Source organism: Anser brachyrhynchus (assembly GCF_964034855.1).
Source record: "Anser brachyrhynchus genome assembly, chromosome: 1".
NCBI classification, from domain to species: domain Eukaryota; kingdom Metazoa; phylum Chordata; class Aves; order Anseriformes; family Anatidae; genus Anser; species Anser brachyrhynchus.
In genome coordinates this window covers 200,105,867-200,249,383 of record NC_137694.1, presented here as the reverse complement: position 1 = coordinate 200,249,383, position 143,517 = coordinate 200,105,867, and the positions used below count along the sequence as shown (strand labels likewise).

Genomic DNA, 143,517 nt, shown 5'->3' with positions numbered 1-143,517 from the left:
ACCCTTAGCCTACCTTGCACCGGAGGCAATTCTGCTCTGCTGGCAGCTCCGGTGGGCTGCTTCCAGGCCCTGCTGTAGGTGCAGGCTCTCAGCTGCTCCTGCAGGCAGGTGGGCTTTGGAGTCCTGGGAGGGAACAAGTCCGGGTTGCTCCTCTCCTTGGCCCCACACAGCCTGCAGGATCTGCTGTGCCTTTACTGCACCACACTCGGGTCGACGTCTGAGCCTTTAGCAAGCGATCAGTCCCAAGCAAGCTCTGGTGTAAGCCTCTAAGCACAAAACATTTAGGAGCACTTTTGAGACGCTTGTAACTGGTCTGTGTGGCCCCGTGCTCACTAAAGTAGGTCTCTGGTCACAGCAACAAAAGTGTGGGTAAAAACCTGGCCTCCTCTAGACCCCTACAATCAAATAGCATTGAGCCATTGCTGCAAGAGTGGATCTTCTTCTTTAATTTTGTTTGATTGTTTTTTACTAGGGTGCGTGGTGCAGGCAGCAGGAGGTCCCACGGGGGTGCAGATCAAGGCAGGTTTCAGCAGACCACTCTGTCCATGGGGTCTTTCGAACCCAGGCTCTTGCTGCGCTTGGTGGAAATCAGATTCCCAACAGCTCCATAAACACGTCACCAATGGGAGGCCTTTAGAGCAAGCGTATTGCAGTTTCCTGACATTTTCGTTCCTCTATCTTGACATTTCTGAAGGGCATAAGAAGCCTAAAAAAAGAAACAGCCGCTCCCAGGGCACCATATGTTTTCAATTCCGTCCTGCGCTGGTGTAATAGATGGTCTTTTTATAAATATGCAGCAGTTTTCCAGATGAGCCTCCCCTTCCCCCTCCGAGTGACCTGACACAACAGCGCGGAGCAGAGATGGCTGGGAACGAGCAGGAGAAGGAGCACACGCGGGACGAGCCCTGGGAGCTTTCAGGCACGGATTTAGAAGGTGCTGATGTACTACATTAATATTCAAGTTACCAACCCAGGCCCTGGTGCTGCAAATATTTAAAGAAAAACCACTTGACTCAGGCGAGCGATTGCTTGACAGAAGTTTCCAGCCTCCATACACTGTTCCCCCCACTCCTCCATCCCTCCTGCTGCTTTTTCTTAGGCGCTCTTCTGATTTCTTAAAATCTTCCTGTAGCTGATCGTCTCTGCACAAGGCAGCATGTGGGTTGAGCAATTGCTCTCAGCAACTGTTATTTATCAGGAGATTTTCATATGGTTCCCTCTTCAAGGGACTGAGGCTGTTGTGAGACTTTGTTCTTCTTTTAAACGGCCAAACAATCCCTAATAGAGTTAATATAATATGATAAAATATAATGTAATATAACATAATATGATAAAATGCCCTCACTGGTCAGAAAGAGTGCGGTCTGTAAAGCAGTGCAGCTGCAGCAAGCTGGGAGCTGTTCTGGCACTGAAGAGGTTACTGGTTCCTGTCTATCATCTGGCTGTTCTGGGCATTGTTATAATGACGAGTGCCTTACACATCCCTGTTTTCAGTTATTTATACGATAGTCCCAGTTTAACTGTTTGGATTACATCTTTCTGCTCTGGGCTGATTTCCACGTGTGCAGGGGCTAATTTCAGCCAGAGTGGCTGATGGAAGAAAAATACATTTCTGGTGGCTCTTTTCTTAGGAAAAAAAAAAAGAAAAAATAAAAAAATAAACACACACACACAAAAAAAAGTATTAATAAAAAAAAAAGCAGATCATACTCATGTTTTGGAGCAGAGACGTAACATTTCTTGGTGGGAATGACCTGTGTATCAGGATGTGCACTTGGCCTTGTGCATGGAAATCCACCCTCGCCGAGTTGGCCAAATTGTGTCTTTCGAATTGCAGCCCATGCAGGGAAGTGCTGGAGCCGAGCTGAGCAAAATCCCCGTGGGGTTTCTCGGTGCTGGCCGTGCTACAGCCTCCTGCAGAAACCGGCAGGGCCAGCCCTGGAAGAGGCAGGAGAAATTCTACTCCAGCGTGCAGGGCGAGGAGTCAGATGGAGCAATGGGAAGGCTGAGGAAACACAGGAACGCAGCCTTTAATTTGATGGACCTCTGCCCTGTGCAAAGCTACAAAATCGCAGCAGGTTTTCTCTTTCCAGGAGATTTTGGAGGGTATCAGCTATGTCACCATCTGCAGTTCCTTGAGTGTGGCAGCCTGCAACAGGACGTGTATTTTGTGCAGCTGGAAACCTCATCCACGTGACATAAACCAGTGGGCACCTCAGTATTTTCTCTTATATCCTCACCAGCCCTAAGCTCTCACTTGTGCAGCAGAATTCCCATTATTATATCTGTAAGCAAACTGGCTGAGGGGTTAGTGGAATAAGAGATGGGGGAAAAAAATGAAAAAAAAAAAAGAAATTAAAATGGTCCTGAGTATTTTGGCAACAACACTATGAAAAAGTCCTCAGAATTCTTCCAGCCCAGCCTCCAGACCAACTTGTTAGGTTGCCCTGCACGTGAGGAAGGACTTGGTCACTGCAGGGGTCTCTGAGGCTTGGTGCTGATAAGTGGGCATTCCTGGTGCCCAAGTCATCTTACCTTCATGCAGTACCCTCTGACTCTGAAAATGCAGGTTTCTCTTCAGAAAATTCTGTCAGTAACAGCTTTTTTTTGACTAACTCAGCAATTCCTGCACCAATGTTCCCAAGGCCAAAAAGTTAACTTGCTTGGAAAACTTATGTCAAATACTTCTGGAGTTTGACCAAAAGTAGAGAAGGAGAAGTGGGAAAAGCAAAGGGAAGGGCAAGAGCAATGGCAAAGGGAAGGAAGAACTGTGCAAGTGAAATATCTGAGATGCAGAGGTTTAGGGGTTTAGGGGGAGGAAGCAGAGGATGAAGATGAGCCACATACAACAGTATGGCCATGAGTGCACCTCTGGAGTACAGACCTTGGACACATAATATTCATTACATCTTGAGATCAGAAGAGACCACTTGCTGACATATCATATCCTATTGCAAATCCAGATTTACCCCCCTGAAACTTCCAGCCACTGGGTCTGCAAATGCCTATGTCTGTGAGGGTGTAAAACCTCTTTGTTAGAAAATTTCTGTTCTTTACGCAGAATCATAGAATCATTATGGTCGGAAAAGACCTCCAAGATCACACTGAGGTCCTTTGAGTTATCTCCAACTTTTAATGTTGCAAGACAAAAGGTAGACCCCAGACCTAATATACTATTCCAGGAACTCTTGGGTGTCTCCAGATCCAGAAGGGACATAACCTCCCTAATCTTAGCTGAAATAACTTTATTTCTTCAGCCACGTGCTAATGAAGGCTGGCTGGCCATCTCATGGAAGTAGGATATCAGCGGGTTGCTCTGCCCCAACTTCTGTCAGTTTTGTGCATGTTTCCATTTCTCAGAAGGGCAGAAACTTATTCTAGGTATGACTGAACTATTGCCACCTGCAGGCATGACCTTACCTTCGTCTGTCTTGGATGTACCACTTGTTTATGCCCAGCTTACAAACAAGTTGCCTCACTATGGATCATCCTTTTAAATTTTTTTTCCCCCTCGATTGTCCTTCCCCCTTCACTTCTCACCTCTCCCACTGCCTTTGTATCATCCAGAAATGCTATCAGCAATCATCTGGCTTCTTCTAGACCAGTGACAAAAATGTCCATGAAGACTGGAAAAGTGGAAGACATTTGATAGACTTCTTTAGGAAAGCACCTATCCAACAATGTCTCTATTTTCCTTTGATTATATTTTGAGACTTAATATTTTAAGTGTTAAGTTCAGTTTGTATCATTTTAATATGTCTTAAGGGTTTTCTATCACTCTAGCTTATTTGTTAAGAAGTGTATGGTAAATCAAGTAGTTTATGGAAGTATATACTGTATTTGTGCAGTTACCCTTATCAATCACCTCTGGAAATTCATAAAAATATCACATTGGGTACGCCAGGCCTATTTGTCATAAATAATTGTTTGACACTGATTATGTTAACCATCCCTAATTCCTCATAATAAAGATGTATAGCAGTAGTCGTCCAAAGTCCTTGAGTCAAAGTCAGACCCACTGACTGAGTCTTAAGCAGCTCATTCCATTTACCCTTTTCAGAGTTAAATAAAGAGACATTGAATATTTCAGGAACTTTATCACTCCAAAGACCTCAAAACAATAATAAAAAATAAAAAAAAATAAAATTAAAAAATAAAAAAGCCTTTGCTATAATAGAAAACAAAGCAGCAGAATATTATTTGTCCAACATAATTCTTGGTGAGTTAATTTTTTGCGTAAGTTATTGTCTAAACAAACACATTTCTAAAAAGGTGTTAAAAGAATATCCATTAGCCTTTCAGTTTAGCAACAGTGTTTCCAAATTGATCAATGTATTTTTTTTTTCACCTATTTAAACACCTTTTCTGACAGTTTTTGTACATAGTCATTCAGGTGAAAACTAAGCATCCTTAAAGAAATTTAAGAAATTTAAGTAGCTTGCACTGTTCAGAGGAAATTCTCAAAGGAACAAGTAACTGCGATGAACAGACAGCGCTGGCACAACCAAACAGCAATCCACAAAAGCAAGGAAGGAGAACATCTTTCAAACAGGGGAGCATGCCAGTTAAAACAATCCTCCATCAACGTCTGTCTTACACAACTGGAACTTCTGCAGCCAGTAACTTCAGCTTTCCTTGGTCTTGGCACCGTGAGGAGGAAATACCTCCACGAGGATGAGCATTGCCTGGACAATGAATCCAATATGTTGGGCTAACGTATGCTTGTTTTCCAGCACCAGCCGTTGCATGCTGCCTCCCCCCTTCCAACTCGGACTTTCACCCTTTGAAGTCTCATTTACAACCCTCTGCGTGGTCTTTTCTGCTTTGTAGGTGCTCATCTTCCAATGTAACTCAACACCGTAAGAACAACTCTTCGAATAAGTCAAAACCCAGAAAACCTTTGCCTTGTCCAGTCTATGTGTAGGACAGCTGTGTGAACACAAAAATGTCTGTTCTTTTTACCCTCGTATAGATATTTTGTAATTTTAGCTGAAGTTTGCTCCAGCATCACAGGCAAGCAAACTTTTTGCTGATGTAACCTATGACATCTTTACAAAAATGGGTCTTGCGATATCAGTGTCAGCTTCCCTTCTGGGGAGGAACTTTCCACTTGGCACTGAACTGGGTTCACTTACTTCTCTTACAGAAGTTCACAGATGCGTCTTGTGCTAGATACAAACTCCGGAGAGCTTACATTTTAAGCATGGAGAAGTGGGAAAGGGAAAAAAACCACACACACACAGGTGAAACAGATTTCCCCAGGTCGTTCAGCAAGTCAGGATGGAGCTGTCAGAAATCCACATCATTTATCGTCATTTGTGAGTTACGAGGGATCCTCTGAGTCCCTCTTGACTGTGGGAGGAGGCTTGCAGATGCAATCTACCAAATTTAACTAGTCCTGAGCTGCACGTCAGCTATTAAGTGACCTTGTTTCAAGAATAATGCATGCCCTTCCACCAGGACAGAGTTCCCAAGCCTGTCCCCATGTCAAGAGGCAAGAGTGGTGGCTGGAGCCATTTCTTATTTCCTTCACTGGCAAGGAGCAGTTGGTTGTGCAGCAGTCACCGCGAATAAATCTCACGGCGTTTCTCTTGTCACCAGCAGCACGCAGACATCCTCACAAACACACACATTTCTAATATCTGGGCCTGGGTAGCATTTATTAGCAAGTGCTGATGTGTTAAGCACCACACCTCCTTCTTGGGTCTATGCGCAATTTTTTCCCTCTCTTATCCTGCGAAGAACCAGGACACAACCAATCTTGAATCCTTTTTCTCCACTAATGCCTCCAGGCAGAAGCTTTTACGCCTGCAAAACGAGAAGCATCGGCACAAAACTGCCCGGGATTAGGCCCTTTGCCTTTTATGGCAAAACAAACAGGTCTTCTCGGGGTCATATTCAAAACGACTGCGGGGAAAAAAAAAAGGAAAAAAAAGCGCTGGGGGAAAGTTTTGGCCGCCCGCCAGTAGCTGTTCACATGTCTTTGTTCCTGCTGATGAAAACCATACCGACTGCAGGGCTGACGTCCTCGCCGACCGGCACATGGAAGCCCTGCAGCCAGCAGCGCGGGGCACATTTCGCACGCAGCTCCCCACCGCCTCCATCCTGGTGCTGCCTGGCTTTGCTGCCGCAGATGGGACACCAAAGCCATCCCCCCTATCACAGCTGCTCCGTTTTCCCTCGCCAGATTTACCCCAGGTCCCCCAAAACTTGAAGGTCCAGCTTTGATTCCTAATGCACCGGTGGGATATGCTGAAGTAACCTTTATTCGGTGGGATGTAATTAACAGACGTGTGGGGCTTAAAAAATTGTTATTAAGGTGCTCTGCCAGCTTGCAGTTCGTTCCTTCAGACTGAAAGAGCCTGCCCCTTTGCTTTGTGTAGCTCTTTTTGATCTTCTCGCTGTGACTCTGATAATGGTCTCTCCTCCCCTTGGAAAGAAAAATCCTTTCATCCTCTTTTTTTTCCCTCTGGGTGTTCGGCTCTGTTCTCTGCCTTCAGAGGGGCGAGGGGGGATAGAGCTAAAAGATCCCTCCAAAAATAGTTCTGATGATTAGGGCTCTTCCTGCCCTCGGAGGGCCTGTGTGTGTTGTCTTCTACCTAGCTCTGGCTTGGCTCCTGCATCACGACAGGGATGGGCAGAGCTCAGGGAAGCTGATGCTGAAGTCCAGCTTAGAGTGAAGGACACCTCTACCCTGTGCCCCTGAGAAGTCAGTAGGAAATTGTACCAGCAGCAAGGAAAGAGCCACATTCAAAGGTCCCTCTGACATGGGATGGATGCAAGGTGCCCACTCTTTGGGGTGAGTTTTAGTCCCAGCTGCTCACATTCATTGGAAACGTGTAAGCTTAGGGGATTTTCTCATCAGCAGCTCTGTAGATCCAGGGAGAAGCCCTTTCTGCTGTGCAGGCAGTTTTAAGCAAGCCTGGTGTTGGTGTGGAAGCCGAAAGCTGCCCCGGCGCTTCAGAACCTGGGTCTGCACACGAGGACGTGGGTGCCTGGGCGTTTTTTGGTTTCAGCTTCCAGCCACAACGTGTGGGGAGCAGAGCTCACATCTGCGAGCGTCGTGGGGAAACCGCTCCGTGCCGCGTAAGCTACAGCGAGGAAGTGGTGCTCTGGAAGCTTGGTGCGATCACATGGAAACACAGCACTGTGCCACTCAGACTGCGAGTGAGCTAAAATAATTAAAAGTTTGAACAAAGTGCTTTCCAGCTCCCTTCTGCTCTTTTCCCTCAGGTATTCGATGCATTGCTTCATCCTAACAAGGGAAACCAGGCTTAATTTGAGCCTGGATTCAAATCACCTGAGCCCCGATCGAAAAGTAAATGCAAAGTCAAATCAATTTCATGTAAAGCTGAGTACAGACAGCTACTGGGAATTACAGCCACTGCCAGCAATTATCACAGTTGTGATGGCTGTTTCCAGAGACACTTTATATTTTGTTTTCACGGGCTGCACTTCATAGCACAACAAGTTGCAAATTACCTTCTGCACCTCACTGCTGAAACGTTCCTGACTCGCTCAAAAAATTAAAGAACCAATCGATATCTCAGTAGCCTGGAATTTGCCAAATATCTTTCATTTACATTAAAAATATGTCTGCGTAAAAGGTGCCTCCGATTTAATTGAATTTTCAGAAGCGTCCTAGGGACTTCCTCTCGTTTTCTCTGGATAACACAGCTCCGTAGTCCTCTTAGTTCTCTCTTTCACTTCTGCAGTCACTGCCTCTCTTCTGGGGGATCAGGACCGAGGCAGAAACCTCTCCTGTGCTGATGAGGCGACTTCACTTGCTGCCTTGTGGCTCGCTGGAAGGTTGCTTTCCAGCCGTTTCACTTAAACCACCCGTGAAATCCATCTCAGTCCTCCTGTTCTCCTCTTTGACATCCCGAGGCCCCCACCAAGTAGACATCTGCCCTTCAGAGAAGGATTTCTAACTAGAGAGACCCATGAAAGGGTCCACAATGTGGTGGTGGTGGAGAAAAGGCAAACCTTGCTTATACTGTGCTCAGTGCCATGGAAGGGATGTCCAGCCCAGCCAGGTGGACACCCCTTCAGACACCCTCGCGGCTGCAGGAGAGCTGCCTTGCCGTGTCTCGGAGGGCTTTTTCCTCCCCTGAGGGCTGATCCTGTGCCAAGGATATGAGGCTGGGGTAGGGTTTGATTGCTCCTGAGCAAAAGGGGCAGGAAATGCTTGTCTTCCCAAACCTATCCCGTAGAACTGGGACCACGGATGCGAGGTGGGATAGGGATCGGGGACCAGCAGGTTCGGAGGGCTCTGAGCAGCTCGGAGCCGGCTACCTGCCTTGCATTAAATTCCCATTTGCATGTTAATGAGGATACTTCGCACAGAAACCAGAATATTTCATGTGACTTTTCGGCCTGATGAAAAGTGTCAGGGTGAGAACTGGGGAAGAGAAGCAGCGACGTGCGAGCGGGGTGACCCGTCACGTGCCAGGAGCAGCAAGCAGCCCGGCCGAGGAGCCTGCAAGCAGCACTGGGGCTCCGTCTGGTTGTGCATCGTTCGGCAAGCAAGAGATGAATACCCAAGGCTGACTATGAGCCTTTTGCAATAACAAAGATCAGGTTAAAGACACTGTGGTCCAGGAAACAGCTTGATGTGCCAGATCATGTATTCATGCTGAATATTTCAACCAGCTCTAAGTGCAATCGTACATTTGCCATTCTAAATATACTTTTTTTTTTCTAGCGAGTGGCGATGGAGAAATGCTAACAGCTTGCTTGGGAGGGGGCTGTGCTTTGGTTTACAGAGGAGTTACAGCTACAGACAAGTGTTTACATCTAGCTACATTATTCACGTACGTTTCGGAGACAGATAGGCATCGTTGTAATAAACGGCACCCTGAGCTTTCTTAACTGGGGCCACTGTCTTGAAAATAACAGCTTGTGATTTTATTCAAATTACTTACTGCAGCAGCACAAGATTTGGCCCAAGCTGCTTATGGATTGGGGCAGATCCAGGACTGCAGAGGTCAGGCAGAGTTCAAGTTCATACATAATGTATGGTGTGTTTTAATAAGGCTCCTTTCATACTTCTGTTCGCCTGCCTGGCTTTGCATGGAGCTGTAAAGCCACAGGCAGCGCCGTTTAAAATTTAAAAAGGCACAGCTAAAACCATCACCCTCCGCACTTTCGGAGTCACATCCATTTTCCAGGTCACTTCGTCAAGCCCCATCACACCCCGCCTGCCCTCCGAGCTAATTACCCGCCCCTTTGTTTCAGCTCCTCCGTGCGCTCGCGGCATGTCAGCCGTGGGAAATCCCTGCCTCTGCTGGGAAGCTGCCGACGGTGGGGCGAAAACATTTTCACGTAGATTAGGCCTTTAAAGGCGGTTGCTAATACCCGGTAATACGGACGGACACTTTTTCTGCTGTACATCGCCCTGCTCTCTTTCCCAGCTCTCAAGGAATGCGGCATCACGAGAGCCAGTTCTGCAAGATGCTGAGCCCTTGGCTTCCATCCAGCAAAAACTTATATATAGGGACGGTCCCATTGACTTCAGCTGGTTGGAATGAACCCTTAGGCCCAGATCCTCAAAGGCATCTAGGCAACTGGCTCCCAAGGTCTGGACTTGGGGTCTGTTTGCATGTGTGATATATTTGGTGCTTATGACAGGGGCTGTTTCATCGAACAGCTCCTCCGACGTGCTGCTCTTTGGAGGTACTGTTTTCCTGAGAGGGATGGATTCGCAGTTTTCGTAGCTTTAATAGCCAGAATTGAGGACTGCGGAACTGGGTGCACTTTCTTGATCATAGAAATGTGTCCTAAAATCCCGCCTGTGAATGTATCGAATAATGTATGGAGGGTTAGTTGGTGCTCCAGTAAAAGATGCAGTTTTACAACCCTACCCATGTACAAGTTAGCTAGTGTTTCCCTGTTTTTTGAAGCAAAAAAGTGAGTGTGGGAGTGGCTGTATAGCCCACTAAAGGCCATGCAGTGGGTCAGGAGTGGCTAGGAAGGGAAGAATTAGATTTCCTGAGCCACGGGACTGCACAACTCCTCCTGAGGATGAGGAGGGGGGATGAGTGCTGCTCCCCTTTGCAGCGCCCGTAGCTGATGGATGGCAGCGTGGTTGGTCCCAGGGTGCAGTCTCAAAAAATTTGAGCAGGAGCATTTTTCTGTAGTAATTGAATCTTGGTTTGAAGGTGGTGTGGGATTTAAACTCCTGCATCCAGGTTCCTGCCCTCATTTTGTTCTGAAACCATATCGAGGTGAGAGCTCCCCTTCTCTCCTTCCTTACTTTCACGCAAGGAAACCCGAGCTTTCAGGCAACCGTAGAGAAATGCACTGTGGCCAGGCTCAGACCCCTCAGCCAGGACTCCAGCATGTGTCACAGCTCACAGCATTTAAACACAGCCTTCCTCTGCCGTCGGCTCAGAAAAGGAGTACTGCAGAAGAGGGAGGACCCAACTGCGCTGCCGGATCCAGCGCTGTGCAAACACGGAGGCTGTGGCAGACAAGCACGTATTTGTTTCACGTCCTTAAGATGCAACGGCATGCCAAATGCGTGTAGTTACATCAATACAGCAGAAATATGCCAAATTTAAACACTTCACATTTCTTTAACACCAGTTGCACAACTCATTTTACCCCAAAGAATATCCCAGATTTATTGGCATAAGGATATTCCAGCATGTAGCAATGGGTGCCCTGGATTAATGCCAGAGGCAGATTATGGACAAGGTCCTAAAGTTGTTTGTGATACTGGGGGGAGATTTGGCTGCACCTTCAGCTACTTCAAACTCAACCAGATGGTTATTTTCAACCTTAATATCGAGGTTCCCATTCTAGTTGCTGGAGATTCCTTCTCCTAAGCACAGGCATCTAAACCCATCTGAGATGCCCAAGGGCATCCTCACCTCACCTCTAGCTGCTGCTCCAAAAGACCACGGGTTTCCCCAAGGCCCTGTGCTGCATCTGCCAGCCCAGATGGACCTACTTGTCCATGGTGGGCGATCTCATAGCTCACTCAAGCTTACTTTGTGTTTGCTCTCCCTTCAGATCTCGTTGCACATCCCCCCAGTGAACGCTGTATTCACACCTCACAGCTTCTTCCATGCCTGCTTGGCCAGCAAATGCATGTTGGGTCCAAATCCAACAAAACTGGGCATTGTAGGCAAAGATGCAGGGGAACGAAAACCAGAAATGGTTCTCCATCTTTGCACTTCTGACAACAAAGCCAGGAAGCCAAAACTTTAAGTCTTCACAAGGGAGCTCTGCAGGCAATCCATCATGTGTGAGGAGACTGCTTGAGACCCTTTCCCACCTGGAGGATCTCATCAATGCTGGACTGCTGGCTCCTTGGGAGGTCCCAGACAAAGATTGCAAAGCCAGGGACAAAACACGTCCCTTGGTAGGTCACAGCATGGAGGCTGGGAGGCACGCTGCCACTAGGACAGGAGGAGGAGGAGGAAGGACACAGCTCTGTTCATGCCCACCTTGCTGGAGCATGTTCCCCAGCCTGCAGGCTCAGCTGGCAGAGGCACATTTCTCCTGTTGGACAGCTGCAGACATCTGCCAAGGTCCCCCCCTCGACCACCTCTCTGCTCAATCTCCCCCACTGGCCAGCCAAAGCACCTGTGAACCTGGGGTACCCAGGGCCTGGCCACCAACCGCTGGGAAGGGAGCAAAAAGGGTTCAAGGCTTCTCTTGCCATCACGTACACAAGGCAAGTCCCTTGCTGACAGGTCCCCTGACATTTTCTGTCTGGCCCAAGGGAAGTGCAACCTGGCCCTGGCCAGGAGCTGCTGGTATTGAGGTCCTCCCAAGACCTGGAAAGAGCTGGAGATATCTGACCCAGTAAATAAAGCCTGGCTGATAGGATTGCTGCCGACAGGGTCATCAGGAAAAAGTCCTGGGAAGGAGAAAAAAGCTGTTTAATCTGGAGATAATATTAAAGCAGCAGTGAGTTTGGGTGGTCAACCAACACAGCAAGGAGACGGGGTCATCCAGCAGGAGCAGCGAGGGACACCAGTTGCTTTAAACCAGACGCTCCTCGGGGCATCGTCACTGTTTGACGTCGTGGCTGCAGAAAGGAGCCAGGCTCGCTGGCCCAGCAGGCCCCTTGCAGCCTCCACTTCTGGGGTTTTCGCACCAAGGAGGCAGCTCAGACACAGAACACACATCTTTAAAGTAAACTCCTCAGATTACACGAGATAGCAGCTCCCACCCGGAGCAAGGATGTAACCAGACCAAGAACTCGCGCTGCTTGTCCTCAGAGCTGGAGATGTTTAACGCTCAACGTCCCAGAGCCAAAGCTCTCTTCTGTGGGATCATATGATTGAGCGACACTTTTCCACTCCTATTTTCTCCTGTTGAAAGAGAAGTGTAGCCCAGACGTTAGCTTGCTAACATTGTCAGGAAGATGTCTTCAGTGCCTGACGATGGTTCGGCAAATGCCCACGATAAATCTTCCTTGCTCAGATGCGTCCTTCTAGCAGAGCATTGTGTTAGTTAAAAGCTACAGAAGTTTTACCTACTTCCCTAAGCAAAAAATAGCTTCATTTAGGCTCCTGATTAAAGACAAAATACTAAAATTAAATGCTAAACATCAGCATTTCCTACCTTTATTTTCTTACAGCTCCCCCTCCGCCCATTCCCGTGTTTGCCCATTCCTGGCAGCCTGGTGGAGAAGAGGGTGTGGGGCTGGGGGTGGAGAGATGAGGGCACATTAACGGTGACTTTCTGACATCTGTGGTGAGCTGAGAGAGCTGAGACTACAACCCGAGATGCAGAAACTTCAGGCAATGCTGAGCCGATGCTTCGTGGCTTTCATTTGCAGAAGCAGCCCCAAATGAACACAATCAGCAAACAGGAAGGCGCAGACGCTGTAAGGGAGATCTGCTCGTGCAGCTTCTGAGCACTTAGAATTGCACAGAGTCTGCATCCTGTTTATTCACACTGTAAGCTTTAATCTGTCCCCTTTAATTTCCTCGCACATGTCTCAGAAATCAGCCCACTGCAAAATCTCCTGTGCAGGATGCTGGATGCAGAGCAAGTTGTGCTAATCACATCCTAAATCTGCAGCCCCAGATGGATTTTGACTCTAGTCTCCTGCTTCAGAGAGCCTGTAAGCACAACCTGGAGAGCTCCCACCCATGGCGAACACCACAATCCTTACCATGCCCTTTGCGTAACCCTCCCTGGAGGCACGAGGCACCAGCACAGCAGAAGGAAGTACTGAAGTCATGAGGCAAGGATGTTATGAGGTTTTCTGCATGCTGATGCTTAAGTGGTGGTGCACCATCTGAAATCCCCTCCCATAAACTCATGCTTCTTGAAAGGGGTGCTTGATGCTGAAAAACAGCTTGATTGTTGCTGCCGCCCTGGTGAAATAACTCAAGACATCTTCAGGACAGTGAGCTCTTCTGCGCGAGGCTGTTCTTCTGTTCACACTGCCAGCATCAGCAAGGGAAAACACTCAGTTTGGGTTCTGGTCAGACACTGCAGTGCACTGGGGTCCCCTCTACCTCTTGGTGGGGAAGGCTTGGCCCTGCGCAGAGCTGCTCCTCTTTATCCCCATATGCACATCCTCTGGTTCCAGGAGAAATACCTCAGTGGGCCTACAAAGGAGCAAGGCTCTTCTCTCTGGAGTTTATCTCCATGGACCACTGCATTCATTAACTGTGCCAAGAAAGCATCTGGATGCTCAGGCCAGCTGGCAGGGGGCAGCTTGTCTCTGTGCTACCGCAGTGGGCTCTCGGCCTCTGAAAGAGGCCAGCTGCTTGTCGGGGTGGTGACTGGAAGGATGAAAGGCTGAAATTGCCTGCGCACGGAGGGGGCTGTGCATTAGCACGGGGTCTGGGACGCATCCTGGGACTGCTCCGTATGAAGGGCCTCATCCCAGCCTCTGCCCCCCTCCGTGCTGATGGAGGACTGGGCTGTTTGCCTCGGTCCATCGTAGCAGGCTCCCAGCTGCTTTTCTGACTTTCTTTCAAGGCTGGGCATCGGATACGATGAGATGCCGGCAGTGATGTGACCCAGCTCCCCAGCAAGGTCTAATTGCAGCATTACAGCCCTCCTGTGCCGTTTTTCCAGGGCAATCCTCCCCCTGAAACATTCCCGTGGAGCAGCAGCGTGAATTCCACCAGGGCTTCTTTCGTATTTTGAAAGCACGAGGCACTTTTTTGGCACAGCTGCCTTGGTGTGAGCCCCTAGGTGGCCTGAGGACTTGGGAGAATTTTTTAAGCTTCACTTATTATGGTTTTCCTCGATGTTTTGCAGCTCTCTACAGACCCTTTGCTGACCTTCACGAAGGCTGTGGGTGACACTGCATGGGAAACACTTGCCTAGACCATGATGGGCAAGGTTCTGAATGGGACTGGTGAGAACTGGGGAATGCTGAACCCAACCCCTCCTGTGACTTACTTGTCTCTCTGCAGAAATCCCTTCGGGTAGGATTTTCAAAAACTCTTCTGTGGTTCAAGGACACACGTCCCGCTGAAACAGAGGAAGCTCTGCTGCTATAACTACTTTCAGGTTGGTACAAATCCCACTCTTCATGTCTTTAAGTGTCTGCCTATTAAACTATGGGGTAACAGTATGGCACTCCTGTTCCATGCCTGGATGAGGCCCCTAGAACCACTGGAGACTGTTGCATTATAAACAATGTCATAAATAAACAAACAAACAAATAAATAAAAGAATTACAGCCTCATGTCTGCTTTGTTGTCTTACTCTGAATTTTCCTCTCTGATTCATCTGAAAAGAGCATCTTTCAGAGATGTTTCTACCCACAGTGTGTCATATTGATCAATTCCTGCAATTAGATAATTTGCCCAGTGATATTCCCCGTTCTCTCTTCCCACCACCCTCCACCACCCAGTGGGTGTCCTTGGCCGGGGTGGATGGGAGTCTCTCGAGAAACACCTGGCTGCTCCTGAAGGCAGTGAAGTCATGCTGGAGGAGGTAATCTCCTTTCTGAGTCAGCTTTCATCTCGTGTCCCAGCCTGGTGCCAGAGAACATTACACATTCATTGAAGCTGCTGTCTAAGAGGGTTGATTTTTTTTCTGTTTGGATGAGATTTTTCAAGGTCACTTTGTGAAAGTGGAGCATCCACGTTGCTCCAAAGCTTGGTGGGAATGGGGAACCAGACTGCCATGGACACTTTCTAAATATCCAACCCATGATCAAAGTGTGGGATGGATGCAAAGCCTAAAGAAGATTTGACACTGCTGTTGCCCATTGAGTAGAGAAGAGGTAAGCAGCACCTCCCCTCTCAAGACTCCTCCTGTCCCTGACTTTTCCATTATTATAACATGCTCTTAAGTCTTAATTAGGTTGAGTCTACTCTTTCCTCTGCTCCCAACAGTTGCATTCAGACCCTGGTTCCTCCATAGCACGTCCAAATTTCTGTGTTGCCTTTAGCCCCCAACGCCCAAACCCAGTCAGACTCCTGCCTGCTCATGCTTTCATGCCTGCTGCCTCTTCCTTGCTGGCTTTCCCGATAACCAAAGGTCTTCCTCAAATGCCTTTCAAAATCCACCTGTTGGCACTATTTTTCTGAGCCCCCTCATTTTTAGCCAAATAATTCCCATACCCCGATTTGTCAAAGCATCTTGAAAGCAAACAGAGAAACATGTTCAGTCCTTTGTTCCTCCCTTCCCACACTGCCGAGGATTTGAGTGCTAAAACTTGCAGAGTGGCATTGTAACATTATACCTGGAAATGTCACATTGACAGGGGAGGATTTTGAGTAATGATGCCCTAAGCAAAGCCAGTCCGGTTCTGCAGGGCCTTGAAAGATGATCTAGGTAGGAGAGCAGAGGGAGCAGCAGGAGGATACAACTACCCTCTTCTGAAAGAGGCAAAGGAAAATTGGGAAACACTCAGCACATGCACAGAAAGAGTGTGAATGGCCAGTCTGCATCCCCCCAGAGCGCTGCGCATCCCCAGGGCCAATGTCCTTATCCCCAGTCCAACACCAGTGCTGGGGTTCAACCCCAGCCCAACAGCACAGAGTTGGCCCCTCCGCCCTGACCCATCTGCAAGGAGCAGCCCTGGAGGGGAGCTGCAAGATCAGAGCGGGAAGGGTGTGAATCTGGAGCACATCTAAAGTTCAGGTTTCTCAATGACTGAGGCAAGGGAATGCCTAATTTGATGGTCTTAATGAGGTGATGGATTCATCACTGTCCAACCAAGGCATAGCCCACATTTGAACAAAAGCCCTCTAGATTCACGACTTAATTTACAATTTCTCTTTTGATTTAGCTGTTCATCCTTAAACATACAAGGGTACAGACTGGGCACTAGGTTGGACAATACCTTCTAGAGAAGGACTAGAAATCCAAAAGAAGACTTGGACTCCATCTAGTCCCTATTTTTCCAAACACAAAGGATAGCTGCAAGCTTTGAACTGCATTTGCTATCAGTTGGCACAGTTACATTTCCTTTATTTAATATCATCAGAGGATGACAGTCTTCACGTAACACAGACACATAATCTGTGTGTAGGATTATGGGGTGATCCTCCTACTATTAACAGGGTCCAGCCAAACCCACTACAAAGCAGTGACTCTCTCCAGCATGCTTTTAGAAATGTAAGGACATGGCAAACAAAAATATGCCTCATAAAAGCTCAGCATTTTCCGCCATAAAACACAATCCCAGTACCATTTTCCTGCACTTCATGGCCTCTCAGTGCTTAGCACCCCAAAACAGTGTATTTGCTTGGGGTTAGGAGATGAACCAGCTTCTTCTTCCCCTTCCTGACACCAAGTTTGCTCTTCTGGGCTTTTTGTAAACCTGCGTCCCTGATGAGAAGGGGATCATCAAGATGGAGGTATGGTGAGGCAATGGGCAGACACGTCTTCACAGCCCCATCAGAGCACTCTGCAGTTCAATAAACACTTTTAATTTTAAGTGATTGGCTTTGCATTCTGCCTTTCGCTCGGCTATTGTGTTGGTAAAGTAATTACTGTATTACCTCACCCCTGGCGCCCAGCCTTGTGTTATCATGCTGAGCAAGTCTTTGGGAACATCTTTAGTAGGCTAACTGTTTATAGCTTCGCTGGAGTCACCAGATGAAGCAGTCCATGAAAGCTCATTTCTTTGCTCTGAGACCATCTTTTACTTCTGTGCTGTAGGGCCAGAGATCTCTTATGGAGGCTTCTTTGGAGGGAGAGGGAAGAAGGCATGCACTGGCTAGAAATTGAAGACGAAGATATACGAGAAAGACATATGCAAAAGTCAATGCAGCAAGCAGTTGCTCACAGGAAAACGCAAGCCATATAGTTACGCTCTGGTCAGAAGGAAAGCAGCATACACATATATTAAAATCATTAAATCATTTTAATGATGTTTACTGCTTTTTAGGACACACTGTACGGGTTTGTAAAACTTGGCTTTCCTGATTTAGATCTCTCACTATCTCCTTTCTCAGAAACAACTCTGCAACCTGCCTCCTTGCACTCACTCAAGGAACGCTGCCAAGCTGCCTGCTTGCTTTGCCCACTGCTGTCCTCAGAGACCACAGCGCTGGCTCCTGGCTTGGTACAGCATTTTAAGCACACCTTCAGTAGATGGCAGCGTCCCGTGAGCCTGTCAGGAAGAATTTTGCAATGGAGAAGAAGGCCTGGCTCACAATCACTTCATATTCTACAAGAGTTTTCCTGCTCACTAGCAGTATAACATAACAGTCATCTTTCACTTAACCAGCGATGAGATCATGCTGTCAAAAACAGACAGGCATCTGAAATCAGAACAAAACACAGCGCGCTTGTAAATCAGAGCTGCATACTGACCACACATGAAAGTGTGCTCCAGGCTCTTGACTGGCTGCCCAGTTCACAAGGATGGTATTTCAAGGTGTGGTTGTTAATCTAGAAGTCTGTAAATGGCTGGAGTGATGGCCTCTCCCTGTGCCATGCAGCTACAACCTTGACAAACAAGGGTACGTGAGCAAATGCTACCTAGACACGTGTGAATCCCAGGCAGATATCCCTAACAGTTGTGATGGCTTTATCTTTTTCTGCAAGTTACGATTGCAAATATGTAAAATATATATACAAGAAAATTGCATTTTTTATTGCACATCAGATAGCTAGAAACCCTGGTTGAGTCATCTCAAATTTACTGGCATATCCAGTGTAAGTCCATGACTATCAATACTTGAAAGTAAGTTGGACATTTCCTTATCATTCACATCTTTCTGACCTTATTATCAGTGATAATAGTACATAACAGGATTTGCCTGAAAATGGTCTTAAGGTTTTGTAAAAATAAGATATTGCATAGGGCTCCAAAATAACTAAATAAAAAAAAAGTTGGATCCTAATCTCAGAAAGGCAGGTGAACTTCTCCCTGAGCTTTGCTTTGACATGCACCATACGGTGCACTTTGCAGTCTGGTCCTAGCATCTCTTCTGCAACTAAATCAGCCTATAGGTATTTTTTTCACTGAACCACAGGAAAAAAAATGTAGGTTGTAAGAGACCCCTGGAGATCTTCTGTCCCCAGATTCTGCCTGAAGCAGGGATAGCTTCACTTTGAGGTAAGAGCTTGGTCTGTATTGTGCTCATGGGACAATCACTGAGATGTTTCAGGTGGACTCCAAAGAAGAGACCACCGGTGTTTAAGAAGAATGCAGGGGGAGACAAAATACTATATTGAGTTCCCTGGTCAGCCAGGAGACAGGCTGATGGGAAAGGAGCCTGGGGTTGGGGCTGGGTCTCTCTTCATATGTCATGCATAACACATTCAAGATAAATGTCAGTGGCATCACTAAAGCTTCAAGCATTCAGGTGATGGCCAGACGTGATAGGTACCTGCACCCAAGTCTATGGATGAAAGCCTGTAGGAGAGGTGCTCCAGCCCGCTGATCATCCTTGTGGCTCTCCTGTGGACCTGCTCCAACAGCTCCATGTCTTTCTTGTGCTGTGTGTCCCAGAGCTGAGCGCAGCACTCCAGGTGGGGGTATCATGAGGGCAGAGCAGATGGGGGCAATCAACTCCTTTGACCTGCTGGCCACGATGATTTTTAAATCTCACCTTTCTCTTGTGTGTCTCTGGAATACGGCAGGCTGTGTGTAGATAATAGGGGGTATTTTCAGGGCATTACAGTAAATAAAGCCACGTGAAACTTATCCTGCCATCACAACCTAGTAGGTAAGCAGTAAAGGTTTATGTGAGAGCTAATAGGGCAACTGTTGAGCAAGTGCTGAAACATGCTGACAGATATAGGGAATTTATCTAAAACATCTGTCATCTGGATGAAAGCATCCCCATCCTAGGGCAAGCTGGGTCACCCTTCATGTTATACTAACTTTTAATGAGCTGTTACTGATTGTTTTCTGCTTGTTTGTTTGTTTTTGTTTGTTTGAGTTGTTGTTTTTACAAAGACTAACACATCAATAGGTTGCCTACATTAATGGCTTGCATCTATCTACAGTACTATCTATAATACATGTAACTCATTTGACATATCCTTACTATGTTTATAACAGACATTAATCATCAGATAAGGCTATATATATACTACTTGTGCAAAGAGATGGCAAACTCTTCAACTGAACTCAACCTAGCTTGGAGTATCATGATCAGTTTATGTCATGTTCACACTTCCCGTGTGTTTTTTCCATATTAAGGATCAGGTTTTCAGGGTTTCTGTCCTCATGAGACAGAAAAAGAGACTAATGTTTTGCAGGTTTTAAAGATTATATAAAGAGTCACCTTGGTTTCTATGCAGATACTGTATCCCATTATTCCCGAGTCTGTTTTGAATTACCTTTCTTGTGCTGTAGGAAGGATCTCACACAAAGAAAACCAGGCTTTTACAAAATGGCTATGCGGTGAAATATAGGTGCATTTATTGATAATGTTGTTGTAGCCTTGATAGTTTAAGGACATAGACAATACAAACTTTATAGGTAGAAGGAACATGTTTTGTTAGGTCAGCTTCCCAGCCTTTACAACTTCTGCAGTTGGAAAAGCAGATAAGTTTGCAGGCACACAAGTCTTTCTTCAGGTCACTATTTGTATGGTGTCTCCAGTGCAAGCCATGTGCCAGGATATACTGACAGGTGCACACACAGCTCACCCAGCCTGGCCTTGAACACCTCCAGGGATGGGGCATCCACAGCTTCTCTGGGCAGCCTGTGCCAGGGTCTCACCACCCTCTGAGTGAAGGATTTCCTTCTAACCTCTAATCTAAATCTCCCCTCTTTTAGTTTAAAAATATTTCCCCTTGTTCTGTCATTGCCTGCCTGAGCAAAAAATCACTCTTCATATTCTTTATAGGCCTCCTTTAAGTATTGAAAAGTTGCCATAAGATCACCCCAGAGCCTTCTCTTCTTCAGGCTGAACAGCCCCAGGCTCCAAAAGAGACCTGCTGCTGGCCAGAGCTGAGCCAATAAGCAGTGTTTGCACTTCTGTGAGAGCCGATTTAAGTAAAACAAAACAAAACAAATCAAAACAAAAAAAAATAGTGCTGCACAACAGCAGCTGGGAGAACAAACAGTGAGAAGCAGCCCTGCAGCCCCCCAGGTGAGTGCAGCAGGAGGGCAGGAGGTGCTCCAGGCACGCAGCACAAGTTCCCCTGCGGCCCGTGGAGAGGCCCCTGGTGGAGCAGGCTGTCCCCCTGCAGCCCACGGGTCCCACACGGAGCAGATCTCCACGCTGCAGCCCGTGGAGGAGCCCCCGGTGGAGCAGGTGGATGTGGCCTGGAGGAGGCTGCGGCCCATGGAGAGCCCCCGCAGGAGCAGGCCCCGGGCCGGAGCTGCAGCCCGTGGAGAGGAGCCCACGCAGGAGCAGGGGGTCTGGGGGGAGCTGCCGCCCGTGGGGGACCCGTGCTGGAGCAGTTTGCTCCTGGGGGATGGACCCCGTGGTACGGAGCCGTGTGGGAGCAGTTCCTGAAGAGCTGCAGCCTGTGGGCAGCCCCCCAGGCTCAGTTCGGGCAGGACGGCATCCCGTGGGAGGGACCCCACGGGGAGCAGGGGCAGAGAGGGACCGAGAAGGAGCGGCGGAGACGAAGCGTCAGGGACTGACCGCAGCCCCCATTCCCGTTCCCCTGCGCCGCTCGGGGGAAGGAGGTGGAAGAGGGTAGATGGGGGAAGGCGTTTTTAGTTTGCTTTTTGTTTCTCACTGTTCAAGTCAACTGGTGACAGGCAATAAATTATATCAATCTCCCTATGCTGAGTCTGTTTTGCCTGTGACGGTAGTTGGTGGATAATCTCCTTGTCATTATCTCAACCTCTGAGCACTTTTCATTGTATTTTCTCCCCTTTTCCCTTTGAGGAGTAGGAGTGGGAGAGCAACTGGTACGAAAAGAAGTAGTCTGCAGTGGGCCTTGGAAATGCTGTTCCTCTTCTGGGTTTGCTGTACTTTGCAGAAGGCTATTTGCCACCCCAGAGAGAATGGACAAGTCCAAAATAAGCATCAAGGACTGCTTCATCGGGTCCCCCCCAGGCTCCATCACTGTGCACGTGGTGGGCTCAGAGTGCCCTCAGCCCAAACTGGGTGTTACTCCAGCATGGAGCCGAGCACACTGCCCAGAATGCACGCAGCAGCCTCAATCCAACATCTTCCCAACCAGGTTGGAGGGATGTTCCTATAGGCCACAGCGACCACTTAGCCCAGGTCACAGTTGTCATTGCCTGTGGAGATGAAAGCTGAAAAGGCTCCAGGAGAGCTTCCAGTGGTTAAAGGGAAGCCATTCTGAGAGGACTTGAGGAGACAATTGTGACTTGCGTGGTACAAGCCAGGAGCTGGCTTGGTTTGAAAAAGCTTGTCACTGGGTAACTTCCAACCACGGGCTGCTGTCAGCTTACGTAAAGCTGAATCTGATCGCGCAGAGGTGCCTTGACAGGTCTGTGCAATGTTATTTTTCAATTCATTACTCAACACTGCAGCTGAAGCCATCAAACCAAGGGTGATTTTACTCCCTTTTGGATAAGCGAGTCAGTGTTTATTCAGAAGGCAGGCTTCTCAGCAAGGCTGCTATCAGTCTTTTCACTGCGTCAGACTCAAAAATGAAACGTTTCTTCTCAGCAAATGGAAAAGAGCAAAGTCAGTATTTCCCCTGGGGACCTAGAGCACAGCTCCAGGAGGTTGCTTCACGGCAGTATTGCAAGCAGCTTCCAAGGCATGCGTGTGTTTGTGTGCGTGCATGCAAGCCTGCATGTCCACACACAGGGAGCAAATCCTGCTTTTATCCTTCTGATACGCTTGAAAAACAAAATGAGTGTTTAGAGGACAAAGCTTCTACTTTTTTTTTCTTTTTTTTTTTTGAAAAATTTATCCTGGATGTACAAAGGAAACATGAAGTCAAAATACCTACCTGTTCTCACCTGCTCATTATAGGAAGTGTTACAAGTTTTCCTGGCCAGGACGTCAGGAGTAACACTAATAATAATCTGATGCCTTGTGGTCTGAGCTGAGCACAGGCTTCTGCTATATTAGTTTGTAAGAAAATGAACTCAGCCTTGAGCAGCTGACAACCTAAAGAGACAAAACAGAAATGAAAGGAAAGGTCCTCTGTTTTCCAGATGATCAACTGTGCTTTAGATACGCAGAAAGTGAAATCCTAGCTGTGCTGAAGTCCATGACAAAGCCTCAGTAGGATTGGGGCTTTTATCCCAGTTGCTTAAAACAAAAAACAAACAAAAAATCTTAAAGAGCTTTAAAGTTGCCTCCTGCAAAAAGCTGGAAGGAGGTCTGCACATAGGCAGACAGCAAACTTGTTTCCCAGGTCTCACATTTATATCTTAAACCCCCGAGACTGAGGTTCCCTGGGCACCTTTCCGTTATGAATTACCAATGCTAAAAAATATAAGGGGGAAAAAACACACTGGCTCTGATAGTGGGCTAAACAGTGAAATGAGAAAAAAAAAAAAAGGCTCAGTTGCTGGTTCTTTGACAAACTGTTTGGAACAAGTGACTGATGCCTGGTCTTCATGAAGGAGAGCAGTACCTCATGCTGTGCTGTGATGAAATGTTTGCAAGCCCTGTGCTCTTCCTCTGCTTTCAGTGCCCTTTTCTATTAATCCATCGCTTTCAGAGTGCTGAGGCTGGCGCAATCTCTCGCCTGTCTCTAGATGGCTGCAGGATAGATGTTTGCATGCGAGTTAGTCATTTCAGCTTCCTTTTCGGTTAATGCATGATGATAGGCACTTCTGAAGCACAGTTCATCTCACCCTGAGGTTGACAGCAAAAGCAAAGCGATTACACAACAGCAAACAGGAAGAAGAGTTGGGCTGACAGTTTGAGATGAAGTAGAAGAAAAGGAGGGACGGGCTGAGGCTGAAGGGGAAGGACTCGACTAAGCCAAGACAAGATGCACAAGGCACCAACTGGAATCCATCCAGCTCCTGTTCTCCGCTTTATGAAGAGAGCTATATAAACTCTTCCGTGCACACTTAATGAATGATTCTTCATATAAGCCAGCTGTGGATTTCTTGCATGCATTTGGATTATTTTTGAGGGCTGTTTTGAAGGAAGGCTGCATGTAAGAGAGGATGACGGGAAATGGTCCGACCTTTCACCAGAGCTCAGCTCCAACGCAGTCTGAAAGGACCGCCATTCAATGGCAAAGTGTTTTCAGAAGATATAATGAGAGAAAACATGTCAGAAATAAAAAGGAGAAAGTAGAGGTGAGGGTGATTGCCAGCTGGACTAGGGAGAAGCAGCTGTTGGTTGCAAAATGGCTGCCTTAGGTCTGGGACTGCTTCACCTTGCCAAACTTAGTGAGCGAGAAATTGAGGGGCACACAGGGAAAATAGTCTCATGCTTTGAATAGTCAAGTGGAAAGCTTGTATGATCTTCTTCAAAGCATGTGTTCTCAAACTTCACAGTGCAGGTATGCTAGTTACAAGTGGAGAGGTAAAAGTGAAACTTTCTCTTAGATGCTTCACAGTTGCTTATTTTTCAGTTGCATTGGTTTCAACACTGAAGCTAAGTGGTGAGTTAATACACATAAATCCACCACAGTTCATAAACTAGATTATTCTTTACCTTGGATAGGGCCATTCTCAAACAATCTCTTTAGTTTCCCAAATACAAGACAGGACTTCTAATTTTAAGATCCCTCACAGACCGATACCCTACCTTGTCCAAGTTTCTAGTTTAATAAAGTTCCAGATGATGCCAGCAGTTGCAGCAACATGTTCAATTATAATTAAAAACCCAAACAGCAATGCGATTCTGAAAAATCTTTAAAATCCAGGTCAAGTCCTGCTGAAGAGCAAGTCAAAGCCCCAGATAGTATCCTGTTACCAAAACTAAAACAAACAAAAAAATACGATCGAGTAGTACTATTTCATTTTTTCATATGATGCTCACTGCTGGAGAAAATTTTTTGTCAGCAGATCTGTAGTATCCTGAATTCATTTTCGCCACACAAGTCCACAGTTTTTTATTACATATGACATGCTGAGTCAAGGCATCTTACTGTTCAACATAAAGCTTGCTCTGTCTTATTAGCTACCCAGCCCATAGGAAAAGCATTCAGCATGATGGACAACATGTGGCACAGCAATGTCTCGAATGAGCAGAAACATCAGGAGGTGCATTCTTCTGCTCAGAGTGACTCCTAATAACAGCTGTTCGCAGTTTCATGATAAACTTCTTCCAGTTTGGAGCAATTATAACACTCCTTCCCTTGACATGCACACATTGTGTTGCTGTTATCTGTTGCTGTTTACTCAGAATCTGAGAGCAGTGATGTTAACGCACTTGGTTTTGAAAATGTATTTTGGTGCGGGCATGTATCAAACTAAAAACCATATGACCTAGTTATTGATTTGGGGGAAAAAAGGACACTCGCCTTAAGTACATCTTTTTATGAGCAGATTAATAACAAGTCAATCAAATCAACATTTGACAAAAGTCTGAATGCCTTCAACATCACAGTTATGAAAAGAAAGCAATGCCAGAAACATGGACAATTTCTTTTGACTTTGGACAGAAAAAAAGAAAAATCTATGCTATGAAATGTTCTGCATTAGAGTCCTTGGATGCAGTGTTTTCCAGTAGAAAGTTGGTTTTTTTTGTTGTTTTTTTTTTTTCCAAAAAGACATCTTGATGAAAGATAACAGCCTCCACCATCATCACCTGTTGGACTGCTTGTTAACGTGCTTGGACCAGGTACTGGTGATGAAGGAACTTTTGCTCTGGGAGCTGCTACCTGTTACCTCGTTACACACGAACCGAGGTACACTCGTTGACTTGTCAGTGTAGACTTCAGCAAGAGATGCATTATCCATGTGGCTCTCTACCATGTTATTAATTCTTTTGTCCCTACATCAGTTCAGTAATATACAGATGGATTTCAGGTATGCACAGTCAATGTGATAGCAATACTGCTTCACATGAGTTACAGTAGTGGGGATATTTAAACAAGAACCGGCTGCTATAAACAGAAAACATACTGAAAGAATCAGCTCTAAAACCAATATGGGACAGAAAAGTGTATCTTAATATAAAGAGACATTGTTTATAATTTGTATGGCTAAAAAGAGAATGCAGAGCAACATCTGTGTCCTCTTTGCTCATTTGGTTTTACAAATGCACTCCAGCAGCACACACTACAGAAGGATCTTACTGAATAAGAACTGGTGCAGATTAAACAAAGAATAAACAAACACCCGTCTATAATTGCAAGGTATAAGGAAAGCAAATGGGCAAGATCTTTCCTATAATTATCCCCAAAGCTTTGTGCCATTTCAACAATGGTATTTACTGCTGATGTATGATATTGTGCTATTTACATGGGGGAAAAAAATATCATTATATGACATCAGATATATTTTACAAAGGACAGCAAGGGCTGATATGTATCTCACCAGCACTGCTTCAGAGCAGCAGCACCTCCATTTAGAGGAGTGGAGCTGCATGGCAGGGTTCAGGAGTGAGCTCAGACCAAAGATTAGGGAACTTGCTGGTAGGGTCCCCAGCCACTCACTGCTGGTTGGCATCAGATGGTGCTTTACAAAGTCATAATGACATTCTCGAAGAGTCTTAGTGGAGTAGATGGGAGCTATCTAGTTGAGCTTTCTGTCCTTGGAAGAGCTCGGTAGCCAACAGTGATAGATGAACGTAAGACACAGAAGGAATAGAGGAGGTTCTTTGGAGGCCTTGCCATGCCTGGCACCCAAGCCAGGCACTGCCATGGCACAGAGGACCCAGGATTATCCTGCTTTCTCAGAGGGGAGAGTGTCACAAAGCAAGTAAGGCAAAAACTTCAGGCGAGGATGCACTGTTGGAAACTGAAATCTTTCTTGGTCTGTTTTTGGTGTTGAGCAGCCCCCACAGAGCCACTCACATGGGCAGCCAGTGGCAGAACCAGAATTATTTGGGGGGGTTTCAGTTCCCTGTTGGGTTTGTCCTGGATGATCCCACTCCTTCATGCTCATGGCTTGGCACATCAGCAAGGGAAAGACAGAAAAAGACATTCAAAATAAGGTGATAACAGAGTCAAGTTGCCCAGCCCCTGTCACCTAATCCTAGCCAGACACATCTACCCACAGTTAAACAAAGGATGGTTTCCGTGCCTGACACCAGCCTTTAATTAGATAAAGCTGAATATGGAGCCCCATTCTGTCCCAGATCCTCTCCTTTTCTCCCTATGTCAGCTCCAGTTTTCATTACAGTCAATCTTAATTAGCTTCCAAACCTACCAGCCTCTATTTTTTCCTTGTGGATATTGTAGGAGCAGGTAGTAAACATACTTTTTTTGCCTCTTTGTCCCAAACTTTCACCCTAACCCAGTAGAAAGAACCAGACCTCAGTCACTACTATAAGCAGTTCATACAACTGTAAGAAGTTTTTGTTTACCAGCACAAGCTCCACCTTAGCCCTCCAAAACTTGGGAAATCCCATGATAAACATGGATCCTCTCTGAAACCTATGCTCTTTTCCTAGCATCAGTGACAAACACCATCATTCCTCAGCAGGACCCTGCAGCCTTCACAGACTCCAGCAGACCTACCTGTTCAGCTTGCTGATGCCATACCTTTACCCTTCCTTACTGAAATATCCCAGAAATGGATGTCCCCAGCCATCCTAGCCCAGTAACTCACCTAGCCCTCCAACTGCAGTGCCGCCAGCCAGAAGACCTAGCCCAGAAGGCAGCCTAAGCCAGCAGCTCCACCACTGCCTCTTCGGTGCCCTCAGCTGTGCTGCTCTCCTGAGCTCTCCATCACGGACAGGTATTGCAGGCTGCATCATAGGGAAGCCAAACTCACGGTATGCACGTGCATGCAAGCTCCATGAGCAAGCAAGGGAAATTTGAACACCACAATCTCCTTTATTGACTTGTCTTTATATGTAAGACACATTAGTAATGTGCTTTACTAGAAGTCAAGAACTTCCCCCCCCTCCGGTATCAACACAGAGCTCATGGCATTGAAGTTAAACAAAAGCTTCACATTCGCTCCCTCTGTTATTGCAGTAAATCATGCTGTCACGTTGCCATAGGAACTGAAGCTATCACAAACATCACTACATCGTGGTGTTGGACCAGCTCAAACAGGCAGGTCTTCTGTTTTGATTCTGGGGCCAGTCCTCCTTTCCCTGACCAAACCCCATGTTTCCAACTCTTCTACAACACACTGGGATTTTTTCATGTAAAAAGAGAAAAAAAAAAAAAAAGAAAAAAGTATTATTCATCCGAGTGGAAAGTTTTATCAAAAAGGAGTCATTGTAAAGCTGTGCTTGTTTGGTTAGCTCTGAAATATCCAGGCACAGTAGGACAACTTACTATGGAGAGTGGAGACTTCGATGAGATAAATTGTCAAGTTTAGTCACATTTGAAAAAGGCAGTGAAGAGCAAACAAATTAATCACAGGTTGTTTTGAAATAATCTGTAAACAGCTTTGGCAGATAAGTTTTTTTTTTTTTCCACAAATATTTATGAACCTGAAGATACAGATGGGTAGTGGGTGAGATTTTTAAAAGCCATACTAAACTAATTTATATTCATCCAAGGATTTTGTTTGGAGTTTTCTATAGAAGAATTGGAAAGCTTTAGAACCTTCCCTTATAATCCTCCAGCCCTCACTTGGACAAATATCCCATTAATTTCATTGCAAACCTGACATAACATCAGTTGCCCAAATAAAGGGTATCGGATCAGTGGTTTGTTTAAGTAAAATGAGCAGACCACTCTGCTCTAATGTAATGATGAAGGATATCTGATGGCATGGGTTTGAAATCCTAGCAACTTTTTTGTACAAGAAAGCTTTGTAGCCACATCAGCATGTGTTTCATGCAGCGAGTAGCAAAGATCATTTTAAGTTTTTTTCAGGGGCCAGTAACATGAGTTTTCAAAGACACTGTTTTTTTATTATTGAAGTGCCTGTCTTTTATTTCATTTATTCTGCTTGTGCTAGCCACATGGTTAAAGTTAGGAAAACAAACAGCAGATACTTTCCAGTGAGGAGTGTTTACATTAGGTCTAGCTTATCTGTGCAAAGAATAATCTATGAACTCTCTCTGGCCTTTTGGATAAGCAAACGTAAACCTCATTTCCCTTTATTGTCCACTCCACGTAATAACTAGCCTTTGCGAAGGTCTTCACAGAGGTTGTTCAACCCAGGATGTCTCCTGGGGATTTCCTTTAATGACTAAAGGGATCGCTGTATGCATTATTGAACAGTAATATTGGAGCTGTGATGGTCTAAGGATAAAGCAAGCAAGTTTATAGGAAGAGGTAAGAGCTTATATTAGACTCATCAATACAGGAAGAAAAAGAGAAGCTTCAAGCACGAGTGCTTTCTCCCATCTCTGAGGGTAGACTGATACACACCAAAAGCTCAGGCACATAACCATACAGACCCATCTCTTTCTTGTGAGCATTCATGCAAACCCTCTATGAGCTAATTCAGTTCAGCAAACTAGTTGAGGACCAACCCAGCAAAACACAGTGGATTTGGGGTGGGATCAACAGGTTGAATTGGCCCCTTGCAGAGGGCTCTGCAGCCCTTCCCAGAGCCCTTGCTCCTTTTCACAGGTAGGTGCTGAGGCTGTGACTTCCTCAAGGCACTCGTGTAGCTTGTACCACGGCTAGGACAAGTCATATTCCTTGCAGCTCATCGTGCTTTTTTCTCTATAAAGACACAGAAGACGAACTAGCCTGAGAACCATATACTTTAAGGGCCTCTTGCCTAGCACTCTGAAAGTATTGACACTGCTCATGCTGATTTCAATGACCTTTGGATCAAGTCTCACGTAGCTTGACAATTCAAGGCATGCTGAGAAATCTTACAGTGCTGTAGAAAAAAGAGAAGTCTTACCCTCCTGTACAGAATACAGGTTTTAAAAGGCAAAGTAAAGCCACCAAGTCTGAGCTGCAGACTAGCACATGGCAAAGAGCTTTATCTATGTATTGTCATATAAATCTTCACTGGAGTATTTAGATAATTTCTTTTAAGGACATATCTAATTCTGATGCAAAAACACAAGGATGAAGGATCTGCTGCACTTCTTCACATTCAGTTTGTGACCTAAACTGATAAAAAAGAAAGCCGATTATTTTTTGCTTAAATTTGTGCAGACTTGCAGTGTATATTTTGGCTAATCCAGTTAACAACTGAAGGCTTTTAAGAAGAAATATCTTTGAAGGCAAGATTAAATGATGAGCTGAGAGGCTTAGAGTCCATGTGTAGTTCTGAAGACTCTTGTTTTTTCATTCCATAAAAACCCACCATGTTTTATGGTCTCCCACATGAACGCAATATGTGCATGAGCTGACTGGAATGAAGTTGCTGACTGAGCTATGAACACGAAATGCCTCACCCTTATCTCATTTTTTGGCTGGTTTCACCTGCTGCAAACTTCACGGTGGTTCCTTTGAAACCTACCCTTTTCTAATGACTCATTTGGAAATTATGGGGTTTTGTGCCTAAGTGTTCTGTTATGAAAGAGGGAAATAAAGATCCTTCTCTCACTGTTCTCTCATTCCACAGTTATCACCAGGCAAGACTGTTTTTCAGGAAAGGCATAACTCCAAAGCTTCACCTTTCTCCTTCAGAAATCTCCTTCCTAGGAAACCTTTTTTTGTTCACTCAGGTTTTCCAGGTGAGCCTCAGGTACTGAAGAGATTGTGCCAAGTGTGCAAGGCTGCTGTCTTCCTACACTTCTAATAGACATCAGTCCTAGTGGAAAACCAGAAGAAGTCAATACATTGTCCATAGGGAGACAGCGGGAGAAGCAAATGACATGGCCAATGCTCTAGGTCATCCTTTACAAAAGAAGGAGACTAGTTATATGAAAATCTGGGCAGCCTTTCAAAGTGAACCATGTCCCGTATTGTAGAGGAAAGCAACTTTTCTCCTCCCAGATATTGTCAATCTGGTGTAGGAGAAAACTCGTGATCCCAAATCACGTCTTCAGCAATTAGCAAAACAAGCAAAACCAGGCAGCTGACATACAGCAAAATACCCACACTGAAACACTGTACCAAACCATCACCCGTCAACAAGAAAAGGGGGAAAATTGCTCCCTCCTCTTACTGCAGTCAACTTTTGTAATATAAGAGTGAAAATATTCTCCTTGATCCTGCAAATGCTGAAGTAGAGGGTGTACAGGAATTGTTGGGACTTGAGAACACACCACTGATCAAACCAAATGACAGGCAGTGTAGACATGTCTGTGAAGGCATCACTTAACAGTATGGACTCCACTCAGTGCTAATGGGTACTTAGTGTGACATGAAAATTGAAGACTTCCAACTTCACTGCACTCAGGTGCAGTGAAAAATGTTTTCGGTGGGGTACTGGTGGGTGTTTAGCATCTCTGAAATAAAATATTAACCTATAGTGCAAGCAGACAAATTGAGAAAGAAAGGGAGTTTGTTGTGAGAAAAAACTATGCAGCTGAATGCAAAAAGAGAGCCCCAGAAAGTACAGCGCTCTTGTTCTGAGTTTTTAAAAAGACTTGGTAAATACACCTACTTAAGTGCAGGAGAACAAGCTCACTCTCATTTTCTACAAAAATGTGATTTAAAGAACTTTAGGGGAAAGTGATGCATTCTAGGTAATATAATACAGAAATTCAGTGGTTTACTTTTTGCCCACAGATTCTCTTTAGGGTCTACAGGTACTCATAACACCAAGAGACTCATTGCATTGCCTTTCAGGAATTGCTTACCAAGTACTGCCACCGCTACCATCCAGCCACTACCTATGGCTCTAGGTAGAATAAAGCCATTGAATGGCTTGGATTGAAAGGGACCGTAAAGACCATCTAATTCCACCCCCCTGCCATGGGCAGGGACACCTCCCACCAGACCAGGTTGCTCAAAGCCCCATCCAGCCTGGCCTTGAACACTTCCAGGGACACTTCCAGGTCCACAGCTTCTCTGGGCAACCAGTGCCTCACCACCCTCATAGGTGAGGAAATAAGGAAATTTTCCTTACATTTAAACAACCAGGTAACCACCACCACGTAACCACCACCATGGAAAATTCTTCCTGAAAAATTAGCTACTGGGAGTTGGAGCCTAACTATGTTGTGATGCCACATTTTCTTCTTTTTCCTCCTCCATTTAAGGTTTGCATTTTCTCACCTCAGTTTGTGTGCTCACAGTAACCTCCTTTCGATCTATTGTTCTAGTGGAGCGGAATATTCTCAGTGCCACTACACTACTAGCCTTCTGTTAATTTCTTGCTGGGGAGAATGTAATCTTAGGATGAGCATTTTGCATATGCCACTCATTAGAGTGTTGTTGTTGGAGAGAAGATCAGCAATGGATGGAAACAACCACATGTCTCTGCAGGGGGGCAAAATATTTAGCCTAGGCTGCTCCGACTCGGGAGTAGTCCTGGGAGTAGCCATGGCACAAGATTCCTCACAGGGCCACAATTAATTCTTGCATCTCCTCTGTCCCACGACGGTAGCAAGTTTCAACCGGTCCAGACTGAAAGCAATTAGAGACCCATTCATTATCATAGCTTTGTTCTGCGGCTGATTCACGGAGCAAGGGAGGAAGCACCGCCAAGTCTTCTCACACCGGAGTGAACATACCAGGAGCCGGGCTGAAGTCAGGACGTAGCACATCACCAGCAGCAGCTGTCAGAGAGCACCACAGTCCCATAACACAACCCCAGAGGCAACGCAGATAGAGGGGAAAAAAGGTAACCTTATCTCAGTTTCTTTGCCTCTGTAAATGAGTAGCTAAACTTCATTTCTCTCTTTCTCTGCAGTCTCACAGGCTTTCTTCTTGCTGAAATACTGGCATCCTGAGCAACAATCATTGCTGGAACAACATCTGCACCTTAATCCACCTTGGACTGCAACCTTCTAAATAATGTTACTTGGATTCTCCTCAGTTACAGTGGTTTGGCACTGGCATAACTCCACTGGGTGTACTGATGGCCATTAAAGAGGAAAAGTTATCTCACTCACTACATTATTGCTCCATATTTGATTTTTTCTTCTCCCTCCAGTCTATCCCCTTGCAATAATAAAGAGATCTTTCATATGATTATTAGCTAGCATAACTAAGCTGCATAGCTATTCATCAGTTAAATAACTCAATCCTTGCTCTGAAATTCCACGCACAAAGGAGAATGCATAGTGAAAGCCTATTTGGAAAAGCAAATATTCCATGTCGGCGTGTACATTAATGACTGTCTCATAGTCATTTCAAATTCTTGGCATGTTATCGTTATATTTTTTTCCCAGCAAGACACAGGAGTTGCTTGGCAAAGCATTCATCAAAGCACATAAGCATATGTCTTAATAGATGCTTTAAGTTAGTCATATGGTCAAGTACTTTGCTAGACTGGAACCTGTGTGCTGCACTGCGGCTGCTTCTAGAGATCTGGCACACTAAAAAGTGCAGACAGACAGACAAGGAAGTGCAGGGCTGAGAAAAGGAAAAGCGAACGTGAAATTACATGATGACTGCCTCTGCTCCAGATAATGCACGGTCTTAGTGACATAATGAAGTGTGAATTTAAATAAAAAATAAAATTATTTTACCAGTCATGGCTTACCTACACCCTTGTCATTATCAGCCCATAAGCATGGAGGAACATCCTTGAAAAACAGGCAGAGGCCACGTGGATAGGAAGAGTGTAGGGCAAGGCGAAGGTGATATTTGGAAGATGATGACAAATGACACATCAAAGCTGATGCCACTGGCAAACTGGAGGGGACTTTTGCAGAGAGAAGATTTGAGGCATGTATAAAGCAGAAGGACAACACTGGAAGACTGAGAAGCCTTAAGTGATAGAGGATGAAATAGTTAGCAACTAAGCATAACTAACCATACGTAACGCTTCTGATCTAACCTGCTGTATGTATGGTTTGACATACATACACTGTTATACTATCAGTGAATGAGAGAAATCTGTCTCTAGTTCACCCCACAGCTCATGTAATGTACTGGGTGTCATCTCTACACATTTGTGAACATCTGTGGATAAGCATTTCGCTCTGTTTCCATACATGTGTGCATTGTTAAATTGTGATATTCAACCCATTGTTTGAAGCTGATTCTTTAGACTACCAGCCTAGCCAGAAATGCTGTTAACAAAACATTTTTGCAGTATATTCCATACAAAAAATAGGCACAGACATCTGAAGCTACTACTAGGACTGTAGTTTCATGAACCTTGAAGAGTCAGGATTATGGAGTGACAAGGAACAGGTGGGAATATTCTTCTGCACTTTCTGATAGGGAGCTGCAAAAAGAAAGAAATTGGCTGTGTTTTTATTTTCAGTGTATTTTTCCTAGGAAAGAAATGTATCTTCTTCCAAACAAAGCTCAGGGTGTGCAGGTTTGTAGTGGAAGACAACTGTTTATTACATGCAAACAAAGTGCTAAGTAAATATCAGCATCTCATCATGTTATTTTTTCAGTAACAAAGTTTCTGCTATTATGGCTCCCTTGGCAGAGATGTGTTATGATAAATAAATGAATGTGAGACAAATTATCGCTTCTAAAAAGTTTAATAGCAAGAGCTATTTGCTTTTGTTAAAATGCGTTTTCTGTTTTGGGATGCATAACTTATTAAACATCGTTGTATAGGGAAGTGAATTCTTCCACTCCACAAAATGAAGACTAAAGTAAAAATAAGGTGGACCCAGATTCTTATCCTAAACACATGAACTTAACAGGAAGGTGTCTCCTCTGCTTTCAGCATAGTCTTTCTGGATTTAGGCAAGTATAAATGAGATCAGCATATGATACCTTTTCAGATACTTAACGAGCAAAATACTCAAATGGCAAAACAATTTCCAGACAGTTCCAGTAAGCGCATTATGCTAGTAATTTAATGACTAATTGCAAAATCTATTATCTTAGAGATGAAAAGATTTTGGAAAATTTAAGATCAGATTTCAAGTTCAAGAAAAACAGGAAACAAAAAAGAACAATAAACTAAATACTGGAAAAAGCATGGATGACTCAAAGTCCTGCAATAGAAACTGCTGTAAGCTTCCATACACGTTAATAGGATTAAAACCAATTATAAGATATGAGGGAAAAGTTGAGCTCTGTATCGAATGTGAATTAGAAACTTTCAGAGAACCATTCAAAGTGAAAAGGAAGGACAAAAGCTTGAGCCTTGCCTTTGCCAAAACTGAACAGCAAACGACCGAGAGGCCAAAGCAGTAATGCTTACCAGGCAAGACAGCAACATCTGGACAAGGCTTAACACTCTTGAAAGGCCAAGCAGCATAATTGCCAGTTGTACGAAGTGTCTGAGGCATTGAAATGTCTAAGGCAATTTATTCAGCAGTATACAGCTAATCAAGCAGGGGGAACAACAACCCAGGAGAACAAACTATTATGTTATTTGAAAGGGTAGATGTGAAAGAGCTTATAAATATTGTTACAGGGACCTGGCTGTATGAGAGGCTGATGGCTACACAGTGAGACAAAACACTAGCTCTCACTGGGTAAAATTCACCTCTGTAGAAAAGGCCGAATCTGAAGACTCAAGTGGGACATAAATAATGCAAAAGCCTTACGATGGCTCTTCTTGAAGGGCTGAATTTAGCATACTGTGCTTACCCTAATGACTACAAGGAGAAAGAATATATTGGGGGCAAGAAAAACAGGGCCAAGATTGTCAAGAGCTGTTATGAATTTTTCTAATAAGTTTCTGGGCCAGAGGTTTCATGCATATTTTGGTGGGTTTCAGTTTATTTTCTCTTTTATCTCAGTCTCTGAAAATGAAAATAACATTCAATTTTCTAGATTGTATATAAGAGCTTCAAGTGCCCAGGAGGCATGGAAACACACAAATCCTTGGCTTATCTCAGACATAAATGTCCCAAGAGTAGTCACTGAAATGATGGAAACTATGAGCCATTAATGCTGTTGGAGTAGATACAGATAATGTAAGATGATAGCATAGGCTCAAAACATTAATATCCAAGAAGCAACTCTGCACACTTGTATGTGCGAAGATGTATCAAGCAACTGCTTTGCAGAGAATGGTAAGAAATGGTGCAAAGGATAGAAGCAATCGATAAGCCCTTTAAGGGGAAGAAAAGTTATGAGATGAACCAGCTGGTGCCTCCATTTTCTTCTCACCCTGTTATCAGCCTTCTACATCTTCTTATGATGTACCATTGTAAGACACAAAGGCACAGCTAACCCCCTTTTAACATATAGTTGTATTAACTTAAATAATGCCAGTGCTTTGGAATCAGGAGATCAAGGATGACAGCCGTTCAGTTGTGCAACGGTGATAGGCAAATGAAGCTTACACACCAGGCAATTCAACAAGACCACAAAGGACTGGCACAAAGAAAGTGTGTCTTCCTTGAAATGGAAGTGGGCATACCCTTCTCCAGCAGGACATAAGCAAGATTCCTGAATTATTCTTATATCACCAACAGAGGGTGACAAATTCCAGGTGATACCAACATTTACGCATACATAGATATTAAGACCAGGGAGGATTTTCTACACGTGCAGATCTGACCTTTGCAGGGGAAGGAGGGACAGACATTGTCCTTGTCTGCAAAATGAATAGGAGCAAACAGAAAGGCAAAGAACATGAAAGAAGTGTGAGCATCTCCAGTCAAAATGCACAAGGAAGATAAAGGGAGCATAGGAGAAAGTAACCTGAATTCCATCTAAAGAAGGGAACCTAAAAGGAGAGGTGAAGTCCAGAGAAGGTTAGCAGAGAAACCAGAAAAGCAATCCACTTTCCTAAAACTATTGCAGTGTCAAGCTCAAAACTTCCTTCCATTATCTTAATTGTAATACATCGAAGACTCGGTATATGTCTAAATATCTAGCATCCAGCAAGTAGCTCGGCTAGGTTTTAAAGTAATAAAAATGTCTTAAATCCCCTCTAATTTCCTACCTTTATGAGCAGCAATTAAGACTAATCAGCACACTCATCTGATTTAATCTGAGCTTTGAAAATCTTTTTTTTTCTTTTCTTCGAAACATTGCACATTGCAGATGTTAAATGTCAAAGTTATAGATCTGCCTCATGCTTTTTTTGAATGTTTTTCCCCATTATAATGAAGAGAGAGCAATATCACGTTTACTGAGATCTATTTGTTTTCCTTCCTATGCTTCTCAGTCCACATATCTATCAAATCTAGGGACCTGTGTTTTACTAAAGTAACTGTATTTACTGATCTTTTCCAACATCTTCTATTCTCTTTACCTTATCCATATGCTTTTCTGGTCTTACTATGTGAAAACAAATAGAAAACTGTGTGTCCATAGACAAAGTAAATAGTGGTGCAATTTATAAATACAAACCTAGAAAAGGATAACTAAGAACTCCTGGTGTTGTCTTGCATGGCATTTATTCTTCCCGTAATGCCTCTTATTCCCTTAGAATTGCTTTATCCCTTGATAATTTCTCCAAACAGCTCATTATTTTAACTAGCTGATTATAATGTTGCCTTATAAAGACTGCTTATTCTTCATCATCTTAAGAATTATTTCTACAATCTCAGTGCAGAGACAATGTGTTTTGTTCTTGTTCTTTCTGAAAGGCTTGTATTTTAATCAAATCACAACACAGTGACAACACTCCACATAAACAACAACATAAAATCTAGATCTTAACTACAACCTTCTCTATTTATCCATTAAAGTACTTCTGCACTCCCCATTACTTTGGTGTTCGACCATCTCACTTTACTTAATGTATTTTTATAGACCTGAGCTATTATCCCCATATGCCTGGATCGAGAACTGAAGCAAAGAGGGTGAGCTTGTGAGCATGGTTTCATCAAAAGCATGAACAGATGTAGGCTCGCGGTGCTGATGGAGAGGCTGAGCGTGTCTTCCCCTTGTGCCATGCTCACAGGTCCCCTTGTGCAGGCACCAGCTCGGGCACCGGGGTGCAGCCAGCTGGGCCCACCAGCCACAGAACTGCACAGCTGCTTTGCCTCTGAGCATCAGGACCACATATTTCTGCCTGATAAAACATTTTGTTGCATGAAACAGCTTCTAAAATACTCTCTTATGAACTGGTTGTAATTTTGATAGGGAGTAACATTTAATTTTTTATTTTTTTTTCCCACAGAATTTAATTCAACATACAGGATGTAGCACAGCTATATCCCTCCTCTAGAAGTCTGTACAGTGCTCCAGAATAAGCCTGCCAACTCTTTTTGGATATTAGCAATATGCTGAAACTCTCTCACAAAGCCAGGACTCAGATCAAACAGGAGCAGTGAGCAGTAAGAGATGATTTCCTCATTTTCATGAGCAGGTACCACAAATCCTTAATCAAGCTACTAAATCCTTTGCACTATTTGGCATAAGTGTTTGCAGAGCTCATTATTTCATTTTCTTTGGCCAGAAGTGTGAAAGAAGGGTAAGATTACACAATGGCTTCATTCAGTTCTCTCAGGATACCCCAGGATAGCTGCTCTACCTGTGTAGCTGACACATCAGTCCTCCAGAGTTCAACCCTACAGGAATGGGATTGACTGGAGGAGCTTATGCAGCAGCATAGACTGAAACGCCAATAACAGTTTGACTAGACACATTTCCAAAGGATTTTCTTAGACCTCTATAAAATGGCATAGATTGGAAGAACATCACAGAATAGTTGAGGTTGGAAGGGACCTCTGGAGGTCAGACACCCAAAGAAAGTTGCCCAGGGCCATGTCCAGATGTTTTTTTAATCTCCAAGGAGGCAGACTCCACAACCTCTCTGGGTAACCTGTGCCAGTGCTTCCTGATGTTCAGACAGAACCTCTTGTGTTCCAGCTTGTGCCCATTGCCTTTGTCTTGACATTCAGCATCACTGAAAAGAGCCTGTCTCTTTCTTCTTTGCACCCTCCCTTCAGGTATTTATAGACACTGATGAAATTCCCCCTGAGCCTCCTCTTCTCCAGGCTCATCTTTCTCAGTCCCAGTTCTCTTAGCCTCTGCTCACAGGAGAGGTGCTCCAGTCCCTTCATCCTCTTTATTGCTCTATGCTGGACTCTCTCCAGTATGTACACGTTTCTCTCACACTGGGGAGCCCAGAACTGGACACAAGACTCCAGGTTCAGCCTCACCAATGCTGAGTAGGCAAGAAGGATCACCTCTCTCAGCCTTCTGGCAATAGTAGCCCAATGCAGCCAAGAATACTTCTTAGCTTTCTTAGCAGCAAGGGCACATTGCTGACTGACTCAAGTCCAACTTGGTGTCCACCAGAACCCCCAGGTCCTTTTCTGCAGAGCTTCTTCCCAGCTGAGTGGCTCCTAGCACGTCCTGGTGCCTGGGGCTGTTCCTGCCCAGGTGCAGGACTTTGTACTTGTCGAACTTCATGAGATTCTTGTCAGCCCACCTCTCCAGCCTGCTGAGGTCCCTCTGGGTGGTAGCACGGCCCTCTGGTGAATCAGCCACTCCTCCCAGTTTTATGTCACCCATGAATTTACTGAGGGTGTGCTCTATCCCATCATCCAGATCATTAATGAAGATGTTAAAGAGGTCTGGACCCAGTACTGACCCCTGGGGTACCCTGCTTGTTACTGGGCTCCAACTAGACATTGTGCCACTGACCACTGTCCTCTAGGTCTGTCTGATCAGAAAGTTTTTGATCCACCTCACTGTCTGCTCATCCAGACCGTACTTCAACATATTCTTTACAAGGGTCTTATGAGGGACAGTGTCAAGGCCTTACTGAAGGCTGTCCAGATAGACAATCACTGCCTTCCCCTCATCCATCAGGCTGGTCATTTATTAAAGAAGCTTATCAGGTTGGTCAGGCATGACTTCCCCTCGGTGAATTCGTGCTGACTACTCCTCACAGTTTTCTTTTACTTCACGTGCCTCAAAATGTTTTACAGAATTAGCTGTTTTATTACCTTTCCAGGGATTCAGGTGAGGCCGACCAACCTGTAGTTCCCTGGGTCCTCCTTCTTGCCCTTCTTGAAGATAAGAGAGATGCTTGCTTTCATCTGGTCTTCAGGCATCTCTCCCAGTTGTGATGATCAAACAAAGACAGAGTGGCCTCACAATTGCATCTGCCAACTCCCTCAGCACTCATGGGTGCATCACATCAGGGCCCATGGACTTGCCAATGTCCAGTTTGCTTAAGTCTTTCTTGAATTGAATTTAGGAAATTTAAGGAAAAGGAGTTTTTCTAAAAACCCCTGTGCTATCAAACTCCAAGGGAGAAAGGATCCTTAAATCCTTAAGACAGGGTGCAGCCTCACATACTTCCCTATTCTGGAATTTTCAAATATCTGTGACCATGGAAAGAATATCTTTGCTATCAGTATCTGGTTCCTCTTTCAGGATTCTTCTTTTGGCCAGAAGTAAGTCAAGTTTCCAAGACATGTTCTCCTTCCCCCACATACAACTAATTATTGTTAGATTTTTCCTCTCTTCAGGATGAAACGACCCACTTGTGAGTGTTGGTCCAGATCCCAGGAAGCCATCTGCTTGGAAGACAAAGGCCTCCCAGAGTGCATTAACCTGGTATTTATCTCCACTCCACAATGTCCTGCAGACTGATATTTGCAGAGGGAGGAGAACAAGGACAGTGCGCGTCCTCGGTTTCCAGACCCCAGAGATCACTGACCCAAATAACCTCTCCCTAAGTTGACAGGGACTGCCAAATAGAGCTGTGTTCTGGCTAAATGCTCAAATGGTGGGGTAGGAGGAGGCAGACTTCTTTAGACAGTAGACTTGCCAATAAACTCAAAAAATGATGACCGGAAGAAATCTGGGTAGTCATGAACCTCAAGACTTCAGAGGTAGGCAAACCTCCCACCCCAAAAATCCCCTTTGGAAAAAAACAGACTCATAGACAAGATAATAAGAGACAACTATTGTGTTACAGGCCAGTAGCTGGAGGGGAGAGAGAAATGCACCTCTGAGTACTCCATGATTTTGAGAAGTATTCAGCTGGCAAAAGCATGAAGGATAATATAAGACCTGTAATAAAAAATATGGGGCAAGTAAAATTGTTATTAAATTGTACTGTTTTTGAGTATTCTTAAGATGTTATTTTGGCTCTACCACTATTAAATTCATTACTTTTTTCGTATTAGCATGTTTTCATTTACTTGGCAAAACCGATGACAACAACAAAAGTTCTATCAAAATGTCACCAGATCACATGAGAAAGTAAGTACTTACAATAATGGTTTGGTTAAATTATCTCCTCTGGCCTCCTTGGCGGTAAATCTGGATTACTTGGCTCTAACGTTGTCAAAAGAGGCTTTGTAGAATACCATACGGCTAAAAACATAATGAGCTTTACTAGAGGGGAGCATAATTCTAAAGTTCAGCAGAAGGTGTATGTTTGTATGCAGTGACTAAGCATATGCAAGTAGGAGGCAATTACAGATGGCTGGAAATATGCTACTACTGCAAAACACATATGATGTTTAGCATCCCAGAGCAGAAAGCAGAAATGCTCTAAAGTACACAAGCTCGACTGCTAGCTGATACAGTGATGCTGAATTTGTGTTATTTGGGACCATAGCATCGCACTCAGCAGCTGCAGATCAGCAACAAAAGGTTGCTCACTTCTTTCTTTATTATTGAAAAGAAGTTAAGAATGTGATCATAGAGAATTTGCAGAGATAAGAGGAAGGCACAAAGTGGAAAACAGTTTAGTAATTTACATCCAGTAAGAGCTCGACTGAAAACAAAAGTATGAGTTAACGATGAGACAGTACGCTTGGGGCATACAGGAAATGAAATCTCTTACCTACATTCACCAGAGTGGCTAGCCTGTCCTGCTCGATTTGGGGTTACCTTATCAGGTTTTTGCTACACTACAGCTCTGAGATTGGTTTGGGCTTAATAAATACTGCTGCTGAGTGTAAAATATAATCAGAGGTGCGCTAATTCTTTTAGATATGATTTCCGTGTGTATTTTTCTCTTTTATCTAAGCTGCTGCCTGTCCATTGAGAGATTAGCCCTTACAGTTCTCACCCATTTGCACCTTAACTTGGGAGGTGTCCTGCAGGAGGCTTATCAAGGAGACTGTTTTGGAAATGTTGAGTGGGACCTGTCATTAACGTGTTACTTGTTGGAGACGACAACAGATCCCAGTCCCTCCCTGCGGGGGAACAGAGACCTTTCACTGGATGACCAGATGTATTTGGAAAAGAGATGTTTGAAAAGAAAAAACACCAAAAAATAACCCCACAACTTCAAAACCAAACCACTCTCCACTCCCTATTCCACCCATTTAGGTTTCAAACCAGAGAAGAATCCTACTGATATCTACAGACTGATCAGAGGTCAGCTGAGTGGAAAGAGCCTCCCTGATTTTAAAAGAAAACAAGCCTACAAACAAGAGAAAGCATGGCTAGGACCCAAGCTACTGTTTCCAGTAGTAGTTAGATAGCTTTGCATTGGATGAAAGTAAAGACAGGTAACCAGACATTCTCAATATATTCATAAATTAGAACTACTCAGATACTTTTTCTTTTTTTTTCCTTAAGGTCTGTTCAGCAGCCTTAATTTATGGTCAGCAGGGCACAGAACTCTGCCTGGAAATTGCATCGTTGAGTGCAATTGCGTTTTAGAAGACTGGATAAGTGAAAAGAAAGAAGGATTTCCTGCAGGAACGCAGGAGATAATATACATTAGCATATTCTGGCTAGAATTTACATGTGCACTCTGCTTTAATAAATAAGTCCAACTGAGACCTCTTTTGGAAAAGTTACTCTGTGAGTATTCACACTTCCTATGTTAGGGAATTAGGACACGTACTCACTGATGCAAAATAGGCAGAGGACAAATTTGAGAGTTCATGTTTTACTCTACATTGCTGACTAGAAGAACCTGGTAACTTGATGGGAAGCCTAGACTGACTGTCCTCCTCACGTGGGCAGCGCAAATGGCCTTAAGAATGTGCTGGACCCGGTCAGTCCCCTTTGGTAGAACTGGACATTGAAATATCTCAGCTTGATCTCGAGCTAGCTAATAAAGACACAACTTGAACAGTCTGCTCTCTGCTTCAGGGGTCTACCACCTGGATTGCCCCTTCCTTCTCGAATGAGCTTTATATATTTGTTCCCTCCCCAGATTTCATCCTCTGACTGTACCCCAGTAAGTGTTGTTAGGTTAGCTGTACACCTTTTAACACCCTTTCCTTTAACAACCTTTCCAGGGACGAAAGGATTGAGAGAGAAAATCCAGCCCAGGCTTACTGCCCAGCAACACCCTATTCCATGCTTAAAGTGGAACTCATTTTCTGAAGGAATAGTTCCAATTTTTCTGTAGCTGTGTTTTGCTGTGAGTCATGAAGACCATGTGCACTCCACTACAAACGCTCACTAACAGATGTATAACTGGACACATTGCAAAGGCACCATGCTTTCACAGACGAGCTCCAAACTACTTAATGATGACCACGGGGCTCCAGATCTGACATTGGGAACCACTGCTGGAGAGCATATTCTCACCACCAAATAAGTATGGGGACACCAATTTGTTACAATCACTACAGCAGGATCCCTATTCACCCTCCCTCACTATCTCATGCTCCATCATGCACTAACGCACGGTGGCTGTCGGGAACTACCATGGGTGGACACGGGATGGATCATCCTATGGCTCTATGACCTCGGTCAGCTCAGTGGGGGAGATGAGGAACTGGAGAGCAGAGTCACTTCACAGGGAGCCAGAACAGCTCTTTCACTAGCTCTGGCACCCAATCCCATACATTTTTACCGTTAGAAAAAAATAGCACTAGAACAAAAGTCAAGATGGAAATGCATTTTATGTTGAGGAGGTGATGGTCCTTTTTCCTTCATGTGCACAGTGACTAACATATTTACTTCTGGAAGAACAAATCTTACTGCAAAGAAAGTCATTGGTGTTGAGTAGCAACAAACTAAGTTGTTTAATTTAATAAAAAATGCTAGGAGAATCTCTGAATATGCCGCTCTCAATCCATTCTCTGCCCAGCTTGTGTTTGTGCTTGGGATTGCCCCAGCCCAGGTGCAGGACCTTGCACTTGGCCTTGTTGAACTTCATGAGGCTTGCACAGGCCCACCTCTCAGGCCTGCCCAGGTCCCTCTGGATGGCATCCCTTCCCTCCAGCGTGTAGACCCCACCACACAGCTTGGTGTCATCGGCAAACTGCTGAGGGTGCACTCAATTTCACTGCCCATGTCACTGACGAGTGTGTTAAGTAATAGTCCCAGTACTGAGCCCTGAGGAGCACCACTCGCTACTGATCTCCACCTGGGCATTGAGCCGCTGACCACAACTCTTTGAGTGCCACCATCCAGCCAATTCCTCACCCACCAAGTGGTCCATCCATTACATCTATGTCTCTCCAGTTTAGAGACAAGGATGTCATGCAGGACAGTGTCAAATGCTTTGCACAAGACCAGGTAGATGACTTTTTGTGGACCTTTTCCTCACAATATAAAGCTGAAAATTACAGCACAAGATTTAAGAAACAAAGTAGGGTACAGAAAAATTTTCAATATGGGTTAAAAAGAAAACTTATCTGCCAAGAGGTTATTTTGTATCAATTACCCAAAACCTCTTTCACTTTCTACTGAAGTAACAGTGATATTTCTAGACTAGATAAATTACTGTTTTTATAAGCTTTGATACTATTTCAGTAAATAATATATCAACATCTATGTTCCTAACTATAGTCCAAGTATGGGAAACATGTTGTTTTGCTGTTTTGTAAAACATGCTTTTTTTTTCTTTTTTTTTATGAGATCAAATGTTTGTTTATCAGCCTGATAGCAATCTTGACAGCAGAACTAAGTTTATGAGTGCACTCTGAATCACCATAAAATTTCTATTTACTGCTTTTCAAAATGATCTGGATTAATTTTTTTTTCCTCTATCACCTAGTTTACTCGATTTAATGGAAAGTATGACAGTGTTATAAATGGATTAAGATGTTATCTGATTTTTGCTGTGATTTCTATTTCCTTGTGTTTTCACTCAGAAGTAATGTTCTGTGTGTTGTTGCAAAGATACTTTTTCGGGAAAAAAAAAAAAAAAAGCATCTGTTCATATCAAAACAACAAACTAAAGGGAAATTACATTCGTCATTGAACTGCAGGACTCCAGGCTCCTGCCACGAAGAAAGAAGCGAGGAATTACTCTGTACTTCAAATTAGCTCTTTTATGTATAGAATGTATAGGCTAGACATATAGATTACAATAAATGCATAGACTAAAAACACATAACAAAATCCATCAGTTCCAAAATACTGCTTTTCTGATTGCATGACCTGTGATTTTGATGAATAAGCAAAGTTTAAATTAACACGAGGCCTGATCAGACAGCAACCTAAAAACAAAACCAGATCAAACACAACAAAAAATACAAATTCCTCTAAAAATACAGTACTTCGGACTTTAAAAAAAAAAAAAAAAAGACAGGGTATATATACTAAATGCTCTGTTGTCAAAACCAAGGTGTTCAAAGAGCATACACTGTCATGTTACATACTGACATTTCACACATGACACTACTTAAAACATACATATTTAATAAAAGATATATGACTTAGGATAAAGGGAAAACACCACAAAAACTATATGTAGTCTTAACATCATACAACCTTCACATCAAACTTATTTAGAACTCTGTTTCTAACCATAAAAAATAATGGAAAAGGGCTTTAAGGTTTTGGATAGCAAGATAAGCATTTTTTGGTACTTCCCTATTTTCAAACAGACTTATTCTGATCGTAAAAGAAATTATGCCATGCTATAAAAGAATGATATCACACTGGCAACAGATTAACAGGAAACAAATAGATGGGAAGTTACAGCTCCCTGCTCTGTTTACTTAAAATTTGTTTCCAAAAATAGCTTATAGAAATGCTTCTTCAAGCAAAACAATTTATTTTCCAAGCTCAGCAAATTATCTTGGTGATTACATAACAATCATCTACTTTCAGTTAAAGTATTTCACTATGCAACGCTGCTTAACAGGTGAATTTTATTTTTTTCTTCTATTAAACTGAACCCAGTGAATAAAAAGCTGAAAACATCAAAACATTGCTTAGCCATTTTTTTTTTTCATAACAGTCACGTATTTTAATAGTTCAAGTGAAGGAAAATATGTTTACCCACTTAAGTTTCAAGATCAAAGAATCACAGAATGGTTGAGGTTGGAAGGCACCTCTGGGTCCATCTGGTCCAACCCCTGCTCAAGCAGGGACACCCAGAGCAGGCTGCCCAGGACCACGTCCAGGTGGCTTCTGAAGATCTCCAAGGAGGAGACTCCACAACCTCTCTGGGCAGCCTGTGCCAGGGCTCAGGCACTGCTGGCTCACGTTCAACTTGATGTCCACCAGGACCCCCAGGCCCATTTCTGCAGAGCTGCTTTCCAGCTGGGTGGCCCCCAGCACGTCCTGGTGCCTGGGGTTGTTCCTCCCCAGGGGCAGGACTCTGCACTTCCCCTTGCTGAACTTCATGCGATTCTTGTCAGCCCACCTCTCGAGGTCCCTCTGGATGGCAGCAGGACCCTGTGACACATCAGCCACTCTTTCAAGTTTTGTGTCATCTGCAGACACGGATCCCTTGATCTTCCTCCTTAAGATGTGACGTTACTGCTTGTAGAAAATATAATTACAATGCAAAAGTGCCTATAAAGTGTACAAATTAAAACATGTTTTTCTCTACTACAGATAGGTCTTTGTGAACCCAAGACACCTTGCCTTTAAATGATGAGCAGATGAGCAGACCTCTCTCTTTCACTAGAAAGCTACAAGATTTTAAATACGCATACCTACTGAATCAAACTGGGAAAAATTCGTATCAGGAGCGTGTGTCAGACTCAAAGAAAGAGGAAAACAGTGTGCTTTAAACCTTATTTTTCCGAGTAAAAAGTATATTCTTTTCACCTTTGTATTGCTTCCTGCAGTATGAGTAAATCATTTACATTATTAATCTATGGTTCAGATGCTAAGTCAGCTGACTAACACTATGGATTTATCACACATCTGTGTTGACGGAGTAAGACTTCAACATATTCTTCCTGACTTACAAAAGAGGGGTGCTTCTTTCTTAAGGTAAATCAGTCTGAGAAATCACTATATAGTATGATATATACATATATATAACTATGTTAAATATACTAAATATCACTATGTTTATTTTTCCAAACTGTATTTCAGTTTTTCTAATATATTTTCCAAAGTACAACCACTTCAGTAGTTAGGATATTCTCATTTTAGCATTAGCATTGTACTTGAACTGGAAGAGCTATCCATTGTGAGTGCCAGATTGTGTGCAAAAAGCATTTACAGCTGAACTCTTCTGAGAAACTGTGTGGTTTAAGCAGCATCTAGTGGTTAATCTGATGTAGGCAGTCATTCCTATTGAGCTCTAGCTTCAGTTAGTAAACTTAGAATGTAGGAAGAAAGGAATTTCATTCCGTCAGATAAACAAGATCCAAAGTTGGGTTTGTTTTAAAATAGAAATCCTTAAATATAATTACTTTTAATGTAAAACACGAGGAAAAAGACATCACACCCTAAGAAACTGGAGCAGAGTTATTACAGGAGGAAAGATTGAAGGATCTTTAACCCAGGAGCACTGGAATTAAATTTCAGCTGAATCTTGCAAGGCAATTTATTTTATTTTATTTTTGAACCAAGATGACTTCATGCTTTTCCAGGAAGAGTAAGAACGAGTACTCACAACCTTTGGTGGATGTTATTGTTGTATGATATTAAGCCATCTTGCACCAAGGTATCTTTGATGAATGATGCACAGCCTGAGTCAGACCAGTCACTAGCAAGCAACTTCTTGCAGATCCCGAAGGAATTACCGAAATTACTGTTCCCAGCTGCATTTGGTAATGTGTTGTGCAACTATGGCACTGTCCAGGTTGTAGGAGAGCTATTGGACTGCTTCAGTGCACTCAGCTAGATTAACACATCAGACTTTCAGCAGTGAAAGAAAATGCCTCACTTTTACCTTCACATCCAACAAGTGGAATAATCTCTACCTGAAAAAAAGACATTTTTCTGGCAGTAAACATTTTTTGTTTTTAGTTGATAGTAAATTTTCGTAAGCTGAATTCTAATCAATATAGGCATATACTATTTTCAAGAGCAGACCATGACTGGACAAACACATTCCAGGAAATAATTGTATCATTTATGCAGTGGAATATTGAGCATACAAATATGAGGGGAAATTAACACACGATTCTGCAAAATGTGCAGCAGTATGTAAAGAGTCGTCTAAGAAAGTTTAAAAAGTTTCTCAAGAAACATTTGTAAATACTACTTGCTCTCAAGATTTCCCTAAAAGGGAAAGGACATGAATGGATATACGTGATGAAGGACAAGTTGTGAATGTACTTATCTTTTTGTTGAAATAAGGCAAAACACGTATCTGTTAATTCAAATAAGGGAAAACATCTCCAGCTTTTCAGCATACAGTTTGAAATAATTTGCTATGAGCTACTACTGAAAGAGGGGTTACATCTGGAAGTAAAAAATCAGCTTACGCTGCAAATTTTAATACCTGTAAAAGCCAGAGCAGGAACGCACCAAATTCTTGTGAGCCAACCCACAGTACGATCACCATGGCCCAAAGCAGCTCTGGCCTCTTTGTTGGTCCAACTGACTTTTTGTTTGTCCACAAGCCTTCTGTAATCAAAACTTATCACTACAAAAGCAGTCTTCTGCTCATGCCTCTAAAACCAACCTTCAACATGCACAGATGATGCAGGTTTACCTTCATCCGTTAGTATTCTTCAGAGGTTGGAAAGCTTCTTTTCCAATTGCAAATTTAGGAACTTAGATAGGCACTCTAAAAGTAAGAAAACCTTAACAGAAGAAAAATCTACACTCCAAACAAACAAACAAAAACACAAATCCCTACTTTCACCTGACTTTCACCTGGTTTGTTCAGCAAATCAGCACCCTTGGTACTTAAACTCCACTCAGTCAAAACGCAAAATTCCCTTTATCCACCAGAAGGAGAAATAGAGACAAGAAATCCCAGAGTAAGAAGGTCAGTTAGAGCAGTGCCAGCATACTGAAATGAAAGTTTTTACGGGGAAACCTGCAAATCCAGACTTGCTTTCTGTTTGGGTTAAAGCAAGAGAAAACATCAATGATTCATTTGCTGTTTATGTTCAAGGATGACTTCTGTCTAATGTGTAAGATCAGACAGACAAAATGGGTTCGAGTTATATGTTGAAGTTTCTACCATTACCCAGCTGTGGCAAAGGTATACAACACTCTGTTGCAGTTTTACCTATTTTTTTCTAGGCCTAAACAGTATGATTAACTTCTTATAAGTATATATTTTACATCTTTATATTTTCGAGCTCTTTAGTCTGCTTACTTCTTGAATTTGTACTCTACCGTCATGAAAAGAAAAACAAACCCAAAACCCTCCCTTAGACAACGCTGCGTTTTACCTTAAAGAATTGCCATTTTTGCATACATAGATAATCTGTGGCTTGAAGAAAACTTCCTTGTGATTCAGCACATCACTTGAATGAGTAACACAGCTCAGAGGTTTCTTTCCGTTAGCCCGTATCACCCTGCTTCATTCCCCAGGAGCATGTCAAACATCTGTCTTCTACCCCAATAATCCCCTTGGCTCATTCCCCCTACTACTTCTGTGTGATTCAGCATATGTCATTTTATTTATCAATACCTTTTCCATGAGGAAAGCAACAGGAATTGCACATAACATGAGAAAACATATTTTCTGTTGCAGTATTTTCAACTCATCTGAAGCCACAAAACATCACATGAACAGCTTTTACTCCATTTAAAAAAGTTTGTTAAGATTACAGCTTGCAACCATAAACTTAAGTGTTTTCAAAAAGATCAGTGTGGATTTAGAGCTTCTAAAGCTACTGAAAACCATCAAGAACAGTTTAAGTGTTTATATACAGGCTACATCAGTTTTAAACAAAACTTCTTTAAAGAAATTTGCTTCTGATGATGCAAATCTCTTTTAGGGAGGCAATCTGTTGCATAGCCAGTTATACAAGTTTAGCATGGGTTACGTGGAAACTACATCTAAACTAGGTACCACACATGGCTTTGCTTTGTTGTCAGCTTTAAAAATAAATGGCTTCACCAAATCCACTGCAAATTTGCATTAAGATGTGGCTAAGAACAATTCAATATTATAATAGCGTATTATTTATTATTATATCTAATATAAAATGCACACTGCTGTAAGAGCAGGGCTCGGAAATCCAAATATTCCCCCCCCTTGTAGATAATCGTGTTGACCAGAAAGCTGCAGATTCTTACTTTCTTGTTTTGACTTTTTTCCCCTGTTCTGAACTTTAATTCTTAAATGAGAACCATTCTGCTAGATTTTGGGAAGAAGAACTGATGTCAGAAAAATACAAAAAAACTCTATGAATTGCAGCACAAAAACTTTAAACGCTAGGAGCTACCGTGACTTAGAGCCCGGTGTATGGGTGCCCAACTTCTCCTTAAACAAAGAAAATGGACACAGAAATTGTCAGCTTCACTTCCAGTCTCAATCACCTCCCTCTACACAACGTATGTAAAGGAAGAGCAATCTTGTAGGTAACTGACCAAGAGAGAAATTCGTGTACTTTTAAATACAAGTGCTGATCTTCCCTCCTCATTTTAAGAACATAAAAAGCTTGATAAAGACTACTAAATTTCACTAGATTCAAGTTAAAGCTTTTTTTTTTCCTAAGCTGAAGTTTTTTCCTTCTTCTCAACAACAGATTTCTATGTATTACGATCCTGCTGTAGAAAAACATAATCTTTTCTTAAGAAATTAATCTGAAATTCTAATTTGCAACAATTTGTAGACAACCCAAGGTACCTAATCTTCCCAGAAATCTAAGTATCAAATGCAAACGTTAAATTCTGTCTTTTTTGTGCCACAGTCTTAATTATTAACATACTGTGAAGGACTAACATGAAATACGAATTTATGAATGATTTTAGAAGGACAGATTAATGTTTTGACAAGATTTTATTGTGAAACATTGGATTTAGAAAAGGTACAAAATGTCAACAGTCAGATGTGTGCCAGTACAGTATTTCAATAGTCTATACAAGTGGACAGCTGAAGAGCCTCACTGCAGAACGCGTATTTAGACATCCTAGCTAAAAGGGGGCCGCAATATTCACAGGCTTAAAATACATAAATAACTCGAGCCAAAATGGCCATTACTGGTCAACGCTAATCAACATCTGGAAACAGGCTAAAAAGCACAATACATTACAACAATCTCCTTGCAGATCCACGTTTAAAGAACATCAGTTTATTATGTCAATACCCTACAGCTCCAGGACACTATTTTCAAGATCGGGATTCAGCTGGCTCATTTAGAACTTTAAAAAATTCAAGGTAAAAAATGAGGTTATGGAACAAAAAGAGCAGGTATTTAATTAGAACTAAACACTGTGAAGCCCCTAAAAGTTTTTGTTTTTGTCTGGGATTATAAAATGAATTACTTCTTAAAAGAACTTGTTTGTTCCTTTAAAATGTCCTTACTGCAGCTTGAACAGGTATCAGTAAGTGATTCTAATTTAAATATTTCAATTTGCTGTGCAGTTTCATGTTTTAAAACCAGTTTCACCAAACGTGGGTTGCCATTCAAGTGGAAAAAATAGTATCAAAATACTACTCTGAATTAACGAAAGTCATAAATTTGTATACTAAAAACCAAAAAAGACTAGCATCCCAAAAGGATAGCAGCATTCTCTAGCTTAGTTTAGGAATTTTAAAGAAGGAGAATTTATAAACATACGAAGTTGATTGTAGTGTATAAAAATACACGTAAACCACACGAAATAAGCTAGCATGATTTTTCAAATCATTTGCTAGTCTGTCACTGCTGGAACTTGTTTGAACTACTGAAAAGGCGTTCACAGTTGAGTACACAGGTGGACAGCCAAGTAACTTTAGATTTCAGTTCTTTTATTAAAAGGCGCATAGCTTATTCTACACAGCTAAACTTACTGAAATACAGTTACCCTGTTACCAGTCAGTACCCAGAGCTGAACTAAACCTTTACTCAAGTAAGTCTACTTCACTTTATGCTGAGTTGTAACTCACCTTCCTGAACAGAGACCTTGGGTTATACTAGGTTATGGTTAATAGAAATTTCTAAATATGACTGATGTCCATGAGGAGCAGAGTTAAACCTAAACTGATGTAATTTAGAATCAAAATCTACCCAAAAACATTAAAACACCCTCCCTCTGACAACATATCCATTCTGCATTTCAAGACCATTAGTTCTGGCTACTCTTTTCACGTTGTCTGTCTTTACCAGGGGATGAGAACCTTGCAGTTCATTAAGAAGAGTAACCATAATTTACAACTAAGTAATTAAATCAGACAGTGGGGAATATATATTTAAATTTGAGTGTATATTGCTAATTAAAAATGTTACATCGGGGGTACAATGCCTGCCGTGGACTTAAAATTATAGCATGGTGCCAAATAGAGAGATATGTAAACAAACTGCTAAACTTTAGTGTCGCAAAAAAACAAACAAACAAAAAACATTTCTTCTTTTGTTCAGGACGTGTTTGGCATGAGCAGCACTAACAAAACTCTACAGCTCACAGACAAGCTACAAAGGTTATCTAAAGCCAATACTCACTGTCCATGAATTAGCTAGCTCTTGATGCTGCTTCAAGCACTGCACTAGCCACTTTGATCTGTGATTCAGATTCCTCTGTACACACATTTATATTTACATAAAACATTTATTAAACATGATTTTAAAACATAAAAACCTTATGTACAAAATACCAACATTCCTATAAATAAACAGTTGGAGAAAGGCACTTGCAAGAAAAATCTACAGTAAATCTTACAAAAACCACGCTGCCTCTGTTACTGTACAATAGATAATCTTTCAGTAAATCCCTATCACAAGAATGTAAAACACTAATTACTTGTTATAACTAAGAATATAACCGTTACAGTTGTATTTACAAATACATATACGTCTTTTTTTTTTTTAGTTTCACTTGAGCACCATGATTTCCATTCTAAATTTGTATTTTGATACAAAGCAAAAGAACAGTTGCCAGAAACCGCTGTTCAGCGTCACTGCAGATTCATGAACTTTTGGCTGACATCCGTACAGTTTAAAAGACTCAGTTGCTGCTTTGTAAAAAGTACACCTAGTTTGTTATTGCATGTTGTCCTTTTAGAGAGAGCACTGCTATGTTCTCTATGCCATTTTTTAATACTATTGCTGGCAAAAAGTTTCCAATATAAAAAAAATAAAAAACATTCTTCAAGCCAGTTGAAGTATTTTATCTGAACAGTAACTAAAAAAAGCTGCTTATTAATTATAAAAATGTGTAGGAAACATGCCAACTAATCTGGTGTGCAAAAATATTTTTTCGACTACACAGGATTTTAAGGGCTTCACAGAATTACTCAAATTTACGTTGAGTCGTAAACCCCATGGATAACCAGTTCCTCAGGGAGACGTTAATATACTCCCGCTTTTATCAAACTTTTTACCCTTTGACAATGCTGCAACCTGTTTGAGCAGTTCTCTGTTTTTGGCCTGCAATACAGATTAAAAAAAAAAAAAAAAAAGGTTTTATGAGTTACTGTAAAGCCTCACATAGTAGTGTCATGCACTAATTTCCCATTGCATTTATGAAACAAATTTTCAAAACGTACGTGCTGAGAATATTCAAAGACTTGATATGTATATTTCATGTTTAACAGAACAGGCAACCACACTTCTTGCATAGCAAAATTGAGTGTCTGAGGTATTGCACTGAACATCTGTTCATTCAGTGATTTATAAGGCAATTAATTCAGGTTTTCTTCCTGTCAAAGTAGACATGTAGTTTAACATGAAATATTTAACTGCTGATTGCATTATGCTAAGCCGAAAAATCAGATCAACAGCACGCTGACAACTGATGAAGTATCAGAGGACAGACAAAAAAAACAACACCTTTTAGAAGGCACAGGAGCTAAGCCTCTATCTCTTCAGGTTAGAAAGCAATTCTTACAGTAATTTAATTTGTACGGAGATTGTTGACTGCAGAACTGCTGTACAATGAATACAAACTTAAACGTAGCAATGATCATTCCAGACTTTGTACTATTTCACTGCAGTGAGTGAACAGTCTGATACATAATTCCATTTGAAGTAGTGCTCAGGTATCGAGAAGCAGCTACTTACCTGCAACTGTTCCACAGTTTCCTTGTGAGCTTTTTCCATACTGTTCATTTTTGTCCTCAAGTTGGACTCCTGGTACTGGAAGTCTGCCTTCAGCTCTGTCAACTAAAAGCACAAATTCTGTGAAGATTCCTTGGACTGCTGCGGTATGCCTTCTAATCAGTCTGTGGAATCATTACGGATTATGGATTATTTACAGTAAAGTATGCATCCAGAACTTTCAGGAAATTGTGCCTCCTCCCTGAGTGTCAAATCTCAGGAACCTATGGAAACGTCTCAGTGTCTCACATTTAATCCAGAAAGCCAAACAATGCCAGTCGGTAAGCACTGGAAGTGACATGCCTGAGATCTTGACTAAAATAAAAGATGAATGAGTATTGCACAGTACTACAGAGCTGGTGCACTGAGTTGCTGGTTTTGCCCCAAGTTACACATTCGAAAGATTTTTCTTTTGGAGCACTCCAAACTGTTCAAGCACTGTCCATACACAAGTCTTAGGACAAGAATCTCCCACAAATCTGGTTCAAGACCGGTATTTGCAGACTTTTGTCTAAGCAAGCATCTTTATATTTACTATTTCACAGTAAAAAAAGAAACAACCCCCCCACAATGCATTCATTTGTTGTAAATTTTTCACCTATGCAAACACTGTACTGTGTGCTCAGCTCTTCTTCCCCTGCTCTGCTAGCTGAAGAAAGTGACATTCTGAAAGTGAATAGTTGATGCCTCAAGGAGCCTTTAAGTTCAAAGATCTCTGAGGTTGAACAAACAGCTTCAACAGCAGGGATATTAAAATTATTAAATGCTCTCCCTATGGGAACAGCATAAAACAAGTTACTATGCAGAAGTAGGTGACATTTCCTTACCTAACCCTTTGTTAGCTTTATCCGGTAGATGAAATTTAAAAATAGATAAGTGAATTTCCTACTGACTCATGACATTCTATAGGCTTTATAAGAGAGAGATCTGGGCCTTAATGCTTGTCCTTTAAAAAACTACCTGAAGAGCATCCATGACAGACTATCCAGCTCTTTCATATTAACCACTTAAAGGCTTGAAATAGCAAGCAGTTCAAAAATTTAGCAAGTATATTATAAGAGTAATACAAACTAAAGTTTCAATACCCTTCACACAACAGACTCAAGTGTAGAAGTTCAGATACTGATCTGTAGCCTGAAAGTGGAAGCAATTTCCTAATCTCCTTTTGGGATCAACATTCCTAACCATGAAATTTTTGATACACTACCATGCATATCTATAATCAAATTTTGAATTGAAAATGTCAGAAGTGGAATTATTAATATAACTCCATAACTTACTCAATCCTGAATAGAGAGTCCAGAGCCACCATTACAGATAGTGTCTTAAACCCATCTAGTTAAACATGGCAAAGAAATAAGCTCTTATAAAGGCTAAATGAAGTACATATTTGTAGTTATTTCTCTTTTCTTGCCAGTCATTAGGTTTTTTGAAAGCTGAATCTCTTGTATGAGTTTCACTGCAGTCATTTGGACCTAACTATATTTCAATAACTTTTGTTGACTGCCAGGCATCTAATTCAAGCTTCTCTTCCAGTCACTGACCGAGACTTGATAACCTACACTACACATATACTAACAGTATTTTAAAATCTAAACAATTTTCGTACATTATACATGGACATTTGTACTCCATCTCATGAATTATGGCTATAGTAGCTTAAATTTAAAACTAAGCAAAAACTATGCTAAACTTGAAATGCTTACTACTTGTATTCCTCCTCTTATCTTGGGTGTCCATCAGCCTACAGAGATAATTTGGGACCTTTGCTGTGATTCAATTTAAAATATGTAAAACACACAAACTACTGTCTGGCATTTTGTCTGTCAACTGTGGCACATGCTGCCTGAGCAACAGTGGACCAGACGGCTAACTTCAAGGTGGCTGAAGTAAGGTAAGGTGAATTCCTCTTTGACTTAGAGCCAAAATATATTCATGATATATTTTCGTGAATATATATATGATATATATTCAAGTCCCAAACTTGTCCTTTAAAAGGTAAGATCTGATTAGTTACTATAAAAATAAAAATCAGATGCAGTTTTTTTAATCTCACCATTTTGACATTGTTAACAGCCTACAAAACCGACAATAAAATGATAAAGTTCTCATTAAGTAAATGAAAAGTTTACCTTTTTATCTTTTTCTAAAATAGTCTGATCTCTTTGCTGCAGAAGACGTTTAAGCGACATTACTTCTTCTTTCAGCTGACTTATGAGAACAAAGTTGTCAGTTCCCCCACTGTCTGCTGATTGATTTATAGAGCTACTAAAAATAGAAAACAATAATTACTTGCAACATCCATAGTAAAAAACAGTTCATTTTTTCAAAGTTCATATTGGATAATTAATAATTCCACAAACATCCTTAAGGACTAATGCAAAAAAAGTATGTACCTGACAGAAATGGATGCAACTGGCAAATTACCTTACTAATGGCACACATTACATACACCTGCAGAAATATAATTAAGTATTAGCTTTGAGGGGGACAAATACCTTTTGACTGAAGCAGCCACTTTTACATTTATTCCAACTGTTACGTCAGAGACAGAATAAATATTCAGTCTCACACTTAAAAGGCCCAGAAGACTTCTTTAGATACTAGGTTAACATTAAATAGCCGATTCAACCCTGCACCTGATCTAAAAAAACAGTGATATTAGGGAATACTATTTCATTAACTGTTGCCTTGTTATTTAGCCTTTAATGTTGCCCCAAAGAGCCTAAAAGAAGGAATGCAGTGCCAGGTTTCTGCTAATAAAGTAATTTAGTTGACCAACAGCACTCAGACGCCACCCAATAATCTGTTTGGCTGGACAACAGTTTCACCTCCCTCATTCTTCGAACACAAAAAAAGGAAAAGGAAGAAACTGGCCACAAATAGTTGTGCTTGGTTGAAATGGCTCAGCTTTACAAAAATGTAACTTTACCTATCTCCATTTGATGGCTTGGATTCCAGTTTGGGTTTTTTCTTTGGAGTTTCATTCTGAATAGCTGCAGAGGATTTATGGCTGAAATCAAACAAAATGTAAACCTAAAGCCTTGTACTATGTAACTCTCTAACACCACCATTTGGTACATGTAAAATAACTAACTCATGCTCCTAGCCGGACTGCTAGAGACTAGCCAGAAATGCAAGAAAAAAGTCCTTTAAATAAAAATTGCAAAATAAATTAACAAGAAATTAACAAATAATATCATATTTACCTCTGTTTCCATAGTCCCTGATCTTGTTCTGGACTCAGACTGCTGATTCTGAAATATGTGAAATGTACTTGGTAACTGACCAAACATGCCATTATTTCTAAGCTAGTGTGAATGGTATCTGTACTTGAGAAAAATTACCCCCCTCCTTTTTTTTTCTTTGTAAGTAAAGAAAATTACCAATTTTGAATTTTCAGTTGGGCAGAGATACTCATGACCACTCTTTAATACATCTGGATGCTAAAAAAAAATATATTTTAGATAAATATTCACACTACCATAAGATGCAAGGGGTAGATTTCAAGAATGACAGTTAAAGCTTTTTCTGATATTTCCCAATTTTTGTGCACTTCATATTGCTAATCTCGTGCTCAGCAAGCTGACCTAAAACAGCATTCTTGGGATTCCCATACTGTAGTATGAACATTGCCTAAAATGCTGCTTATGTGGTGCCGTATAAACAATGTTAAGTTTTAGATCCCTGAAAATAACTTTTTCAACTCTAAAGATGTTTCCAGTAATTTCAAAAGTAATTTTACTGAACAGCATTGACGTAGGAATAGTAAAATTTAGAAGACTGCGTTGAATCAAATAGTTCAATGATTTTTTATGTCTGTCTTGTATTATTCTCTCAGCTCAACAATAACTGAAATGCAGAGGGAAAGAGATTCTTATTGGACCAGAAGCAAGTGACCCAGGGCAGCCTATAGAAAAAAAGTTGCTAAGCAAGGAACATTAAGCACATCTCTATACAGGCCATATTTTTTCATAACTCTTGAATATATTAGAAGCTCTATACTATAGTAAAGAGCTAACTTTTTTAATTTAATCCTCACTACACCTGTCACACGCATTAAAATAGATGTTGTAACTCCTTGTAACTCAATTTTCATCAGATTAGAGGACAGAAACAGTACATAATCGTCTGTATGACAAGAATAATTTTCTTCCTCAAGTTCCGAAGAAGTTGTTGTTGTTTTTTTTTTTAATTGTGAGTATTTACATTTCTCTTCTCCTCATTCTCAATATTATTGCAGCTTATTGTGCTTCTATCTTTATGTTGCGCTTAGTCAGACAAGTTTCAGTCAAAAACAAAAAAGCACTGGAAAAGTGAAGCTTGAGGAATGAGAGTTTGAGTGTCTTTTCATGACAGGGGGCATTACCACTGGAGCTGTAGTATTCACTATCCAACAAAATGCAAAAACCAAAAGAAGTTCTAAAGTTACACTGCTATAAGCCTGTCAATGAAAATAAACATCATGACGGCTATTGTACTAGCATAAGAAACAAATCAATCCTGGGAGCTGTGATTTGATAAGCTGGGTATCTAATTTAAAGCTGGTATTCTGCTTGTACCACAGGCAGAGATGACACGCTGAGAAAAGTTGCAGGAGATTGGACAGAACTACGCGAAATTTTATCAGTGACAGTAAATGAACTGACAGCGTTACTTTCCTATGTCTTCCTCGGACAGCTACTCACAAACTGCCTCTTCCAGCAGGATTTGATTAGAACTAGCAAAGAGATGCAAACTGCTCGCAGACAGACAATGATCCCCTGCCTTTCCTGCTTCTCCATTCAACAACAAGGATGTGCACACAAACGGGGCACAATGGAGTAAGTTAGGGTGCTAATATGTACACGGTAACTGCATGCCACACAGCAGGTATCGCACAGGAGTTGCTGCTTAGAAATCCAAGTTTATCCCCAGGTAACTTATTTTTCTGCAGCCATCCCGTGGATATCTTTTCTAGACTTGCTATCGATTGTAAAATCAACAAGTTTAATGGCCACCAAGAATTTCTGCATTTGGCTGGCTTCTCTTCAGCCAAATTGTGAGAATACAAAGGTTTTGACAGACTTGGACAGACCTTCTGCTCCTGCCTTTGATGCCACATTTTAAACCGCATTTCTGATTTCCTTTACTTTGATCTCAGTACTAACAGCACGCTGAATAAGAAGCGGTACCTAAAGCTACTTTTATTTTTGAAATACTTACTTATGATGACTACTGCTGTGACGATGATGGTGGTGGTGATGGTGGTGGTGTTTCGAATGATGCTGGTCTTTCTCAGTAAGAGATGAAGATGAGGAGTTAGAATGTGAAGATCCTAGACTCTTCCTCTGTTCTTTTGTCTTCTGTAGCACTCGCTTGTAGGACAGGGTGCAGAGCCAACACAACAACTTTCCATCAACCTGTTGGAAAATAAATCATACGTGTTTTTTTTCCCCCATGTATACTTGCACTAAAATGATGTATTTCAATATTTACTATCATTATTGTTATTATTTGCAATTGCTTCGATTTGTCTGATATCTTTAGGAAAAATCCAGACATCCCTTCGGTATGAAACAGCACTGCTGTACCTCCAACATACACGTGTTATTCTTTAATAAAGTGAAGCTTATTCCTTTTCTTTTTGTCATTGGAAATTACGCTAGAAGGCGTTCTTAGCAAATATTGGATTTACTCTATACCACAGAAGTGACAATAACTTTTACAAGGGGCAAATCATTTTTAGCTTAGACGCCATGTAACCTCTCTCAACCCATTGTACTCCAGGCGGAATCAAGATGTCCAGCCAACGTGTTACTTTTACCAAGTAAATTCTTCTGTAAAAAACGCACTAGTCTTGGGTTCGGGCAAGAGGCTTTTGAGGTCATTTCCTCAGCACCTTCTGGAATGAGAAAGTGGCACTCACCAAAGCTATTTAAGAAAACACGGGGAGGTTAAAAAGAGTCTACCTCTCTGGTGCTGTATTTTAAGGCAAGGCAGGCAAATTGGAAGAGGTAAAGTGACAGAATCAAGTTAAGGACATACATAAGAGGCAATGAATAGGGAAACACGCAAAAAAAATCAAAGCACCAAGAACTATTCAGCTGCTCTGCTCCCAGCGACCACTGTCAAGAGTATTCTTAAGCCTACTTAAAAAAAGAGTGATTTAATTTAAAATAAAATAGCCTGGTAGTGAATCTAAAAATTGCAAGTTAATGAATGTAATTCAAATACTGAAAAGCACAGCATCTTTAATCTAATATTAGTGAACTCGAACACTCCTGTTCATCTTTCTTTTATGAAGCAGGAACATCTTCTTTTGTCAATCCAAACCATTGCAGCTCTGGAACAAAGCCTACCTTCCTTCTTCCCTCTTCTTTTCGATCAAAAGCACACTGCTGTTTGCACTGTTCACACGTCTGAGGTGGGCCATACTTCTTTTCTGAGTTGGTGCAACGCTGACATTTCGTGCCAATAAATGCTGCAATAATATTACAATACTGACAAGGCTTGGGCTGGAAAAGAGGTAAGTTGAACTGAGGTTAGTTCACTACAGCAACCAGAAAGCATTAACGCAGTTCATTCAAATCACGCGATGCTTCTAAACTACTATGGGTTCATATGATATGCCTTAAAAAAACTTTTTCCTGCCTTTTGTGTCTTTAGTAATAACAATGATAGTCCTTCAAAGATCAAAAAACACTCTGCGTTTTCCATGAAAGCTCATGTACAAAATCAGTGAAAGAAATACTTTTTGATTGCTATACCTGTCTTTTTTTTTAAACACATTCTTTTCTCTGTTTTACTACATTACTAAACAAATTACTTAAATTTAAGAGAAGAATAATCAAGCCATTTTTAGACTTCGGAGGTTCTGAAAACATCCCTCTCCACTGAACTACTCGGGGATTTGATAGCCCCGCACCTCCAGGATGTGCATCTTCATCTCTGCAATTCTGTAAGAAACTAAAAAAAAAAAAGGAAGCAACAAAAAACACCCTTCAGGCACCACTGGGACAGATAATCAAGTTTCTGATTAGACAGTAAGCTAGAGTAATGTACTGGTAGAAAATAAAATTCCTGACAGTTTTCACAGGTCAGAAATAGCCGATTATCTTCCCTGCAGTTCCCTTTTTTTGATGAACTACCGATAAAACATTGCTGGATCTGCCCTGTTCTTAATTGTGCTACATTTTAAGCTTTTCAAAGAATGTTCTTTGTTCAGTTTACATCATTTACATTCACAAAATGCCTGACTACATACCAACAGCTGTTACGTTTCTCCAGTAAGCTGAATTTCATCTAGCGTGCTTGATGTCAAGTATGAAGAAGTTACGGGCTTTTGTTTCCCAAACAAGATTATCTTGATACCTTCTCTAAACAAGTGTCTGCAGGGCACTCAGCTACAACGCGTGCATTCATATATTAAAAAGTTTAATTTCTCTAACGGAACCGACGCTGAAATTCAAGATGGGCAAATGCAAAGTAACAGGAATAAAGTCAATCTTTTCTACTTAGCAGCTTAAGATGATTAACGCGCATCTAAAACTTGAAGACTTACATAATATAAGCGACGTGGTATGATTAGATTTTCCCATTTACCACTCATTAAGAACACAGGCAGCTAATAGTCTTCCTGCTGTCAAGCGTGCATTCATGAGCATATGCAAAGAACTACTTTACATGCGTAAAGTGAATTAACATTGTTTTTGCTGTGAATAACTACACTGCAGTTATTCATAACTGTTAAACCACACATAACCACAACGCCTTTAAGTCTGAAAAAACAGAAACTGTAAGCCATAAAGGAAACGAAGAGCTGCCTGTAGTTTTCATCACCTTTCCAAAAGTTTTTATTATTTGGTTCTGAAAGCTTTTTAATTTAGGAGGCAAATGGACCTAAGTTGAGCTTTTAGAGCTGAGAGATGGATGGATCTAACGGGAACTTTTAGAACTGAAAGATGGAAGGACCTAAGGTGAACTTTTAGAAATGAGAGATGGATGGACCTAACCTGAACTTTTCGAGCTGAGAAATGGATGGATCTAACCTGAACTTTTAGAGCTATGAGACGGCTGGACTTAACGTGACCTTTCAGAACCAAGAGCCTACTCACCGTTCCAAACTGCTTGACGTTCTGGGCACACTTCTTGCATATGGTGTTGGTTTTGCTAGAGACAAAAGCGCACAGATATTGAACCAGCCACCGGTTATTCCCTCACGCTCTGTCCATGGGTGCTGACAGCACGGACCAGGCACCCCAACGCCCCCCAACCCTGGTACCTCTCCTGCTGGAACTCGGAGCGGCAGTAGGTACACTTGACGACGGGGTGTGCGATGCGGCACTCCTGGGGGAGGGAGAGAAAACACCGGGGTCAGCTCCTTCTGCCGGGATATGCATCTGACCTCCCTTGAGTCCCAACCTCCCCCTCCCTGGCCTCCCCTGGCTCCCAACCTCTCCCTGGCCAGACTCTCCTGGGTCTCAACCTCACCCTGGTGCTGTCCTCCCCTGAATCCCGGCTTCCCCCTGCCCAGCCTTCCTTGGGTCCCAACTTCCCCCTGGTCCTGGTCTCCCCTGGGTCCCAACCTCCCCTTGGTCCTGGTCTCCCCTGGATCTCAACCTCCCTCGGCGCTGTCCTCCCCTGGATCCCAGCCTTCCCTGGGTCCCAACCTCTCCCTGGCCGGACTCCCCTGGGTCCCAACCTCCCCCGGATCCCAGCTTCCCCCTGCCCAGGCTCCTTTGGGTCCCAACCTCCCCCTAGTCCTGGTCTCCCCTGGGTCTCAACCTCCCCCGGGTCCCGGCCTCTCCTGAATCTCGCTCTCCCCCTGCTCAACCTCGCCAAGCTCCTGACCTCCCCCTGGTCTCAACCTCCCCCGGGTGCTGTCCTCCCCTGGATCCCAGCTTCTCCCTTGGGTCCCAACCTCCCCTTGGTCCTGTCCTGGTCTCCCCAGGGTCTCAACCTCCCCGGGGTGCTGATCTCCCCTGGATCCCGCTCTCCCCCTGCTCAACCTCCTCGGGGTCCTGGGCTCCCCCTGGTCTCAACCTCCCCTGGATCCCGGCCTCCCCCGGCTCCCAACCTCTCCCTGGTCGGACTCCCCTGGGTCCCAACCTCACCCAGGCGCTGTCCCCCCCCGGATCCCGGCTTCCCCCTGCCCAGCCTCCCTTGGGTCCCAACCTCCCCCGGGTCCCGGTCTCCCCTAGATCCCGGCCTCCCCCTGCCCGACCTCCCCGGGGTCCCGGCCTCCTCCTGCCCGGACTCCCCCGGCTCTCGACCTCCCCAGGGTCCCAGCCGCTCCCGGTTCCCGGCCTCTCCCCGGCCCCAGCCTCCCCCCCGATCCCGATCCCGACCTCCCCCCCGGATCCCGGTCTCCCCCCGTCCCCGTCCCCGCCCCGCCCGCCCTCACCTTACACAGCTGCTGCCCCTGGGACAGCTCCTCGAAGGGGTAGCGCTGCGTGCACTTGGTGCAGGCGTACAGAGCCGGCCCGGCCGCCTGCGCCGCCGCCGCCATCCGCGCCTCTCCCGGCGGGGACGCGGGGCCCGCACCCGCACCCGGACCGGGGGGGGCGGGGGGCCCGAGGGGAGGGGCCCCGCGAAGGCCGGCCTTCCATTGGCCGAGAGCCCCCGCCCTTCTTTCTCATTGGGCGTCCGGCGCGCCACTCACACGCGGCTCTGTGACGACCCGCAAGAACCGCACGGGGCGGGGCTTGCCGCGCCGTCCTCCCTTCCCATTCGCCGGTTGGGCCGTCAGTCAAGCCGCGGCCGGCTCATGGCCGCCGCATGGCCGCGGCGCCCTTAAAGGGACGGGCCGCGGGGGGAGGGGGGCCGCCCGCGCACAAAATGGCGGCGGCGGCGGGCGGGCGGCGGCAGCAGCGCACGGTGAGGGCAGGGGGCGGGGGTGGCCCGGGAGCCTCATGGAGCCGCAGGGCTGCCCAAAAAGAGGGGTGGGGAGGCGGCTGGGGGCTGGAGCTAATTATAACTTCTCTCATCTTCACCAGTTTGGGGGCTTTCTTCCTTAATTTTCAGCGTTTTCCTGAGGTCAGCGCCCCGCGGGGACGTCCAGCAGCAGAAAGGGGCTTAAATGGATCTTAACCTTGGCGCTGTTTCCTAAATTCTGTCACTTTTTTCAGTCAGGCGCGTTTAGCAGTCGTTATTCGTGAAGCAGAACGCAAAGCTGGCTTGCTGAAAGGTGTAACAGGAATATATTTGGTAGCAACTCCAACCTATACGGCGGTACCTCGGCACAGATGTTGTGGCGTTTATTTCAAGCCAGGGGCTGCGCTGACTGGATGCCATCGAAATTCGTGCCCGTAGCCAGCATTCAGGTGATAGGAGAAATACAACTAGTCAAAAAGCCTATGTTTGCTTAGCTCTGTGTAATTTTTGCTTAAGTATATGATTTTTTTTTTCCAGGGGTCAGTCTGTTGTGGGCTAGGTAAGCATCGCTTTTGCCAGTTTAAAAAGAAAAAAAGGCAGCAGGTTGGGTTTTTTGTTTGCTTTTTGTTTGCTTGTTTTACCTAGTTATTCTTAATTCTGCATAGAAAAGGTTTTCCAGGTGAAAAATAGAGACCTAGGAAAATCTTGACGTCTGGCAGCCCCTATGTTGATTTCAAACTGATCCCCATCTTTTAGCCTGGAGGATTGTCAGATACTTTTGTTTTGCAACCACAGCAGATAAAAATATCAGACTGGTGTTTCAATCAATAGTTTTTGCCATTTGGGCTTACATTGCTGCTGCTGGTGCGCTGTTGCCTGTTGCGTGCAATGCTGTGCTTTGCTTCATTCACTTTTACTTTCCTACTTGATCTTATTTGTTATTCTGCTTGCAGCAGTCCAACACCTTGTAACGCTGGTGTTTCTGCAGGACTGAGGTCTCTGCTAACAGGCTTCCCTTCCGTTTTAACATTACTCATTCTGCAAAGTTTGCTCTGTGTGGCTACTGAGCATAAAACAGTGCCCATATGCACAAGAGTCTACTCAAAATATTTTTGTTAATATGTTCTTAATTAGGCATTTGTGCTTTAATCAGCTTTCCGTGGTGGCTAAAGTTCTTGTGCAAATGCAGTTATTCCAAGAAAAGTGCTTATGTTGTGCAGGAGATAACAAACACAAAGTATTGCTTTGCAGATAAAACAGGAACGCCGCCTGAAATGTTCAGGGTGCTTAGGGCCTTCGATTTTTTGTCTTTGTAATAGGAAATTAAGGTGTGTGTAGGCTTCAAATAACTTACGACTTTTCTTAATTTTTTCCTTTGTATTATTTTTCTTACACTGTGTTTTGGGTGTGTTGTCTAACTTGCTACGAGATATTTGCACAAACACGTTCTGTATTTTAACTTAGGTCACAGTATGCTCGCAATAACTGGTATTTGCAAAAGCTTAGAAAAGCCCTGCCAAGGTGAGCGACCGCTGAATTGCCTTATTAGTGAAGTAAATATCCTGTGAGGAGCTGTAAGAGCATCACATCTTCTTGCAGCCCACTTCTGCCTCAGGCTGCAGGAAGGCACCTTCAACTCATATCAGGGGCAGCGTTCAGTGGTGGGCATGGTTGAAAGGAATTTCTCTAGCACATTCAAACTAGGCAGCCGTGTTTTTATTTCACTCTTTTCCACCAAGCTTGTACACAAAGCTGAGGCCGGGTAGGTTTGAGTGGAAGTCACAGGCACGGCTTGCAGGGTACTGTGGCCCTTTGGCTTGGGAGAACCTTGCTGGAAAGCCTGCGAGTTACTGGTGTCCTGACTGTGTAGCACTTTCACAACAAGGTGATCCCTTCTGGTCGTTGCAGTCTCTAAAATGCAGCAAACCCTTGGAAAGCAGACGTAGAGTGCTGGAAAATATCTGGCTTTCGTGGATGTTTGTTTTGAGACCACTGTTAAACTGCTCTAGCAGCCCCTTGGCACTGAGAGGCAGAGGTACCTCCTTTCTTGGCTTTGATTTTTCTGCTGGTTTTCTTGTGTCGATGCCGCTAGTTGGGTGTGGGGTGAAGTCGTCTTGATGTCTCTGCTGGGGAGGTTCTCTGTGTTCATGGAAGGATGTGAAAGATAAAGGTGGAAAAGAGGGGCTGGAGCTGCAATGGGGCGAGCCCTGTCCACCCTATCTGGTGTAGTGCCTTCTCACAGTAAGCAAGCGTATAAATAAGTAGCAAACAAAAGCAGAAACTGGAAACTAGCTTGGAAAACTTGTTCTGGTACTGTTTTTAGCAGAGGGGACTTTGATGTACATATTCAAGACTCCAAGGAAGGAAATACAGCCTTTGAGCTACTAGTCTCCTGCGGCAGTATTTCTCCACATCCTATAAACTGATTCTGCTTTTGTTGTGACAGAGAAACAAACGTGCTGAGTAACAGCTTTGTTTTTTTTCAGGGTGATCTACACAAAGCTCATAGGTCTGCGTCAGCCACAGATGGACTCTCTGCAACCTCGTATATGGATTACCCAACGTACAAGCCGTTCATCAATTCAGACTTGCTGCGCTCCCCGCGGAAACCAGTAATTCCATATCCGGAGAGTAACAGCAGAGGTAATACTTCAGCTAAGCTGTTCCCTCACCCGTTTCCAAGTCACCTGTGCAGTGCGTGAAGACATCACGTATGAAATTCTGTGTCCACAGGGAGTGCGGTCTCTTCAGCCTTTTATCCCTTCCCAGTGATGTGCAGGTCACCTGTGTTGTAGATCCTTTTTGCTTCTCTGTCTGAGGCATGCCTAACGAAAAAGGCTGTCTTACAGCTGGAGAAGGATGCTGCCCTTCAGTAGTGGAGAGCTGTAAAATTGGCTCAGTGAAAGGGGTTTGAAATGTTTTTTTGCTCCTCCTTTGGTCCTCCTGTCCCTCAGTCATTCCACTCCCCAGCTCACGGCTGAGTTTGAAATGAGACTGGAGTTCCTCAGATGGTTTGGAGCAAAGGAAGAGGTTTGGTGTTGCTGAACTGAGGAGGTTTGTCATGTACAAAGGGTGTGGTGGGAATCCGGGAAGTATTTACAACATAAGAGGAAAAGAGGTGTTTTGTGGCGAAGTGCTGAACTGAGAGCTCACCGTTACCACAGGGAGAAGAAAGTTGTACTCCCATTCTTTTTTTATTTTCTGGCTTATTCCTTTTCCTTTCTTTCCCACTTTATCTGGAAGCGAACACCAGAACCAAAAGGTTGATTTTTGCCTGACCTGAGATGAACAAAAACATTCTTTGCTAGTTTTCTGTTTAGTGAATTGGCTTCTCATACAAGGAGAGGTACCCCAGGGCTGCCTTGGGGTAGGTACAGGAGGGAGCTGGGGGAATTGGAGGCTAGGGCAGGGTGGATCCTTTGTGAGCTGCTTGGCTCAGGGTCCTTGAGAAAATAATCCCTGAAGACTGGTGTTGCTTAAGGCTATGAAAAACTTGATATTTTTTTTTCCTTATGGAGAGAAAAATGAGAGAGATTCAGGATGAACTCTTAAATTATTCTAAATATAAAATGGGGGGGAAAAAACACAGCACAGTAGGCTCCAGTACCTGTTCCAGTAACCTAATTCATGTTGAAATTACTAGAGACTTCTCCATTAATGATCTAGTAGGTGAAACATGAGTTCCTGAAGTGCCATTTAAAATGTAATATATGCTCTGGCATGCACAATGTAATCAGTTTTGAGTGTGGCTAACACAAAACTAAAGGACTTGTATGGCATAAAAATTGGATGTGAAGCACAGAGCTTACTTGCAAGTGATTGATCCAAGGGTATTTCCGTAGACAGGATTTTGTGCTGCATCAGTGACAAAGTTTTGACTTCTAAATTTTCACCTGGCAACTCTTTTAGAGCAGGTCGCTTGTTAACTCCAAAATAAATACAGCTAGAGGGATGGAATCTGAAAGCCATATCCCTTTTTAGGAGTCATAAAATGCCTTTATTTTCCTAAAATGTTTATGTAAATATCAATGCATATGGAAAATAAAATCCAGCAGGCAGTTTATCCAATACCTTTTTTTTTTTTTGCAGAGGCTTTCCAAGTATGAACTAAGTTTACAAGTTCAGGAGTGTATAGTTTAGTAAGATTAAGGATTGGGGAGTTCTCTTCAGATGGGGAAAATAGATTTGGTTGTTCCTGGGGGGCCTTACTGCTCCTGCCTCACACTTAAAAACAAAAAATCCGGGAATTAAGTAAATTCTGCTTATTTGGGGTTTAATTTCTTTATGTTGTTTATCTGTGTCTCAGCATACGTGGCTGGCTTTAATACTCTAATAAGGATGACTGCTACAACGTATCTGTTACTTTGACACTTATTTCCTGTCCTGCACCCTACCTGGTGTCCTGTTGGGTTTCACCTTTGTCTACCCGCTGCTCAGGTTGCTTCATTGATGTGTTTTGCCTGTTGTTACTGTAAATACGCAGAGGTTTTAATTGAGCTGTATTCTGTAGCAAAACTGTTTATGGTTCCAGCTGTGCCCATTTCAACTGAATCCTGATAACAGTGCCATAAACACAGGGAAGAGGGTGACCCTGCTAATAGGATCAGGCTATCGACAACTTTTCCCTTAACAGTGGCTGCTGTCACCCACTTCCTAATTATTTAAATTACCTCTGAGTGGGTAGTTAGGATACTTTGTTCTATTTTGCATTTCAAGATGTGATGCATTTTCACTCTGGAAAACTCATTCTGATAACTATTTTTCCTTTTTTGTAATGTGATACTCAACCAGATTGGCAGCCTCAACTTTTCCTGTGTTTTTCCTGCGTTTCCATTCTTTCTCTAGAGTGTGTTTGAGCCCAAAGGAGTAGGCTAACGTGACCTCGCAGATAAATCTGCTCTATGAGCTGCCTATAGGGCTCACATCTTCCTTTAATAGGGCTGTAGGGGAAGGAGCTGATGGTTCTGGTTCCCTTTGCAGGTTTAAACAATACAGCCAGCAGACGCAGTACATCAGGTTACCGGCAGATGGTCTAATCGCAAGCTGATGCGAGTTGTATTACAGCTGCTTTCTTTTTTTGTGTGACGAATATGTAAGGCTTTGAGGAATTGTTAGAGCAGGGAAGTGGATGGAAAGTGGGAAAGCTGTTTGGCACAAAGGAGGCGCGTATCTTGCGGGCATGAGGCCATCACAAATGCAAAACCAAAAGAGCTGATGCTTGGAGAAATAAACATCTTTTATAGTTCTTCTGATATCTTTCTTACTCTGTTCAGTGATCATTAACGTGAATGCTGTTTTATATTTGTCACACCAGTGTGTACTTGTAGGGGAATAGTTACAAGCATACAAAAACTTCCACTGCTTCAGCTATTCAGTTGTCACCTTTAATTTCCTTTTGATAAAAAATCAGAGGCACTGTTTGTGCTTAATGTGCAGAATATTTATTTGACCTGTCCTGGGCGATGGATGCCTCTTCTCCCAAACCTTTCAGATGAAGGCACCAAAGGCATCTATCTATTCATTTAAGACTTGGTCTAGGATTGGTTGCAGTTTAGGGGAATAATTCATGGAAGGGGTCCTGGCTGGTGGTGAGGAACATGCTGGCTTTCTCACGTAACGCGCTTCAAATTCAGTGTTGTCTTGAAGAGTAACTAACAAAAGGTACTTGCTCAATTACAGCAATATTTTCTGCTCTGAAGAATCTCCAGGAAAAAATTCGTCGGCTGGAGTTGGAGCGGCTGCAGGCAGAAGAGAATGTCAAACACCTCAGCAGAGAAACAGCAGACTACAAGAAAGTACTGAGCGAGCAAATGCAGCACAGGGAGCAGGACAGAACTGAAGTGTCAAAGAAAAACCAAGGTGGCTTGCAATGTTTATGTACATACTGCTGAACACTGATGTGGATAAAATTTGAGTTTATCAATGCACAAAACTATTTCAATTATCTTTGGTCAGTGCATTTTACAGTGGAATTTTGAAGAAATAATTTTAAAAGCACACTTAACTTTAGGAATTTGCATATGTGAATGGTTGATTCATCTTAATCTGAGTTTTAGATGGTCCTTCTCTTGCTTGTTTTTGAACTGTCCTGAAAACATCAAAAAATAACCAGCACAAGCAGTGCATGATTTTGTTTTTCTGCCTTGTTACCTACAGAGCTGGCTTCTCAGCTGGCAGCTGCTGAGTCTCGGTGCAGCCTCTTAGAGAAACAGCTGGACTACATGAGAAAAATGATCCAGCACGCAGAAAATGAGAAGACACATCTCTTGGAGAAACAGGTGTGTTCCCAAGATTATCTCAGGATTAAGTAAAAAAAAAAAAGTGACTACATCACAACTTCTCATATTTACTATGATTTTGATACCTTCAGCTGTAGATGTCATTGAGCTGGCCTTTATATACTTAGGTATGAGTAATTGCCCTACTTAATTTTCAGTCTTACGAGGACCTTGGTATTTTCTGCCTTTGTGCATCTGTCTCTAAGACAATTCTGTAGGTTGTGACGTTAATTAGAATTAATTGCTTCTGTGTGACTGGCTTGCCTTAGCTCATCTGTATCCCTCCGAGGATAATACCTGTGTGCCAGTGGAAAAACCTTCCCTTTTGTGTTTACAGTCTTTAACTCTTTGGAGACTTTTTTTACTGGTACTTTTCTGGATAAACTGGGTCTGACATACTGATTCTCTAGAAATAATAGTAAAACTTGTTTCCTGCCATCAGCGATTGTGAGATTTGACCTTTATCTAAAATGAGCTTGAATTTTGTTTCATAGGAGTATGGATTACCTAGAGCTCTCTGTTCCACAGTCTCTGTGGCTGTCCTATTCCAGTCTATTAAATATTACTGAAGAAATAAAATTAAGAAAATTATCTCTGATAGCTGAGTAATAAAGGGTTTTTATTATTATTTTTGGCTTGAGGGGGAGGGGAGACTGCAGAAGTCTTATCTGATTCTGGCTGGGTGTGAGACTCCCAACATTGGCACAGAGTTCCCAAGAGTTCCCAATGCCCAGTTGCTTCTTAATTGTAGCAGCACTTAAAATTGTGCAGAGAAAGTAGTTCCTTTGGTCTGTTTGTGGTCCTTCTTTATCTTGCAGATGTAAGGCTTGCTATAGAGGTGTTTTATTGTGCTTATAATAGTTTTGCTTTTTATTTCTCCCTTCAAGGGTTCATTGGAGAGAGACCGGCTCGATCAATCCCAAGTCCAGTCTAAATTGGAAAAGCTGGATATGCTGGAAAAAGAGTACACCAGGCTTACTACCATGCAGTCCATAGCAGAGGTCTGTCCCTTGTACTTGCGTCAGACTTACCTTGTTTGTTGTAATCAACACTTCATAGTTATAGGTCAATAACAGAGCCAAAAGAGGAAAAATAGGGAAAGGGACTAACTAAAATGTCTTTTTAAAGCTGGAGTGGTGTAAAAACTTCTAGTTACCGCTAGAAGTCAGACTGTAGGTCACTACAAGAAAGAATGGGAGTTTAGCTGAGACTTAACAGGGTCTGTTGGTGTTATCTTTTGTTTAAGTGGCACACGGGCATGGAAAATTGTTTCTGAACACTTCTCTGGGTTACTTTGCAGTCGGCTGAATGATAGCAGTTACAGTCAGTTATGACCCAGATTTGACTTGAGGGTGTGTTTGTGTTTTTATTTGGCTGTTTTTTGCCACTTGCCCTCTTAAGAAACTCAATTATTGCTAGTTACTTTGCTGGCAGAATTTCAGAGCATGGTGTTGCTGAGCCTCCAGCACTGCTGCTGTCAGTCTGGTTGAAATGCACTGACAATCTCCTTTTTCAGGGTTCATTTTGAACCTTTAAAAGTTCAGCATGGCCATGTTTGCTCATATTCTTTCGGTGTACTGTCTGTGCTGTTGGCCTCTGAAAGCCCTTCCCATGTGCTTTTCCAGGAGTTTCTAAGATGTTTGTTAGTAAATCTTCGTCTGGCTGGTCTGCTACAGCACCTTTTAGACACTACAGCTCTTCTTGGGAGTCTCTGACCCAAGGCAACTTTGACAAGCTGTTGATCTTGACAGCCCATTGTGGTGGGCTGCCTTTGGAGTAAAAAAGGCTGTTCTTTATTTGGGCAAAACTGTCAAAGAGATGAGCGTCTCCCATGTCTTGTTCCCCGAAAGTAGCAGTAGGTTCTTCCAGGGTCAGGTTTGAAATTACTGCTTCAGCAACATGAATTGCTTTTACCAAGTTCCTGTCTGGTAGAAGCTGAAGTTTGATGGGGCTGAGTTATTTGTCTTTTTGTGCCTGGCTAGTGAGCATAATTTCAGCATAGAAATAATTTTTTTCTCCTGGATCAAACTGAGCCTTTATCTTTAGAAATCAATGGTGGTTGTAACCAGATCAGTCATAGTGGACTTGGGCATTAAATTTACAGTTTTTAATCAGCTCTCAGAACCAAGAGAAATCCAGGTTGAGCTCTGTCTAAAGGGGATTTTCCTTATGATCATTTTCCTGCCACGAGTCACCCTCTGGTCAGCAGGTCAGGCTGCCTCTGTGCCTGTTGGCCACGTTCCTCTGCAAGCCTCTGTGTGCTCAGGACCTTACAGTCCTGAAGGGGTGGCTGCACTCAAAACAGTCGCAGCTGTTGCTTCTGGTGATCTCTGCTTTAGTTGTGGCAAGACCACAGGAACATTTGCAAGTTTAATTTGAAGCTAGAAGTAAATAAGGAGGACTATTTCCATTCACTGTGTAGCGAAACAGGCAAACTGGTGAGATGACCACTCATGAGTGAGCAAGGATTTAAGACTAATTTCAGACTGTCAGAGTGAAAGCTGTGGGTGTCTTACTGAGAGCATTTAATCACCAAAACTTGCAGAGCTGCTACCTTACCTAGCCATGTAAGCTTATAAAAAGGAAATGTGGAGGTTCTCATTCATGTGATGGCCTCCTAATCAGAGTGCTGACCTCAAAAACAATTTGTAGTGTACGTTCATTGCAACTGCAGTCCTGCAGCGCAGTGTCTGGACAGCTCGCTGAGAGGCTCTGAGTGTGTCAGTGTCTGAGGACGGAGGTAGGGGATGGGGCTGTGCCCTAAAAGAGTGATCAGGGCTCTGGTCTTGGGTGTCAGATGGCCGGAATCTGAATGCATGTGTTTTGAAGAGCTGTAGTTGGTAGTAATCAATCTTTTCTTAACACTGAGACTTAAAAAAAAAAAAAGAATAAAACCCCACCATTCTGTGAACAGCAGAAGTAACTATAGGGATGCCACCCACCCCTCTTATTTTTCTTGTCTCCCCTATTTGCCAGGTGGTGAGAAGCAACACCTGCACCAGGTGCAACACTTGACTGCTCAGCTGTCAAGCAGGTGCTGATTTGCAAGGTAGTGAAGCACAGATGCGAGCTGTCCTCACACCAGAGGCACTTCCTCTTGACGGACCTAACTCGGTGTTTGTCCCAGCAGCCCTGTTTGCAGAAGTAAAGGCACTCTGTGTCTTTGAGGTCATACCTTCCTGCCTCTGGTTAAAGTTGTTTGAAACTTATTTCAGTGACAGCCCAAAGGATGTATGTGGTGGTTCCATGAAATTCCATTTGTTTTAGAAAATGGGCAAAAGTATATGTTGAAATCTTTATTTATTGGCCTTCCTATATGATTTTTTTTACAGTGGTTAGTGGGGACTAGGGAAAGTGTTTTAGTCAGCTTGGTGCTGACCTGCCGTTCCCTTTTGTGCTGTGCTACCCTGTGTTATGGGAAGTGTGCTCAGGGAATGTTTGTGCTTCCCTGAACAGCCAGGCCTCTGGCTTGCTTCCCTCTTCGTGATGGGCCAGTAATCTGCATTTGCCTGGGGGATGTGGCCATTCTGAGAGCTGAGTTTGGAAGAGGGATTTCATCTTATTTTGCTATAAGAAAGAAAAAAATATTTCGGGAATATCACTTAGAGAATTTCCAATGTGGTCTGTCACTGAAGGTTTAGTAAGATGCAATCTTGCTGCACAATTTGAGCTACGAATTGCAGCTAGGACAACTGAGTGAGTGAACACTTGGTTCATTTCAGCACGAAAGCAGTGGTTTGGGTTCATGTCGGTCTTCAGTTCAAAGAGAAGGTTTGCTTCAGCATTTGTGTGCTAAAGATTATGTGTAACAGGCTAAAGAAGGAATTTCTTAAGTGTCCTTGTGGAAATCAAAAACTGACATGTAAAGGGTGGAAGATGATTTTAAGTTACTTGAAATATTTCTGATTTGTATGGAAAGGGGAAAAAAAGACTCAACAGGAAAAGCTGGTTCCTTTATACACTGCCTCTGTCCTTGATGCGTATCCAGGATTTGCATTTTAACACCTTCGTATAACAGTTGGTTATATTAATCTTACAGCTAATGCTTAAGTAAAGGTGAATTGAAATACTTAACACCTCTTCGAGTTTTCAGGGTACTGGGTTTATAAATAATGCAAATTAAAGTGTCCAAAATTAGCTGCTGCTTTGAATTGCATGCTTTTCTGGCTTAGGTTTGATTAGTGGCTCTGAATAATATTCAGTCTTTGGGGGAAGAGAAGGGAAGGTTGTATTTTTTTGTGTCCCCTGGAACTCTGGATCACTTTCACTCTGCTGTATAAAATTAGGAGGTTGTTTAAAAACTTTCATATTGGGAGTTTAAGCGTATCCTGCTTAAACAGGCTTTTCATCTTGTTGGAAGGTCTACAAAGAAATGTGTTCCTTTCCTGTTAACCCTTTTCTTTGAAAAAGGGCTTTAAAAAATTCTTACAATATTTTTACCATAAAAAGATGAAATGGTTGCTTAAGGGTATCTCAGAGGCATCATACAAACTTTCCTTTCTGTCCTTTATTAAGGAGGTGGCTAGATGTCCAAAGATTCCTCGCCTAAGAGTTCAACCTTGTGGATTACTCTCCCTGTAGGCTCTCACTTAAATTCACATACCAGTTGTGGAAATAAAAATAGAAAATTCAGGGCATAAGGACTTCTGTATTTATGCCAGTATAGGTAGAACTTCAGCAGTGATTTGAATTCTGAAGTCTTTGCCTAGTTTGAAATTGCAAGTTGAATTGATACAGTTTTGCTCAATTTCTTGGTATTTTACGCTTTGGGGGGGGGAAAAAGAGTTTGTTTCAGTAGTAACACTGTTTTCTTTCACATTTGACTAGAAAAAAATGAAAGAGCTGGAACAGAAGCTTCAGGAGGAAGAACACGCAAGGAAGCTTGTTCAGGAAAAAGCTGCTGAGGTAACAACAGGAAATTTCTCTTGTACTAGTACGCATTGTAATTAGCTCTTCCTTTTCATCAACTTTCTCAACTAAACTTGCTGATAATGTCTCCTATAGAGAGAATAATGAAAACCTTGTAGTCTTCCCTCCACCCCGCGTCTGAAGTTCTCAGAGTGCTTCAGAAATCTATTCCTAACGGCATCTGCACTGGAGCTTCATTTCTTCAGTGAAAGAAATTAGTGGGAAAAGAAAAATAATTCAGACTGATTTGTAGTTGAGGATGTGTAAGGATCTCTGCTTTAAATAGATCAAGGTCAAAAAGCGTACTCCTTTTTTGTAATTGCAACTAGATACATTGCAGAAGGCGGCAAAAAAGGGCCCTGTACTGTTGGATATGGGCCTGTAAGGACAACAGCCTTCTAACCCTGAAGTGTTGTGGTCTTTACGTACTCAGCTGTATGCTAAGAAATATGTAAGTAACGTGGCAGGCATTAACCTCTCTAATGAGTGCTAAGCTCAAATTCATCATGCATAATTGTTTTGTGAATGCTTCTCGATGAGATTGGTTAGGAGATGAGTTCTAAAGCCACGTTTTAGCTTTATGTTGGTAGAAACAAAGTGTATAGAGGTCTTTGACAGTGACAATTCTAATCTTTGCTCTTTCAAGAGATTTTCTTTTTCCTGTCAAATTTAATAGATCCGAAGGAATAGTGGTCTGCTGACTGTATGCCGCAGAATCAATTGAGCAGTCGGAGTTGGTTATTTGACTTCCCTAATATTTTGTCAAGTGTAAAACACAGCTCATGTTTTGGCACTTGCCTACATGGGATTAATTTGGTACGACTGATTCTTTAACTTACTAGGATTAGTGATGAGATGTGTTATCTGAGGAAATATTCTTGTCTAATGTTTAAATTAGACTGCAGAGGCATCCTACACACTTGCAGCCCTTACTTTCGGAGAGCTGGTATTTTAAAAAGTTGCTGTGTTGCAAATCTTAGGACATTCTCTCTGATAATCTATTAATACAATTTCAGTAACTTCCATTGTTCCTTCAATTACAGCTTCAGACAGGCCTGGAAACCAACAGACTGTTGATTCAAGCAGCATCACCACTGCTTTCTCCAAAAGCAAGAAAACCCAGGAAAAAAACTAAGCAGCAAGAGAAGGTAACAAGGGGGGGGAAAGAGAAGGGCAATTACTGAGGGGTAAAATAAGGATCTGTGCATGCAATGAGAAAGTAAGCTGCCTCTTTCATTGCAAAGCAAAAAATGGGTTTGCTGTAGTGTCATCTTTGATAAACGTTTCTCTCTTCTTTCCTTGCAGAAATGCTCTCTCACAAGCCATCTCACTACGCAGCCCCATTACAGACTGTGTCTGGGCGATGTACCCTTTGTAGCTGGGAAGGTGAGCTGCCGAATTGCAAAGCTTCACGCTCAGCAGCTGCTGCGCCTTCAGTGGCTTTGGCTTGGCGCACTCCTGACACCCAGCGGTCAGATCATCTTGTTTTCTTTGACAAGCTTCTTTCGGTTTATCTTCAAAAGGCCTGTTGCATATCAGTAACTTGCTGAGCTGCTATTTCCTAAAATGAGCTCCCTCCGTGCTGCTAGTCAGGCTGCTCTTGTTATGCACATTTAAACAAAAATAAATATTGTTTTGGTGTTCTCCATTATAATCAAGTAGGTGGTTGACGATGTCATTTAAAGAAGTGTCTCTTCCTTCCAGTCTACTAGTCCCAGCCATTCAGTTGGCGCCAACGTGCAACACGTCCTGCACCTGATGAAGCAGCACACCAAAGCTTTGTGTAACAACCGTGTGGTAAACGACACCCCGCTAGCAAAATCCGTCAGTACTGGTCATCCTGCCAGCAAGAGCAGGAAGTCATCGCTGCCAAAGGACTCGTCCTCATCCCACGAAGAACTCTCAGAGGTTCTGCTGACTTTACAGGATGAATTCGGGCAGATGAGTTTGTAAGTTTGGTATATTTGATGTTGCAGATTATGAATGTGGATGCTTCATATTTTTATCTTTGCTTTAAAGTTGCAAAGGTTTTGCTGTTTTGTTTGTTTTTGTTTTTTTCGTGTAAAAATCTCTGGCATGTAATTGATCTATTCTGTCGGCTGCATAGGCTTTCATTTCTCCTTGCAGTTAAAGGTAGGTTCTGATAAACTGTGGGCTCCATGCCCGCGCTTATATGCGTCACTGTCAAATTCCTGAGGAGTAGGGGAAAAGTGTGGTAACAGCCCTGATGCAGTGGACAGATATTCCATATTCCAAAGCCCATTTTGTTCATCATTGCCAACAGGATGTGAATTGTTACCTAACTGCACAACTATAGGAGATACAAATGTACAAAACAGTAACAAGAAAAGTGTTGAGATGCCTCCCTCTGGGGGTCCTTTGGTAACTTTAAATGTGTGTGCCGAAGTTTGAAGCTGCTTGTTATTGACCCTTTAATGTTGCAGCAGTCTGCTGCCAAGATGTGATGCTGCTCACCAGAAAAACTGTTCAGACTGGTTCGTTATGACAGCTTGAATGTGTTGGGCTGCTGATGCTGTGGATTCCTGGAGGTGTTGTTTCTGAACTATGTGCACAGGCACTAGAAACTGAGGGAGCCTAATGCAAGCTTTGTTCTGCCTAAATCCCATGCTAGTGACCACCAGCAGCTGTCAAAGCTGGTCCAGGAAGCTCCAACCGTTGCAGTGAGGGAAGATCTGGAGAGGGAACTTGAGATGCTGGTGGGAAAGATGGAGGCAAAGGCAGACCAGATCAGCAAGGTCCGGAGGCATTGGCTGCAGGTGAGTTACGTGCCTACGTCCATGCTTCTGTAAAATTGCCGGCATAAGATGTTTTTTAGCCTTACATCCTAACGTAGCAGCAAGAGAGTAAAGTAGAAATAACTACCGTAGAGCATCGTGCCTGCCTTTATTTAGCTTGCTGTCCCAAAGTTAGTCTGCATGCCTCCATCTTTCCATTTCTTGCCATGTTACCTTGTGCCCACTCTTCATCCCATCCCAGGCAGAATTTTGCATCTGTTCTTACACTGCGTTCCCAAAACAGGGAAAAGGTAGTGTACAGTATGATAGAAAATTCAACAGCTGTTGGAAGTCTGTAAACACAGCACGAGCTGGCTGAGCAGCACGCAAGCTGACAAACAGCTTACAGGGCAAAAGGGTGTGAGTCTACTTCCTGGGCACCCAGCAGTCAGTCTGAAAGTGTTTTTGGTCATGTCTCCAAACACATCAGGTACCTGGGTGTTCGGATCAGTCCCACTCTTGCTTCCAGCACATGTAAAACAGCTGTGGGGAACTAACTAAAGCATCTGCTTTGCAGGAAGATCCTAGTAACAGCCAGCTGCATATCGCGTGCAGAGGAAAGGCCTCATGAAATGCTGTCCTTTTACACTGAAGGAAACTCTGAGCTTTTAGTAACCTAAACTGTACTTAGAGGTAGATTCCCAGGGGCTTTCACTGTTGAGCTAATTCTTAATGGTTCTCCTTTGGTTGGTGCTAACAGCCTATTTGTATTTTAATTTGCACTTTATAAAAACTAAAATCTGTTCACTTCAAACCCCTTTCAGAATTTGAGTAACATAACCTGTTCATTCAAAGCTATAAAAGCCTTTTGATTGTTTTCTCCAATCTTCATTCATTCTGGTGGAAATTTTTCCAAAGGGCTTAACCTGATGTCTTTAATCCAGCTCAGTTCATGTGAACCAAGAAGATTCACCCTCATCTGATGTAGCTTATACATCAAATACGTACTGAGCGCACTGCTGACAACATCCAAAATAGATGCATGTGAAATAGGTTTTGAAGCAGTTTAAAAGTATTTTACCTTTGATCTCTCTTGTGATCTGCAGGGGAACTGTTGCAGAGGAACAGATGTGCAGTAGTCCCCAGTAGTAAAGATTCTCCAGATTCTCCACATGCTCTAGCCTTCTGACTAGCTACTGACAGAAGTTCTCGGAGTCAGCATTTAAGAGAAGTGCTGCCTGCTATAAACTGGGAGGGGAGCCCAGCACTACGTAAAACGAGGGGCGCTGTGGAAGCTACCTGTGCTGCAGTTTGGTAGTCAAATCTCTACAGATGTGACTATAGCAATGCTGTGTAAGGGAAATAAAATACTACTTACTCAGGGCAATGTGGAAGCATCTGTTTGCTTAGCGGAGTGAGATGAGTGGTGGGATGTTCCAGCTGTCTAGAAGAATTGCAGAGCTTTAAGCAATGACCTTGTTTCAGTTTGTTCTCCTTTGGGCTTCTCTTTCAGCTAGAGAGACTGAAGAGAGAATGCAAGTCCAAAAAGACTCCTGCTAAACAAATAAAAGAGAGCAGGCGCCCCGTCAGTGAGGTTAAAGTAACAACTACAGTAACCACAAAAGGGAAGGATGCTGGTCCCATCAAAGTGAAACCTGGAGAGAAGAGTCGGAAGAATCTTCAGTTGCTGAGAGACATGCAGACCATACAAACCTCGCTACAGAAAGACGATATCAGCTGGGACTACTGACTGGTCTCCGGGAGATGTTCCTGAAACCATCCCAGTCAAGCTCACATTCTGGATATAAAGCAGCTGCCTTTCCCGCTGTGTGAGACTGCTGTATGCCAAGTGCACTTTGGAAATATGGGTCCTTAATTCCTCCACCTGTGGGTTTGGTTGGATATACTGTGGCCTAGTTCAAAGTGCATTCCATTTTTAAGGTATCCAAGCACAGGTCTCCTGCCACCAGTCCCTCTCGTGTTAGGATTCCAGCACTCCCTCCCTTTTTTCTTCCGGCACACCAAACAACGTGGTGTTTATTGTGGGCTGGCTCATGTGAAATGCCAGTGTGATTTCACACTGCTGTTGTTGAACTCCTGTGCGTTGGGAGGCTTCTTGAGATGCGTCTGTTTGAAAAGTGCCATGTCCCAAAGTCCTGAGGGCTTCTGTCAATTCTGAGCTGTGTGCAGCTGCAGTTACTCAGACTGAGTGTAAAAGGGAGAACAGGTAAACTCCTTTTTTTAAGTGTTTTTAGTTCTCAAAAAGCTTTCCAAGTTCTGCACATTCCATTAGTCAGCATTAATGGCAATGGATGTTTGTGTACTCAAGAGGAGAAAAGTGACTCTTCCGAATTATTTTGCTTAATGATTGTGTTTAAGTCTGAAGAGTGAATTTTTCTTCAGAAATTGTATTTTATGAAAAGGCTATAGGAAATGTGGATAACATCCCTTCTTCTAGTCCATGGCTTTGGGCGGTAAAGGAGTGAGATAAACCACAAGTGTTTTAAATTGCAAGTGCCTCAATCATGCCATTCAGTCCTGGCATCTTGCTTTTAACTTGCAATACGGGCTTTAATGAGCTATCGATTTTTGGTAGTGGTGCAACTTGTTTTGCACTGACTTGCACAGCTGAGTGAATGTTATTTATTATGTTAATAATGTAAAGAATTTCCTATTAATGGAATGTACAGAAGACCCAGATTATCTGTTTATACAGTTGAAAAACAATAAAGCCAGCTTGCCTGTTGAATCAAGCGTGGGGAAGCTGCAGTTCCTCTAAACTCACTGAGTGTTTGCTGCAGCGCTGTGCCCCTCCCCGTATGTTTTTCTTGGTGGTGTGAGCAAGCAAGCTGCAGGTAAGGTGAGGTCAGTTGTCCATCCATGTGTAGCTAACGGAGCAGAGATGGCTGTAGGGTCAGTGCAAGTCAGACTGAGTCTGCTGAAAGGGATTTGAGTTTAAATTTGACTTTAATTATCTCTAGGTGATGTACCCAGGTCATCTCCTTGCATCCAAGGCACAGGAGGTTTTAGCTATGAGGAGAGAAGTCAGAAGCTGTCTACCACATCTGGTGCCAGCCTCTTTAACTTCATTTAAGCTGGGGACATGGGCTCTGGGTAGCTGGGGCAACCCCCGGGACAGCAGCTCTTCCTGGAGGGGCCTAAAATCAGTAGCTGAAATTACAATCACTGATTTTGCTTGGAAAGGCTGGCTGGAGGAGGGCTAATGTCAGTATTACCTCAGGCTGTCTTAAAGGAGCTAGGGCTCAGGAGGATTTTAGGCTCCATAGGTATCTCAGTCACATACGCACTGCATCACATGCCTACTAGGAGTGTCAGGGAGGAAGCACTGAGCTGTTGATCCCAAATTATCCCACTGATGTTGGACTTAATGTGAGTTACATGGAAAAATGTGAACATTCCTCTTTCACAGAAGTTACTGTGCTAATGCACTGTAAGTTGCAGAAATGGGTTATTTTTTATTCCAGGAACGTTTTTGTACTACTATGCAGCCATGTACTGTATCTATGCTAAGTGCTCTGTACAGGGTAAGAGAAACTTGTCCAAAGAGCAATTGTTTCCCTGCGATTCTAAATTTCAGAGTTGGAACAAGAGCATTTTACAAACCCAACTGTATGAGTAGGAATGAATAAGATTTGGATTTGACATGCTAAGGTCAGTGCTATTTTTGCTTACGTGCCTACACGTCCTTTGGTTTTGCTAACCACGTAGCTGAAAATGAGCCCAAGAAGAACTTAATCCATTTAGCTTTTTTTATTAGTGTTAAGGAAACCAAACAGCCTCCATTAAAAAAAGCAACATATACACACAGCCAATTAGCTAATAGACAATAATGCTATGAGCCATCTTCGAGTGATTGTACATGAGAGCAGATCTGCCCTTCAACCTTAACGCAAATTCAAGTCCTTCAGAAGCTATTTTGTGGGGGTTCTTTGCACTATTAAGCCATGAACTCTCAGCCCACCCTGTACAAATGCAGTAATGCTACACCAGCTGTTAATCATTCTGTCAGAAGGTGGCAGTGGATTTCCCTCTAAGTACTGAGACAGGGATTGCAGCAGAGCAGGTAGAAATAGACTGCAGCTGGAAATCGTTCCTTCCTTCGGTGGAATGTGGCTTTTGAAAGGCAATTCCTTATGTGTAAGAATTCCTTATGTGTATGTTGTCCACTCTTCTACCCTCTCAAAAAAATACTTATCTTGGGAGAAAGGCTCAGAGTAAAAGCATGCTGATGAGCAGATTAAGCAGGAGACCACAGCATGGGGCCCTATTGTACGAGAGCAGCACAAGGACCCAGCCCAAGCCATGCATGACTTTTCTTCCTTACAGAGGTGAGAAGCAGCCTGCAGTAAATGAAGATCCTCGTGGACATACCATGGCAGTGTAAGCCCTACCACCTCCAACCCTTTATTTCTGTGTTTGAAAAGCAATGCAGCAGTTGTGGTTTCACCAAGTGTTTTTCATCACTACTCCTACAATAAAAGTTTCTATTAAAACTGAATTTGTATTTAACTTTAGTCAGGTGACACTAATTCTTGAAGTGTGCTATGAGGAAAAAGACTTCAAAGCTAGGGCTCAGAAACCAGCTAAGCTGTTTAGTCTACCAGAATAGTGTTAAGTACCAGTTGCAATGTAGGCAAAAAGGCTTCTTTGGTTGATACGGTCGCTTCCATTAGTTAAATAATTCAGTTTTCTGTTAAGTATGCTGCTATGAGCCTGCACAGAAGCACAAACGCCACTAATTATGCTTACCCAAGCAAAGTGAAATGACTGATCCCAGCAGTTTACGTGTGCCCCTGGGTACCCCACTACCTCCCTCCTGCTGTGGATGAGGCACTGGAGAACAAAGAGCTGCAGGAAGCACCGAGGGATCCACGCTCTGCTCCATCCCTCAGAAACAAAGGTGCTTTAATTTACATCCTGGCACGATTGATGTAAACCATAAGCAAAAATCTAAAGTTGCAGAGATGGAAGTAAACATAGTCCTATAAAGTTAAGTCATGGAGGTTGCTCCTCTACCACTGTGTTTCCTGGGTAGAAGATGCCCTTTTAAATAAGGCATCGGTTACATGGCTTCCTAGATGTAGGTCAACGGAAAAATAACTGTGATATGTGCTGGATTCTAGCACGGCTTCTCTTTTATGTTGGCAAGCACCCGCACGCTGCTATGCGTGTGTTAATACCTCACTTTCATGACTTAACACAGGTGTATTCGAGGCGCCGACACAAAGTCAGATTCTACACCTTTAGCAAAGGGGAGCTTTTTCAAACTCCTGAGTAGACATTTTTCCTACATAGTACTTCATTCTAGCACACAGTCCTTTTTTTGAAAGTAAAGTGATTTCCAACACAAGTGAGCAAAAAAAAAAAAAGAGTTCTAGGTTTCTTTTAAGTGGCAAGTGCAAGTAGCTTGTATCATCATCTAGCCACTGAGAAGGCTAATTGCATAGGGGGCCTTGGTTGTTCTTCTGGTTTTGCTTAAGCTTCCTCTAGTGCTACAGTACTAATAAATTACCCTGGAGAGAAATAAATAAATAGGTTGGTGTCTCCCAGACACCATCATGGAAATCCAGAGGGTTTCAGAAAAGATGTCCTGCTGGTCCTGGGAAGGTAGTTGGAAAAAAACAACCCAGTCTGTATTATACAACAGTCTGTACAGGGGTGCCGCACTGTGCGGGAGAGCCAGCTCTCTCCGAGGACGAGGTGGAACGGTTGGTGATTTCTCGCTGCAGTTCCTCCACTTTCTTCTGCAGCTCAGCCCGCTTGGCAAGAAGCTCCTTGTAGCGATTGTGGACAGGCTCCTGCAAGGAAACACCGGGCTGAGTGCTGGAAGGGAAGCGTGGAAGTGGGAATCTGAATCGCACAGCGGTACCTTTGGGGTACTCTTACTTTACCCAACACATGTAGCTGCTGTAACAGTGGTGAAACAAAACTTAGTGTGTATTTCGAAAGATGGCAGTTACAGAGCTCTGATCTCTGGCATTTCTGGGGGACGCTGGCCTTGGCATCTCAGCCAGGCCATAACTTCAGAGCTTTGGGGAAAAGAGCAATATACATTTTTCTGAGTATTCTCACATAGTTCTGGCTGTTAAACAGTTAGTACTGAAAAGCGTTTGTTGGACTTCAGATTTGCAAAACTTTGCTAACTTCAGGTAGATATTGAGGCAGAATTTGTATCCCTTCAATCTAAAAGCGATTTAAGTATTTAGGGCCATCTTCAGACTGCTCGTCTCAGGTGCCGCCTGCCTTGGGGAAGCCAGTTCTGCTCTTATCAAAGTTGCAGCCAGATCCTGTGCCTTAGGCAGACAAAACGAGCAGCAGGTTCCAGCCACCAGTAATCTAATTGCAGCCCCAAAGCTCAGACACCCAAAGAAGTCTCGGGTTTTTAGGCTTTTTTTGTAAAGAAACGACGCTCGGATACTTTTGCTGCTACCCAAAACTGTTTTACAAATTGCTGAGCAGCTTCAGCTCCTGCAGATTTCACAAGGTGGCGATCTCCAGCCAAGCACCAGCCAGCTGTAACGCTGCTCTGAATTTGCCTGCATTTGAATTTAGGTTTTTGTTTGTAGATTTAAGCAGTGGCAGCTTAAGTTTGAACATTACTTCTCGTGCTTTAAAGGCCTGGAGCTCCACCACGACGGCGTTAGTACTAGCACAGAGGGAGAGGAAAGCAGAATCCTCGGAAGAAAGTGAAACAAGCCTGGTACCTGTGGCTTCATCCTGGGGTTCCAGCGGATATAGTAGCCGACCCACAGCTCGAGGTGGCGCATGCTCGCCACGGGGTACAGGACGTGGTTGGAGTAGCTCACGTACAAGGGGTTAGTGAAGTCCTCGAGCTGGCTGTTGATGTATGACCAAAGCGACACAGTCTTTTTCGGAAGGCCCTGCAACAGAAGGGGTAGAGGAGGTTTTATTTCCCATATGAACGCTAGCATTTATCTACAAAGCTTTATGAGTACTTACAAGAGCATATACATATGCCTGTCATTAATACAGATCTGATTGCTTTTGTGTAGCTTAAAAAAAAAAAAAGCACTCTTCTTTTGATGTGGTTTCTGTAATCGAACCACATGGATGCCTGCAGGCAGGCAGGCACACATGTGCCCTGGCACGGAAACACCCAGCTCCCAGTACAGCCCAGGGATCGCCACCGGTGCGGCAAGGGGACACCACAGAGCTGGTGCGTGAACCCTCAGCGCCTTGGTTAAACCTCACCTCTTTAAAGAGCTCCGGGAGGACTTGCTGGAGGATTTAATTGGAGGGGAAAGAGAAAAAAACAAAACCAACCACCGCATTTGACTCAGGCCCTGATGTAGTGGAGTAATTAGGCCTGTGAATAGTCCCAGTGAAACTGGAGTTGAAGGGCTTCGTGGATTAAGTACTCCACTAAGCTGAGGCCTTAGAAGAAAAAACAAAAAGCAAAAATCCAAACCCACAAACAGCAGGCAGGTTTTCATCTCTGGAAATGACAATTATTCAATCACTGTGGACTCCAGAGAAACAGGGACTCTGATTTCACTTCTGTATAATGCTATCGCTTCTGTATTGTAGTAATTTTACTTCAGTTTTTAACCGGTGTGGTGTCAAATGCAATCACAACAGGCCCACACAGCACTGTCCTCGGGGATGTTAGGCTGCAACCTTTCAGTGATAAAATCCTTCATCCTCAGGTAGGGGAGAGAATGCACGTCGCTCCTTTTTCTTCTGAGTCCCAGTTGGGGTTGGGCAGGGCAGCGTTTGGATGTGTCTGACTGTACACATCTACACACAGCTCCCCTGGAGCTGGTCACGAACAAGCCTAGAGCAGCCTGCAGGGCAGAGCTGGCTGACGGAAGGACCTGGAGGCACGTCCTGCCTCGCGCCTGCAGCAGAATGCAAGCACAGCAAGAACAGATTGAGAGCTGTTACCTGTTGTAACCGGTGTGTACACAATGGCGATGCACGCCTGTTAGCTCAAACCAACCTAAGGGGACCACATCAAGGAAAAGGGAAGGCAAAAAGGTACCAGTTTCCACAGAAAAGATTACATTAAACTAAAGTTCAAAGGAAAACTGGATTTCTAACTGGCTGGGAAACGCCAAGAGCTACTGAGCCAGCAGCAAGCAGCCAAAGGCCACGCTAGGAGTGGACCTGTCCAGAAGGGCATGGTGTTGCTCTGAAATGTAAAATCCCCAACTGACAGCAGTTGACACAGTACCCAGAACTGCACCTACAATTAGCTTTGAGGGCTAAAACAACTTCTCAGGCAACACATGGCCAGCTGAAGCAATCGCAGCACCATACCTGCACCTTGGAGAGAAGCAGCCTTACCTCCTTCACTCTCTGCTGCTCACTGCTGCACAGGAACGTCCCAAACAAACAGCTGTACAGGTGATCCAGGATGGTTATCAGGAAGTACTCGTTGAACTCAAACGCTGTAGGAAACTTTGGACAAAACCAGAAAATAGGTGGTTAGGGTTTTAGAACAGTAAATCGCAAATAAAAATAAAATTCTCCCACTCTGTGGCCTTAGTCTCATTTCTAAAACAGGATTTCTCTCTGTTCTCTGGCTGTCTGGATACTCAGGATCATATTTGCTCCTTCCAGGAGCAAGAGTCTCTCTTGGAAAGCTGCTTTACATGTGCAGAGAGGAATTTTGAGCAAAAGCCAGAGGTCTGAAGGGTCTGACCACTGTGTTTACACACACTCAGTGCCGCTTCAAGTCGAAGCTTGTTCTGCACCTAATGACAGACCATGTAACGAGACCATGGACAAAAGGCTGGAGCATATGTGAAATAATACATAAAAAGAAACCAAAATTCCCTGGTGCCAAAAGGAAATAACCTCTGTAGCCCGACAGAGCACCTCCCAGAGGGAAGAGCAGGGAGGCAGCACGTAACTCCGACCAGCAGGACGAACGGAGGTGTGCGGATGGGGCCGTGGTTGCTGTTGATGTACCATGCAGAAACAATCAAACATATCACAGGGAGAACTGGCGCGCCACAAAGGGGCAGAAGGAATACACGCAGTGCGTTGCGTCTATGTGCAAGATGTGCTGGGGAGATGGAGAGGACAGCTGGAGGCCTTCCTCCCTCGGGAAACACCCTTCTCTTCCCAGACTGCCCTGGTTGCAGCTCCTGCCTCACCGGCTGCACATCAGGACGTGGGCTCCTCAGAGCTCTGAGGAGAGCACAAAGGAAGTGACTTCTGAGGAAGGAAATTCTCCCTCCTTCTCTGCCTGGATACAGAACAGCTTCATATCGAGTGGCATCCTTTTTTTACCCCCCATTTCACCTGTTACAGTCCACGATGAGCCTGATTTTTTCAGTCAACTGCCTGACCACTGCTGAGATTTGCTTCAAAATACAGCACAGAGATCACAGCAGACTGTAAGAACTTCCCAGGCCTCACATACCTGGGGAGAAAAAAACCCACCAGCCATAAGGGATCCCTCCTCAACTATGCCTCTGCCATGCCTGATCTCAAGTGAGGAACTCGGCTCCTGGCTCTGTAACTCCAGCATGAACGAGGAGCAACGTGTTTGCCTTCGGGTGTACCGTAGCTTTGTGGACACATGTGCCACCCAGCAATTTACCTGTCTTGTCATTTGCCAGACACAATCGATGAACTGGAGGAAGACAGGAGAGCGATCTGCGTCTGCGTGATTCTTATCTCCATGGCCAACTCTCTGAAACAGAGCCGGACAAAGAACACGAATCACTCAGGGCTTCATGGGGAAAAGGTGGGGGTCTCATCTCCGTCACCCAAGCCCGTATCAACAGCTTTTAGAAGGTTCAAATGAATCTTGATTTTGCTTTGTCCTCATTAGTGGGTAAAGGAGTAAATGATAGCTACTCCCTTAGTCTTTGAAGGGAAATTTCTTTATGGGGATATTTTCATGTTAAATTAAAACAAGAGTTGTTTGAGTAGAGGCTCCAGATGCTATGCTGGCACTGATTTCAGTTAATAGCTAAAGTTCAGAAGGGAAAAAAAAGAAAAAAGAAAAAAGAATGCTTTTTGCTTCGGTTGCAGCTGTTGTCCTGGCTACTTCAGTAGTAGAGTGTGCTGGATCCAACCACTACCTACAGCCACAGCGCGTGGTGATAATCATCACGCAACACCTCGCAGCTTCCAAGCCCTGTACAAACAGTAACCCAGCCCATCTCCTGCCACCTCAAGAGAGGCAATTATGAAAGGATCCCCAGAAGTAGGCCTCCAACCCCGACCATGCTGTGTGGCCTTGGATAAGACATGTGAGGCAAGATTCCTTATTCCTAGGATAGTACATTACTGGCGTGTATTACCCGTGAGCCCTCAGCATGGTACAAAGACAGAACAAGAGCGTGTAAGTAACGGAGCAACCCCCTACCTCTTCTGCAACACTGTTCTCTTAGCAGAGGAAATTGGTATCATCTCCTTTTTACACACTTGGAAGCTAAAATGCTCGTAGTTCAACCACCAGATAACAGTTTTGCTGATGCAGAACCTGAGTTACTCGGTGCCTCAGTTATCCTACCTTCTTTGGAAGTGGTGAACAGCATTCAAGCACACAACCCGCTGTCACTGCATACGTTGTAAACAGACTTTGTTCCAGCCCTTGCCAAAATTAAACAACCACAAGAGAACAGCTATGAGCAAAACACGACAGGAACACAGACTGAAAGGATACTACCGAAGTGCTCTCCCAGTTCCCATCAATGCAAATGGTAACAAACAGCCAAGCCACAGGTTGACACAGCTGCCCCTCTGAAGACTCTAGGCACTCGTCCACAAACTACTCAAGCTGCTGGTCTTTTGCCTGAACAATTAACAAGCCTCCCCAAAAGCAAAATGTGCCCAAAGAAAATGTGAGATCAAGGCCACCAACAAAATCCCCAGCCTCTTCAATACCAAGGCATTTGTTAGATGACAGTGTCCGAGCAGTTTCAGAAAATGGACTGAACTGGAAAAGACAGACGAAACACCCCGGTGGGCCCTGCCAACTCCCAGCAGAAATCCTTATACTGAACCCAGGGCACACTGTTAGGGTAAGCCTGAGCGTGGGAGCCTGATATATCACTCAGGCACCTGACAGGTTTAATACCACCTTGTTCTCCGTATCTCACCAAGACTGCCTCCAAGGAGATGAAGAGATGACTGCAATTATGGGCAGAAAACAGTACCAGTAGTACCCACCTTTCTTCTGCAAGCTCAGCTGGGAGACTTCTCACAGAAAAGGCTAAACTCCTTTGAAATCATTCAAGTTGGGCAGCAACTTTCTGTTCGGTCCCTTCCAAGGGCCAGTAACTCACCAGCTGAAACCTGTGGCCGAAGCTCAGCCACTCCTTCTCCACTAGTACTTCAAAGCCCCTGATGGTTCGGTAGTAGCCATCTAACATGAGCAGAGAGAGGGAAGTGAGCTGGGCTGTCCGGTCCCAGCCATCGCTGCAGTGTACAACCACAGATGTCTTCCCTGACTCCACCTTGTCGGCGATCCGAAGGGCTCCAGCGAGAATGAGCTGGGACAAGAAAAAAAAAAGGTTACAAAAATCTCTTTGGAACAGAAAGTACGCATGAGAAATGGGTAGTGACAACACAGGGCAAACCAAGGGCTCCATCCGCCTCAAGGAGAATGGTAAATCTGTTCCAACTACTTCATCACTAGGAGAGCAAATTGGTTAACACATTTTTTGTTCCAGCAAGATGACAACACATCTAAACCATAATGCAGGCACAACTCTAAAAGAGCCCCTGCTCTAAGCTCATTCTTTGGACAGGTCAAGATTTGAGCCCAGGAGCATTCTGTGTCTGAACATGAAAACAACTGGTCGTTGTTTTGCAACTGCTCAAGAAGCAGACTGGCTCCTTTCTGCATTAACAGGCAGACAGTGTGATCTGGACATTTGTTAGGAGAGAAAGAGCCTAGTTTGAAAGCCAACATTTGTAGAAACTGAAACATTTTGCCCTGGTCATTCTGATTCTGCTTGGATTCCTGTAAGGCTGAGGGGGCAGAATTCCCAACACCTGCTGATCTGGGCCAGGCAGTAATACCAGGATGCCACGAATACCAGAGCAAAGAGGTTGGAAACTCTGGGACTCTTGTGCTCTACCAAGGGTTTTTATGATTACACATTACCCAGGAACCCACTTCACTTTGAAAACACCAACTTTCAGTATTTGAAAACTTCCCTCTCTTGTTTTATTTCCCACCTCTTTAAAATTCCCCATTCCAAGAAACTGGTTTTGTAAATTTAAAATTTCCTATTTAAAAGCAACATTTTTAATCTTCCATTTTCTTATTAATTGAAAGTCTGTCACCAGAGTTAGCTCTGGATAATATTTCCCAATGAACAGACCGGTACAAACCTGTGACTACTCAGCCTCATCCAGTGGATGCATACCTTGATATGCTCAAGCCAGTGAGTTGATTCTAAATTAGACAGCCAGTGAGTCTCCTCGATATTGGGATACACAATTTCTTTCAGTTTTCTCAGCGACTCTCTCATGACATGAATATTGTGAATGTCCAGGAACACTAATTCTGCATTCTGATAGGCATCCTCACTCTCATAGCCTCCTCCTTTAGCCTGAAGAAAAAGAAAATCCATAGAAAATTAACTAAGTGAAAGCATATTTGATATTTGATCCCAATAGTTTGTCCTGAGCAGATATCAGCTGACAAAATACTCCAGTGACTATGCTATCTAAAGCAGGCAGAAAACACTGGATATATCTTACAATTGAGAACAAGCATGTACACAGACACACTTTGTCTCTCTTTCCTACAATAATAATGAATGCTATAACTTTTACTGAATAATATCACATTACGAGCTTTCTTTTTCTCAGTAATTATCATTTATCCCCATTCAAGCTGCTAGCTCATTAGATTCACTACTCTATCATTTACAAATTTACATTCTATTATAGAAGAGTATATCCCACACACTAATTGCCTTTCCTAAGTAGTGGGAAAGTAAAAAACAATTCAACATTAGTGCAGCGAAGCAGTTCTACCATTAAAACATGGATTACAGTGACTGCATGAGACAACAGCAGGAAGAACACAGTGACATTCCTGGACATTAGAGAACCCCAGCTTCCTTCTGAAATTAAAGATCACGATGCCTTATTTTCAGATGTGCTGAGCATCTCCTGCTCCCTTCAGGGTTAACAAGTACAGAGTCTGGTACAGCCAGAGGAGGCAGTTTTTCAACTACATAGAATGAAAAATAGTGATGTACATGATTCAGCATGCTAGAGTCTCTCTGGTAGGTACTACTGACCTCAGTAGCCTGTGTCTTTTTCAGCCACCTTGTTTTTTTTCCTCTTCCAATCTCATTTCAATTTATGGATTAATCCAAATGGACCTTTAGCAGTCATGCTGACATCTACTGCTACCAGTATAGATGTAAAACCGTCTAGAAAATCTTGTCTAGCAAATCTCCCGTCCAGCAAATCAGATCAGTGTGTATGTATCCTCACTGGAAAACTCTCTGTGATCCTGAGGAATGATCTGAAATGTTGGTGTGATGTGTGCTCCAGATGACTAGATTCCCAGCTTTTGACAAAGGAAAGAAAAAAAAACCTACTTTATTGGCTACAGCATTCACACTAGGCCTTGCATCAAATATGAAGATTTTATGGGACTGAGCATTAGAATCCATGATGGCTTGAAGGTACTTTTCATCTTCCTTGCTTCGTTTGCCACTCACTCCCACCATTGGCTGGCTACTGCGAGTGATGGTTGCTTGACTTTCTGGGTGAATCCATGACAATACCTGTGGAAACAAATGAGAAAGAAATGAGGGAAAATATGGATTCATTAAACCAGTGAAGTGTTTTACCTGCAATGGCTTGCTCTGGGACCCTGCCATACACTAGTTGGTTCCAAAAGGCTGGAATCCATTAAATCGTGATTGAATGAAACTTACTGTACTTATTTGCTCTGTACTTATTCGTTCTGGTTACCTTCACAAAGCTGAAACAAACAAGAGGTGACTGAATAGGCTTAAGTCTGAAAGTCATTGTTGTGTGAGTCACAAACACACCTCCTCCCTCTGCAATCACTGGGCTATGTCTTACCCTACTTCATACCATATAAAATTTAAGCACTTTGGGAACAGATTTAATTTTCTATAAGGATAAGAAGTAAAACAGTACATTTTCTGTTACTGCTGAAATAAACACCACAGTGATGTCATTTGTCTTGGTTTGATTTAATGAGCATTTTCTCTACAAGTATCCCTAAGTATTCCTCTATCCTAGAAGTAAGAGCAGGCCAGACAAATGTCAACAACCAAACAGGACTACTCTGCATTTCCCAGGAACTGAACTGAGATTCAATCTGGGTTGTGCTAAGCTATCTTATCTTCTCGTTTTGGTTTAGTCTACATCTCTTTCACAACAGTACTTCCAGTAGATAATGCTGTTTTCTAACTTCTCAAACATGCTGCTGTCACTTTTATTATCCACTGACCATTTATTTGCTCCCTGGAATCCACTAAGCCCGATCTTGGCATTATTTATGGCCCAAAGGTATGTAACAAAGCCACATCAAAGCAGCTTCTCTTGTTGCACTCACTGGTATGCGTCCTCTTGATCTGAAAGATGCTACTCGTTTTAATTCTTCATCGGGAATGTTTACGGGCACAGCTAGAATGGCAGGGTACGTATCGCACAGCTCATAGCGCTCGTTAATCTTGGTCAACCTCCAGCTTTCGTTGGGAATTCCCTAAAGAGTAAACAACAGCAGGTTAGCAAACAAGTTGCTCTGAGGCCTTGGCGCAGTCAAATTCCAAGACCTGAAATTCAAGGCAACTTTTGCTAATGAAGGACATTTAGGGTCAGAGCCCAAGACTGCATTGTCTTGCTAACTTGCATTTCAGAGAGGTAGATGTTTTGCTCAGGTCATTTAAGAAAAGGAAAATTAGAAGACCGCAGGCAGGCTCATCCATGACAAACGAACCGTGGAGGCTACAGATGAGGCGATCCCCTGAGAGCTTCTTTAACATGACTCCTGTTCTCACAGTGGTGCTTACAGGAGGGCCAGGAGCAGGGCAGAACTGGCGGCTGACAGCCCCGCTCCTCCCACAGCACTTAGCTCAAACGTGGTGAGTGGCAACTGGAGACAGAAAGCAGAGTTCCCAGACGGGATGGAGGGGAGGTCAGAAGGGAGAGCAGGCAGTAGAACACCTCAAAAATCAATGCCAAGGGACATGAAGAGACTACTGGGTCGACAAAGACTTTCCATTTGTAAATAAGGACTACTGTATGGCACAGGAGTGCATCCAGTGTCATTTGCTCAGGGGCATTTTGTACAGGAAAGTAGCAAAGGGTACTTCTCTTTCGTGCCTTATTCAGTGCCTGCGGCACAGCTGTGCAATCTCCTAACATCACCAACAGCCTCATAACTGCATGTTTCTAGCTGTGTGCCTGTATGTGATCTGCACAGGGATGGGTACCTGCAGGGTTCCCCTCATCCTAAGCTACGTCAGTCTGACTTGGGCTGGGAGAGGCACACACTCAGCGTGCCCTAGGTGAGAAGCAACCCACAGCTTCCCAGACGATGCCCTCCAGGTAACTCCTGAAGCGCAACAGGATCCTGAAAACCTGCAGACTTAGTTTGGCCAACGCTGGGAGGCAGCAAACCAAAACAGCACGGTTCCCTCTGCATGCCTGCACGGAGAGGTTTAGACACATGCTGGGGGTAAGCACTGACACTGAGCATCTCTGGGAAGAAGTAACATCTACTACAGGTCCTCTATGCAGTGAGTACGGCCAGGGTGTTGAGCAGAGAGCCTGTTTTAGAGGAAGATCAGCTCTAAATATATGCTTTTGCTCTAATAAACACTGCTTCACTTTAAGGAAGGTGGTGGGAGGCTGATTACCGCTGCCAAGGCTCCCGGGGGAAATAAATGACAGATCTAACCCAAGTCAGATGAGCTGTGGTAATTAGGGCTGACCCACCCCGACGGCAGGCAGTTCCCCACGGGAGCAGCGAGTCATACTGTCAGAGCAGGTTGTGGACAGACACCTGAGGCGGCAGAGGACAGACCTCCTGTCTCATACTGCTCACACCCAGCTTGTGAACCACCCTGGTCCTGAGGCCCGCCCTGGGAAGGAAATGCTGCTACAAGGAATTAGCAGAGCTGCTAGGATCATGGGTATCCAAAAACCTCAGAGAAAAGCTGGTTTTGGTGCTGTCCGAAACCAAAAAAGTGGCAGAAACCTTGAATAAACTACACATACACACAGCCCAAACTTATTGATGGGTGTGAGCCCTGCGAGACCAACTGCTTTTGTTTTAAAGTGTAACTTCATGAAAAGCGTTGACCTCGAATGCTGTGTTCAGCTTTGGGCCCCTCAGTACAAGAAGGACATCGAGGCCCTGCAGCAGGTCCAGAGAAGGGCTACGAAGCTGGGGAAGGGCCTGGAGCACAAGCCCTGTGAGGAGCATCTGAGGGAACTGGGGGTGTTTGGTCTGGAGAAGAGGAGGCTCAGGGCAGACCTCATTGCTCTCTGCAGCTACCTGAAAGGAAGCTGTGGGGAGCTGGGGGTCGGCCTCTTCTCACAGGTAACTAGTGATAGGACTAGAGGGAATGGCCTCAAGTTGTGCCAGGGGAGGTTCAGGCTGGAAATGAGGAGACATTTCTTCTCAGAAAGAGCAGTCAGGCATTGGGACGGGTTGCACAGGGAGGTGGTGGGGTCACCGTCCCTGTGGGTGTTCAAGGAAAGGCTGGGCCTGGTGCTTAGGGACATGGTTTAGCAGGTGACATTGGTGGTAGAGCGATGGTTGGACCAGATGATCTTGGAGGCCCTTTCCAACCCTAACGATTCTGTGATTCTGTGCTCAGCATGTGCTGTGCTGTACGTAGTAAGGCTGAGACCTCCTGGGTCCACCAGCTCTACAGCCAGCCAGGGAACAGCAGGACTCCTGCTCCTGGGGGATGCTGCGATTCAAGGCTCCTGTGCCAGGGGAAAGCTGGCACTGTCCATCAGCAGTGATCAGATTGCTACCTGGAAGTGAACTAACAGTAAATGACTAAATTGTCCTCAGTCCTATCCTAATGAGTACTGTGAGAAACAAAGTTGTGTTTTTGCAGTAGAGAACTAATTTTCTGTATTCCAAGGTAGTTGTGTAGTCATAAGGAGAAATGCTAAGTAGCTAAGTGGACAGTAGAAGGCCTCACTGTTCCAAAAGAAGGTGGAAGGTTGAGAAAAACAGGATGAGCAGTGTGAGAACACTAAAACAAAGATCACAAGTTCTCAAAACATAAGAAAGGAGAAATTAAAGGGTTGAAAAAAAAGAAAAATTGTACATATATGGTATAGAGGAGCATCGAGTAGCTTGTGAACCTGTAGTACTCAGCCAATGAGGAAACAGGGCAGGTGATCAGGTGTCGGGTAATAGGGAATAAAAGGTTATGATTTGTTTACTAAAATGTGCTCCTAATTGACAGGACACCTGCCATTGCAATCACGAATAAAATAGCTTCACAGAAGATCCTGTCTGAAGAAAATTATTTGAGATGTTTCTCACAGTACGTGACTGTGCCGCATCCATCAACAATGCTCGGAGATTTCGCCCCTTCCACCCCCAAATTAGAATCAAAACTATACTGTTGGCACAGTCTTGGCAAGTAAAACGGGCTGACAAGCAGTTGCACGGAAGAAGAGCTTCCTTTCATTCTAGTGATGCTCACAGAGAAGATTAAGCAGTTAGTGGCACTGCAAAGCATCCTCTTCACAACGCTGGGCAGGATGGCTTCAGCACACGCTGCTTAGTTCAGAACTGACACTTCCAAAGCTCCAAGTCTTGCAGCTGTCCTCTTGCTGCCACCGTGACAAATCCGAACGAAATCTTTCCTCTACAATAGCCCAGACCAAGAAAATCCATGACAACCTCCAGAGAAAGAAAAGGGTGTGTGTCACTGAGGTTTTCACTTCCTTTGAATCACAGGGGATGTCTGCTTTCCCCGGCACAGGAGCCTTGAATCACAGCACCACCCAAAGAGGACTCTGGATTCAGATCATGATTTTCTCTAAGGACTCGAAGCAAGCAGAATTAAGCAAAGTGGGCTAAGAAGAGGAGCTGAATTCACATCTTCCCAGGACATTTGCTGTGACGCGGTGTAACTAATGCATTTATTCATGCTGCTTCAGATTTGCACTTTCTCCAGCTGGAATCAATAGAAAAAGTTAAACATGATGTGAGGAAATACCAACGTGCTTTATATAAGATGCATTGCACTGCTTCCTGGTAAGTGGTAAGCACCCAAAAGCCTAGTATCAAGTCAACCCAAACTGTTACTGATGCAACTCAGGAATCATCTGAAGGCTCAGGACCAGCACCAGGAGCAGGAGGAACCCAAGCATGCCTCACTAACGGGGTACAGCAATCCTGAAGCTGCTGGGGAACGTGGCTGCCAAATAAGCATGTTAGTTGACATGCTGCCCCAATTGGTGCACAAGGTCTGTCTTCTCCAAGGCTCTTCTGATGCCTTTTCTGGGATAAGTACTAATGCTCAGCTTAACATCTAGTTAAATCCCAGCTATCTTTTTTTGTGTGTTACCCAGTACATTTATACTTCCAATCTGCTGGCAGAGCATCTTCATGCATGGATAGAGATGCTCAAACACCATCACCCAAAAGAGAGACTGAAGCTATGCCTGAACTTGCGATGAAGTCGCCCCAGTGCTCGGTTACGCTCCTTACAGCCACATCATCTAACCACAAAGACACAGCTGTTGCACCATCTCCACGCACAAAGCAGACTCAGTCTTCCTCTGGCTAGTCACTCCTGCCTTACTTCAGCCGCCCGTGCTCAGTTATCACTTGACCTACATGCTGCATGCCTTCTGGAGTTCACTTTGTCTGCAGGTTAAAACTGCTGGACAAACCATCAGCACTTTCAATCAGCACCTTTCAAAGCACACAGACATGTTTAAATTTAAGCAGATGACAATCTTTCATTGACAGGAAAAAACAAACATCATGTCCTCGCCGGGCAGGATCTCTCTGCTGGACCCAACCGACTGATGCTGAGCTTAGCCACGCACGTGCACCCTGAGCTGCAGTAGGCAAGGCAAGGAGGACCCTGAGTTACAGACCAGCAGTTCCCCTCCCAAACTGGTTTTGGGCCACAAGACGCCAAGATGCTGAGCATATTAGCTCAGGCGCATCCCTGCACCAACAGAGGGTAGAGCTGCCAGAGCCGAGCTGGCCCCTCTGCCATCTGCTCAGCCCAGGTTGTCTCCACTCGTCACAAGAGAGCTGTGACCTGTTTTGCAGTAGAGACACACCTTGCATAAGCAGATTCTCAGTTAAACTACAGGACATTTGATGATTCATTTCTCATTTTTCTCTCCTAAATTGTACACGCCATTCCTCTGTAGGTCTCTGTTCTCGTGCTCTAACTCCCCCACTCTGGTTGTGAACCGATGCTTGCCACTTCCAGCTTCTCTTCTAAATAATTCGTTTCCACATGCTTTCTCTGAAAGCAGCAGCCACAGCCCTGTACTGTGGCTCCCTGGTACTTAAGACCAGAGCATAGGATTAGACAAGCACAACTTCTGTAGGGAAACATCACACATTTCCAACTTCACAACCCCTTGTAATATTTTCCAAATCCTCCCCACCTTGTTAAGGAAAATGAAAGCTTTAAGTTACTCCAAAGGCATCTCAAGGCCTTTTGGTTTCAGCTGAGTCTTACTCACTTTGCAATTCTGTTTCATGCTCTGCCAGCCCGTGTGTAATAAAAATCAGGGAGCAATTTCAGTTTTAAATTTCATTTGCCACATGTGATTCCATTTACTGACTAAATCCCAAATCTCTCTGAGTTCCTTTTGTTCTCCACAGGTTGTTTATTACTCCCCGTAGTTTTACACAATCGCAGATTTTTAATAAGTTACATATTTCCATCTTTCCCAAGAACACTAGCAGCGAAGTTGGAGGTTTACTGAATGTCTTTCCTAATTGCTAAAATCTCTATCATATCAACACACTTCTATTAATCTGAAAAAAATCCTTACGCAGAACTTGCCATGTCTAACAGTGTAGACATAGATCCTACCATGGATCCTCCTCTAAAAGTCTTTTCTAGATGCCTTGTAGTTGGCTTCTGCTCCCCTCTCTGCATCCCTGCTCCCACAGGGAACCAACTGGCCTTGCCTAAAATGCACCAAGTTAACGCCTGACCGTACTGCTGGGTTGCTTATGCCCTAGGCCACCTCTTCCATATTAGTTTTTAAACCAATTCCAAAAGGTCCTGCAGATAGTGCACGCGTCCTGCTCTTCTATTTCTGATCACAATTCATACAGGCAGAGACAGGTAATCCCATTATCTGATTTGATGATGCCAGTTTTGTTTCACTGTTAACGAATCCCTGCTGCCATTTCAGGACGTAATCCTGATTTATTGTAGTAGTAGTTATTGCTTTAACAGAACACGGCTGGAGAAAGAAAAAAAGGCTAAGACATTCACACAGATAAATTGAACATCCATAGTTATAAATGCCAAAATTAAATAAACAGACTGAAATATCTTAAAGTTTTGGAGGGAAAATAAAACTTCATGTTGCAGAACCTAAATCAACTCTAACGAAAGGGATGAAATTCTCCTCCTGGCCAGCTTACAACACAAACATCTACCGCAGCATGGTTTGCCTCTTCTTCAGCAGCTGGCATTGGTCACTTTGGGAGATAAGCTGTTGGGACAGATGGATTGTGTGATCTGGAATGGGAATGACTGTGGTCCATCATGGGTAGAATTCAGATAGGCCATGGCTGCAAATATCCCAGTTTGGATTCATTTTTGCAGTTACCAATATAAGCAAATGGCTGGGGGCGTTAGCATATGGACACCAGTTTGGTTTCTTGACGTAAAAGCAGTCGGGCTAAGTTCTTCCTGTCCACTCAAAAATGACACAAAGGCAGGTCATAACAAGAGGAGCTCATGTTGAAGCAACGTCACGACCATGAGATTCTTAACATACAACCTCACACGACCAGAAACAAAGACCCCGTGACACTGAGTCTTATTTGCTTTCCAGAAAGACCATGAAAAGCTTCAGATCTCATGCACTTAAATAAGCCTGTATCCTTCCACTGCATAATCAAGCTCCTGACAAATCTAAGGTATGGCCAGTCACAATATAGAAGCTAATATGGACAGAAAAGCCCTATATGCTAAAAACAGACATGACAGGATTGAGAAGCTGGGTTAATTTACCTTGAAATCCTCAAAAGTCACCCTTCCTTCTTTCCAGGTATTGTAAGAATGTCTTTTATCCTCCATCTTTTTTAACTGAAGCTTAGCTAAGTGTATGTTGTGCTTTTCAACAGAGATTATTTTGATAGCAAACACATACCCTTTAGTCTTTACACCAAAGTTCCCAGTCCTATAAAGAAACATCTTTCCCACACAACTTGGGTTGCAGATCCTTCTATATAAAACAGATCATTAAAATACTACCAGGAGGTAAGACTGTAAATGCAGCAATAACCTCTGCATTATCTGGTATAAATAGTCAAAGTCAAACAGATCATAACTAATTTGAGTTTGTCTCTATGATTTTGCACTGTGCTATCTCATTGCAAAATACATACTTTTTTTGTAATGAAGATAGGGGGTAAAATTCATCTCACTTTCAAATAGCAGCCTAGAAGCCAGTGATCTATCTTAGGCAGCTATTTTAGGAGGGAACAAATCACCCCCAACAGTGAAGCGCTCTCTCCCCATCTGTTAATGACAGGCCTAGATAAGCAATTTAGAAGGCATGCCCAGATTTTAGAAGACTAAAGCTAGTAAAATGAATCCCCTCCCTAGGTTTTGGATGTTAGGAATCAGATGAACAACTAAACTGGGACATAGGTCTTGTTTTCTTCTGTTTTATGGGAAAGATCCAAATAAATCTTTAAATTACATGGCTGTAAACGTCTTAATTTTACACAGGAAAATTGATTTTATCCTGACAGATCTGGATGAGGCAAAAGTTTATTGTATCCAGGGCAGAACTGCCACCAAATCATGTTGTTTCCTCAACTTGAGGATTTTATGTGAAGAATAAGTTAATTATAAAAAAAATAATAATAATAATTACTTATATCTTTTTCCCCAGGGAGAAACATTCTGATTTTTATGCTGGCATTCCTTATTGACAGCCTGTGACTTCACAATCATTAAAACCTTTGACCAGCCTTTTCTAGATGCATTACAACTGTCCCTACTCTGATTCCTCAAGAAAATGAAGGCATTCTACACTATTTGTTTCCTCCCAAGTTCCTTTCTGAGATACCTTATAGAAATCTGGAAAGAATTAGAACTAATAGAAGCATGAATAGAGACGTGAAACTCAATAATGAGATGCCTATACCTGCAAAAATACCTACCTCAGTTCCTTACCACCAGCAGTGGCTGACGACTAAGCCAGAGCATTAGTCTTTTCTACCAAAGCCTGACGTCAGCCTTCTGCAGCCTGAACAATCTCCCAGTGGATGCTACTACCTCTAAGGCTGCACTGCTGTCATCAGTCACTGCACTACGGAGAACAACGTCCTAGTCCACTTCGCAAGACATTTGTCAGCAGGATCGTTCTCTGTTCCATGCAACCTGTAATTATATTGCTGCACGGAGCCTCACTTTTGAAAAGCAGAGAGGATGAGGAAGGATGTGGCACAGTACTCACCTGTCTTCTGTACTCCCAAATGGGGTCATACACCTTCCATCCATTTTCTGGGAAAACCTCTTTGTACTCAAACGCGAAAAGTGGCTGAAAGAAAAAAACTTGCTCTTAAGAGCCCACTCAGAGCTCATTTTCAGGATGTTTAATATCTACAATAACAACTCTTAACTGGTCCTACTACTTTTCTTTTAGGGTTTTGTGAAAAAGATCAACGCACTTGCTGTAGTAGGTAATTTGTACAACAACAATGTACCTTCCTCTGTACCCCTGATCCTTCTTGCCCATGACCCAAAACTTCATGGACAAAAAGGCGTTTATCCTAAAAAAGAGAAAGAAAAGACTACTTGTGCAAGAACACTCTTACACATTAAGAACTAGACCCTTTCAACATGGTCATGATCCTAGGCAACCTGCTCTAGGTGGCCCTGCTTGAACAGAAGGGCTGGACCAGATGACCTCCAACCTCAACTATCCAGCGATTGTGTGATTCAGCCAGTATTTGAAGCAACAATTGCAGAGTCATAAAATGACAGAACAGATGAACTGCATTCCAGATTTGGGAGCAGCGCAGTCACCATTAGTTGCAAATCTTTGATGGATGTCACTGTGCTTTGAATATTTTCCATCCATTACAAGGATGATCAGTATGTCATTCTCCATTCATGAAGTAATCCAGCCCCATAGCTGTAGACTTTTCCTGTTTTCTATACAATCTAAATTCCTACAGAACTAATTTTCAGACTGATTTAAAAATCAGCATTTCTACTTGTTCAACAAAAAACGCACCATGAGAATATTGTACCAGACAGATGAGACTCAACAAAACAGCTTACTGCCACTCTGCCACACCTTTTGGTAATGGGGCAGGGGGAGAAAAACCCCAAACACTTACCAGATTATTTGAAACTGGGAAAGCATACTTCATCAAGTTCTCAAATATGGATCGTCTAGTTCTCCCTTCAGGCTTATGAGCAAATCGTAAGTTTCTAATGTCCTAGGAAAAAGAAGGAAGTCAAACTGTAGGATTTCTAACTCCCTTGAGCAGCCAAAGGAACTCCAAAACCCAGCATTCAACACATGCTCACATCATGATGTTCTTGTAGTACCACTTTAGTACTGCACATTGAACAGTGCTGCACAGCAACTCAGCTTGGCTCAAAGCCTCCAACAAAGCCTGCCGCAACCACGGCAGAGCAAAGGGAGCGCAGAGGTCCAACTAATCAGCAGTGCCTTGCCTCTAAACGAAGCTCTCTACCTGCTGAAAACCTAGGGGAGAGCCCTGGCTCAGGGACAGGCTCTCTCTGATCGGCAGGACTTTGTGAGACAGACCTCCCAGCTCTTACTGGGCTCCCAAGCTGAGCTGTGCCAGAAGACAGCTGGAAGGGACTGCCTCACAAAGCATCTCCGTAGAGCTACTGCGTGTAGGGAGCCCAAGTCCAGCTAGTTCAGTGCAAAGTAACTAAAGCCATCTCCCTTTAAAGCCTCCATCTCAGAGTACTCAAAAGGCTGTGTGAAGCTGACAACTCCTCCACTTTGCATAGCAGCACAGTTTCCACAACGAGTGGCAAGCCAGGACCTCCTTTCTGTACTCATCTCCAAAATCAAACTCAGAAACTAAATAAAGCATCTCTAAGGTGCCAAGATTTTTCAGCCAAGCCTACAAGTCAAACACTTGTAGTAAACAGTTTAAAAGCCACCAGCAGGAAATGATCCATCAAGGTCAAGCACACAAAGACAGTACAGCAAGTCAGAGAGTGAGAAAAATGGCTAAAGACTTAGCTGTCTTACAAGACTGAGATGAGGTGGCAGGTCTCAGACAGAAAATTTCAGGCTGTAGAAGCTGTATCTGTAACTGTTACCAGCACTAAGCTGCTCTGCATTGCCTGGACCAGGTGGGCTGGCATATAAATATATATGTATAAATATATATATATATATATATGTATATAAATACACTGTATAGGGCCAAGATATCTATCATTTACTCTGTGCCTGGGTTTCCCACCCAGGGAAATGACGCAGTTCTCTCCAAATCTGATTGCGTGTGCACGTTTGCAGCTAGGCAAAATGGCTGAGAAGAGGACTAAGGATCCAAAGCAAAAGAGGGAACAAATTGGCCTGCCAGCACAGGCACCCCACGGTAGCCAGAGAGGATTACGACTGCAGTAGGCTGAGGGAGCAGCTGGATGATTTGGTATAGATAATATCAACGCTCGTGACTCAGCGTGCCCACAGCTTGAGAGTCTGCTTAGCTTCCCGGTGCCTCAACATCACAGCAGTGACCAGAGCTGTTTGGGGCTCGTTTTCATGCCTCCATCTGTTTTTATCCAGAAAGCAGCATTCTTTCTGCCTTCAGGGGGGTCTGACGAGAGCTGTAAGCAGCCCGAGACCTACAAGGTTCAGAATCCAGCTCTTCCCACATTGCCACCCAGGAAAGCGAAGGGGCTGTGCCCTCGTGGGTAGGAGGTATGGATTTAGGTCTGGAGATGGTGACTTTACCTACTTTTGGGTCTACAATAAATAGGCAGTGGGAAGTGAATTGATAATTTTTCTTAAAGCTTACATTTTCAAAGACTCCAAGGGGTCTTGAGAAGCATACTTTTAATGTCTACTCCCTTGAAAGGAAGGGAATAGCCTCGAGGAGAACTGAGAGCTACTCGCCCGTCCCTCACCACAAAGCACAGCAGCAGGTAGACACAAGTGAATAATCTAGAGAGAAACATGCACCCCATTCTTGCTCTTGAAATGCAAGTGCCTGAAAGTCATCCCATGCAGCACATTGAGTGGAGTCTTCCTGGGATATCGCGGTGAGCAACACGGAAGCTTTGAGGATTGCATTACTGGGATGCAGACCTAGGTTTCTACTACGAAGAAAGCCATTACCTAGCATAAATCCTGAAAAAAGGTTTGTATCTCATCCTGAACTTCTTGCAGTACTATAGAGAAAACCTTGTAAAATATATTTCCCCCTTCCCCCATTGTAAAACAGACATAAAAAATTTACCTTGCATACAATCTCCAGCCCATATGAATTCTCGCCACGACTGGAAGCCCCTCCTATTTTCTCCACTCTGTTGATTACACCTAAAGATGCATCTAGGACAAAAGGAGGGTCCTGTAGACAGTTGAAATTTGTGAGTTTAAAAAGGGGAGGGGGGTGAAAAACCCAGCTCCTGTTTCCTTATGCCTATACGCCCAACCATACAACTATGATTCACATAGAACAACACAAAAAATAAAAATCAAAAGCAAAGAAAACAGAACACACCTAGGTCTAAAGACTGAACAACCCACAAAAGCAGGTGGTTACAAAAGCTTACCCGTTCCATGCTTTTAAAATACAGTCTGTAATTGGTAACAGTGAGGGTTCCTCTGATTGCTCCAGTGAAGGGGCAGATGTATGTAACATCCTTAGCTTAAAAAAAAAAAAAAGAAAGAAAAAAGAAAAAAGAGTTAATTTCATGGTTAATTTATGGGAGGAAAATTATTACACCAAAAGCACTGAGGGGGTTCTACCTTTCAGACCATAAAATGAAAACAAGCTTAATCAGGGGTGCTAGCCTAGAGCTAAGATGGAAGTTTTAGTTTTGTTGAGAAGGTAAGAGTTTGGGTGTAAGTCAAGCTCCAGGCAGGCACTGTCACCTAGAATCCTCCATTTGCACAGAACCACTACACCACTACCAGGGGTGTCAGTATTTGGTGCAAACTTCGGTGCAATACTTACCAAGCAATGCGTTACCAGTAGCTGAGAACACCACGAGTGAGAAGTGGATGCAATTCCTGCCTGAATGCATGTATTTGAAGCTGACCTCAATCTGTATAAAAAAACTAATGATTGCCAGCAATCTGTTTTGTGCCATCAAGAGGAAGAGAAAGCAGCTCTCCTACAGACGGCTTTTAGGATGCTGAGGTCCTCTTGTACACCCTTACACACAGAGTCAGCCCCGGGATGCAGAGTCCCTGCTAATGGCCCTGACTGAAACCAGTGGAGCTACAGTGACTTCCCGCAGCCAAAAATCTGGATAACACCCAATTGCCAGCGATTTGAAGCCTTAAGCCGGTGATCAAGTTACTCTGCAACAATTCAATTACTTCTGAACCTGAGTGACGGTGACTCAAAACAGTCCCCTTCGTAAAAGGCCTCAAACGTTGCTCACTTGTGCCAGCAAAAGGCAAGAGGTGCTGCTGGTTTTCCACAGCAAACACCTCTCCTAACTGCCTTTCTGGTTTACATCAATTAAAAACGCCAACGTTCAAGTTGTTCCCTCCCCCCCAGCGCCCACCACGACCCGTCACACCTTCTGTCACCGAACAGCTGGCTGGCTGTGCCGTGGCCACGGCTGATGCTGTTACCGACAAGTAGCAATACTCCTCAAACACACAGGCATCCTTTCACAAGGAGACCCTCCGACTATAGCTGCCAGCTCCACAAAATTTGGAAAAGAAAACAAAAATCCCCGGGCCATTTTAATAACCCTAAGCCTCCGAGCCCTAGGGGATTCATTTTGCAAGGGCTGCGTGAAATCGGTAAAGAAAGCTTCGCCTCCCAGCCAGGTGACAGCCTCCACGCACAAGAGGCACAAAGCTGCTGGGTCTTCATCCTGACACCCCAAATTTCCTCCACCTTTACCCCACGAGATTCAGCCTGGAGAGAGGGAGGCAAACTGCCTTGGCTCTAGGGCACCCGTTTCATCCTCACATCAGCTCTGCTTCTACATAGTCATCCCGAGGAATGCTGACTCCCGAGGAATCCTGAAAAATCAACAGCAGGCAGGGTCTGCAGCACAGCGGTAACGTCAGCCTGAACCAGCTCTGGTTGCTTTCAGAGCCTCATCTAGAAAGTTCAGGGGAAAAAGGGGATGGTGAGCGACGAGTTCGGAGCAAAAGCAGCAGCGCAGAATGTCTGGTTTAAAATATAAATAAATAAATACGCTAGCGACTTCATTATTTACTTAAATTGAAATGTCGCTGTTGGAAGGGCTATTAAACACAAAATGTTTCAGCTCTAATTAAACCAATACTTCATTACTGGCTGATTATTAATCACTCTATTCAAAGAGCAGATTGACAGAGGTTTGAAAGCAGACTCATGAAACACATAATAAGGGTGAGGGCTCCCTGCCTGGGTTTTCCACTACAGTTCTCTATTGAAAATGCAGTTTCCAAACATTCTAAAATAATAATAGTAGTAGTAATAATAATAATCATCATCATCCAATAAGAGAAATGTGCACATACGTTTGACTTCTCAGTAAAGGGAAAAAGGAGCTAGAAAAATGTTTTCCAGGTAAGGAGTCCTAGGCAGGATCTCAAGCTGGCCTTACCAACTTACAAACCACTCCACGCTTCATGTTTACATTTTATTAGCTTGGTTTCCTAAGGAAACAATTTTAGTTAATTACCCTGCACACGTACACACATACCTACCCACATGGATACATACGCCTGGCTATTGGACTTTAACCCTACCATGGTTGTATGATTCCAGCAGCACCCATTGATGAACAGGGTTCTCCAAGGTATTAAATTCCTTCAGTGCTTGGGAGAATGGATGCCAAGTGTGAAAGAGGGGTTGTACTAGTGCTGCTACCAAAGGAAGGTCTAAGAAGCTCAGTCTTTGTTAGGCATAAGAAACCACATGCGAGAAAGATACTGGAAACCATTCCCAGGAACAGATTAGAGTCTTGCTGTCAGAGCTAACTGCGCCCATGGAGCGAGTTAGATGTCAGACTGCAGTCCGCAGCTAGAGGAAGAGTTCAGAGTCTTTAGGAAAGCAGCAGAGAAAAGGACTGAGCATTGAGATGTTCTGGTTTTGGGGGTTGGCTTTTTGGGGGGGAGGGATGAACAAGAGAGCGTGTTTGTTTGTTTTTAGGACTGAAATCACATTCTTCCATATCGCTTTAAGACGAAGGGAAGATTGAATAACGTTGTATTTGCTCCACGCTAAGAGGAAACACACAGTTACCTTGGCTCATGTGATGCGCAATGATTAATGAAAATCTGATCATGGGTCACAAAACATCAGCAATTTGCTATTGTTGGTCAACGACCACCAAGGCATTTTGCTCTACAATCTTCTATTTGGTCCAGCAAACAATAGGAAATTTACTCTCCACTTACCCATGTCTTTAATGGTTTCTCCTGGTAGCAAGGGTGGCTCTTCCATTTCAGCTAATTTATTAGTCTCCCTCAGGACCTACATAAAAGAGGCAGAAAAAAACAAATCATTACTTTTTCATACAGTGAGAAGTTTACACCCACCTGCAACAGGCCGACAACGTCAAGAACAACAAATATTCAAAGATCCTGAGGTACTGCCCAGTGTCTCAGCCTCTGTAAGGTCAACACAGAGCACGTGAGAGACCTCGGCACAGTCCTGCAACCTCGGAGCATGCCACTGGGCCAGGCAGAAGTGTTTAAGCGAGGATGCTTGTGATGGAGAAGCTGCTGGAACAGGCTGTGTGCTCTGGCAGGACACTTACCAGGGGGCTTTCATACCCCAACCTTCTCCTCCTCAGCCTATACACCAGCACAAGCTAAACTCTCTGTCCACACAGCTACACACACAACCAAAGGGATCGGTTAAAGCAATCAGCCAGTACCATGATGCTATCAGCTACTGTGTAGAGAAATTGGTAGTTCGCGTTAAGGAGAGTGACAGGAAACACCTTATCGTGTTGATGTCCTCGATGAGGGTCCGAAAACTGCAAAGACCTTGATTTGGCTCAGTAGTCATAATTTGTAAAAAAAAAAAAAAAAAAAAAAAAGCAAAAAAAAAAAAACAGGTCATAAGGTTTGCTGGGGTATCTGGGTTAAGGGGTGTCTGCCAAACACCCCCTCCTCCATCTTCCCTTGGGTAGAAGTTAACCACAGGGCGTTACTTCTCACAGATAGATATAACTGTGTTTAAACAAGAGTTTTCACTGGAACAGCACAGCACAAGGAGACGGCCATTTCAAGAAAGCACATCCCTAACTATGGAAGCATAGCCATAGGTTTAGACATCGGGTAGGAAGTAGGCAAGAAGAGCACATGCGAGTGACCAAGGTTAAGGCTAAGTCTACATGGCCAAACATAGATGGATCTGAATTGTAACGCCCACGCCCTGAAACAGCTAAAAAAACCACAGTCAACCACATTGCTCAACCTAATAACAAAGGCAGAGAAGAGCAGGAAAGCTAGTCCCGCCTCTGCCTCATCCTGTAACAGCCACAGGAGTTTGGATTTAAAGTTGGCGTGCATCCTTCCTGGTGGAGATAGACAGAGAGGGCTCACGGCTGCTCACAAAAATGTGCAGACCTGGCCAAAATGCCTTCTTTATCTTAATGTGAGGAAGGAGAAAGAATTGGTTTAATTTGATATGAGGAAATCCCTACAAAGAAAATTCAAAGACATGGCCTAAAGTGGCACTTACAGCCCTGACACGTCTGCGGTCAACTTTCATGTAGGATCAAGCCAGAGGGAGAGCCTCGGGGAGGAAAAATTCTCTAAACTATGCAGAGAAATGAAAACAAAACCCAAAGAAATCCCATGCCACAATAAAAGCACGCTCTAGCATTTTCACACAACAGATTGATGGATAGATGAAAAGATTACCAAGATCAAAGCCTTCTTGAGAACAAGATGTACGTTTAAAAAAAAAAAAAGCATTCAAGTGACTTAAAAAAATAAAATAATAAAAAAAAAATGACAAAAGAGCAAGCGTGGTGCTGACTTCCTACCAGGAAGAGCAATACAGGAACGCACCGCACCCACTTACACCAGCTCTTACCTGGGAGGCTGCCAGTGCAGCAGGGCTGGGGTACAGGGGGTGGACAGAGGGAGGTCAGCACTGACACTGCTCACACTGGCAGCACTGAACACGCACGAAAACTTCTCTTCCCTCCCCCCCTCCCCCCCCCAAAGTAATACACCGGTGAAAACAGGGCTTTGCTGGTATAACTGTGCTGGGGACTCCTCGTCAGCACAGCTGTGTTGGCCAAAGATCACACGCCCCATCAAAGCCCTGACCGACAGCCTCCCCAGCGAAAGCCTGTGATGTAGCCCCAGTCCCAACTCCTCTGCGTCAATTTCTGCGCTCGAATAGCAGCCTTGAAATCAGCCGGCTTGAAACTTGGCGTAATCCAGATGTTCCCCGGATTATGCCAAATGAGACGGAGGCTTCTCGCTAATTAGTCCTTGAGCGGTGGTGGTCTTTGCTGCCTTTTATCTCGGAAGGACGCGAGTGAAAACCACGCTCTGTGTTCGGGACGCGATGCACGACTCCTCCGCGAAGGTCCGTGCCCAAACGGGCAGCAGCTGCTGCGGGACCGCCCGGGCCACCAGCCGGACTCGCCGCCCTCCCGCAGATGTCGGCGGGAGCAGGTCCAGCAGTAAACGTTCGGAGGATGGAGCTCCATCTTAAGCCAAAACGAGTATGAGGTAAGGTGTAGAGAAAGCATTCAGAACGGCAAAGAGCTGCTGCGGTCACCAGGTGGGCAGCGCTCAGGTGGGCTTTAGACCACACTGAAAGCAGGGGAGGGAAGGACAAAGAGGAAAGCAGGAGGGAAGACAGATCTGTGTCCACACCATCCTGTCAAAGACAAAAGTCGAAAGCCCTTTTGGTTTAAAAACTGGCTCTTCTAAGCCTAATAAAATCCAGCTGCTCACTCACGCTCTTTGAAACACGGAGTCCCCAGGGTCAGAGGAAGGGGTTAGCGATCCAAATCTGCGCTCGCTTCCACGCAGGGCAGCGGACAGATGATCTCCTGCAAGCACAGCATTAAGGGTCGAGGCTTTTGCCTTTTATTTCCCCCCACACGCTTTATTTTGTTCTTTTCTGCAGAGTTAAGGGCTAAATCATCATTTTTACCATCCTCCAGCTGACCTCAGGCACACGACGCACCTCAGGGCTGCACGGACTGCTTTCCTGATGGCTGCAAAGCACATCCCCCAGGGATATACCTTTCACCCTTCCCAAGAGGCTGTGACGGAAAGGGTCAGAAAGCCCAGCCCAAACACTTCTCTGGTGTGCCGGTCTTTGCAGCATCTGCCTAGCTCTAGACCTTGAAAGAGCCTCCGAGCTGGAACAGGAATACTTGAAACCCGTCCTGGCAGAAACCTAGAAACGAGCAGTAGGCATTTTGCTGAAATCCGCCTCCACTGATGGCTCCTTCACATTGATTTTGGGGAAACGCAATCTGTGTACAGCTGACAACGCAGGCAGCGGGCACGGCAGAAGACGTCTGGGGCAGCGCTAAAGGACAGGCAGCTACAGGAGGGAAGAGAAACGGGTGGATAAGAAAAGAACATTTTTGGAAACAGATCAAGGAGAAAGAAAGGGAGGGGATGATGAAGTAGCCATGTGCAGCTCTGGGAGAATAGTAGCTCCCTGGAGGGACCCTCTGCCCCTTGTATGAGTACGGGAATGATGTGAAAGCCTCCCCGTCTTACTGTGTGTGTTCCCTGCCCCATAATGGTTCATCAGCTGTCAGAAAAATCTTTTTATGTACTTTAGCCTATTTTCAAGGCTCTAAAAATAACACTCCTGGACCCTAAAGAAAATGTAAATTTGGCCCTCTGCACATCTTGCAAAACAAAAGTAAGAGTACAGGGAGACAAGGAAGGAGGTAGGTGAGCTCAGGGACGCCAGTCCAGCAGCCTTGAGAGGCGGGCTGGCTACTGATGCACTAACGCTGCTGGGGCAATCATATACATCTGTAAGCGAAATGCTGCACCTCTTTGAGCCTCAGGTTTTTAAATTTTCAGTGGAAACAAAAACAAAGAGTGCTCTGAGATCTGCAGTGAAGACTGGGGCCAGAGCTGGGCAGAACCGTGTTACTTAGGAATGGGACCACTCTGATGTAGAGCCACGCACTGGCCGTGTCTGGCACAGCCATCGCTAATTTCTGTGACAAATTCAAGCACCAAAAACCCATAGACTAGTTTGCCTTGCCTCTAAGCCAAACTAGGCGCTCAGTATCTTTTTCCTCGGAAAAATATTATGCTTGGTAACTGAATCTCCAGGAGAATGACGAGTTTAGTTACGCACCAGAACGACCTTTATTTGCCTTCTTTTACCAAGTAACATCATCTCCCCATTGCACCCATCAGCTCCACGCCAGTGAGCAGGCACCTCAGCACCTAACCCAGCCCTGCCTCAGCTCGGGGAGGGTGCGAGGACTTCATGCCACCACCTACCTTTGTCCTCCTCTCAAGCAGCGACTTGGCAGCACAAACCCACACTCGTGACATTTCACAGCTGCTCCTCGTACTCCGGGATCCCAGCCTGTGTCAGCTCCATCCCACCCAGCCCCGGCTGAGGAAGCAGAGCTCTCTCTTACCCTCCCACTCATGGTGCCAAAGGCAGGAAAACCCTTTGCTGCGGGCACAACCTCCAGATCTCAGCAACAAAGCGATCGCTTCCTTTGCTCACATGGACGGGGTCAGGCAAGGAGCTTCAGGTCCTGCTAAGGGGGTAAGATTGCTCCTTGCCTCATCCCTCACGCCCTCCTGTTGTGATTCAGGACGGTGCGGTTCTGCCAAGCCTCTCCAGCCGCGTGTTCGCACTGCTTCCTAATGCAGCAGCCAGAAAATCCCTCTCCCGATTCCCCGATTCATGTTCCTGCACGACTCACGCAGGCAGCTAATCCCGCGTGGCTGCAGCCAGCTCGGGGGGTGCAGAGTGAGCCTTGTTCCAGAAACCCACATGCAGGTCTCAGAGCTCTGAGCATCGCTGGATGCTGGGGCACGGTACCTGAGAGGGTGCCTGAAACTCTGGATCCAGAGTTTCCCTGTGCCTGCGAACAGAACAACTGATGTTTTCCTCTTGTATTTCCTGCGGGCTTTTACCTACCAGCTGTGCTGCACGGCCAGGATGACAGCACACATCCTGCTCTGGCTGAGGCTGAGCCAGGATTACCGCCTCCTGTCAAATCTGCCAGCAGAGCGGCTCACATAATTGCTCCCATATCTGGTTCAGACAAGATGCCTGGGCTAGCTTAACGTTGTGTTTTTGTTTTGTTTTTTTTTTAAAATCATAGAATCACAGCATGGTTTGGGTGGAATAGACCTTACAGATCATCTAACTCCACCCCCCTGCCATGGGCAGGGACACCTCCCACCACACCAGGTTGCCCAAAGCCCCATCCAGCCTGGCCTTGAGCACCTCCAGGGATGGGGCATCCACAGCTTCTCTGGGCAGCCTGGGCCAGGGCCTCACCACCCTCTGAGGGAAGGATTTCCTCCTTATATCTAATCTAAACCTACCCTCTTGTAGTTTAAAGCCATTCCCCCTTGTCCTGTCACTGCACCCCCTGACAAAGAGTCCCTCCCCAGCTTTCCTGTAGCCCCCTTTAGGTACTGGCAGGCCGCTGTAAGGTCTCCCCGGAGCCTTCTCTTCTCCAGGCTGAACAACCCCAACTCCCTCAGCCTGTCTTGGCAGGAGAGGTGCTAAAAAGGGGAAGATTTAGATTAGATATGAGGCAGAAGTTCTTCACTGTGAGGGTGGTGAGGCCCTGGCCCAGGCTGCCCAGAGAAGCTGTGGATGCCCCATCCCTGGAGGTGTTCAAGGCCAGGCTTGGCCAACCTGGTCTAGTAGGTGACATCCCTGCCCATGGCAGGGAGGCTGGAGCTAGATGATCTTTAAGGTCCCTTCCAACCCAAACCATTTTGTGACTTGGGACAGTACCTTCGGCCCTGACACCAACATCCACAGCTCAAACTTTCTGGTAGCAAACCAACAGCCTCAGGACAAAGAGGTGAGCTACAAGAGCACCTGGGGCTACTCATTTTCTAGTTATTCTCTTCTACTTTCTCCTGAATACTTGAGTCCTGAAACCCAAACAGACAAAGTTTTTTTGTTGTTGTTTTTTTTTTTGTCTTTATGCATTTTTTTCAGGGGGAGACTGCAGGTTTGTGTTAACAAATCGCTGTGTAACAGTCTCTCCCCAGTTCTGCGTAGATTTCTTTATTCTGAACCACAACCGGAATGAACAAAATGAATCGTTTCTGTTTTAGACAAAATCAAAATGCACGACAATTAAAAATTATTGTCGTTTTTCCCCCCCTCTGAGTTAATCTCTCTTTGCTAACCTCCTACACGCTCCAAATGAATTTTGCACATTTGAATAGATTAATTATGTATAAAGCCACGGCGCTGGTGCGACACGTCCAAGCCTACACTGACCACCTCGCTCCTGCATTATTCCTTCCCCCAAAACCACGTCTGCTCTGTCTATTCAAGAGCCAAGCTCTCCAGGCTTGGAGCTGCGTCTGTTCCAGCAACACACAGCCCTGTTCTGTTTCCTACAGCAGGAAACTGGTCTCTTAACTGGTCCCCTGACGTAAACATATTTAACCTGTGCACACAGACAAACATTATACACACAGAAAAAAAAAAGCCTTTGCATCTGCAGCCCCTGAACTCACAGGTCTGGCACGTCTGTCTCGTGATCGTGCGCTGGTCAAGCGGCGGCAGGCAGGATTCGTGCTGGGGGCACAAGAATTTGTGTATGCGTGTATGTAAGAATGAAATCTGCTCCTTCTCTGTGTGTAAGAATAAGTTGTTTTCAAATTATGGGAGTGATGCTGTGGATTTGAAACTCAATAGCCAAGGAAAGGTTTTATCTCCTACAGGAAAACATTTGTCTGATATTTCAAATTGTAATGGACTACCTGGGAATCTGCTTGTAGTTATCAAATTTAAGCCTTCCTTTTTTTTTTTTTCGGCCTTTCTCTCAAGGACTGGCAGATAACCAAGTGCCCTCCTGAATCAGCACTCGTGCCGCCCTGCAGGCAGAGCAGCCAGCACGCTGCAGGAATATCTATTTCACCTAAAACCACAGATCTACGTCCGAGCTAGTCGCCACAGGCTCTCTGTACAGCCAGTGGAAAGGAGGAGACCTGGAACATTCACCTTTAGGATGACTGAGAACTAGGGTAACTCACTCTGATGCAGATACCCGCATCTGGCAGGGTGAAGCCCCGCTCCTGTGTCTCACTGTGCCCAGTGTAGCGGTGCCCTGTCTCCTGGACATCCCGCAGAGAACCTGTACTTTCCAGAGAGCTCCAAACTTACTGTGCGCAGAGAGGCAGCAAAAGATGAGCACGCTCAGACCCCAAAATTGCATCAACTTCATTAAAACAGGCACGATCTCAAAGCACAGGGCTTGTTAGCTGAGTTACCAGCGACAGCTTTAGAGTTAGAGCTGGCTCCTTTCTCCTGTCTCACATCAGCAAAGCCTTAGCCATAGGATTATTTTTGCATACTTGATATTTTACTTTTTAATCTTCTTTGTAAATCACAGTAACCAATGCCTTTCTCCTTCTAACTGCCTTTTGGTTGTCTCAGACCACGTTCATCTGCTGCTTCCCCTCAATTGCCCCCCCACAACCCTTTCCTCTTTTACAACTGTTATCAAGCATGCCAATCAACAAAGGACAGTGCCACCACAGTGGCTGTATCAGGACACATCATTACACCAGTGATGGTGTGAAAACCTCTGAAATAAAACAGATACAGAAGCTCTTTCTCCACTCACCTTAGAAAACACATGGAGGCCTAATTCTGTCCAGCCTGTGTTAACAAAAGCTGCAGAACTGACACTAATATGTGCAGAATCAAAAACCCGCATGCTTATTTTGGATAATTTTTCATTGGTACATTGATTTCATCTCTAAATGAAACGCTTTTTACACCAGAGAAGGGGTAAATTTTGAGGGCACGTTTTTTTTCTAGCATTTTGCTGCCAAGATGCTTCTTGCCTTCCTAACGCTCAATTAGGAGAGCTGTAAAACAGTGGCCGTGCTTACTTGATAAATCCTCCTCTAGACTGCAAATGCCGTGCTACTTTGGAGAGATTTTCAGCTGCCACTTGTGGCTATTTCAAGTGTACTCTGAGAAGATTTATGTACTATGTATCCTACTGGAAATGTAATAAAACATAAATTGAGCAAGTAAATGGACTTTGTTGATGATTTTTGAATCATTAAGAATACCACAGCAGAAAGAACAGCAGTATCTCTGCATGTCTGAGGCACAGCGATTTTTCTGAGGATTATGACCAGATGCTTTGGAAAACTGTTAGACATTCAGACCAGCAAGATATTAATCAGAGGGAAATGCTTTGTGTCTTATTCTTTTTGGGATATTAGAAATTGAATAGGGGAAAAAGACAAAACACCATGGGCGCATGGATCATTTCAGAATAGTACACAGAGAATCAAACATACTGTTCAAGACCACATCAAACTTATTCGGCTCCTAAGCAAGCACACAACCAAAGACCTAGCTTGGTCAAAAAAACATCATAAGAGGCATTTAAGTTATCAATAAAATGTTCTGACAACAGATTATTACACTACTCTAGAAGAAAACAATCACATATAACATGCACTACAACTGCCTTTCAGTTATGCTTTCCTAGTCCAAAAAAACAAATCACAAATTGTGATCTCTACCTACCGCGTATGCTTTGAGAAAGTATAAAAAGGCTTGAGAAATCCACTTGCTTCCTTCCCACTGCCTTGAAAGATCTTTAAAAAGAAGCTGACGACTAGCGTGTTACAAATAAAAAATAATAATACAGGCAGCTGGGTAGTAAAGGAACTCCTCTGGAGGAGGAAGCAGCCACCTTGCAGTATTTCCTTGGGGTTTTCTGCTTTGTTTTTCCACAATGAGCCTTCTCCACTCAGACCCAAGCTTCTAGTGGCGAAGAACAGCCTCTTCAGGCTGGTGAGTCCTGTGGGCCCTTGCTGCACAAATACAAGGCAGAGCTTAGAAGCTCAAAGGAACACATTGTTGAGGGCCACTCGTTCAACCACGGCTGGCTTGTCTCTTCAAGTTTGCATGGCTTGGTGCCTCAAGACAATTCTCTTATTAGGCTCCGGCAGAAAGTCGTCATTGACTCAACACAGCAACAGTCCCTGGCACAGAAGATTGCCGATATTATCTATTCAAACAAGTCCAACAATTTTTAATACAGAACCTTCCTCAGAGCCAAGGGTTCTTGAAAGACAACAGTTCTGTTCTCCATTGGCTGCTCAAAAACTTTGGACAGCACTCTAGCCTCACCCTCTCCTCTTTTTGCTTTTACTGTGCTTTGTTTAGCAAACTGATAAGGGAAAAGACATTACAATTTTCAAGGAAAGCCTTAAACTTGTGCAGTGAAGTTCATACCATCAGTCTGAAAAAATAACAGAAAAAGGCTCTGACCAATGAAAGTTACAAATTCTGCCAACCAAAATAAGCCACAGAAAAGCGTCTCTGTTACCAAGAACTTCAGTTAGGAGATGAGTGGTATGTATGACAAGGAATCAAGACATAAATAATTATATAGTTACATCCAATAAACAATCACACACAGGGGAAAGAAGACGTTTCATTCGATGCAAGAACATCTACGGAAAAATCAAATCTTGGCAGGTGCTACATGCAGTCACAAATCTGACTGCTCCTTTTAAATACCATGCTTGTTCATTCCTGCCTGATTCGTGCTTCGATCTACAAAACCAAAACTATAGAAAAAATAAATAACCACCTCTTACCCAGTTTTAATCAGCCAAAGGAGAACTCTTGCACTTTGTAGCTAGGAGAAACGCAGCAGATGATCAGGAGGAGCTGAAAATATTATAAAGGAACATCTGAAGGCCATTTGCTTTTTCTCCTCAATTTTCCATTCCTAGTAGATGGCAATCATAAACACTTCCAGAGATTTCCTTCACTTCCCATTACTTCATATTCAAACGTTCAGGTACCTCTATATAATAAAAATTAGCAACGACTGCTGTCTTTGCTCTCTTCTAACTAGAGAAGCGCTTAGGGGGTATTATTTCCATGTAAAGGAGACAGAAAACCGACTGCATCTGTTTTTTTCCCCCATCTAATTTGCATGAAATCAATATTTTGCAACCCAGAGTTTGGCTACTCAGTGTTTGTTTCCTTGATGGGGGAGGTACAGAGAGGGACTTAGTGGCTAGAGCCTGGAGGGAGGGGACCAAGATTTTCCAGCTCTTAAAACAGATTAAAAAGCTTGTAATTCTCATGAAATATACAGCATTTACAGTCCTGGAAACTGGAGCCTTAGAAAAACAAGTTAACGGCGGGGGCTGAATTCCAGTCACTCGCTGGGCTGTCCTGGAATGACCATGCCTATGGACAAGAGCATCATTCATCCTCCAGAACCAGCCTTTTGTGCCTTTGTTCGTCGTCAGCTCCAGAGGAGAAAGGAAGCCCATTTCCCACAGACACGCATATGCCACTAGTATAGCCAAAAATCAGAATTTCAACACAGTCAGAATTGTTCCCTCTAAGGTTTTCCTACTTCTCAGACACCCTAAGTCCCCCTACTTGATCCCTTTGACAGTGTGAAGTTTCGGCCCTTCTTGGATTTGGCACCGACTTCAGCCACTTTGGATTTTCTGCCCTGGAAGCTTCTACTTCAGTACACCTGCAGAAATGTGCGGTGTCCCTTCTGTGTGAGGCTATCACAGAGCCCAAGGCAGTGACACAGAGCAGCACATATGGTCAGGTCTTCACAGATGACAGTAGAAAGATGGACTGTTTGTTTGCATCCACCGCAGCATCACCGGTTCGCATCTAGCCAAGCCTTCTGTGACCACAGGTCAATCATCTTCCCCATCTGGTGGCTTATGCAACATGGGCTGTAATTTAATAGTAGTCGCAGTCCGGTGAGCTGGGAAGGAGGGCTCCCATCACGGGAGACATCTCTGCATTTGCCGTGAACCAGCCTTCTTGTGGGCAGCCCCACGCGAAGAGTCATGGGCCAGGCTGAAGCAGGAGAGCTCTGCCAAGCGAGGGGTGGGACCGACCGGCAGGACGGTGCCCTGAACTGCCCTGAAGGTGCTCAGGCAGATGTTTTCCCCGTGATTTAGTGCTTCTAAGCTAGCATCGTTCACTAACCAAGAAGTGCCTTAAAAGCAAAAGTAAAAAACGTAGCTTAAATGAATGCCTAAAGCTTAAAAAGTTATGCCTCTCTCTACAACCCAGCTCTCGTCGAACATGTGTTACGCATAACCAAAGCCTGACACACTTCCTGCGTTGGCAGGGAGATAGCAATGGAAAAGCTCACTGAGGCTAGTTTTAGTGATTTACAGCAAAGGATAGGGGGGAAAAAAATCACATCTTTCTTCAATATGTTTTCCTACTAACAATATACATGTTCTACATAAAGCTAGTCTAAGCCACTTTGCACCACAGCTAGAATAAAGTAACATGAAGGTGGCAAAGTCAGTGACCGGCATTTCAGTTAATCCTACCCGACACGGCCTGGGGGACAGGATTTACTTGAATTTTAGAGGTCTACATCTGGACAAGTTATTCTGAACTCTCTTCGTAACTGGAGGAGAAACAGAGTTTTCCAGTGAGACAAAAGTACACTTTTTCTGGACCACAGCTGAAGGTGAGCTCCGCTCTGAGCAACCAGTTGCTGCCCCTACAACAGCGTTCACAACATCCTGCAGCAAGGGCTTCCATGGCTCAGCTACATCGTGTTCTCACCTAGCGTGGCATTTCCTTAAAGCCACGATAAATCACGTTGTAAACGACGTCTTTCTTTCCATTGACTACAGAGAACTTGCGGTTGGCTAGCTTGAACGCAGACTTGCTCAAAAGAATTTCATTCTGGAAACCTACTGAAGACGGGGATGGCATCCATTTACTGTCTTGGAAGGAAAAAACTACTTCATATACCTTCTGTCACGCATGAGTTATGTATCTTACAAAACAAACCACATGGGCCTGTCTAAAGTCTTCGACAATACACGCAATGGATAACAAATGAAGGTTATGCAAGCAACTGTGTTTCCTCCCTTTCCTAACCTTTGAGTCCTAGGAACGCCATAAAAGTGTTCTTGTATCTTTTATATAAGTCCATTGCAAATCCACTGATTCCTCTTATATTAAAGGAAAAAACTATTACTGTGGATGGAGCAAACCATCATGGAGAATGGGACATGTGCTTGTACAACATTTTGCTGGACTTCAGAGGAATAACAGGAATTGTGGATCTTAGTGTTGTCCTCAAAGGGAAGGACACAAACAAAGTGGTCACAAACAACAGTGGCAAAAACAAAGATTAGGACCACTTTTTCTGAAGGCTGCACAACCAAGCAGGTGACATATGGGTCTGCCGTGCTGGAGGCTTGCTAACAGATTTCCCTCTCTGTCCACAGACTCGCATCAAGAAGCAACATAAAGCCAACATTATGAATTTCGAAGCTCTGGTTTGGTCTGTTGCTGCATACAATCCTAAACTAAATAAAATCAACCTTTAACTTTCAGGCAAAAGTATTGTTCTTAAGGACAGTGGCAGCAAACTCTGCCGGCCGCATGCATTGCTTCCCAACTGCTGATGGAAGGGATCCAACCCTTCTCCGAGAGCTGCTCCAAAGCTTTCAGCATAGTAAACTTCAGGCATTATCCTGTGAATCAACAGCCAACTCAAAATGAAAGCCCCCACTGATAAGCTAGAGCATTAGCAACAAAGCTTAAGAGAAGTACTCATAAACTGCACAGCCTCATCTGCCCACATGCATAAGAGAAGATACTAGCTTTAGGACTTCGGAGCAAGAATATCACTGTACTTTAATAATCACCAAGTTCCCAAATCTGTAAGCATCCAAATACTCATGCACCTTTGGCAAACCCTTTGGCAATCTTGGCTCCAAAGCGTTTTTAAACTCCCATCCCAAGTTACAAATTATCTATGAATTTCCAGTTCGTTTTCACTTTTAATTACTCGATTCTGGCCTTGCTTGATCAATAACTTATGTTAAAACACATGGCAGGGTATTTGCTAAAAAATCCCTCAAAAAGCGCATTCCCTAAATCAATCCTCAACAGCTTCAGATTTGAGATCAGACAGGGATGGGGCAGTAGGGGACTAGAGCCCAGTAGTGCTTTGGGCTTTTGAAGGGGGTGACGGGTGGTATTTTAATTTATTTTAAATAAAAATACAGCCAACTAAAGCAGCCAAAAGTTATTTAGAGTTAGTTTATGAAGTGAAAATTCTATAAATTGTAGCGTAGTATAAATTTAATCTTAGCTCCAGATACTGAAATGCTCAATACACATTTAAAAAATCATGAAAGCTATTATGAACTACTTTGGAGAAAGACTTAGGAAAAATACTGCACACGCATTCAGTAGGAATCCCCAGTGGTTGTCTCATTTACCTCATTACACACATGCACGCACACACACTGAGTGTTAATTGCACTCCAAAAGAAATCCGCAGGCACAGACCGCAAGAAATGATGTGGGTCCTTCCCCTCGTTCCCTCCCCGTGACGGACGCCTACTACCCTGCTAAAAATTCCCCACAGAAAAAAAAAAAAGAGTGCTAATTGTAGCTATCACAAAGTGTTTTTCCATCACCACAGAAACTTAGTTCCTAAATTTGAGTCGATGCACACACAGAGGCAGAGATCAAGCAGAGGTAGGAGTGATGATGGATCTATGCAGCAATTCATTCTAGCGGGGAAAATTTAAATACGCATCAGGAGCATAACCCCACAATTGGCAGATCCACTTCCAAATCTTGAAATGCTTATTTTCAGCCTCTTAAAGCTCACTGATGCGACCCCCTCCTGCGAGAACGTCGTGGAGCCCAGGCACTTGTCTCCCATATCACAGGGGTACCAGAAACGTGTTAGTTCCCACTTCAGTGCTTATTCTCTTACATTTTTCCTGGAGCAACGTGGAACAAACTTCTTGTTCTTAGAAGAAATAAGGTGCTTAGCTCAAACCTCAGTAGGTATTAAGACTTGGGAGTTCTCACTGCCTTGTGTCAATCAGAGAGGCACGAGATGCTCAGGTGTGCAAGGAACAGCCCAGCGTGCAGAGCACACTCGTGCTGCTGTTCCAGTCAATGCTGTGAACTTATCTGCAATTTCAAAGGGGAAGCCACATCTCAGAAAGGTCAAAGAAAATAGGAAGAACAATCAGGACAGATTGAAAGAACTTCTCAGTGAACTGACTTTAAAAAAAAAATGAAGTGTCACATGGCAGAGATGTTAATAGAGAGAAAATTGGACAAAGAATGATGAGCCCAGAGCAAGTACATCTGTTCTACTTGTTTTGAGAGTGGAAAGAAATCAGTTTCAGCTGATCAGCAGACAGAACAAACCTTCCATTCCCGAGCCTTCTCACCGAGGAGCTAGCACTGGGCTGCAAGAACAAGCCCAGAACACACACATGCACTAGCACTGGCTGTAATTGCTTTGAGGAGGGGCTGTGGGACTGCAGCCACACTGGTGATACCAACAGAAGAAGCTGTCCACAGGAAGGGGACAGATCTCCATCCGCATCCTCCCGGGCTTGTTTGCCAGCACCCGCCACTCTCAGCTATGAAGACAGACCTGGTTATTGCTGGAATTTCTGGAGGAGAGAGAAAGGCAACCTGTCCTAACAGAAACTGAGCTTTCCTCACCATACCCCACTACATGTAGGAGCACAGGAATCGGTTTCCTGCAGCCAGCATCGACGAGCTCTCACTCAAGCACAAACACAAGAACCAGCTTTGTGCTTACACACGACAGCATCACAGCCACCCGCACCACCTCTGCAGGAGCAGGCCTGAGGTGGAGCACAGCGGGAGACGCTGAATTCGGGCCCAACAGAGCTGATGCACGTTAACAGCAGGAAGCATTTTGCCAGCGGAGGCGTGTGCTCATACTTGGCTTGAAGCGCCTTTATTGTAGATAAATAATCCTCTGCTTTCACCATCTCTCCTTAAATGCTATTGTAAAATGAAAGGGGAGCGGCATTTATTCCAACCGTGGCAGAAATTTAGGTTGCTTAATAATTAAAAATAAAAAAAATAAAACGGCAGGCTGTGAAGAAATCATTCTGCAAATTACAGGAACTGTGGCACAGCAAGGAAGTAGTGGTTTTTAATGACCTCCAGCAAACAATACATACGCATCTTCAGCCTGAAAAATGTATCATGCAGCTAAGTAGCTAAGCGAACATTCCTCTGCAAACATCATTTTTGATTGCTAGTGATTATGGGGGCCCTGCTGGAGGGGGAACCAGGCAAATACATGGCATGAGGAGACCCTGCTCCAAAGGGCTCGCACGTCATGCGGACAAGGTGACAAAAGGAGGGAAGGAGACAAGACACATCCGGAGTTACAAGGAAAACGTGTTGAGCCACCTCAACCACTAGGAAGCAACGAAAGCCTTGAATCTAGATGAGGAACATTGCTTGGTTCTCTATCAGTAAAGGTAATCCCCACATGCAACAAAAATTGCAAAAGAACAGTCAAGTTGTGCACCTGCTTGTGCAAAATTAAGTGTAAAAAAAAGTCAGTGTAAAAATTTATGACATTATATACACAGTTACAGCTGTAGCAGTGCTTGCAATTTAATTTATATTTATATCAATGAATTACTTAGCCTAAACTCTGTGTTTTCTGTATGCTGGAGAAACTGAACACTTCACAGGGGAAAAACTTCAGACCTATTACATATAATTTTATCCAGACACATTCTGAAAACTCTTTTAGGTATCTGTGGGTAAAAGGTGCAAAATAATGTTTAAAAAACTACTGATTCGTTTTCAAATCATAGCTTAATACTGGCTAATAAGAGTCCACTAAAAAGAAACATTTGCTTTCTTGTCGCTTATGAACAGGAGGACTTTCTGCTAATTATGAACTACTGAGACAACTCACGAAACAAAAAATTATCATGGTTGTCAGAGGAAGAAATTAGTTTTGCCTTTAGAGTTTTTGTGCAATTGTGTTTAGATTTCACAGAGCTGCTCAGCCACAGTTGAGAAATGCTAGAAGTCATTACTAGAACGCACTGATACCACCAGTTCTGTACTCAGGGGACCTTTTTGCAAAGCTAATGAATATCAGCAAACCCCTTGGTTTCGCAAGAGGAATGCACATGTAGTTTTCAAAACTTTTCTGACACCAAACTAAAGCTTTGGATGTGACATTAACAAATCAATAACAGACCTAGAAGAGCCTTGTTTGGAACTTTTTATGCAAGAGCAATTTATTGTAACAGAAGACTACTTTATCAGCCTGAAGATAACAATCTTTCTCTGAAAGAAGATACTTCCAAGGACTCAGTGTTTACAAACAAGCAGGAGTTTTCAAAAAGAACATCTCACAGATATACACACACACACAAAAGGAAAGAAAAGGATATGTGACTGGCTGGTTGAGGATCTTCACTTACTTAAAGCACTTAAAAGAAAATGGAATTCCTTTGAAAATTCATCTCCAAATGTGGGTTGCAGAGACAGCTTTTTGAAGATTAAACAACTTTATAAAGAGGGAAATAATATGGCAGAGATTAAAGTTCAATTTCTATTTCACTTGTTTGACTTTGGGACCTTTCATGCCTTGGCTACATAAAATTTGGCATTAACCTGAAAGCTGAAATCATTTTACCGTATCCAAACTCAGAGGAGCAAGAAACAGCCAGTGAAGGAGGCCACTATATACATATTTATATATACACACACAGACACACGCATTTTCTTTTTCTTTGTTAAGACAAAGCATACGTACCCTTAAATCTGGGGAAAAGTTGTCTGCTGAGGTAGAGACCGAGTCCGAGGACACAGCAGAAGCAGACTTGGTATGGACAGAATGGTCCGAGTGAGAAGTGGAAGCACTGTGAAGACAAACACCACAGAGTCAAGCCGTGCTCACGACTACTCAAAAGCCTACAGGTACGACCACTCGCCTGCAGTGGAATCAGGCAATTTCCCCCAGTTTCCACCTTTCCCATTCTGTTATTTAGTCCCCAGCAGTCATTTCTGAGAACCTGTTTTACCTTCCGTGGCTACGGGTTACCAAAGCGCACACGATTCGTTACGAAATCCCAGCTCGGAGCGAGCCAACACTATCACGATCGCAAACTTGATCAAATCCTAAATCACCGAAACTAAGGGCCTCAATTTCAGGCCTTCAGATGGGAGGAATTAGTGCACTGCAACTGGATGAAAACAGACAGGGTCCTGAACGCACGCCAGCACAACTCCAACCGCAGCTTTACAGCCGTGGAATAAATTCAGAATTAAAACTCTTTCCATCACACACAGCTTTCCTCTTTCAGGTGTAAGCACAACCCCCGGGAGAATTAGGACGACTCTTGCAGCGTACCAGCATACCTCTGCCGCGATACAAAGCGCGACTTGCTAAAAAACAAAGCAAAACAGCCATCACCTTTTTCTATACGTTTTTTTTTCTAGGACAGCTGTAAGCAATTAAAATAAGCTTATTTTATGGCATTTTTAAGCTGCAAGCTCTCGTAGAACCGTAATTGCTTGAAATTAGCATTTGATAGTAATGCTTTTAAAACTCCGCTTGACTGTAAAGAAAGACCCTCTGTGGAACAACGTCCCCCCCAAAGCCACAGCAAGGCAGCAAATGATACCTGGAGCAATTCATTCCCACGCCCTTAGTGACCCCAGAAAGGTTTTACCTGGGTGTAAAGGCACCCTTAAGGAGCAGCTACCGCGCTGCAAACCGAGCCCTGGCAAAGGCAGGATATTCCCAGGAGTATTACCATTAGCAGTCGTATTAATTAGACATTTGATGTCAAACAGCTTTATCTGAGCTTCCAAAGGGCCTGGAGATCTGTTAATTGTCTGAAAATTGTTTTGCTGCTTAACTGCTGGTAAACAGCCACCGAAAGGCCAAAATGTTCTGGTTTTATTTCTATTCTTCGAAGTTTGGCAAAGTATTACATGGGCAGTGTTAGAAACAGGAGGTACTGTGCTAAAATTGGGCTCTTGCTGGGAGTCACTCCTTTCCCTCCAAGGATTAAAGAGTACCGGCAACTTTTTAATCCTATGAAACAGAAACTTAGAAATGGAAGTTTTGGGAACAGTAAAAAAAAAAAAAAATTAAAATAAACGATACTGTTGTGCCAATTGAATAGCACGATTCCACTGAATGCATTTATTGTGCGCAGCTCAACAGCTAATCGCTCAGCTTTCCAACTCGCTTAACTCTTGAGTTTACCAGCCACGGACAGCATCACCCGAGCACACAATGCCGCCGTATCTGGCCCAGACAGAAAATAATCGCACGTCAACGTAACAGGAACCAAACCAGCAAAGCCTGCTGTTCTCACAGACCCAAGGGCCTCCTGCGCACGCAGAATTAGCGCGTGGTTTCATGGGACAACCAAACTGACCTCGTCCTCCTCTCCTCGACCTGGGCAAGCATCGTGGGGACACGCGGTTCCACTTGCTCATCTCTCGGGGCAGCAAACGCTTGCTAAACTTGAAGAAAGTCTCCTGCTGCATAACAAAGCTGGCTGGACTCATTACGTGGCCGTACAAATCAGAGGCAGCGCTCAGGAGGAGGAGGGAATCCGTGTCTGGAGACGATGAGGAAGGCTGAAAGCACTTCTGCTCGCAGCAGCCCGCAGGCACGCTAAATTAGGCTTAGCCCTGAACCACATCGTTATGTTGCTTTACTTGAACCAGCTCAGACCCCTTGGATGTGTGCCCTTGAAACTCGTTTCAGCCCGGTTTCCTCACATTCAGACCTCATCTTCCAAGCGCTCGCCCTGGTGTTTGCAATTGTTTAATTAATTTGATTTTTTAAGGCACGCGAAAGAAAAAAAAAAAAAATCACAATTTAATCATTCCTCAAAGCAGCACTAACTTACTGTACAGCAGCCCATACGGAGAAGGCACGCAGAGCTCTCACCGAAGAGTCAGCAGGTGCTGGAGGGGCCGTGGGCTCTGACACCTCTCCCTCAGTCCCCACTGCGCCTTCTCCTCCGGCAGCTCCAGCCGGGGGAGCCAGAGCTTCAGCGGGAGCCTCCACCAGCCCAGGCTTGTGTGCACTGAAATGCGTGTTTAAGGTGAGCGACAACACTCAGCGTTTTCAAGACATTCAGCACAGGTGGAAATAACTAAGTAAGGGATGCACCAGCGGCTAACCCACGTGCCTGGCCTTCGTTTGCACCCTCACCGAGTGACCACCAAGTCACCGAGCAGTAATGTATTAATAAAAACATTTACATCAAGGATTTCACGTCCTTTAGTCACAGGAAATGAAGCTGGAAAGACCTTTCACCAGGAGTATCAGTCTCTTCCTCTGTCCCCAAGCTAGGACGAGCTACACCCAAGCGATTCCCGCGTTCTGCCTAGCCTGCTCCTAACTGCTCCCAGGGGAAAGCACTAACAAAAGGATTAAAAAAATCGCCAGTTTTTCTGCTTACACAACTTGTCTGCCCCCGCACAATTCCAGCCTCTACCTACTATGCAAGCAGTGATTATCTAATCATAATAAACCAAATTTTTTTTTTATGAAATTCTTGGTTAATTTTGCTTTGGCAGGCTGAGGGGCAAACTGCTTTGTGCAGGGGAAAAAAAAAAAAAAGAAAAAGAAAGGGAACCACAATCCACAGCGTTTCTGAGCTGTGAAAGTGTTTTGTGTTTGTTGATCACGCCTGGCTTCAAGTGGGTTTTAATGAAGGAAAGCATTTGCATTTTAGAAGGGATTTTTCAGAGGCTCCCAGCACCAGCACCCACCAGCATCCCCGTGCTCCTGCAGAAGCCTCCCGTGGCATCAGGGACAGCTTTTGGAAAGCAGTGCCTGCGTGCACACGAACAATCCCACTTGCACAGCTCCGTGTATGTCGTGCAGGGGCTGCCCGTGCCTGTCCTCTTCAGCTACTCACAGGATGGAGCAGAGAACCGAACCGCTGCTGCCTCGCGACTCCCTACCTCCTGCCACGTTCAGGCAGCTGCACGGCTCCAGATCCGCTGCTTGGAGAACTAATTAACCTGACGGCACACGAGAAGTTGATTAGCTTCAGTGGTTTAGTCAGTCCAGAGTTCTTCCCTGCTGCCAACGCAAGAAGAAAGATCTTCCAGCCATGCAGCTTAACACGTCTTCGGGACGGGTCCTGGGGCTGACACACAAACCCAGGGTGAGGAGTCCTGGGCAAATCCTCCTTCTGCTGCAATTTCTCCGCAAAGTTAAAGCTGACTCCTACAGAGGTTTTGGCAGCATGATGGGGTAGTTCTGATGTTAGCCTAAAATGCTGAGGACCCCATTAAGGACGCTATACTCTCACAGAGAAATATCCCAAACACCTGACTTTCACAAGTAAAGCAATATGGGGCAAACCTGCGTGACAGCGGGAGCACGACGGTCAGATGTAACTGCTGGGTTTGGTTACAAACATTTTAGAGCACAGGTACGTGTGGCCAGCCTTCAGCAAGGGTTAAAGATCCCTGGAGCTGTGCCAGCCACCGCTGGCTGCACGTCTGGTTCAATACAGCTCGGGGAGCGTGTAAATAGCCATTGTCTCAGAACCTCATTAAGGTTCTAGGACACAGCGTTTATTCGGGCTCACCAAGTACTTTCAGCTCTTCCTAAAGGAAAGAAACAGAGTGCAGATGCTCCAGAACAGACCCATGAAGACCAAGGACTTCCCGGAGCATGGCTCTTCCCATGCTGCAGGCCCAGGCAGCTCCACAGCACCCGTCCTGATGTCTCTGTTAGGTGCCAAAAGAGACCCCTGCAACAGTTCAGGGAAAGTCCCTTGCTCCTGTTACTGCTCTTCCCTTTCCTCCTTCCTCTCTCCCCAGGCAGAAGCCGAAAACGGGTTTAGGATGCCATTAACACTGATATACGTCTTTCATCTTGGTAATTATTATTATTATTTAAATGCATTTTTACGGCCAGATTTTGAATGATAAATGAGCCCAAATGAGATCTGCCAGCACAACGGCCTCATACAGTACCTGCATGCAGCATTAACCCCTGGGCTATACGGAATACACGTACACAATTAATGCGAGAAGTACAATGGAAACCAAGCATAATGGCTCAACTCTTGATAAAGTGCTCATTGTTATTATTAAGGACTATCCCGCAACGCGCCAGGTGGTTTTCAAACGTAACTCAAACCCAGACAGATGCCCTCTGGTGATTCTTGTTCAGGCAGTTGAAAGGTATTGCTGACTGCAGCAGAACTGAAGGAACGCCAGCACGCTTAGCTTGAACTGTCAACAACGATGTACAGAAACTGCAAACAAGTGTCCGAGGCACGCTAACTTGTCCTGTTACGCTGTGAAGGTGGAGGGGAAAGCAGTGGTAAAGTCTTCGGTCGCTTCAAAAACTGCCATCAAACAACACCTGCCAGAGGCATCCGAGGCAACCTCCACCCTCCGACCCTTGTTTCAATTCAAATAACGTGGTGTATAAAAAGGCAAAGGACACGGAACATAAACTCAATGCTATTTGCTTTGCTCACTGTCATTTAACGAGTCTGAGTATGAGACTACTGCTTTCCTAGAGCGTATAAGCAACAGTTTTCCACGGAAGGAGAAAGCACAAACACAACTTGTGAAGGTGGCAATTCGACCGCATGAGGGTCCAGGAGCAGCCCCGTGAATTCAGGTCCTAGGAGATCTCTGGGAAGAGCTTTTGGTGAAAGCCAGGCCAAAGGACAAAGCACGCTCCACAGCCTCTTCTCTTCGGTCGTGTGATATGAGAAGAAAGTCATGACAACCGATTTCACCTACGACATAAAACTTCACAGCATCTTCTGGCTGAAAATTAGACAAAAGTCATGTCATAACTGTGGGAGATGATCCAGGTGAACCACCCCTCCTTGCAAACGCTGAGAGTCACCATTTCCAAGAATGCATCTTCGGAGGCTTGCCTCTTTCTGTTTGGCAAAAACATTTATATATATATATATATATATATATGTATATATATAAAATATACACTTTCCTAAAGATAAGTAACAGTCCTGTGCAGAAAGGGACTGGGTACCAACTCTCTGAAAAACTACTCGCTGTTTATTTTTTCAGACTTTGAAAATATGTGTGAGTTTAACACCCTGAACTCTCAGAAAACCTGCTGAGACACGAGGGAAATATCTCTCTGGAAAATAAGCCATTTTTATTTACAGCATATGCATAGGGCTTTAGGACAATTTTATGTTTGTTTGGTTTTTTTTTCAACCAACACCTGAAAATACTAACCTGGCTCCCTCCGATAAATAACGCAACCCAAATGCAGCCACAGATGATCAAGTCATCTCTCCAATGCTTTCTTTAAGAATATTCCTTCCTTGCCACTACAAGCAGCTGCTTCTTTGCCTGCAAAGGTGTGCCAATTACTCAGATGCTAATTGGCATCGGCTGCTCACACCATTTCTTCTCTATCCACCTGTGTGTTTTGTTTCAATAGTCACAAGAATGACATGGAAAACAGGTGACAGGACGCACCACTGCGATACAGTCTGAGTTGCAAAGGCCATAAATGAGAGAAGCGCTGCAGAGCGCAAACTTCCATTTCCTTTCTTCCTGTTTTTGTGAAAGTTTCTCATTATGCATATTCCTAAAAATTAATCAAGGTGGAAACAGCAAATTAATGTTGACTGGTGGCAAATACAATTTCATGTGGAAGCTTTGGATGCCAAGGGAACAGGACCCAACAGGTTCAAATTGACAGCAGGGCCAGGAATAGGAGCACCTGCAGCACTTGGGCACTTTTCTTAAGAGCATAATTACGCAGAGGTACTGAGCACTCCCTGCTCGCTTCCCACATTCAAGCCGACAACTCTCCCTCTTCGATACTTTTAAGGCTCCCGTTTCCTTCACAGAAGGGAGGAGAAATACCAAAAAACCTTTTGGGTCCTATCAGAGCAGCAGGAGACAAACCAGCGCTTGTTCCCCGTGAATATCGCTTTGTCCTAGCTGGAACTGCCTGGGAAGCCCAGCTGCCGAGGGATCAGGCTCTCCTGCTTCCAGCAGCTCCCTGGGGGGCTGAGGAAGGCAAGGAGGTCCCCGCAGTCCTTATAGGTACCTATGTTTGTATGGGAAGTCCCCTCCACACGTACCCTCCTCCAGGAGAGCACGGCCGGTGTCTGTCTGAAGCGAGGCCTTGCAGCAGGAGCCGGGTGTTGTGCGCGGGCACACCTGCTCCGCCACGGGGCCGTGCCGAGCTCTGCAGCTGTACAAATTAAGTTTTAGAGCCCTCACCCCCCCGTCTGTCCCAGGACGGGAATCCTGCTGTGCCCGGCACTGTATGTGCCCACAACAACTGGCAGCCCCTCTCCCGAGGAGCTTACGAAGGAGCAGCATGGCCAGCGAGCAGGGACCCGATCTTAAATCTTCACAGGGGGATATAAAATGGCACGTAGGTACCAACAGAAACCACCTACAGCACGTGTAAGATGCACCCTCACGCCCCCTGGACACACAGGCCCCTCGTTTCCCCCCCATGCAGGCCACACCACTGCTACATTTAGGAACCCCCAGTTTTTATAAACATTTCAATATCCCTCTCCAAGCCCTGCTCGACCTGCCACAGGCTCAGAGGCGGCAGAAAGCCGCACGCAAACACGCTCTCGAAGGGAAGAAGAGAACCGAGCGCCAGGCTCCATCCGGCATCCAGTTTATATAATAAAATAACGTGCCCTCGCCATTCACCAGGGCTGCCGACGGCAGAGCTCGCAACACAAGAAGGAGCCGTTTCAGCAAACAAACCGTCGCGCATGTGCGTGACGGGTCTAAAATAGCCCCCGTGCCACTTGCCTGAATGGAAAGGATTCGCTTCTGTTGCCAAGCAAACCCGGGTCTCAGCCCGACTTCACGTTCCAGGGGAAGAAAATGTCATTTTGTGAGAGTTGCTCCTTTTAAGCAGCATCCCGAGCTGAATATAGAGTACACGTTTTCCCATGAGCCACAGAGGGAACGTCCTATATTTTGACCGTGAACACGCTTTTCTAGGAATGCAAATGCTGCTCTCAACAGTTACACAATGGACTACAGTGTCACAAGCACTGTTCATGCTCCATTAGTCATTCTTCTATTTTTTTTTTCTTACCAGAAATTCACAAAAGGCCTACAGTGTGCGTAGCGCACTTGCTAAACAATAGGCCGATTGTCTGAAGTATTTGCAGGATTCCAAGAATAGAAAGCCAACACCCAAAGACAAACCAATACGGGGCACGTAATTAATAACGGCAAGCAGCCCCAAGCATCATGCTTTCATGAGTCAAACGACCCAGAAGGTAAAAAAAGAGGAAGAACAGCAGTGATGAGAGGCCTGAACCAATATGTCCTGATCAGCACGTGGAAGATAATTACGAAACGATCTGTATTCACACGAGGAACAAAAGGGGCATTAGGTTTCTGACAAGCTCCGGGCTGGTATGGGATACCAGCTACGAGGAAGGAAACAGAAAGCCAGAAAAATGTGTTTTTTCAAGGAGTTCTTAGACTGGAACTGACGTTTTACCTGTTTCACCAGCTTCTCGGAGTCCAAAATTAGTTATTACCTATAGAAAGCAGGCTGATAATCCAACGCTTTGGTCTGATTCCAGTTCCTAATGGAAATGCGTTTGCTTTGCAGCAACCACCATTACTGTGAGCGACTTCACTTGCAGCATTAACAGCTGGGCCAGCGACCCACCTCCAGGCAAGATGAGTGGAAAGCCAGGCCAGCTGCTCTGACTCTGTCCTACCGCTCACGTCAGAGAGGTTTGACACGCTTTCTGCAGGTGTTTCTGCACGTCTGGGGCTGTGCTTAAAAACTTTGGGGTTTCCAATCTCCAGGGCAGACCTTCGGGAATCCAAATCCAAGCATTTGCTGGTGTTACGAAACCTTCCGTGTCTCTTAGCTCTACCTGGGCAAGAGGCCATTTCCTGGGCTCAAGACATTTCGTGCAGAGAAGTAGGAGACCTGGGTGGTGTTGTCATCTCCTCCAGCAGAACAACCTCGGATTTACCACCTTGGCCACCCCTGCCAGGAGACAGAGGGCTGGCAACAGCCAACTTCCTCCTTGGGTACTTTGAATACAGACAAAAGTCATTATGGAAATCATAAATGTTGTTCAAAACCACGTTTGCTGTTTACAGTATTTACTATGCAAGCTTCCACCTCGTTCCTTTAAAGTACATGAAGCCAGACTAAAACATGCAAGAAAAAAAATGATTAGGTTTTTGATGCAAATTTGACAGTGCCATGCTGAGTTGCAATAACTCTACAGTTTGAGAGCAAGGAGAAACAGAAAAACAGAGAGCAGCATATGATCTCATATAACAAAACATTATAAACAAAAATAAATTCTTTGTTTGCTTGTTTTAAAAACCTTGGGGTTTTTTGTTCTCTGTTTTAAATTAACCTATTAATTTGATCAAGAAAAGAAATCAAAATACTACCTAACCTAGGAGGTACTTATCCTAGGACAGGAAGGAAATCTGGATAAATAGACAGGTATAACAACTTCTCTTTTACTACTTGTATGCTGGTAATTCTTGTTTCTAGCTACATGCTAAGACCCAGTTACGTACGGTGTATCCAGATGTACGTGTACTTCCCCCAGTTCGTGTGCTCTTTCAGTTTTTCCTTAGATTCTTTTCTATTTCCCTGTTTAAAAAACACCTGAGTAAGAAAGTAACCCGTATTGTTAAATGTTCTGATTTTCTCTCAAACACGTACCACGCAACCCCCTCACCCCAATAAACCAAACACCCACAGGAATTAAAAATACCAGCAATTTACTCATCAAAGACAGGAGCTGCTCCATACTGGGAATAATCAAATGAAGGAGGAAAGAATATATAAATACAGCCAGTCTGCAGAGTCACGTATCACCTAGCAAAACTGAGGCGGTGTAACACCTTGATACGCTTTCACAGACACTGTGCAGCTGTGTGCTCTTCCACAGTCAGCTCAAAAAAAGGATTTGAAACAACAACGCTCTGTTGACAGCACAGTCCCTCCACAAAGGTGGTCCCCAGAGGAGTTACAAGGCTAAAATACTACCAAGTGTTTGATAATTTGGTGGGTTGATTTCCAGAAGTTCAAACCAAGACAATACAGGAGGTTTTCATAAACGTTGGGCTCTCCTTAAGCTGATGGAAGATATAGGTCGCTCAACAACTCTGAAGACTGAGGTTCTTCAAAGTCCCCAGGTTCGCCACTCACACCTGGGTCCAGGTTTTCCAAGAACATAATCTCATTTATTACCTAAATACAAAGTCCAGTTTCCAAAGTGCTCAGCAGCCACTGACTCCTGTTACGGCCCAAAATTGCCAAAGGGCTCTGCGCACTCACCTCACTGGCCAGTTGTAGGTTGGGTACACGCTGAAAACAAAGGTCTTACACCTTACGTTGACATGAGACATACAAAGTTTATGAGCTCAGCTGAAGATTTTCTGTACGTACCAGTTCCCGTGCATCTGAATGTGAGCTTATCTCCCACCATCACCCGCTAGCCACAGCCACTTCCTCCCGACACTTCTGCTTGCCTCAAGAAGCAATCAGTGCATGCAGAGATCTACGTAACTCAATAAGGAGGAGGAACAACGAGGTCTGGCCAGGCTCAGCTCCTCCTGGCACATACCAGCAGTTTCCATGCTCCCACTCAGTCGATGGAAATCCCGTCAGTGGAGTTGAGAACACAATTCTGCTCTGTCAGCGTGGACAGCCATCTTTGCTCAGCTGAATTACCTGTGGAGTGTATTGATGCTGCTGAGGGTAGGGAGGTTTTAGATACCTGCCTCACATGGAGATATGGCAACCTGAGCCGGGTCCTACCCTGATTTCCACAAGATGAGTGCCAAGTGGCAGAGAAGTTTGTAATTGGTTTTGTTTCCAATTGAGCACAGCCTTTTGTGGACATCAGAGAAGGCACAAGAAAAGAAGGAAAAGCAAAAATGAGAGACAGATTACATACTTCTCCAACTCGAGAGAAGTCTTGTCCAAGAGAATGTGCACACGTTCATGACATCTTTCTCATCTAGGTATTCCCTTATGTTGAAGAGGGAACAAGTGTTTTCCTTAACAGAAAAGCTGACGTGGACACCCTTCACATCTCCATCTGTTTAAATGCAAAACTTGTCCTAAGTTATTACTTTTACTCCTCTGTCAAGCACGGTTAAAGTTGTTCAAAGGTGACAAAAACTACTGGTGGTCGAAGTGGACAGATGTACACCCATACACGCAGAAACGTGGCTTAGGAAACCAGGCTACAAATCTCTGCTCTCCTCTCAGTTGCCAAGAGATTTAGCTACCATGTGAAAAAGAGGAATAAAGTGTTAAGAAATAGCTCCTTCCTTTTTTGGAGTGGAGACCAAGCCAAACTCAATACACTTTTTGTCCCTGACGCAAGATGAGGAGGGGGTGGAGGTGTTTGCATCTGAAGTCGTCGCTGCAGGCTCTCATACATTCACTGGGGAGAAACCGAGATGACTCAGTCCTCCCCATTGTCTACAAAAAGACACCCAGAGACTAGCAGAGATGTGCATCAGAGAGGTCTGCAGGCAAATCTCATCCAGGATGCCTGTATTGTTCTTTATGCAAGGCGGAAGCACAAGGTGGAGTCCAGAACAAGAAGTCATTAGAAGAAAGTTATTAATTAATTAGAAGTTATTAGAAGAAATAAAAAAGGAGACTTATCAGCCCCGTGGTGCTAGAAGCAGCAGCGGCCACCAGGAGCCGTACCCCAGCAGTCTCTGCAAGTGAAGGGCACAAGCCCTGAGCACATCCACAAACAGCCCCATCCCATTCTTCCTCTCACCCTGGCATTCAGTGACCATTCCGGTAGCATCCTCAACCTTCGAGCAAAAAGGCTTGGGAAAAACTTTGTCAAGGGTGTGGGGGGTCATTTTCAGTGTAGAAATGGGATGATGATTCCTAGACTGAAGGATTTAGCCCGGATTTTCAAGAGAAGCCTACTCTGAAAGCCGACCTGGGTAAAATGGAAGCAGAAGATCCCCCATTTTCCATCTCTTTGCCAGAGGTGTTCCGCTTACAAATGAGACGCTGATCATTTTGTCCTCGTTAGAGGTAACCCAACCGCTGGTTAAACCAAGCTCTGCTCTGAGTCAAGTAGAGCTTGGTTTAGTCATCAGTCCCCTCAGCAGTGCCTCTCTGGTAGCACAGGTTGCAGTCGCTCCCCACTACCTCCAGCACCTGCTCTCCACAGCAGCAGGACAGCCCCTCCAGTTACACACACGAACAGCTCAGTGCAGTCGGCTGGAACAGCTGATGAGGTTGGTCCTGCCACCTACCTGCACAGCCTTTCCCTTTGAGGAGGCCACCATCTCACAGCAGTGGTACCACCTGAAATCAACGACGGAATTTCCTAACAGAGCGATAAAAGTAGCAGGGATGCTTCACTCTCAGTAGAGGCAGGAGGTATGAACGAGGCTGTGGTTCAGGAGTTCAGTAATTCAGGTATCAGTGTCTTTTGTGCCAGGAAAGAAAAAAAAAACAACAAACAAACAACTACAAAACCAATTTGCTCACGGAACACCAAGTAGTATAAGATACATCAATAAATGTAAGACATATACTCATTCCACCAGTTAAATTTTTGTTCAAAAATACAGTTGGGTTAACGTTTCAAGCATTTAGCCCTGTAATAAAGTATTCCCATCCCCTTGTAACAACCTGTAAGCTTTGCAGTGAGTTTTCAAGGGCTCAGGACTGAGGCTTGCTACGGCTTTCCCTGCCTGCAGCTTTGTTGTACATGGTTTAGTTGTGACAGCAATTTCTCTCTTTGGCCAGGTGTCTATATCTAATTTGTTTTTGTTATCTGTGTATGGTGCAACCACAGTTTTGTACGGACAGCAGTACTAAGCAGTTATTCTACATGGAAAGAGATACTTACAACTAACACAAGGATGTTGTATAGAGAAATACAATAGCCCAGCATGACAGCAGAGGCCTGGAGAAGTGAGGATGCAGGACGTGGCACAGAGGAGCACAAGCAGAGGGTGATAAGGGCTTGGCATGGAGACCTCTTGGCTATAAACAACTCACCAACGGTCAGTTGAAGAAATGCAGACAAAACTGGTTTCAGGGGTCACAGAGAACAAAGAAAGAGTATCTAGCATCTGTAAAAGCAACCAGATATAGTAAAAAACAGATGCAACATGGAACTGCAGACTGATGAAGGAAGAAAGGTGTAAAGGTGTAAAGCTGTATTATCAAATATATTGAAATGATCCCAGGTGGATCCTGCAGTAAGGAGAGAAGAAACCACCATGAACTTCATTCCTCCCACCATTATGCTGACAACTCTCTGCAAGAACCACCACCATCAGGATAAAACCTTCACCCTAAAAACCAAAGGAGCAAGAAAGGGGTGAGCCTAACTCCAGGAAAATGGGCAGAAACTATCAGCTGCATGTATGACAGTTTTAACTGCATTATTATTCTTTTTCTGTAACAATTTAATCTGGACAAATAATGATTTGACTTTCAGGATTTCAGTTACCCTAACAATAAATTCCTGGCTATATACAGCTGCGTTGCCTTTTTGCCCATCAACAAAATTTTGAGTGCAACACTTTGTGCTGGCACATAGGCTCTTTGTATCACAGTAAATTAATCTAGATAAAACTGTTGTTTTACTCTAACCAGGTGCCGCCTGTCTTCCCAGAATAAAGAAGAAAAACACCATCAACTTGTGTTCTCTAACTAACAGCAGAAACATTATCACACACCCACACCTGATCCAAATCAAATGCAAACCTTCAGGTGATCTAACATCAGTGATACTGGAGCCACAGCCAGGAGACTACAGAAAGACTAGATCTGTCAAGTGGGAGCAAAATGACTAGAAATATCACTTTGCAGGGGTTATGGATGAGAAAACTGCTAACGTTTTCCCTTCATCAAATGCATCAGGGCTTAGAAAACAATGGAAAAGAATTTACGGAGCAGACAGGCAAAAGAGAAGCAAGGAACAGAACTACCTTGAAATCACTGGAAAATTACTGAGTGAGAACATTGTCTGGCAAAAGAAGCCACAGATGGTAGGAAAAGGAAAAAAAGCGTTTGTTTTTGAAAAGTTCCACTGATTTTCTGTTGTTGTCTTTCACGGGATTTTTCTTCAATTAGCTCCCAGTTACTGGGGTTATAAAACAGCCAGATGTTTTTCAGTTAAAAATGAAGACTTGGGGTAATTACTGTGAAAACATCTCTTCTGCACTCTCCCATCGCTGGGTTATCCCGATCACCTCTACAAACGAAGCACTTCATTACCTTCCCGTCACCCTCTTCGTTCCGCTGGAATGGGCTTCCCGTGGACAAGTGACAAGATCACTTTTCTCCCGTCCCCTTTTACAACTACACCTTGTATACAGCACCTTATCAGTGTGACCTCTGGAAGGCTTCTGACACATTCCTAACGTATGCTTGCTGTTTTTTTCCCCTCTCCTTCTGGTAACACAAGCTGTTTGGGGTACGGTTCGGGTCTCTTTTTACATCACCTGATACCTTCAGCAGGAAAAAACAGTAACAGCAAAGCAGGTCATCAGGAAAACACTCATGAAAAAGCAGTTGAAGACTATTGACTCTGCTGAGCCATTCAAGAGGTGTTACGACCTTCTCAAATGCAGTTCTTGCCTTTGTACAGCAGCGATAAAAGAATTAGGAAAGGAAGGAAAAGTGGCCATTAAAATATCAGAAATAGAACAGTTCAAGATCAGTGTGAACCTGTAACTTAAGCTACAGCAGGCGGACAATCACCTAACGGATACGGGTTGTGTAATTTGGCATCACCAGGTCAGCTGAAGTCTCAACATTCGGGTTCTGCGATGGTGTCGCTGCCGTAAACAGCCTGTGGTTAAGGAGCCGTGCGTATGACTTAAAACTGTCTAGCAAACAGGCTGTTAGTCAACATAACAGCACCATCTCTCTTCAGAAAAGGCAGCGCCTGACAGGACCCAGGAGAGCCGTGTTCCGCGCCTAGCTTTACTCCTCACCAGCTGTCAGCCCTTGCCTCATCTCTCCACAGCAGTTTTTCATCTCATCCTCAGACTTTCTCACTCTTCGCCCAGTATCTCAGCAAGGAGCCTCAGCACTCTGCTGCACGTCCAACAGCTTCGTGAAGTTACCCGCCAGGCATTAGTAAAAATAGAGTAGTGCTGGCTTAAGCATATTTCAATAGCTGGTCCCTGGCTTTTCAACACAGAAATGGCTTCTTTCTCTGTTTATACGGCAGCTAGAGCTATGACACCCCAAATCCCTGTGAGGCCCCTAAACAGGGATATAACGTTAATTACGATACAAGAAACTGGTGACTGTCAGTTGTATTTTGTACTCTCAAATGGAAACGTACTTAAAAAACAAATGCGTGCACTTTTACTGAGCGTTTAGAGCCTGGACAAAGGAATTTGCATGTGCCCGACAGGAAAACTAAGGGTGAAGGTCTCGCGTGCCAAGAGAGGCAGGAGCTGAAACACAGGTGCCAAAAACTGCTACTAAGAACAATTCCCATGTTCTTAGAGGTAGTAGTTTCTCTTCCCAAGTGCATTGCAAAAAAATAGCTGTTTTAACAGACTTTAGATCCTTATTTTCATGATTTTCTGCCCCAAATCCTCAAATTTTAACAACAGATTCCCATTTAAGTTTTGGATGCCCCATCCCTGGAGGTGCTCAAGGCCAGGCTGGATGGGGCTTTGGGCAACCTGGGCTGGTGGGAGGTGTCCCTGCCCACGGCAGGGGGGTGGAGCTGGGTGGTCCTTAATGTCCCTTCCCACCCAAACCATTCTGTGATGCTATGATTTTACAAGTCATGCAGGTAAAAGTGTTCTTTATCTTCACAATATACGGTACTTGAAGAACCTATCTCAGAACAGACCTTAGTTGCAAGTGTTATAAATTATCACTCACTTATTAAAATTAATGATAATGAGCCTGCCTGGAGCTGCTAATTGGTTCGAGGCATAGTGCTAAGTTTCTCAGATACAGAAAATCAGTTCATTATCAACACTCAGCCAGCAACGTACTTGTCTTCAGTGGCAATAACTCTCAAGAAATCCTGCTATGTACATATAAGAAATCAATTGCAAGAAACGCTCTCAACCTCCAGGAAGAAAAAGACAGCTACTCACATTTCACCGAACACCAGAACTGGCAAAAACCTTCCTTTTCAAACTCGAACTTCAATGACTCATCACAAAACAACTCAATCAGCAAATCTCACACATCTGGTAGCAATGTGGTGCTAGCGAGCCCTCCTCAGCCAACAGCTTACAGACCCAGCTCCTTCCAGCATCACTCTCATCTGCGGGGAAAGAATTCCTTCAACATAGCCTTAAATCAGACCAGGTATTGACAGGACCTTATTTGAGATGAACGGGGGAGTTCATACCTCATGGAGCTATTGCTTCAGCAGGCCTTGCTGCACTGATTTACACAGAGCTTATGTTTTCAGCGTTATCCCTGCAAACATAAGGACAAGGAGCGTGATTATTTTCATGTGCAGCAGCAGAAGTGCAGTGCACGGGATCCACTGTAGCTGCAGACCTCAGCGGATGATAATCACCAGCAGAGAGGTGGCAACAAGCAACCAGAAAGTGGTAACATCAAACACTGCTACACTCACGCTGGCAGGAAACATCTGCCCACTGCCTTATCTCTTTCTCTCATTTCATACCGAGGTTGAAATATCACTGACATCTCCTGCAGCAGTTTCCTTCCAGTACAGTCGCCTCCACACGTTTGCACAGGCAGTACAAATTTACCTTCAGCGGATCTAAAAGGAAGGCTCTCAGCTGTTTTCTTTGACCGTTGTTCAGACTGGGCTGTAATATGCTTTTCAGGGAACATTTTATGGAAACACAAGGAGATACGTTCATTCGGAGACTAAAGCACATAGTCACACGCTGCACAAACAAAACACCTAATCCCCGTTAATGAAAAGTAAATTAGATATCTGAAGTTTGATGTCGCCTTTTCCTTACAGTCATGTACTTTGTTAAAGTCATACGCGGCTATATCTGGCTTTTCTTTCACAAAAGGAAAGGTCACGGCAGAATTTTGCTGGCTGTTACTTTGAATTCCAAAGGTCAGAGGGCCCATGTGCAGCTTCAAATTAAAAAGCAAAACCACAACTGTAGCTAAAAATTCATTTCAAGAGAGGTCTTTCCAAAGAACTCTGGTTACCTACCACAGGTGAAAGGTATTTCTCACTCACCCAGCATCCCCAGGCCATTTTAAAGATAAGTCCAAAAGAAGTCCAAACCACTGAGTAAAGCTTGCTCTTCTGCACGTAGTCATGCTGTAGTTTATCAAAGACAACATTAGGATCAGTGTTTTACCTTGCTCCTTTCTGTCCCATGGGTTGTTCCTGGCCTGAATCGGCACACAAATGCTCCTTGCAAGCTGCTAGTTCCCAACCACTGCAGCTCTGTAGGAGCAGTTGGCTCCTGCTCACCTGTCTTCTACAAGAACAGGATCCAGGGGGAAAGCCCATCCCAAATATTGTCCTTTGGAAACCACGGGGAGCTGCGGAACCCAGCGCTTTGCCACCCAAAGCTAGCACGAGGTGCGACAGCTCAGGCTTCAGAAGCAGAATAGCTGCATCAGCACAATTATGAGGGCAGTTGGGTTAATTACCTGTGACCTGCTCATTTGAAACCAATTCAGTATTTCCACCCGGAGCTGGGGATTTTCTACAATGCACAAACAGCTATACTGTGAACCTCACACACTTTTTCAAATATCTATAGTTGGGACGGAAAGTAGATAACATTTATTTGGTTATTCTCATATCTTACCCAAGGAGCACTGGTACTGCATATTACTTGGGTCTATTTAAATGTCAAGGCAACTTTTGCTGTCAAATACCATTATTATAATACCCCATTTTCACTATTGAAAGATAAATGAACATACTAATATATGTTTTTTTAAGGCATTTATTTATGTGAGCAACTTTACGTGTGAGTAAACTCTATCAGACGTGCCTTGCTGAGGTGTTAGATCGTAAATATCTCTAGAAATATGAAACTCACTTAGCTTCTGAGCTGGAGCTGAAAGAATCCAAAGAATGTATTGCTGGATATATTTGATACCAGCACCTTTCCGAGTATTAGGAATCTTGCATAAAACAGTTCAGTCAAACACAACTCTCACTCTTCACATTGTCAGTTAACTGTGAATCTGGGATGAGTGCCTTTCTACCCATTTGTTGTTGTCATTACTTTTAAGAGATTACAAAAACTGGTGACAACACCCTCACAATTCATTGTGTTCCTGACATCAACCCCAACATGAACTTTAGAAAAAAACACAAGAACAAACAAATAAACACAATAACAAAGAGATGAAAATAAGTATGTGCGTACAAATATGTTTCAATGTATTAGCTTCAGATAGATTGTTTTGGTGCATAAAATCAGATTGCACTGCAGATTTAATGAAAAAAATCTTAAAAAAAATAAATGAGCAAGGGATCATAGTCCAGTTCATATGAAAATTGATTATTTGTGTACAAGTATCACTAGATTTGTAAGCGGAGCTGGTAATAAACATTCTGAAGGTCCCCAGGTGTCTGTCATTACAAGAACTTCATTTTACTTCTACTTCACTTTACTACTACATTTACTTAGTAATTTTGCTCTAATCTTAACCATTCCAACTAACCACTTCACAGAATACTCAAGACGAGCTCTTTTCAATTAATAACAGCAAATGAAAAAGATGTATTTCTGATACCCAGCTAAAGAAAAAGAAATGTTGTTTGGAACACATCAAAAACTTGGCTAGCTTTCTCCTACAAGTTAGACATTGGAGCAGAGACCTGAAATTCTGAAAGTTTTTGGATAAGCTTTTTAATACCCCAAGAAATCTGTTCAAGTGTAGGCCCTTTCAAGGCTTGGAGGAGTGTCTTGTGCATGCTCAGGAGAGACAGATTTACCATCCCAATTTCCCAGTGATTCCATCTGTGCAGGGCATGCTGCTGAGAGAGGCTCTTCCAAGAAAAGCTTTCCTCCCATGGCCTCAGGCCCCAGGGTCTCTTACGGTGACTGACCTTCAGATGGGTCCAAGTTGCCCAAGCTGATGCAGAGGGAAAAAAAAAAAAGTATACTGGGGACGTGAGGAAAAGGTGAAAAGAGGCCTTTAGGCATCTGGCAGGGCACAGGTAAACTGCACAAAGAAACTGTTAGGGAGAACAGAACAATCTGATGAAGGAGGGAAAAATGAGGATGAGGAGTCACGAAGGACTCAAGAAGGAAGAATCCCAGGTGAAAACTGGGTTGTGCTTTTCTGGGGGGCAATAAAGCTGAGCGTGGGCCTGTGGGGTGACCTGGTAGAGAGGCCAACCCCACCATGGGCTGTAGGAACAGTGGCAGAGCCAGGAGATCCAGGGAAAGGATCATCCCCTCTACTCGCACTAACTGGATTGCTTCTGGCATACAGTTTTTAGCCCCCCGTTACAGAAAAGACACTGATGAACCAGAGGCAGCTTGGGAGAGGCCGCTGGGAGTGAGGGGCTGGAGTACCTGCCCTTTGAGGAGAGGCTGGGGGAGCTGGGCTTGTCCAGCCTGGAGCAGAGGAGACTTTGGAGGAACCCACGAGCACCCACAGTGCCTACATGGATGGTATTCAGGAGATACACTGCCCAGAGAGATTGTGCGGTCTCTGTCCTCCCAGGTTTCCAAGACCAGGCTGGATAAAAGCCCCAAGCAGCCTGATTTGCCCCCAGTGCTGTCCCTGCTGGGACAGAGGGCTGAGGCACTCCAAGGTCCCATCCCTCTCCTGCCTCGTGATCCTACACCCTACAGCAAGACATGCTTTTGAGTTGTAGAGTGGCAGAATGGCCGAGGTTGGAAGGGACCTCTGGAGATCCCCCAGTCCAACCCCCTGCCGAGCAGGATCACCTAGAGCACGTCGTGCAGGATGGCATCCAGGCGGGTTTGGGATATCTCCAGAGAAGGAGACTCCACAACCTCCCTGGGCACCCTGTGCCATTGCTCTGTCACCCTCACAGTAAAGAAGTGCCCCCTCATATTAAGCCAGAACCTCCCATGCTTCAGTTTGTGCCTGTTGCCTCTCATCCTGTTGCTGGGCACAACTAAAAAGAGACCGGCTCCATCCTCTTGACACCCTCCCCCCAGATATTTATACACATTGATGAGGTCTCCCCTCAACTTCTACAATGAATTTCACCTGAAATGTAATTATCAAGCATTTGCACGAGTCGTGAACTTTAGACCAATGTAATTCTTGTGTATTCAATCCCAAACTCACGTAATACCAACAGAGAAAACAGATTTTTATGGGTATAAATACAGTATATAGATGCTATAGTAGATGATTATTTTGCATACTTCTCATTTCCTCCCTGATAACCTGTGCGAGGCATGGGATGCCGCTTTACAGTTTGTGTGACTTAAGGACCTCGGAAATTACCCACAGAGAATTAAAAGGCCATTAAGACTGCAAATTAAAGCTGGGAGGGGACAAAGCTACAAGCTTTCGGCATATCCCAGCAGACTTATTACTGAAGATACAGAACAAGGCCCAGCTCGGGTAGTCCGGCACGCAGCGAGCACACCTCGAGGTCCAGCACCCCGGGATGCTCCTGGCATCCCTCCTGCCTTCCCAGCCACCCCCCCACCTTTACTGCTCATTCCCCAAACCCACCGAAGAAACGCAGCTTTAATTAGAGAGCATTTCCCTTAACGCTGACGGCGGGGGCACCTCCATCTCTACCAAAACGCCTCAAAAACCCCACCTCGGCTGCCCCGCATGCCGCCGAGCACCCTCTCCCCCCATCCCACACCCCGCCGCCCCGCTACGGCCCCGGGCGGGTTTGGGGGAAGACCCTGCCCGTTACCTGGAGAGGGAATCGCCGCTGGGCGGCCTCACCACGGCCGCCGGCCGCCCGGCGCCGAGGCTCTCGCAGCTGGAGCTCTCCTCCATGCCGGGCGGCGGGGCGGCCCCGGGGCGGGCGGCTGTCAGCCCAGGGCGCAGGAAGCGGCCATGTCGGCCCGGCGTGCTGCGCGGGGAAGGGCGGGCTGAGGCGGGGCGGCTGGGCCCGGCTCGGCCCCCAGCACCGCAGCCTTCCCCTCCACCCGGGGGATCGGCTCGTGGCTGGGGGTGGCGAGGGGGGTGCGGTCGTGTGGCAGCGGGGGAAGAAGGGTGGGGATGGGGGAGAGAAGGGAGGGAGCGGTGGGGTCTCGGCTGGGTGGGTCAGAATGGGCGAGGAGCCGCCCTTGGTAGCCTGGCCGAATCCGGTCACTGTTCCCCCGTCCTCTCCCCTGTGCATTCACCCTGTGCATCTGGACACCAAAGTCATTCCTAGAGGCGAGGAGGCTCTGTCTGTGGCATTATTTCTGTTACGCTAGCTTGGAGGAGGCACAGACCCCCAGTTACGCCAAGTTCTGTTCACATCCTAAAACATAATTGTGCTCCCCAAATCCTTAATCGCCTTTATATAATGCTTAATCACCCCTATCTGCTCAAGGATCCCATCTGAAGATGATGGGGTCGGTGCTGTGCGCTACGCCAGGCCCAAATTACGCGGTTCCACGGGGTGCTGGCATGGATCCGCTGTGCACGTGCGGAGCAAGAAGTTATTGGGCTGACAGCATGTGTACAAATGTCATGGTTTGTGCCCGTTTCTTTACCGTCAAAGATCGCTATCGAAATGCAGGTAGTTCTGCAGGAAGGGCAACGTTCAGTTCCTTGAAGCAATCTGGTGAGCGAGAGAAGAGCTCTTAGCATTATTTACAAAGACTAGGGAATTGCAGCCGACGCTTCC

At 44.2% G+C, this 143,517-nt stretch overlaps 3 protein-coding genes across 13 annotated transcripts; 1 reads left to right on the top strand and 2 right to left on the bottom strand.

Moving 5' to 3' along the window:
• Positions 1 to 50,304: 50,304 nt before the first annotated feature.
• Positions 50,305 to 63,124, bottom strand: FAM76B (family with sequence similarity 76 member B). 4 transcript variants are annotated; one of them, XM_080608141.1, is made up of 10 exons: positions 62,944 to 63,124; positions 61,822 to 61,886; positions 61,655 to 61,709; positions 59,900 to 60,055; positions 58,764 to 58,960; positions 56,768 to 56,815; positions 56,491 to 56,571; positions 55,691 to 55,826; positions 53,523 to 53,624; positions 50,305 to 52,889 (listed from the first exon to the last, which is right to left on the bottom strand). In XM_080608141.1, exons 1-10 carry the CDS (start codon positions 63,046 to 63,048, stop codon positions 52,800 to 52,802), a joined length of 1,035 nt encoding a protein of 344 aa, XP_080464267.1. In that variant the 5' UTR covers positions 63,049 to 63,124; the 3' UTR covers positions 50,305 to 52,799. The 4 variants fall into 4 exon arrangements, with proteins under 4 accessions (XP_080464267.1, XP_080464268.1, XP_080464270.1 ...); XM_080608142.1 differs by having other exon boundaries at positions 55,691 to 55,823; XM_080608144.1 differs by lacking the exon at positions 56,491 to 56,571.
• Positions 63,125 to 63,280: 156 nt separating this feature from the next.
• On the top strand, positions 63,281 to 80,083 carry CEP57 (centrosomal protein 57). Of its 3 annotated transcripts, none has more exons than XM_080607838.1 (11): positions 63,281 to 63,416; positions 65,900 to 66,056; positions 69,093 to 69,272; positions 69,570 to 69,691; positions 70,579 to 70,692; positions 74,519 to 74,596; positions 75,643 to 75,747; positions 75,905 to 75,985; positions 76,304 to 76,548; positions 77,232 to 77,376; positions 78,848 to 80,083. In XM_080607838.1, the coding sequence occupies exons 1-11, from the start codon at positions 63,318 to 63,320 to the stop codon at positions 79,082 to 79,084; spliced, it is 1,563 nt and encodes a 520-aa protein (XP_080463964.1). In that variant the 5' UTR covers positions 63,281 to 63,317; the 3' UTR covers positions 79,085 to 80,083. The 3 variants fall into 3 exon arrangements, with proteins under 3 accessions (XP_080463964.1, XP_080463966.1, XP_080463965.1); XM_080607840.1 differs by lacking the exon at positions 78,848 to 80,083 and adding an exon at positions 78,441 to 78,823; XM_080607839.1 differs by lacking the exon at positions 63,281 to 63,416 and adding an exon at positions 63,628 to 63,862.
• Positions 80,084 to 81,090: 1,007 nt separating this feature from the next.
• On the bottom strand, positions 81,091 to 142,925 carry MTMR2 (myotubularin related protein 2). 6 transcript variants are annotated; one of them, XM_080607298.1, is made up of 15 exons: positions 142,591 to 142,925; positions 122,523 to 122,628; positions 106,117 to 106,192; positions 103,317 to 103,411; positions 103,001 to 103,111; positions 100,889 to 100,990; positions 100,000 to 100,083; positions 91,895 to 92,044; positions 90,903 to 91,091; positions 89,712 to 89,897; positions 88,623 to 88,829; positions 86,927 to 87,019; positions 85,663 to 85,776; positions 84,060 to 84,236; positions 81,091 to 83,153 (listed from the first exon to the last, which is right to left on the bottom strand). In XM_080607298.1, the coding sequence occupies exons 1-15, from the start codon at positions 142,674 to 142,676 to the stop codon at positions 82,992 to 82,994; spliced, it is 1,938 nt and encodes a 645-aa protein (XP_080463424.1). In that variant the 5' UTR covers positions 142,677 to 142,925; the 3' UTR covers positions 81,091 to 82,991. The 6 variants fall into 6 exon arrangements, with proteins under 6 accessions (XP_080463424.1, XP_080463425.1, XP_080463428.1 ...); XM_080607299.1 differs by lacking the exon at positions 142,591 to 142,925 and adding an exon at positions 129,539 to 130,924; XM_080607302.1 differs by lacking the exon at positions 122,523 to 122,628 and having other exon boundaries at positions 142,591 to 142,718.
• Positions 142,926 to 143,517: the final 592 nt, after the last annotated feature.

Coding starts and splice junctions, on each gene's coding strand:
- CEP57 (XM_080607838.1), top strand. CDS start 63,318: ATGGCCGCGGCGCCCTTAAAGGGACGGGCCGCGGGGGGAGGGGGGCCG. Junction 66,057..69,092: donor TCCGGAGAGTAACAGCAGAG/GTAATACTTCAG, acceptor GCTCAATTACAG/CAATATTTTCTGCTCTGAAG. Junction 69,692..70,578: donor CACATCTCTTGGAGAAACAG/GTGTGTTCCCAA, acceptor TCTCCCTTCAAG/GGTTCATTGGAGAGAGACCG.
- FAM76B (XM_080608141.1), bottom strand. CDS start 63,048: ATGGCGGCGGCGGCGCAGGCGGCCGGGCCGGCTCTGTACGCCTGCACC. Junction 60,056..61,654: donor ACGTCAAGCAGTTTGGAACG/GTGAGTAGGCTC, acceptor CCTCTTTTCCAG/CCCAAGCCTTGTCAGTATTG. Junction 58,961..59,899: donor AAGAAGAGGGAAGAAGGAAG/GTAGGCTTTGTT, acceptor ATTTTCCAACAG/GTTGATGGAAAGTTGTTGTG.
- MTMR2 (XM_080607298.1), bottom strand. CDS start 142,676: ATGGAGGAGAGCTCCAGCTGCGAGAGCCTCGGCGCCGGGCGGCCGGCG. Junction 100,084..100,888: donor TCCCAGTTTCAAATAATCTG/GTAAGTGTTTGG, acceptor TTTTTCTTTCAG/CCACTTTTCGCGTTTGAGTA. Junction 91,092..91,894: donor GATCAAGAGGACGCATACCA/GTGAGTGCAACA, acceptor TTGTTTCCACAG/GTATTGTCATGGATTCACCC.